The 133,754-nt window shown below is 41.3% G+C and overlaps 2 protein-coding genes across 2 annotated transcripts in view; both read left to right on the top strand.

Moving 5' to 3' along the window:
* plpp4 (phospholipid phosphatase 4) overlaps positions 1-27,353 on the top strand; it is a 51,840-nt gene extending 24,487 nt beyond the window's left edge. Inside the window, exons 2-7 of the mRNA XM_022743903.1 lie at positions 8,925-9,033; positions 12,496-12,586; positions 16,562-16,625; positions 16,814-16,938; positions 25,473-25,643; positions 27,145-27,353. Coding sequence (XP_022599624.1) covers positions 8,925-9,033; positions 12,496-12,586; positions 16,562-16,625; positions 16,814-16,938; positions 25,473-25,643; positions 27,145-27,353 — 769 coding nt within the window. The remainder of the gene's footprint in view (positions 1-8,924; positions 9,034-12,495; positions 12,587-16,561; positions 16,626-16,813; positions 16,939-25,472; positions 25,644-27,144) is intronic.
* A 32,943-nt stretch (positions 27,354-60,296) lies between these two features.
* wdr11 (WD repeat domain 11) lies at positions 60,297-111,691 on the top strand. The gene is made up of 29 exons (XM_022743861.1): positions 60,297-60,468; positions 61,546-61,657; positions 63,382-63,535; positions 63,788-63,961; positions 64,086-64,287; positions 69,173-69,338; positions 71,267-71,369; positions 72,115-72,313; positions 73,397-73,497; positions 76,285-76,461; positions 85,038-85,122; positions 88,732-88,838; positions 91,709-91,784; positions 93,531-93,639; positions 94,834-94,955; positions 95,305-95,452; positions 97,859-97,965; positions 98,230-98,344; positions 99,618-99,789; positions 99,959-100,067; positions 101,668-101,730; positions 102,094-102,159; positions 103,472-103,661; positions 105,679-105,774; positions 106,584-106,749; positions 106,996-107,093; positions 107,349-107,494; positions 108,022-108,101; positions 109,529-111,691. Exons 1-29 carry the CDS (start codon positions 60,383-60,385, stop codon positions 109,729-109,731), a joined length of 3,732 nt encoding a protein of 1,243 aa, XP_022599582.1. The 5' UTR covers positions 60,297-60,382; the 3' UTR covers positions 109,732-111,691.
* The last annotated feature ends 22,063 nt before the right edge of the window (positions 111,692-133,754 follow it).

Below are 133,754 nucleotides of genomic sequence, written 5' to 3'. Positions count from 1 at the left end.
CGGGCCGCCGGGCGGCTAGCTCTGCTTGCTGGGCGCAATGCCTGTGCCGGGGGGGGGGCGCCGGTGAACCCCAAAAAGGTGAACCCCAAAAATCTTCGGTGGTATGTCGCCATCTTGTTTTTTTGTCATCCACATTTAGGTGGATTTCAGATCTAGGGTGGAGGTCAGAACCCTGTAGGCAGAATTAACATCAACAATATTTTTATTTATATGGCAGATCGCCTTACAGTGTATGTAAATATAAATCGACACATTGAATATTACAATATTTGTGAATATCACAATATTTAAGAATATCACATTCAGAACAGTTTTCTGTGAGTGAAACTTTCAAAATACAAGTTCACATATTTTCTATAAGCTCTCATGTTCTCTTTTATCTTACTATGAGAAGTGGCATCTGGTGTGACCAAGCACGGAAGCTCCACTACCACCATATCTGTCGGGGTCAGACCTATGATCTGAGATGCATGATCCAGCTCATCCCCGTTGTAACCGCCTGGAGCCCCTGCAAGGCATTCTCGCTTTCTGAAGATCACTTGAGCTCTACAGCTGTCCTGATTCCACTTAACTATTCACAGACGCATTCGTCGAGTCTCTGAACTCTGAAGGCGGATATCTGTGGCTGAGATTGTAGAGTTATTAAAGCTGCTTTGCATCTTTTTGTCAAGAAAAGTTTGTTTTGTTCAGGTGGTGTTAATCATCACTGCTCACACAGTGGCAGGCTAACACGTCGTGGTGTTCCTGCGTGGGTGTGTAGCTAGCTATACTGTAGATACCATTTTTCTCTCTCAGGGGAACGCTGGTGGTGGGAAGGGATGTCGTGTCCAACCCTTGCCCAGCTGCCTGCAGGTCCACCATCTTGGGGAGGGACCCTCATTCCCTCTGCATCAGGTGTATGGGTGCAAAGCACGCCCAGGCGTCACTCGCAGACATCGGATCATGCAATTACCACCTGCCAACCAGCAAGCGCTGCCCGCGTGTGTCCGTGACCTCAAGGGACAAAGCCCAAGGATAAGCACGTGCTGGACGACACATGCAGATTCCCTCTCTCTATTGAATCAGCTCCTTGACCTGGGTAGAGGCGTGATGGTGGAGAGGAAGAGGATGAGGGTGTCCTGTTACACATCTGTTTGAACAGAACTAAGGGGTTTAGGAGCAGTAACCAGCTCTTTGTATCTTGGGCCCCTCCTCACAGACAGAAGGCTCTATTCTGCCAGTTTCTGTCACACTGGGTAGTGGAGGAAATCATTTTGGCAGAAAGTAGGGGGCTACAGCCCCCGCAGGGCCATTGGGCTAATTTCACTAGGGGAACGGCCACCCCGTGGGTCCTATTCAGGGACATTTCTGTGAGTGACGCCTGTGCAGCTGCTAGTTGGGGATCCCCACACACTTTTATTAGGGTTTTATCGCCTGGATGTGACTGCGCCCTCATTGGTGCACCATGTCCTTTAGTGTTGATTCATCTTAATTTGCGTGTTAACCCATGGGGAGGGCTTGCGGTGTTGACCTTCCTGGGTCGGGGTGTAGCCTAGTAGGCCATGTCTCCCGTAGTGAGATGCTGAGCGAGGTTTGAAAGAGAACGTTAGGTTACCAGGGTAACCTCGATTCTCTGAAGACTGAGTGAGGTATCGCACAGCACTTCCCTGCTTGCATGTGTTGGGCAAGTGCAGTGCCTTCATAGGAAAATCTCTGTCGCAAGGTATTTAAATGATTGGACTGTAATATCATTGTACTTATGACTTCTTCTTGAATCTGTCCTCTTCGTTGTCATTTCTATCAATACATATTTTTAGATATTACATATTGAGGCCCAAGCTCAACGTGGATTTGGTGGCTAGTAAGAGGAGGAATGGGAATTTACCAGCAGTAAATGAACCAGAAGATGCACTGAACAGAGAAGGACGGGAATTTCCCTCAGGGCTCAACACAACCTCTGATCTTAATAGCTTTTAAATCCTACAAGTCACTTTTCAATAGCTCCCTGCTTTATGATTAAATGATGTGAGCAATAAGTAGTGGTGTCATGTGGCTGGTATCAGACTGAGAGAAAGGCGACGATGATCGCCCACCTCTGATCTGGTGGGGAAAATCATTCCAAATTCTGTCCCAGATCTGGCAGATGGTCAGCTCCAGTTTTTGTCCTCTCAGTCCCTTCACTTCACACACACACACACACACACACACACACACACACACACACACACACACACACACACACACACAGCTCCTAGTGGCTCAGCTGATTGCCAAATGTGCACCTCCTGAGAGTGGAAATGCAATCAAATGTGAGTGGACACAATAACCTGCATCCTTTTGAATGTGTCCCTGGATTGCAGCAAGTACTGTAGCAGTTATACCGTCGAGGAGCCCTGGTGCAAAATGTGACAAAACAGCTTAACCCTTTCCACTCACAAAGGACAAGACTCACAAAGGCCCTGAACTAGCTGTAAGACATCCGAACACACAGCTTGCCCTGTGCTGTGCTTTGTGCCTCTGTGTTGAGGACATTTAAAACCTGTGTGATATTTTCCATTCCACTCGAGAGGTGAAGGTCTCATGCTCTTTCTGTTAAGTGGGCTATGCAGATTAAGCACTGCTCCCTGGCCTCCTGCACCTGTGGATAAATGCTGTAGTGTTAGTGTTTTTTTTTTCTATTGCTATATGCATTGATCAAAACTGAAGTCATCTGTGATTCTATTTTCATTGCCTTCACACACACATTCAATAACCACATTTTCCACATGTATGAACTCTATTCTCATCCATGCTCCACCACCTACAACAGTATTCAAATGCTAATGCACTATTTTTTTTAAAAACTGTTAAAAACACATTCAAAACAGAAACATATATATATATATAAACATATTTCAGCTGGAAGCCTACCCAGGTGTCCTGTTTTTAGTCACATTACCAGGCAGACAAAAGGAGATGGCATTGGAACGATTGTTTTTGGAAACATGGATCAAGGACGACAGGTTGTTGGGGAAAGGAAAGAGGGAGGGTGAGGAAGAATGCAGAGAGGACAAAGGAGAGGAAGACCGAGAGTGATGGTCTCTGATGAGATAAGAGCCACAATTATTGACCGTGTTGTAAACCATGCGAGAGAGGCCAGTTCATGTGATGCAACCAAATCTGCAACGTTCAACAGTGGCACACATAATTCAAATTTTCCAGGAAAAAAAAAAAAAAAAAAAGGAACAGGCAGGATGTGCATCCTTCAATGATAGTTGAACTGCATATGACAGTGCATTTGCTTTTTTACATGTACTGACATTTTGAAATATTGATTGTTTTGTGTTTGCTTCCCACGGGAGGGAGAGGCAGAGTATTGTTAGATGCGCAGGAAATTGAAAAGACTGTGGATTTACTGTATTTCAGAGAGTAATGGAGATGGAAGCCAGGAAATAACATTCATCTTTGTGGATAAAGCTGGATTTATGCCACAGGGGACGAAATGTGATTGGACAGAGAGCGACCATGGATGTCCCAGGCCAGAGACGAGCTATAACATCACAGTGTGTGCAGTGCTGTCCAGTGATGGTTTGTTGTTACACAAACCACTCACTGGCTCCCACAGTGCAGAGAGGCTCAGTTGTTTTTTATATGACCTGCAGGAGAGAAGTCGAGGGGCAGCAAACTCCCCTACCTGTTGGTGTGTTGGATAATGTGGTATTTCACCACTCTGCTGCAGTCACAGACTCATTTGCTGCACATCCCAGGATGTCAATATTATTCCTTTCTCCAGAGCTTTTTCTCTGCGTGGAGGTGGAAGGTTTATGACCTTCGGCACATGACCAGATGTCCTTACTGCATGCCATGAATGCGGGAGGTGGAAACACGTTCTGAACTGGCTTGCAGAGAAGCACGTGTGTGTGTTCACACCGGCTGCTGCGTTGCTGCTTCTCTCAGCTCTCTCTCTACATAGAGTTTACAGGCTACTCCAATGTTGGATTTTTTTTTCATTATTTATTTATTTTTAACAGAAAGCGTCACTAAATTGTAACTAAACTGTCTCCTCCTTTTTCATGTGTGTATCGTATCCAGATTCAGGCTAGACAGAGACAACTATAGTGGAACTTTTATGCAATATTGCTGGTATGATGTCAATAGGACATCAACAGGTTTTTTCTCTGTCTATTTTTGCTGGTGACATGTAAAAAAATTGGCGAGACAGTATATCTCTAGATCACGCAACGCAGCTGCAAGGCGTGAGACAAGCATTTCCACATAGGCGTTGTGTCCGCATCCACCACACACACCACGCATGTGATGTTAATGAAAATTTGTGGCCAAATGCAGGACGGAGGGAGCCCTGTAGTTTGGGTACTGTGTTTTTTCTTTTTTTTGTTTAAGCTTTTTATTAAGTAAATGAAAAATAAGTAAATAACTATGTGCAAAGGTAAAGATAAAAATAAAGGATGCTGAAGCCGATGGCTGCGTTTCTGATTCACTCTTTAATACAGTCAATAAAGATAGAGGTGTTATACTTTACTTTCTATAGTGAAAGACTGTAAAATCATTTGAACTTTAAAGATAAAATGTCATCATTTATGTAATGCTCCCTGTTGTTAGTGTTTTTTAGGTCAGTGTGTTATAAATTATGCTCTCTGAGTGAATATTGTTGCCAGTGTCGTGGTCTAACGAGCCTGCTTTGAGACATGTATGAAGTGTTTTGGTGGTTTGAGTGCGGTGTTGGTAATGCAGAAAGTATGAAGAGTTTTGGAAAAAAAATTGCGTCACTATTGACCGATCCTTGTTAGCAATTGAAAAAAAAAAAAAACTATAATGCTGTAGTTTAATAATGACTCTGGGCATTTGGCTCCTGCTTGGCCAACCCCTGCTAACAGATATAATGTGATCAATATTGATGAAAACACTGAGCTTCTGTTTGGATGTGTCTGTGATAGGCTGATGCATTAGTACACTGACAGACGCGCACACACACACACACACACACACACACACACACACACACACACAAACACATTCAGCCAAAAGATTACTTTCAGACTTAGTTTGGTGAAAATGGGAGCTTGCCTGAAGTTAATCCAACAAAGCAATTCCACTGTGCTGCCTAATTGCTTCGCAACATATTTAACTCATTTAGGAAGAATTTCTCAACTTCTTTTTTCTTTTTTTTTTACTTTATGTCACGGTGGCACAGCAGACGCTATGTATTCCCCAGGCCACAGCCACAGATTCTGCCCACGGTGCACTGTAAATCAAGAGCTTTCAAATTAGCTGTCCCATATTGTTCTTAATGCTGTTGTGTGCTAAATTACCAAAGTGTTTCAGAGGAGGGGGATATGAGGGTGGGGAGATCTTGAGAAATAGTTCAGTTTTATTTACTTGGCTGTGGCTGTACTAGTCAGATTATGTATCTAGTGGAGATGGATAGGAGTCGGTGGTGATAAACTGGCCCAGTTTTGGAGCTTTAATGAAGACAAAAAGCTAAAAAGTTCTTGAGTCAGAAAAGGTCAGATGTAAAGCTTTAAAGCCAAGAATATAAAGTAGTTCGAGTTTACTCTTTATGGAAATGAATGTGGTTATATGAGGCACACCCTGTGTCCGCTGAGCATAAATGACCTCTACAATTAGTCCAAGTAGTACAAGTACTTCCAGAAAAATGAAGCCCTCCTGCCACTATAAATCCCTTAAGCTTTTCAAAAGATGCCAACAGACCTGCTGGGTTGTTGGGTGATGTAAAATGGATTTGCCCTTATAGAAGCCTGTATGCCTTTGCACAATAATGTGTCTGACCCAAAGCAAACGGAAGCTGATAAAACAGAGTGAGGTGCTCTCCGGGCAGCCAGCAGGCGGTGCTGAGTTCAGCACCTTTTGTTTGCCTTGTGTTTACGGGCACGTAGAGAGCTCATCTGTTCCGTCCACAGATCTTGTCAGAGGGCCTTGGGTCTCATTGCAGCACTGATGACAGTCTGCCTTTGTAGAAAAACACATCTTTTCCTTCCTGTGTCCTAATCTTTGTGTCTTCTCATTGTCTCTACAGCTGCTGCTCTCATTCTCATTAACTGAGCAGTAGGGTTGAGATCTTCTGCTTGGAAATGAGCAGAGGAAAGAGAAGCGAATGTAACTTAAAGCCATAAGATAACACATGTATAAAAACTAACTCTATTAGCTGTGAACCAAACATTTTGTCTAAATGTGCCAATTCTTTGTTTTTTGGGTTTTTTTTTTTTTTCTTCTATGACGCAGCTTACCATCACACTCCACTCGCTTCATCTCTCTCTCTGAATCAATGTGATTACAATTATTTCCCAGCAGGATAAATTGGGGTACATGCTGTGTATGTCATTACCTCTCAAAGCTCTGACATTAGCTCTGCTAATGTGACTGTGATCCACATTGTCCTTCCTTCCTCACACAGACAGTGGCATGATGCACTTCCTACTGCTTTCATCTCAGCCTGTAAATTACAATAAAGCAAAATTAATTCCCTCAAAGGCCAGGCACTTCCATCCGTGGAATCAAGGATGAAGCCTTGATTAATTCCAACTGTGTGTGCGATGTTTGAAGCCTGGAGCTCTAAAAGCATGCCTAAACTATATTGGAGTCCTTCTTTTAATAAAGTTTATCGTTGGAGAGGAGAAGATGAGGTTAAAAAGAACTCAATCTGAATCTTGAGCCAAAGGAAGTCCTTTGAGGGCAGTATTGCTTTGATGGCAGAGATTTAATACAAATTCTCCAAAAGATGGAGGAATGTTATTACAAGTCCAAAAGGCATTTTAATTTTGAGCTTATGAAAGTTATAATCCACAGCAAACAATGGTGGAAATATCTGAAAACACAGCAGCACAGTGGAATTTCTGTAGCTGCATCACATTTTTCATGTCAGGCAAAAAATATGACCAGATATGAATTATTTCCTCACGTGGGTTGATGTTGAACATTAAAGTTGTGACTTACATATGTAAATACATAATGCAAAAGCACTGAATGACTGCAGAAAAAAAATGCGAAATACTATCAAAAATTAGGTTTTATGAAACTTTCAATGATTATAGCTTTAAAATCAGACAGAATTAGTAGAGTTTATTTCTCCACTGCAGCGAGTTTGTGTATGCTATGTGCATTCTAATGTGAACCCATGAAAGCAAATATTATGAAGATGAATTAGATCTGTGTAGTTACCTTGGGGGAGTGTGTGCCTCAAACTCATTAAGACGTTAGGGGTTGAATGCAAGATAAGCCTTGGAGAGTGACAGGTAGACCACTGCAGTATTTAATGGCCTGGGAGCTCTGTGTGTGTGTTCATAAGAGAGGAGGTGGGGGAAGTGTGTGAATGTGTGTGTGTGTGTGTGTGTGTTGAGGTGGGGGTCCGCCTTGACTGACTCTATTTGTCTATGCTCTGTCTCTCATCTTTTCCTCCCTGGGGGATGAAATAACATTCCCTGTCACTGACGTCTGACCATGAGAGCTGAAGAGAGGACAATCTGTGAAAATGGTATAATTCATGAAGCGTATTGTGCCATTAGCACAGTGTAATTTATTATGCACCACATAGTGTAAATGTATGCTCAGCAGGGTGTAAAATGAGTTAGTTGATTTAGGCTGCTCCTTTTCAAAAACATCATGAGACATAGTCAGCTGACCAACAAAAGAGACTCCACAGAGTGTAGCATGCTGCTAGGTCTTTCAGAGAGAATTAAAAACGTATAATTGATTTGCCTGTAGCTTGAAGTAGAGGGGAAAATTGTTGTACATGAATCCATTTTCATGTAGGAAAGGTTTGCAGAAGATTTGTGTGCCTTTTAGCCAGTGGCCTCCTTCACATTCTCCCAGTTAGATTCACACTGAGGAGCTGCACAGCGTCCAGGATATCCTCACACTTGTGCCGCTGGCCTGTGAGCAGCTCTGCTGGAGCACACACGTGATAAATGCCTTGCTGAAGGGCATGTAGTTCTTTGGTAGCGCTCTACTCAATCACTGTTTCCACCTAGATGGAAGCAGTTCATCTGGGGAATGAACTGCTGCACCCAAGAAACAAACTTGAGGCCACTGCCTCATCTGTCATCTATTTGGGTTCTTAGTTTTCTCTTTTATTTGATTCACCATTTATCAATCACTTTTAGGTAACTGCAGAATTACCCCCTAGGGTGCAAGTAGCCTTGGTTAGAAATCACTGATCTAGAAAGTTTTTAAAAGAAACTTGTTGAGTCTGTCTGTTCTCATAATGAATGTGCTGTTGGCAGGGGAGCTGCACGGAGGAGGTGAGATGGTAATTAAGGGGAACCAGAGCTAGACTCAGGCCCTGGAACACGCCAAGGATTTGAGATATTTTCTATTTTGGGGCTATATGTAATTGTTTTTCAGGGATCCCAGAATTTGAGCCCCTGAGCATGCAGTTGTACTTTTCATTTATTTTGAAACTTACATGGACCACTTCTTCAGTCAGTCACCGTGAGGCACAGAGTAAGATCAGAATTTCTGTTTATTATTTTTTGCATTTTGTTGCTAGAAGACAATGTCCCAGTAAAAAAAAAAAAAGGACGTTTAAAACAATCCACTGCTGTGAGTTCAGTGTTTTCAATATTTGGAGCTCTCTATGGCCCGAGGAGGTATCTCGTAGCATATTTTTGCAACAGAACAGGCGTTTGTATTGAACTGTTTTAAAGTGCAAAAAGACTTTGTTGAGAGAACAGAGAACAAGGCTGTATCAGACAGATCTCTTGGTGTCCAGGCGGGGCTGGAGGAAGCAGGAGCATGCTAAAATCCCATTCAGTAATTCTTCAGTGTGAAGTCGCCCCGTTCACGTGGCCTCACTTGTGTTTATCCTTATGGTAGAACCAACAGGTCCTCGAAATTTAAGCATAATCAGTTCGTGCACACTGAAAAGTCATATGACATTTGATAAGACTGCTGTTTGTAACTGATCAGTGTATTTTTTTTTTTTGCCACAGATTTACAGAGTTCCTGGAGCCCTTTGAGAGAGTGATTCAACCAGAGGAGCTTTGGCTCTACAAGAATCCTCTAGTTGAGTCAGACCACATTCCCAAGAGGGTCATGTTCGTAAGTACCTGCTGTAATTATGAATACCGCTTATTACAGACTTGATTTCTACTAAATATTTTGTCATAATTGCATTCTACATGAACCACATCCTCTGCTCAATTCCCACTAATCTGTGTGGTGCAGAAATCCTCCATTTGGGACAATCAATACTGTAAAGCCTCGTGTTTCTGCTGTTGAGGTGAGGCCTGAATCATGTTGATAGAGAGGGGCCTCACAGAACTGCGCTCATTAGTTCGTCAAATGTAAATATCATCTCCTTTTGGACAGAAGTGGGTGGTGCAGATGAATTTCTAAGATACAGCAGGGCCTGAAAATACTTTTCCTCTGGCTCATACTGTAAACATTGAGCAAATAACCTAAAAAAATCTCTTGTGAAAACACTTCTATCCGGCATATATCGGAGCATCTGTGCTGGTTTTGCTCTCAGTGCAGTTTCCAGCAAGTGACCGGGCTCAAAACACCTAAAATACAGCACGGGTCATTACAGAGCTCTTTGTTATGAGTCACATATTGTTTTCAGACTAGCTGGTCCTATTTTCAAAGAGTGATTATGGTAAAATATGACAACACCGAGGGTGACAAAATAGAAGCAGCTCCTGTAAAACCTGAAATACTTTATTCCAACTTTTTTCCATCTGCTACCAAAAGTCTACACTTTCTAATGACTTGAAATTTCTTGAGAAACAATTTAAGCAGCGTTTAAGAAAACCGTTCTAAAAACTGCACAGTAAATTCAAAATAGCTGGTCTGCATTCAGGCCCTAACCATGATTAATGAGATTTTAAAGGTGGTAGATTCAATAGATACTAAAACAGTTGAAGATTGTGGGAAATATCCTCATATCTGTGCAATAAATATGATGTTAGAGCCAGGAGATTATTTTAATTTTGCATAAAGAAAGGAAGCGGGGGGTGGGGGGGGGGGCTCATCTGGCTCTGTCCATAGTTCAAATATACACCTACCAGCACGTCTCAGCACCAGAAGAAGAAGAGTTACTTAAACAGAGTAATTTAAAACAGAAATTATGACCATATTAACCTGATAATCCAGGCACTCTCAGTAGACTGTGCTGCATGTGAAGCTACTGTAATATGTATATCTTCTAAATATGTTCTCAGTGCTGGTGCTCAAGGGCAGAAATTGAGCCCTGATGAGGATTGCATTATGTACCTTATATTGATATATCCTGATATGTAATTAAGTCTTTTTCCACCACATTAAACAGTGAGCGAATGATCTTCCACTGGTTTGATATGGAGTTGTTGTGAGGGGCGTGTAACTTCAATGTCCATGGATCTTTGCTGATGACAGGCCTCTAAATAACGAATGGGAGAGAAAGCCCCCCCCCCGACCCCTCACCCCCACCCCCACCCACATGCCTCTTAGGTAAGAGGCATGACACCCAGCAGTCAGGCTTCTTCAATGTCATTGCTCTGACAGTGGCCCTGGAGTTGAGCAGAATTTATCTGTTCATTAAAAATAGTCCATGGAGGGGATTTACATGAAGCCACATTATGACTCACTCTGACCTTCATTAAGATATATACTGTATCATCCTGCGTGCAGCCTTTAGAGTCACCCTCGGATTCTCTCATCATGGGAGTGGCAGGAATATTCTCGATGCTTGTTGTTTTATTGATGGGCCCGGTGATCTTTGAGTGCAACTCCTCTGGTGAATATAGCCAAAAGCTGTGCAATTGTGGAATGTGTAAACAGGATATTAGAATGCAGCCCTCAAATCTGTGCCTGAAAATCAGATATCATCTTCAAGGAAATCCTTTCCCTTCCCAAGTTCATGTTTAAATAGATAATAGTACAAATAGATATGTAACGCAAATAAGTATTACAAAAACTGAAAGTTGATTGAGAATTATTTGTACTTAACTATACATTATTGACAGTGATAGTATAGACCACCCTCTAAGCAGGCACTTGGTGAACGGTACAGATCAGTGAGATTCACACATATAAAGATGTCTGCTTAGATTTTCCACCCACGTTTTCTAATAGTAATTCACATACCAACTGACATATCAAAAGAGCCTCCGAGGACTATGTATGTAGCAGTATGTAGCCTTTAAATGTTGTGTTCACTGCACGCAGCATCTATAAATGTGATTTAAAGTCATGCTAAGATCATTATTAATTAAAAAAAAAAGATATGAGTGTCACACTGTGAAATATTATGAGACAAAACCCGTTACATTGTCAAAACTTTAAGATGTTTTCAAATACCTCAAAGTGCTTCCATGGCAACTCAAATCCTCTGCTTTCCTCATCTACATATCACCCTTCACATCTTTGACAACTGTATTATACCCTCAGGACTGCCACTGTATCATTTTAGTTTAAGAAGAGCAACTGTAAGTAAAACACTGTTAGAAGTTGCAAATGGAAATTTCCTCAACCACAGCTGCATAAAACAGAAGTCGGGCCACCCCTGGTGTAGGTGCCATTCACTTAGATTCAGAGAGCTGTTTCACTCTCCATAAATTCTGAGATGTTAAAGTCTGAACCTGACAGAGAAAGAGGTGTTTTTCTCACTGGCTTCCCTCACAACCTCAGTGATAAAGTGACGGAAAGTGTTGTGAATTAAAGGTCACTGATACACAGCGTGCATTTTTGGCAAAGGTGATTGATGCTAACAGCTGCTGAGTCTCAGCTTTGTTGCTTTAATCCGTTTTGTGAGGAAACATTTCAATGTTGATTGTTTTGCTGTTGTTTTTTTTTTGACGACCTGTGGTACAATGGCACAATTTACCCTGTGAGTGCGACCACACTGTGCCCCATGAACATTAAAAGCATATAATGTGATATTATTCATGATACAACATGTCTTACTACCCATGTCGGTGCCTGTGTCACAAGGACATTCTGGATTATTTCATTTCAAATTCAGGCAGGAAGTGTTAGTGCACTTATTGAGTGTGAATCCAAGTGTGATTACAAGTTTGAATCCAGCTACTTCAAAGGGGATCGTGAGGTGCAAAATTAGTTTATAATTGGCAGAGATACACAGATTTACAGGCGGCTGAGCTGATGAACAGCACTCAAGGCAAATTCAATATGTGTGTCATAAAAATGGAAGTGAAACCCAAGCTTTGTTGTTACTACCTCTGTTCCATAAGGAAAGAAAATATATCGAATTTGGCCAGAAAGTAATTAATATAATTTGGGGCATGAATAATTACCTAGGTGCTGAGGAGGCCCAGATCTCTTATCAAGTGCCGAGCAAAATTCGTCTTTGTGCAGACAGGAAACCCTCTGAACAATAAAGTAGCTTGTTTGGCCGCTCGGTTTGCCGTGTTAAAATTAACTCTGAATAAAGGATGGGTTCGTGTCATTACCTGAGGCGAAAGTCCTTTTTCGATTAACCTGCAAATCAGACCCTATGGAATGCAGTTCATCCCTCATGTCGCATCAATGACTGTACATTTCTTTGTCTTGATTTCCTCACAGGCAATTTCATTCCTCACCCCACTGGCAGTGATATTTGTGGTGAAGATAATTCAGAGGACGGACAAGACGGAAATCAAAGAGGCTTGTTTAGGTATGTGGAACCAATTACTCGTAAATGTCATGAATTTGTTGGCGTTAGTCACGGTCTTACATATGAGAGGACTTAAAATGGAGGCATAGTTGCTGCACATGCTGCATTCGATGGAATTTTTTAGTAGCTTTGATGAAGCCGCCTCTTTGTCTGATTTTCTTGCTCTTTACCATCTTTCACCTTTCCCAAGTTTTAAACCTGAAAGCACGGACTAACTGGTCACTTATAAGAACTTTATTGTGCTTAATGCTGAAAACCTTCTAACTGTGTGACATCTGTTTCAGTCAGCACGATACCACACCAAGTTCATCTTAATCACAGGAGCCATGAGTATTTACACCCATTTAAAATTTCATGCTATTTGGTTAGTTCTCAACCAGCATCTGGGCATTTCTCTCACGCTGATTTTCTTCCTGTTTGCCGTTTCCCCTGGGTCGAGGGGCCTGCGGGGGGGGTTTGGCACATCTGAGAGCATTAAGAAAGTTTAACACAAATCCAATTAAAGAGACACACAGAGATGAATCGGATGGAGAGAGAGGGTGGTTTAGTGTATCAGTGTAGAGATTACAGTGCTGTGTTGAACATAACAGGCCCATTGCTGCCTGCGGAGAAGCACTTCTACGAGGCTTTATGGCCGCATAGGAAAAAAACAAAAAATCACTCCGAAGAACAAAGAGTAAAAGGGAGCCTGTTATTCTAACAAGTTTCTACAGGATCATGGTTTTGAATGTCTTTGAACCAATGTGATCTCTAAACCTAATAAGAAGGAGAGATCATGAAAGCAGTTATTTGGCTGCGTGTGCAGTTATAACGTAGCTTATTTTTATCTACCTGCAGACCTATTTACTTTTCATACCAAACTAAAATCACAGAAAAGAAGCTGTCTCTATATTCCTGCTAATTTATTAAGTTCAAAGTTGTCCCTGAGGGTCCTCAAAATTTCAAACAGATATCACTGCGCAAATATAAATTAAGGCTTTCAGTTAGATTTTTACCTTGTAATTCCAGTGGGACTTATTTTACTACTACAATGCATTTATTGTTTGGTACAGCATTCTGCTTTCACACCGCCTTTGTTTTTCTTTGGAGTAAAATGAACACAGTGTTCCCTTTGTAGGATTGTCTAATAATGTCTAATAACCCTTTATCATCCCCAAACTCCTGCAGCTTAATTGCGTGATTATCTATCAGTCAGGCTATAATGACGCCATTTTGAAAGTTTGATTATATTTTCCGAAAGACTACCCTCCGAGAAAGACACAGAGATGATTCTGCAGTGATTGTTTTAAATTTTGGTTACAAAGCATGAATAATTTCATATTTCATTATTCATCATCTAACTGTGAGATCTCACCGCACAAGGCTTTATTGTTTGATGTTTGAGGGAGGGAGTAATCTTCCATTTAGTGAGAAAAGGAGAGAGTTTTCAATAATGGGAGTTTTTGTGGTCTCTGTATATTTGGTCTAATGTGTCAAAGCTTTAATCCTCCAGGAATGCACAGTGCTTCTCACCCGTTTTGTAAATGAATATAAAACATTAGATGATTTGGACAGAGGCAGTTTACTTGGGATGTCTCTGTTCATTCTTTTTCTTTGAGCGATTTTGTTAAATCAACCAGTCTGCAACAACTTGGCCAAAGCACTCAGAAGCTGAAGGAGAAAGGCTTTGGTACTGTAATGGCAGCAATCCTGTCTTTACTCAATAGGTCTCTAATTTCCTGAAGCGGTGCCTTAGTGCAATCACTGGTTCAAACTCTGGGGCGCAAGTGCATATGAATGTGATCAATTTGCTGACCAGTGGCACGGGGACAATCGTAGCACAGCACAGAGCAATTTGGCAAAGAGACAGATGCAGGTTGAATACACTATTAGGAAGTCGACTGCCATATCAGCAGGTGCACTTGTGGCGAGCAACAAGAATGGCCAATCACACGCACTCCTCTTGTACCCTTTAAAAGTAGCAGAAGTGATGTCCAGGCTCAACTGGAAGCACAGAGTCACGCAGCAGGAATATATAGAGTATGCCACATTACTGTACAGCATCTCAGATATGCTCTTAGAGCAGAGGATGTCTCCTTTATGAGTCTGGTCAGCTATGCTACTCAGTCTTACTGGACAGGAACTGGCTCATTTGGTGCCAGGAGTCTTACAAACAAGTGTAAGTGCAAACAAATAGGCTGCCAAAACGATGTTTGGCTTTGGGCCAGCACAAAATTAATTAATACTTTAATAACCATCAGTAAACTTCCCAAGTCTAGACTATGTGTGAGCGAATGCAGCTTCGGCACGTATTATACAATACATGCTCGGCCTCCTTTTTGAACTGGTCAAATGGAGCATGTATCATTTTGGGCTTTCATCTGATCTACACGGGGTTTGCCCAAATTAACAAGCTGTTAAATAACATTGACACTGCTCATCTCTCAGCAACTCAGGGAAGAAAATACATTTGAGTGCTGGCAACGTGGGGTGAATTCAATTGGCCTGCAGACTTCTGGGATTAACCTATGAGGGCAGGCGCCTTGGCTAATGATGAGCCCCAGTGGTTTGCTTCACAGCTAATTAAATGAGCGTACGGTTACAGTGCAATTCCTACCTGTCAACCAACTGTAGTTCTGTTTCCTATTAGCAAAGTTGAGCTGAAGTATTAATAGTAATTGCTTCACAGTTAGATAGGCTGTTGGTTCTTGACTTTTTCCTCCATATTGGATATCTGAACAATATTTGACAGCATTAAACTATATATGTGCACAGCTTTTCTTTCATATCGGTGACTGTTTTTAGTTTTTTTTTTTTTTTTTTTTTTTTTACCAGCATGGCTTTATGGATCCGTCTGTCACTTTGGTCCAGCATGAAATATCTCACGAACCATTGCATGAATTGCTATGAAACTTTGTCCAGACACCCACAGTGTGCAGAGCTGCCACTTCGAGGTTCGCATTTGTGGCTTGGAGAGAAATATCTCAACAGCTATTGCATTGATTGGCATGAAATTAGTTTGATACATACATGTGCATACCTCAGGATTTGTAATAGCATGTCATCTGACTTTTCCTCTAAGCTCTGCAGACTAAAATTTCAAATTAGTTCAGTACTTTGAGTTATGGTTTAATACCTGCAATACTCCATTCCCGTCCCCATGAGCCTCGGCTGTACTTCGTGCTTGGTGCTATTAAGCAAATGGTAGCATAGTAAGGCACAAAACTTAAGATGGTGAACGTGGCAAACATTAGACCTGCATTAATATATACGTTTGTCTGTTTTCATGCCTCTGTGCCAGTGACATTATGTTTACAGGTTGTCTGTCTGTCTCATTCTTGTGAACATGATATCTCAGTAACACTTTGATGGCATTACTTCAAATTTGGTACAAACATTCACCTGGATTCAGAGATGAACTGATTAGATTTTGGTGGTCAAAGGTCAAAGGTGACCGTGGCAATAACTACTATAAAATTCACCTGCAAATTAACCCTGGACAGGTCAGGGGAGACCTACATCGTGTGGCGGTATTTCTAGTTTTGCATGTGTGTCTTTGTGTGTGTGTGTGTGTGTGTGTGTGTGTGTGTGTGTGTCTGTCTGTCTGTGTGTGTGTGTGTGTGTGTGTATGTGTATGTGTGTTACTTGTGCCGTGTGAAAAACCTTCCTCCCACTGCATCTGCTTACAAATTATGAAAGTCTGTTTCACACATAAATCCTGACGACCATCTGTCCATCTGCAAGGGAAATTCCCATGAAACTAATTGGCTGTTTTATTTGTACAGTGTGTTAGGAAAGTGGCTAACCTGCTAGAACCTGTATTGCTCTGATAGTAAAATGAATTCTTTTAATACAGCATTACTGTTTTTTATGAATGTTAATTATATTGATAGTGCTGTGTCAACTTTTCATCTGCTTCAACAATAAACCTCTGTGTTGTAAGATGGTAATTTTGACTGTGTGTGTGTGTGTGTGTCAATCTTCCTTCACCTCCAGCTGTGTCCCTGGCTCTCGCTCTTAATGGAGTCTTCACAAACACCATCAAGTTGATTGTTGGCAGGTATGCTAAACAAACTGAAGCACTTCACAGGCTCTGACAGTGATGCTAAGTGTTAAGCTGTGGGCTCTGAAGATCACATTTCAGCTTTGACTTACTAGTTTTATGGCCAATGAATTGTTTGACAAGCAGAAGGAATTCTCTCTACCGACGACACATGAACCATCCCGTGGGTTGTTTTTGATTTCCAGACCCAGGCCCGATTATTTCCAGCGCTGTTTCCCAGATGGAAAACTGAATGCGAGGATGCTGTGCACCGGGGATCCAGATCTAGTCTCAGAGGGACGCAAGAGCTTCCCCAGCAGCCATTCCTCCTGTGAGTATCAAGCCATCAGTCCAAGCAGATCACCGCCAGCACCTGCAAACACAATGCCAGAGGATATCAGAACTCACACTCGGACTCACTGAAACTACACAGTACTGTACATCTTTACTCAGTTGATCTTTAATGGCCAGAACAACATTTCACAACAGTAGAAAATGCTGAGTGGGTGTGTACAAAAGTGTTTAATTCACATTTCAAAGCGACAATGAGTGATCATTCAATCTACACATCCCAAAGCAGCTTGTAAAGATGCTTATGGGTTCGGTCGATTGAGTCGAACACATTCAATCTCGTTGGTTGGGTGAATGAGTGTTTCGGCTTCCTCTGAGTTCCTGCTGTGTTCAGCTGTGCAGACCAATGTGGAGCATGGGACATCTTTTCGACCATATTGCTTTCCAAGCTGTTTTCACTTCAGCAGCGTGTTAAATAATTCACATGTTTTTCTGTTGTCCAGCAGATGAATGTTAAGCGGTATGCATGGAGAGTCTGCTGTGTTGAAACAAACCCGCAGCATTATATGCTGCATCAGGCATGTGAGAGAATACATCTTTTAAAAACATCACTTAGTGTCCTTGCTGCAATTGAACATAAAACATACTTAGGACTGTGTGGCTTCGAAGTGTCTTTTCTCTCTTGCTCGAGTGAATGCGTGCCTCAGAAAAGTCCAACAAGAACACCAGCAATAAAATGCTTACAGTGGAGTTACACCGTACCTCCCGCTATCTATTATGCAAAATGAAAATTATATCTTTATATCCTCCAGTGAGCTGTGCCCCAGTTGTGGAACACTTGATATTTATAATGTTTGCTTTTGTTCAAAATTCTTTTAACATTTCCTCTCTCGATGCACATTCACACTTAACAAGGTAATTATGTTGAAGTACAACAAGATTGTGTAAATAAGCATGTGGTTGCATCCAACTGAAGCATTAAACTGGCGCAGGTTGAAAGAAGTGAAAATCAGTGTCACTATGAACATCTTGAACTCATAGTTCATTTTCAACTTCCTTATTCTAATTAAACTGGAAATGTTTGATGTGAGTTTAGAAAGCAATGTTCTTGAGAGGTGGAGGGCGTGTGTGTAAGTGCAAGAAACACAGCGCTTGTTCAATGGTTTGTGAATGCGTTTAATTGCCATCCTGCTGTGAGTGTGACTGCCTTGAATAACTCTATAAAAAGGCTTCAAATCAAACATGGGATTAATTGGCCTTTGTGTGTTACAATAAAATGGCAAAACACCATAATGGATGAGATGGCACAGGCAGTCAAAATTTTCATTGATGTTAAAGTCGGCTGAAATTTCACAGTCCAGTTTGAGTTCAAGTTCTTGTCTTAGCGTAATATTAAAGTTGCACACTTACAGCTTCTCAGACACCTGCTTTAAGAGTGAAATGCTTTGAAGTGCTGGCTGAGTCCCATTAGAAACAGCAGAGAGGGACATTGCTCTGTAATTCACTGCAGCACTGTGTATGGATTACATTCATCTGCACGGCAGCTCTAATAGCCTTATGTTGTTGCGCTGCGAGTGAGAAAGTGATTGGAGCAACCGTGCAACGGGGACACAAGGAGCACCCATATGCCAGCGTGTCTAGAGAGATGGAGAAATCCAATTTCCTGTCTGTGTCCCTTTTCACCAGGACAACGCTTGTTGGACCACGCATAAGATACAGAGCTTTTAACCAGACGCATGTGGCAATTGACAGGGAATAGGGCCAGACGGATGACAAGCGTGAATGTAGCCTTATTCAAAGTGGCATCTGGACGTAATGAAAACATCACTTCTGGCTGGTGTAAGGCCCGGGAGACGGACTATAAGCAAAAGAAACACTTTTGCATGTACAGACTTGCCTCTCCCAAAGGATGCTCCATAATCTGCATGGTAAACAGATAACCCAAACTAATCCATCAACATCAGCCAGGACAAAAATATAAATACACACCCAACTACAGTGTTTGATGACGGCTATTTTTTAAAGCACACAAACTATTATTGCATTTCAAAGTTTTTAAGGCTGCTCGGGTTCTCTGTGATTAGATTTCTTTTCCTCACCTCATAGCAAAGTAACAGAGTAACAGAGATTGGAGGAGACAGTTCCCAGAAAGAGAAAAACAAACAGATAAATACAAACTCCCCTGAACCCTCTGCACCAATATTCACAGCGGTAAGGCAAGCAGGCCCTACGGCAGTAGCTGTAAATTGTCTCCCTCTTATTCTTATTCATTACACCCTCTCCCCCTGTGCATATTAAGCCATTAGATATGATCAATTAATGTGCACTTTTAAAAACCATCTGCCACCTCTATCGTATACATTCCCTCCCATGCCTAAATGAATCCTGTGAGACAGACCTAATCGCATCTGTGAATCTCCACATTGCGTCTTTCACTTAAACATAACTATCTGTATTAAATTACGCAGAGCTTGGAATGTCTGTCATATTAGTTCAGTATTTAGAGAGAGAGAATTGCGCTTGTGTAAAGTGTACTCTCATGTGTTTACTCACTCAGGTGCACTTCATCGTGACTGGAGTGTGCAGAGAGGTTGAGGAACAGCTGGTGTAGGAGTGCTGCAATTATGCAGTGCTAATAATGAGTTCCTGTTGGCTTTTGTATGTTAATGGGTGAACAGACTTTGTGCCCAAGTGGTTGGTTAATATGCATATGCATTACTTGTGGTCAGAGGGCTGTCCCATTGGTCCCTGCAGGGGTCAGAGGTCAGAGCAGGTGGGAGAGATAGCGGGGAAGTGAGTAGGAGATGGAAAACATAACTACTGCCAGTGATTGGTTGGACACTTTGTGTCTGTGTGTGGTCAGAGGTAGTTCAGTGACAGATGTTTCATCAGAAATAAAGGGGAGAAATGTAGTGACTAATATTACCAACATTACCGCACTTTGCAGAGGGTTTGACCAGGGCACAACTCCACTCTTTGAATCCACAGCCAAACCCTGTGGTTTGAAAGAATGAAAATGATCCTCCATGGGTCCACTTGTCAAAAACCACCCCAGCTCCTAATATACAGTGGTTTCACTTCTGGCTGGATCGTAACATCAGGGCCCACCCTGAGATCGTGAATGTCCACGCATGTAGCTTTCCTCACCAGTGCTCCTTTAAAAACATAACGATGAAGCAACCAAAGACTAGAATGTTGTTGTTTTTTTTTTCAAATTTTCAGAAAATCAAGACTAATAGCCCTGACCTTACACCCAGTCCAAAGCGGAGTTGAACCCAACCCAAGTGTCTTTGCTAGTTTCAGACTGACGCAGTTGTAATTTTCCCATCCAGCGCTGACGTTGTTTAAATAGCAAATACACTAGCACCCATTTGAGCACCCATGGATATGTTAGTCTTACAGCAAGGTGTGGTCAGGCGCATTGTTTTGCTATTCTGAGGCAGCAGAAAGTGATTGACCAACAAAAACCTGGTCTGAAGTCAATGATGCAGTATTTCACTTTTATTTTAAGGGTTCATTGTCAAGAGAGTAATATGTGCCTTCATAGGCGGGAACACACCATGCCTGTCACGCACAAGCAGAGTGAGCTGAAAATGCACTTCAGATGTTAGGGTAAGTCAAGTGGAACATTGGAAGGTTGGAGGATTCTTTGTGGCATATTGTGTGTTGCACAACTGCTACGTGCGTGTGCTGGGACTGGGCTCACTGGTCAGTTGCTATATTTAATCAACTCGCCACAAATGCCAAAGTGATATGAGCAAGGCTTAAACATACCTGCACCATGCGCTCCAGACCATGCGCTTTGGGTCGTTAAAATAGAGCCCTAAGAGTCAACAGCCGCAGCAGCAGTTCTGTGAGGCTGTACTTAGGCACTTGGCACTAGGCACTTAGGCAGTCCATGCTTTGAGCTAAATGCCTGCAAATAGCAGGCTAGGACACTCATTGTGACAATGCTAACGTGTTGTTGTTTAGCTGGCCCAGTGTTTTACTGTCTTCACTCGATTTACTTTTGTCTATTAACATTACGACTGAGGCTGATGGGAATGTCCTTAGTTTTAGAGGCTTTTTTCTTTTACATTAACTAAAGTATTGGACAGATTAAAATTTTGACCTATTGCTAGTAATGGTTGATAATTCAGAGGATCACCAAAGTGACTGTACTTCATCCTTGGGGAGACACAAATGTACTAAAAGTCATGGCAGTCCATCCAACTGTCCGTCCAATTGTTGAGAGATTTCATACCAAACCCGACCTGTGTAGGTGTGTTAGTTTTGTATAAGAATGAACTGTGCAAGTTATGCCCATTTCAATTCATCATGCTGTGCTGAACACTTCAGACACCGCATGCATCACCTGAAAGCCGGCAACCAATCATATGAAAATATTACGGACAATAAAAATAAAAAAATAAAAAACCAAACAAACATGAAATCTGATGAAAATTAAATATCAAAATGTACTCTGTATGCTCTGCAGGTTCCCAACAATCACTGTTTCCTCAAAATGCAAATAAAGAAGTAGCCTACTGTGTCTAGCTCCCTCAAAGCTAGTTATGCTGTGACATTTCCAATGCTCAGTATGACAGCCTATTTTAGATGGAGTTAATACAGTTACGTGCCTCCACTGTCAGACAGATGATATTTTTTCATAGCTACTCACCCAGTGAGAGATTTGATGAGCCCTCATAATGTACCTACAGGTACATTGAATTACTGTGTCATTAATCACATCTTGTTCTGAAAGGTTTTTTTTTTTTTTTTTTTTTTTTTTTTGCTGCTACCTTCCTGAATCTTTTTCTCAATTCAGTTTACAGAACCCCTCCCCCATTTTCTTCTGAAGAAAGTGCAACCAGACTCAGTTCTTCTTCACTTACAGCTTCTGAATAAACTTTGTGCTTGTTTTGAAGATGAAAAAAGCAATTGCACTGCACTCATCACTCTCATTAGGCATCTTTGTTTAGTCTAAGGGGAATTATTTTTCAAGGCTTTTAAAATGCATTAAGTGGATTCATTACCATGATGTTTTTCCCTTTGTCGGTCTCCCCTCTGTCCTCTGGCCTTACTGGGACTCCTTCTGCCTCTAGTGGAGCATCCTTCAGTGATTATTGAGTATACCTAATTTTCACTGTATAACCCCACCGCTGCAAATATGCTGGCTTAGTTAATTATGCTAATTTCACACGTAGAAATGTGCAATGTTTGTGCGTCTCTTTGGATCCGTGTGGGAAATACACACTGGCTGTCCCTGCTCATGTATTATTTATACCACCAAAGCATTTCTATTAGTGTAATCCTCAAGATGTTGTCTGCAAACATCTTGGTTGTGTGCTGTATGGAAGTAAAGCATACACGTTTACTGCTACAATGCACCATTTTCCTTATGATACCTTTAGTCATTCAAATGCAGTCCTGTCCAATCGCCTGATATCTGTGTTACAGTTCTGAAACAGGTCGACATACCAACAGAGAAGTTAATATTTACAGTTACATCATATTTTTCTGTCTTGATTACCGTCTACATTGGCGTAGAAGCCACACACTCAGAAACATTTGCACATATTAAATGGATCGTTAGCTTGATTTCAGAGTGTGAAACCAACCTGTCAAGTAACTAATAATGACCTAGTTTTATTTAATTGAAGCTGCAGTAAGTATTTGAAGTGACATTAAATCATAGTTTTGCTTTACAGTGTCTGCGGTTTCAGCCAGTCCAAAAAACACTTTAAATTGCCCACAATGTAACGGTCACTGGGTGAAGAAATGTGTTGTTCACCCTCTGAGGGTGTGTTGACCTGTCCTGAGTGTTCCATGAGATCTCTGAATGAATAATGACAGTGGGGAATAGTGGTAAACTGGGTCCCTGCTGGATCCTGAGAGTTTTTTTGTGTACTGTTTTCACATAGAAATAAAAGAGAAGAAACAGAGTAGACATAACACATTGAGCAATGTATATTATAGTCAAATAGTATGGATGAAATTTCACATCATGATTAATAAGTAAGTGTGTTTCTTTCAGTGTTACAAAATTGCAGTCAATGTATAAGTGATGAGGGATCAGCATCGCAGAGACTGCAAAAAGGTGTCTTGCAAATGTGTCATCTTCTCGTTTAAAACTGCTGCAAGTTTTCTAAGTTTAAATGTTCAGTCAGCATTCTGGGTCATGGATATCATGGATAATTTAGTCATGTCTTTCCAAATGAATAATGTAATCATCTTAGGCATGGTTAGAGCTGTAAAAATGAATGATGTGAGCTGCTGTTCCAATCACACGGAAATGAGGAGTTCGCACAGAAGTGAAATGAAATTGGCACTGAGGGACGCTGAGGCTGAGGATCTCAGATGGCTTCTTCATGACCTCCGAACAGGACTGGGCCAATGAACTGAGCTATAAAGTATGACCGTAATGTGTTGTTGTCTGTAAAACCCATGTGGTACACTTTGTGGGTGGTGAGAATGACCATATGCAGATTTTTATATACCACAGTGTTAATACATTTTTAACATTTAATATTTCCCCTGCTCTGTGTGCGTGTGTGTGTGTATGTGTGTGTGCGTGCGCGTGCCAGCTGGAGTGAGGAGAGAAACACAGTCAAGATTAAAAGTGTTGCTGCAGGCAAAGAAAACGAATCGGGTGCTATGATTGGTCAAACTCATGGACAGGCTAGATGCTCGCTGGCGTAGACTTGAGTATTGCACATTTGGTCAAACTCACAAGGCGGCACCAGCATTTTGCGTACTTTAGAGTGACAAATCATACCAGCGTAGAGAGTGCGTACCTGCCACACAAAAATGCGCACAGTTTGGCAGGTCTCTATCGGTCACCCCAAGCGATCTGCGCAGTAGGCAATACGAGCATTTGATTCACCTCATATAGAGCCTGTTCTAGGCCATGTTCAACAGAGTGACTAGTGTTCACTGTGTTCGGCAAAGCTAGTGACGTGGCTCTCACCACCTAATATGAAAAATATCTCACCAACTATTGGACGGATTGCCATGAAATTTTATACTGACATTCATGGTCACCAGAGTGCAAGCCCTACTGACCGTGGCAGTCCCGGACTTTTTCTCTATCGCGCCTCATCATCATCAGCTTAAGCTTAAACCTACAGCACTTAAAGGTTCTGCTGCTGTGCGAGATACCGCAGGACACCTTCGGAGGTTTTCGGTGTGTCTGTGCGCCTTGACTCAGGATTGTACACGGATATATTTGACTGGGTAGAAACAACAACAATACGTACAGTACACCACACATGCCTTTTCTGGAAACCAACCAAAATCCCACACTAGATTCAGTCCTGCTGAAGAGTTCAATGCATAGCTGAATTTTACAGTAAAAATGCAGTCAAGGGAAATACATTATTATCAATCATTTCAGAGGTATTTGACACTGGATGACCTAATATCAGCCTATCCCATACATCCAATTTATTGGTGTAAATTGCCTGATGGAAAATGCTGAGTTTTTGATGGAATCAACTCTTTCTCCCTGACAGCAGGACAAGCACTGAGACAGGTGGACTTTCTGCCTCTTCCTTCTCACCATCCTTCCTCTCTATCTACAGGCAACACACGTGTCCCCCCGTCCTTAGTATTCTTGGCCGGCTTTTGGGTTGAGTGACAAATGGGCAGCTGATGGGTGCTAATGTGTGCTGTTTGGCCCGCTGCGGCAGTAAACTAATGACCCCGACTCAGCACCACCTTTTATGGTTCCATCACACAACTTTTAATTCATACAATCAGACCACCGCTGTTTTCTCTTACACCGACCGCTATCAACTCAAACACAGACTTCCCTTCCGCACGGCATGGCCAGCAAGCTCGGCCACATTTCTTTCTCAGGCAGGTGTACGGTTTTCACCATGGCCTCAGGTTGTCGGGCCATCGGTGGGTCTGTGCAGAGGAGAGTTATTGGACCAACTGAATATTATGCATCAACTCTACACTAGTGTGGTAAACGTGGTATAATTTAGGACTGACATAGTCCCTTTCTTATCTTTGTTTGCACAAGAACCAGCAACTGAGAACCTCATTTTGTACCATGTATTGGCTCAGGGATATACACCGATGCCACATACACACTCCACTTTGGAGTATGTACATTGCATAAACAAGTCTCCTTCAGTGTGTGGGTTGTGCTTTGTAAGTGTGTAGATGTGGCTGTCTGTTTGCTTTCGCCTGCTCTCAGGCGCCTGTCACACGCAGTGAAATTAGTGTGGAGATATTTGCCTAACAGACTGAAGTTTCGTCCCTCAGTGAGCATACCTGCGAGTGGGTGGCAGTGGACAGGCTGCAAATCTCCCATCTGCCTTCATCATTGTGTACTTTCTGTCTGAAACGCTGAAATGCTGTCTTGTCTTATTTATTTTCCCCATCGCCTGTTGCAGACTTCCCCATCCTGCAGTGTGATTGAGTTTTACAAGACAGTCCCCCGAGACATGTGCGCAGCTCATGTCTTTGCTGATGAACAAGAGGATTCGTCAGGATGAGAGCTTATAATCCGAATGCTGAATATCATGTTCGGTCTTGACCCGCTTCTCTTCTTCCTCTCTGTCTGACCGCTTCTCTGCCTGCTAGTTGCATTCTCTGGTCTTGGCTTCACCTCCTTCTACCTGGCCGGGAAGCTGCAGTGTTTCACGGATCAGGGTCGAGGGCGTAGCTGGCGTCTCTGTGCCATGGTGCTGCCTCTCTACAGCGCTATGATGATTGCGCTGTCCCGGACCTGCGACTACAAACACCACTGGCAAGGTCTGCCTAACGGCTCAGACACAAGACACATTAATCAAAATGTGAAATAAATGCTGTGTATTCTCAATTTATATATTGTTAAATCTGCTCGTGTCAGCCTGAGAAGGATTGCTGTGCACAAATCTGTTTCAATCACACCTTGCTCAAGGCATTTTTATAAATATTATATATAGAATTTATAAAGCAAACTCTGGGTGATGCTTATTTCCAACAGCGTTACAAATTTTTATCTTAATCAGCATGACCTACAAACTGACAAAGGCTCTCAAAACATATGAATGTACAGTAAATCAGGACGAGCAGCATGCCTATTTTCCCATCAGATTGAAAATTGCATCTTATAAGACTGTTTTCTGTCACACACAGTATAATGACAGGTTTTCATTTCCTGAAAACTGCCTCAGATGACAGTGAGGGAGCATTTAATTCAGCAGCCTGAGAAGAAAATTATAATTACAAGCCTCAGTTTTTCATATCTTCTCTGAAAGAACTGGAGGGAGACTTGGATGGAAGAGAATACATATGTTGGAAGGGGTGTGGGAGACAGTACGTGGTAACGTGATGACAGCTCTGTCATATGGTGTTAATTAGTTTCAGAAAGCCATATGTTCCTGGTGAGCAGGGCAGCAAGGAAACAGACAACTCTTTTAACAACCAGGATTTATTTACATACAGTAGTTTCAGGTGAGCTGGACCACTTTGTGACTGCTCTTAGTATTCCTTAGCTCTACACACAATTTTTCTCCTCCTTCTCCCGAGTCTGCTGGGAGATCAGCAATAGTGCAGTCCATTAAACTTGAGGGGACCCAGTCTGCACCGAGTGTAAACACAAGCTGGGAGCCCCCATTAGCCTAGCTGCTGAGCCATTCTTGATTGATACCAAATTTCTCACCATCCCTCGGCACTTCGGAGGTGCGCTCTGTCCTCCTGAGAGAGAGGCTGGACTTCCGATCACTGTCTGAATGAGGCCACCAAAGTAAAACCACTTGACAGGAGTCGATGATGATGTTAAAGTATATTTCCTTTCACCCAGAATGAGAAAATAAAAGGGAAAGCTATGGAAAAAGATCATTTTTGATATTATGGAAGCTTCTCCTTCGGCTGTTCCAGCCACCAGCTGGCCATGTCATTTTGATCTATACCCAGCAATATAGGCTTAATATTCAGCATGGCAGTGTGATATTATATGATGTATTGCAGCTTAAAGGGGGAAAGGTATAATACGAAACTGTTCAGCGTAGATGACAAAGTGACAGAGACAGCATGCCCAAAGGCGGGTGCTCAGTAGAAGAGATTCATCACTTCGCCTTTCAGTTTACTTTCATCAACCTCCAAACTAACCAGGCATGATCAACGCTCACTGAAGCACTATAGCACATACAGTAATGCCTAATTAATTGTGTTCATTCTACGAGCGAGTGTTTTTTTCTCTGCCTCTACGTAGGCTAAAATTAAATATAGCTACATACCTTAAAATATATGTGTTTGTGTGACTTTGCAGACGCCTTTGTTGGAGGAGTGATCGGGTTGCTGTTTGCGTACATCTGCTACCGCCAGCACTACCCACCCTTCCTGCACATGGACTGCCACCTGCCTTACGCCAGTCTGGCTGCCGCCGCCCACGCACCCTCGCATCCCCAGGACGACCCGCAACCCACTGACAATGCCACCACCCTTCCCCTGGAGGGCTTGACTGAAGGGCCAGTATGACTAGTAGCCACCATCGAGACTCCCCCCAACACCCTCACCAAGCCACCGAGCCCGCCCCCCCGTTCCCAGTGACTGACTGGGGTCTCGTATACATTCCAATGGACAGAAATACACCTTCCCATCTCCATACTGTTACACCCAGTCTTGGTGACACCTACATTCTTTTTTGTTTCATTTTTTTTATATCTGGTTCTTGCTCAGCAGCTGTGAAAGTCTATATTTAGATGTGATGTATGAGAGGAACCTACATATATGGGACATCACCACTGAGAGGGAAGAGTGAAAAACATGTTGAAAACCTGAGGAAACAAGTCTCACTAATGGCTGTGAAGGAAGATGAAAATATTGCCAGTTTCTGCTGGTAGTTTTTGCTCAATAAGAGATGTGGCCGGCAGCTTGTTTTATGGTGGAGCATATTTAATGTTTGGCGGTTTAAGGACGAAGACAGGAAGTTAGTAGGACCTGAGAAATCCCATGAAATGTCACAGCAATCAATCCATGAAATCAATCAATCAATCCATGAAATCAATCATTAATTAATCATTAATATTGTATGTCAGATGTGACAGTCAGAAACAAACTTTGATAGAAACTAGTTCCAGAAATTCAGTGACATTCTGTGCATTTCAGTTGGAAATTCAGACGTACGCTGCATTTTCAGAGGGGCCCCAATGTGTTGGTTTAATACTAAAAGACATTTGGCACTACTCAAGAGTCATGCCCTTTCTGGTTTTAATACTTTTTGGTTGTCCATAGCAGCATAATGATAAATATTGCCCCAATACAAAAGAAAGGCACTGGTCCATGTCATGGGGGCAGTATACAGTGTTCCCCAACCCCTCTAAACTATGATAACTCCTCTACCTTCCTCCATTTTTCATTATTCCATTTCTCCCCACTCTCTTGGGCTTGTACAGTTTTTCAGTGCAATTCTAGATATCAACCCCCCATCCCCCACCCCCTCATTCTTTTTCCTCACTCTGTCACCGTCCAACTTTATTTCTCACAAGTGCTGCATCTAACACATGTTCCCAGGGGTTGCACGGGGACATGAACCCAAATTGTAGCTCAATGAGTGCAATCAATAACGAGCAGGTGGGAATGGCGTGGTGGAAGTGTGCCTAGACAGGCACAAAACTCCAATCTGATCCTGCATTAATCCTCATTAAGGGAGGTCAGCCACCACTGCTTATCAGGACATTAGGACTATATGAGGGGCCCCATGGACTGCCCAAGCATTGCAAATGGCTTTCAGGCCACTGCAGCCTGACAAATAGACAATCTAGCATTCAGCAGATGACAGGCCTGAATCCGGGACAACGATTTTGATGTATTATTCATCCATTAAAGCTCTGTTATTTATTAATATTTCCAGCCTTAATTTAGGGACACTGCGTTGAAACGAAGCAGACACCAAAGATTTGTAGCTTTTTTCTGCTTGGGTTGTATGCACTCTGTTATGCTTTATTAACAGCGATGACACATAGCCAGATTACTGGTTCCCTGTCATCAACAAAGCAATTTGTAGCCTCTTACAAGTTATGTTGGAAATGATGGATAATTGTGTTGCCTTGGTTACCATGTCTTTTTTTTTTTTTTTGCCATTGCTGTGACATTAATGGGAAGGTGCAATCTCAGCTTACCTCTAACCCAATCACACTACATAGGAAGGGAATGATTATATATTTGCACTCACGAGTGAGAAAGGAAAAACATGAGATAGCCCATCGGAATAGCATTATATGAAGTGAGCACCAAGCCAAATGTAGAAGGCTATTTTGTAATTTTATTATCTTGACAGGATGTAAGTCTGGTGTTTTTACATTTGTCTGTCTTCACTGTCAAAAGACCACATGTTTTTTGTAAAAAGCTTAATTCTGGGCACAATTTGGCTCATGGCACATGAAAAGATGACGAAAGGTTTTCTGCGTTCAAAATTTGTTTAAAAGTCATTTATTCAATTTCACTAATGTCTATCGCTAATGCAACCCATTGGCAGCTTTTTAAAACTGTGTGTGTGCGTGCAGGTTTTGAAAAGGCCTATCCCACAACAATGCAATACAAAATCAAACTTTACAAAGACCGAAGGTTTCACGAGAGGGGGGAGGTGCTCGACTCTGCACATCAGACTCTGTGACGGGACTTGAAGAGACTCTGAGAGTTGACTGGAGGGAAACTTGTAACCTGCTTGCTGGTTCTACAGAGTCTTTCAGCAGGGGTCTGGAGATCTGTGAGTGTGAGACTTTGACATGTTGAGGCAGATTTGGTGATGAAATGATTGCGACACAGATGCATTATGTTCTATAGACCTGCATTCGCCTGACTTGGCATCCTGATGTTTGTACCTTGTCATTTAGTTTTCTCCTATTAGATGGTGCAGTATATATTGGAAAAAATGTTGTTCAGAAAATCATGTCTGTAAAAGTATTTTTGCTTTTTAAAGATTTATTTTTTCCCAGAATCCTTCAAATCATTCCATGATTTGTTTTAATTTGGTGCTATAGATACTTTTGTAGAAGTAGGCGTCACTTTTTTCAGACAGTGGATGTGTCATTTTGAAATAAAAGTTCAATTTTCTACAGAGAAAAAAAGTTATATTACATATTTCCATTTTTTCAAATCAGATGCTCAAGGGCAACCAGTGCTTGTGATTTTTCTTCAATCATTTCACCTTCCCAAGGACTGAAGGGATAAAAGTAACTAAAAAAATATCAAAGAATAATGAAATTATTATCAACTATAATGAATAGATGTCTGAAGAAAAAAAAAGAGTGTAAGACTTAAGAATCTTTGTTCATGGCATGCCAGTTCCATTTGTGAGAAAAGACTGTTTTCTATGAATAAGCATGTCTGGCCTTGAGAACTCTTTGAGCTGTGTTTCGCTGTTTATATACTTTATGTACGATAAAGGACTGCAGCTGTGTGAAATTTGTCCGTGAAGAAAAACAAAGGAGCCTAATGTATCTTGTCAAAGTGTGATCGTTGGAGCCTGCGTCTGTTGTTGTGACAGGAACTCTGAACCGTTGTATGTGGAATGAACATATCATTGGAAACAAATCAAATGTTTAGATAAAAAAAAAAAAAAAAAAAAAATCCACCTTGTAATCAGATCATTGGTGTTACCACATTATTCATTATTATATGCAAATCAGCAGTCTTTCACCATGCAGCAGCAGACATTTGAATGAGCTACTGTATATCCCAAGTTTGGTTCAGTGAATTAATGCTTCAACAGTCCTACTGTCAGACTGCAACGTGCTACTGAGGCAGCTGAGGGAGTGTGTGTGAATGTAACTCTGTTCTAAGTGTGCTTTTCTGCATCGGTTGTGTTGCACTCTTGTTTAGGGAATTTCCAATAAACGTATGTATACTTAAGACTGCCTGTTGCTTTTCATGTCAGTAGGATTTAATCAGGATGTTGGCAGGGGCGTCTCCTGAGAGCTGAGGATAGTTTCTTCTCAAAATTATTTTCTACACTATAATACACTTATAACTAAATAACCAAAATTATATTAATATTAATATTCTGCATCATTACTGCTTTTATTTTTTAATGTTTTTGGAACATTCTCAAAACTTGTATTTCATATTCTTAGTGGTGGGGCTTTAATTTAAGAAGTATAAAAGAGGCATAAAGTAGGAAAGCTTTTGTGCTGGTGAGATGTTTTGTGATGTTCTCGTTAAGCTAGCATGTTTCAAAGACATGCTTATATTTACATGTAAACTAGAGGTTGAGAAAGTTTTGAAAGTCTTGAAAGTAAGTAGGATTCACATAAAGATGGTTAACATGACACGTAAAAAACTAGTAACATTAAGAGAGGGCTGAAGTCCTGATGTCAGCCTCTGTTCCATTAACCTCTGTAATTCAGTGCAAACTCTCATTCAGCATTTCTTTCATCTGTCTCTCTGTTGGCAGGATCAAGAAATAACTCAAAATTTAAAGCAATGAAAGCCAATATTTGAATATTTGGGTATTACAGCAAGTTGGAAAAGTGCTCAGGCATGAAAAAGATTAGTAGTTTGTATAATGTAATTCAAGATTTCTGCTCTGTCTCTTTGTCACTGATATAAAGACTGCAATCAGGATTTGATTTTAAATTGCCAGTTGACAAAATAGTTTTTGCCGCTGAATTTTTATGGATAAATAACTGCAAGAGAATACACACCACTGTCGCAATGCCTTACTCTCAAAATTGCAAATAATTTGCACCAGTTCAAATTCAATAGTGGCTATTTTGAAGAGCTCAGAACTGAATCCCTGAATGTTTTCATCCAGGCTTTTAGCCCTTCTGACCTTGTTACTCATGAAAATGATTCCTTCTGAATAACAAGACAAAGACACTATAGATCAATAAAGCTTTTGCACTCAGACATCATGCCCTCCTCAGTGCACTGATAAGCTGTTGTGATTATGTGTGATATGTAGCTATGTGCGATTTTTCAAAGCATATTAAAGTGTGATGGCATTTCTAAAGAGAACAAGGCCTCAAGGTATGCGAAGGTAAAAGGAAAAAGGAAAAAAAAAAAAAAACTTGGTTGATTGAAAACCTTTGAGTGACGTATGAGGTCTGGTAACAACCCATCCAATCAGAGCCAGGAGTGCTGCAGCAGCCATCTGTGTAACAAGCAGGGAAAAAGTTGCCCTGCATATAGAGAGCCTTGTACAGCCTGAAGGAGCCTGAGAGTGTGTGGCTCCAGACATCTGATCCATTAGCTTACAGAGCTTGTTGTGAGTCTTTTCTTAAATTAATGTTTGTCAGTTGTCCCAACATCTTCCTGCACCTGGCAAAATATCACATTATTTGGAGTTGACAGTGAATTGTTAAAATGACATAATATTTCCTTAGCGTTTGTACTCCTTCTAGGTACAACTGACATTGTAGTTTCATCATCGAGCACACACACAACATTAAACACCCACACAACAGCAATTATACACTCATTGTTGCTCCTCAGAAACTCTCACTTTGAAACCATGTGCTGCGAGATCATGTGTGCTACTGGGGGTAAATTATACACAAAATACAGTTGTTGTTTAGTTTTGCAGAAAACTAACATCTGATACAACAGACCCGCTTGTCAGTCACACATTTTTGCCTTTGAGATAGAAGCGATAGTTTCCTTTCAGTATGTGGATGATTAGAGTGTTCAGTCAAAGGCAAGTGTGTCATCCCCTCAACACATCCGTATTGTTTTCCTTCCGAGGCTGACTCCCCACCTCTGGATGAGCAGTGCAATTATGGCAGTCAAATCAACCTGGATCTAATGCATCAACAGTCAGCTGGCATCTAATATCACTTAACATTGCAATACCCTTCAAGACGCTGCGCATAACACTCCATCACGCTCACTGCTTTCAATTTTCATTATTTCAACTGGAGATTTCATGAACCTGTGGTCACATTAGTTGGCATCATGAGGAAACAGGGATAGTTAACATGGTTAGGCCTTTTACATTTGGTAGATGCTGACAAGATGCTGAACAATTAGTGGATCAGAACAGTTTTCCCTCTTATGGGGAGATTTTATCAGATTGTTTCAGAAACACATGAAACCTGTTTGGATCACTCTTTTGATGTAAGGCTGTATTTTTCGATATGGCAGGATATGCTGATGAGGATAGGATAGGTGGATTTAAATTAAAAAATATTAATTTCATTTCTTTCTTTTTTTTGTTTGTTGACAGAACAAATAGGTCCACAGAATAGTTAATATAAAAACACACTTAATATTGGGACTGGAACAAACTGATCCCCTGATCCTCCAGACATGCTTGAAGATGTATGGTCTTGTAAAGAAGATATATAAAAAATACTCTACTTTGAATAGTAATTTGTGTGTCTGATAAGATTCTTTTCATAAAAACGTTCAGTTGGTTAGAAATTCTTCAAATGATTGAACCTATGCCCCCTATTGAGGAGATTCAAAGGACCTATTTGTAAGTTTTGCTTTTGCTACATAGCCAACATTAGTATTAGTAGTAACAGCTGTTTACTCACCAGTCTAGAAAAAACTTTTCAAATTCAGCAGCTGTCTCCAGCGGCAACGCCAGTGTTAACTTTTTCTCATGTCTTTTCTTCTACTGAAGTTGGCATGCTAATGAGCCAGCCAAGGCCCGTCTCGTTACTTTCCGATAGCGACTCACTGTAGCTTTCAATCTCGACAAAGCGCTGCTCAGGGGGCGTATTATAACCTCTTGTCTTGTACACACAATGATGGCCGAAGGTCTTGCCAACTTACAATCACCACCACCCACTCCCAGGAAGAACCCACGTTGGGGCAGCAGAGAGAGAGCTTACAAATAGCCCCTCTAAGAACCTATGAATATACAATCAGTTTTCATTTCAAAAGTTCAACTGGATACAAGATGTCTCCTACAGCACTGAAAATCCATTCTTAGGCTTTAAGTTACCACATCACACTTGCGTAAGTTGCTGTTGGACCAGTATTGGCTTCCAAACTAGTCGTGATGTCTCAAATCATACACACACGTACTCGCTCTCTCTCTTAAACTCAGGCTGTAGGTGAGCAGAGAGACACTTTCCACTTTCAGCAGAATAATTTGAAAACAGACTAACAGCGTCAAACTCTGAACATACATCATTCTGTATAGTGAAGCTCAAACATCCAGGAGAAGTAACAGTGACAAAAACACATTTTTGGGTGGAAGGGAACAAACAGTCAGGCTGGGTGAAGCTTTGAAAATTTGGTCACCAATCTGTGCATATAAATAAATAAATATTTTATAGGCAAACATAGACTTATTAGAATTTATGCAAACAAATTTTGTCAACAGATGTTTTAATCCATCTTGAGGGCTTACAGAGCTGAAGGGGTGCTGAGATAGTCACTGATGTGAGAAACATTGAATCCAACATTTCCCAATACAACTCTGTAGCATCTTTTGTCAGTAGTAAGTAAAAGAGGGAGTGATTTTGGACTCGGCATCAGACTTCCTCAGGCTGAGTAATGCTCCTCATGATGAGTTAACTGATCTTGATGTGTAAACTTAATGGAGTGCCCCTTTATGTTTTGGATAAAATCTTTTGGTTTTGCTTTCACAAGAGGAGCTCTCACTAGCAAGTAGAGAAAAGCTTGTTTGTCCTCTTTGTGTCTATATGTATTTATTTGCAAATCATTTGGCTGTAGTTAGACTGAGTGAGGGATTTTTATTTTGTTAGTTTTTTGTTTTTTTCTCCAAAGTTCCCTCTGCTGCAGTAAGAGATAATGTAGCCATGGCAAGGAATTGTGTCATTACAACATAAGCTTTAAATAATTCATATTTTATTCTCTCCAGCTGGTGTCATTTTCTTTCCTCCGTATTCTTTTTTCATTTATTTTATTTTTTTTGACAAAATGCGACATTTCTGAATAATGTATGGCTCTGGACTATGTGAAGCAAGTGGCAAATAAGGGAGTCATCAGATTTTCTCATAATTAATGGATCAGCCAAGGAATGTGAGACTTAACTTTTAGACGTATCATCTGTGGAGTTGGAGCTGATACTGGAAAAATATTTCCGCTTCGCTCCCCAGATGTCAAAAGTCATAACTGTAATAAAAAAGTCTTTTTAAGGGGACAAGTCGTTCACATATTTAGATTATTCAAGACGCATTCTCGACTTTCTAAATTGTTGCTTTTGGGCAAGACGTGGTTTTATGCTTTCTGTGAAGACCTGTCACCCTGTGATAAAAAAATAAAAAATCACATCGGGATCTTCAGTTATGCCATATGTGCTGACTTCTATTCGGAGGCTTTGTAATGGCCTGCAGGTTGATTTGAACTGGCAGCATTAAAAATCCATTATGCACTGTACTGGCATTATCTGGGTTGTACAGTTTCCTCCTGTATAGTATTTATTTTGTTATAAAAACTATATATATATATATATATATATATATATATGTAAGGTAGCATGCACAGTTACTCTCCAACTCAACATGACTCCCAGCCGAAGTGGAAACTGACATTCATAATAGATCAATAGCAATGAGCAGACAGCTGTAGATGTACCTTTCATGCTCCTGTAAATTCCTCGGGGTACTGTGCTATATCGCAGAACTCAGTGATTTCTGTCATGTCTGCCTCATTAATACACAAACCACAATTCTGTCAAAGTGCCACTTTCAGTATAAACCCTCAAGGAATTGTTGGTAAAGTGAGTGGCAGTCCTCCTCTCCCGCTTCCTAAATGCTGAGTACTGATTACATTCTGGTTTGGCCCACTCACAGGAAGAAATTGATCCATATCATTCAGAGACATGGCTTAGTCAAAAGTTAGCAAAGGACAAACACAGTCGAATGGAAGAACGAAAGCTTTTTCACAAGGGAACGCTGTCAAATAATTATGAGAAGGAGTTTGAGAAACTTTGTGAACTACTCTTTTCTGGTGCTCAACTTTATCCAATACTGAAGAGGAGCGTTCTCATCTGCTGCATATCAAAAGATTCTTTAACATCTGCTGTATGCTTCGGTTTATGTCATCTGAGAAATATCCATTCACATCTTGTAAATGTCAGTCAAGATCAGTTTTTACACAGGTCAAATATATTGTTCTTTTATTTCACTGTGAAGGCTAGAAAGTTAGTTGACTGCTTATACACTCAAAACCAAAAGGCAAAAAAACAAAACAAAAAACAGAAAAAACTTTTTGCTAAATGCAAAAAGACACAAAATGTACTGAATAAAAGCTCATATAACTCCTACTCAAAATTGCGTCTCTGCTTTCCCTCTTTGAGCCAAATCAATGAAAAGAAACTTTTATTCTATGATTCTGTTACTTTTATTACTTTGACATAGCCTCCGTATCCTTGTCTTTTACTCACACTGTATTCTGTTGTTGAGTTCACTCCCACACATTTTCTTCATGTATGTTAATGTGAAAACATCATAAAACCTTTCCTGTAAAATGAATATCTACATTATGAGGGCTGTGTTATGTTTTCCTTAGACTGTAATACACGTCGGTTTACTAACGTTTTTTTTTTGTTGCCTGTTAAGGTTAAATGTTCGAAAATCCCAATGTGGACACGACGCCTGAAGGTCAGAAGTTTCAATCTGCTCTTGCGGTTTTGTTCGAAGCTGGTATTCCCTGTTGAATCAGCAGGCTGAGGCTCGCTCTGAAGGACCTTGTTACATCCTCATCTTTGCTGTTGCTGTTTCATGGGCGTTATTGATGGCTGAGGTGTGAGCAGAGTTAAGTGACACACTGAGAGAACAAACCCAGTCTGCACGGTCAGCACAGCTGAACTTTCATGCTTGGCACGTCTGACCTTTCACAAAACTTCCCAAAGTGTTAAAGTTACAATTTTCCAACAAGCTTTAACAAGGTTTCACAAACTTGCTATTTAAGGCTTTTTCGTCAGAATGCCTTCAAGTGGTTGGCTGGTAATGTATAATAAAAAAGATAGCTCATCTAAACTTAAGAAAGAAATGAAATCAATGTCTGTAATGACTGTGCATGAACCAGTGGCGTCAGCACCATGGACAGCGTTCTCTCCCACAACTGGGGCCTCTGGGAAACGTCCCAGAGGAGAGCTAAAGGATTACCAAAAATTATCTCCTCTGCACCAGGTCCAGCAGCCACAGGTGAGCTGCATTATGCTAACACTACTGACCTAGTTGTGAGCACTTTCAAGAAGAAGAGAACCAGGAGAGTGTGTGAGCCTGCTGGCACCTGCTGGGATTGTGAACAGAAAGCTCTGCTGTAGCTGATAGAGCTGCCTCCTCACATGTGCATTTCAAATATAAAGTGGTTCTTAGAGATGCAGGTAGAAAGATGGAGATTATTATTGACTTTGTTTTCATGTAGTCCATCAAAATGAAACATGCTGCACAGCGCTTAGGTATATCTACAGTACTTTGCCTTATTCATTTTTAGGTATCTTGGATAAGGATAAGCTGGAGCTTAAACAAAGAATAGGGCACGACAGAAGCACTATCATTAAAAGCTAATGGAAATAGTCTTTTCCTTTAGATATATAGAAAATGTTGAGATATCTTTATTAAACAAAGAGAGAGGTTTGCCACAAAAGAGTGAAGCATTTTGGATTTCAGATATTCAACCCTCGTGGACAATTTAACACAGAGAGGGTTAAACTAGATTAAAGCCATTTTATGTTAAATTCAATGGGATTTAAAGAACGGACATGAGTTTACTGTCTTTTGGAAAACAGAGTGAATACACAATTGGACATTTAATCAGTTTACCCATTGATTATAATGTATCTTTTATTTGTGGAACTTAAGTTTTCCTTGTAAAAACCCATTATTCTATCAATGTTATTAAGAGTCAATACATGTATGCTGACTGATAAATCACATGTCAAATGGATCGACTATGCTGTATACAGTTTAAAGAAACTGAATGCAATGTTGTATTGAGAAAAAGGTGTGTTTTTTATTGTGATGGACAAAACCTTCAGACGTCACCAGGCAATATTGGGTCAAGGTGTCTTTTTCTGCCTTAATACAATTGAAAATGTGGTAATGTTTTTGTGATTTTTGCCAAATCGATTCTCTTGCCCACGAGATTGTCAAAGCTCAAACAGCATGTTTTGGTTGTTCTTCTCTCTTTGTTTTTTCTTTTTTTTTTCTTAAGCGGCTCATTTAGCCAAAACTGATGGATTTATTTTCAGAGCTGCATTTTGAAATGACACACCTGCCAATGCGATACCAACTCAGCTGACAGCACAAAATTGTAAATTATGATTCTGGGGAGAGAAAATGATAGCATGTAATTTATATTGGCAGTTGACACATGAATGGCACCCTTACACCCAGTGTATTTTTATTTATTTATTTATTTGAGACAGAGATATAGACACCAGGTAACTTATTTTCAAAGCAGATGTGAGATGACTCATTTTTATGGATGTGATGTCTCCCAGATCAATTTCTTTACATCTGTCTTGAGGTTAAAAGTTTAATTGACACCACTGAAATATTAATTTATCGGTTATCTGCAGACCTGTGAGATGAAGGTGCCGCAAGGAAGAGGAAGGGTTTATCTCAGCTCTGCCCCACCCCCATCTAAACGCCATGACTGATGAGAATTGGCAGGACTCCTTTTTCTGATGACACTGTTTATAGAGTGTGTGTTTGTGTGTGTGTGTGTGTGTGTGTGTGTGTGTGTGTGTGTGTGTGTGTGTGTGTGCGTGCGTGCGTGTGTGCGTGTGTGCGTGTGTGTGTGTCTGCACATGCTTGTGGTTCCATGCAAATATCAAACTCTACAGTAGGTTCTTACAATGGTGTGGTGTGGCAGGTCTTTTGAAAATCTCCAACAACAAGCTTGTAGGCTTGTGCGTACAGTCCACATGTGTGTTTGTACATCTGTGTGCGTCAGAGAATAAAAAGAGCTGAAGTGTGCAGGAGAAAAGCCCCGTGTGGAATAGATAAATATTTCATGATAACCAAGTGCTATGGACCCACGTGAAGCAGGATGTTAGAGCTGGCTGCTAATACTGAAGAGGAATACAAACCCATACAGCCACCCCAATCCAAAACACCTATAGCGACTCTGGAGATATTGTATTTAAAATTAAAATTCAAGTCCTCATAGTAGATAGCAGAATAGGTTGTCAGATTTCTCTCTTTTACATTTAATACAGCAGCTGGGACAACATCTGCAGTCATCCATATTTGCTACAGGCCCTGTGGAGAAATTGGAAAAAAAATTACGAGTCCAATATCAGCTCAAAAATTGCATTTTTCCATGTGATGTTTATTTAATGTTGTAAAGTTTTTGTGCTGATTTGGGTTGACGTCAAACTTGGGAAACTCGGCTGTTAGCGTGTCACCTCCTGAGGAATCCCTCTGCTTGCCTGGTATTTACCTATTGTCACACATCAACTTATATATTCATGGACCATTTACAACCCATCTGAGGTTTTCAAATATTAATCTATAGCCATCACAGTGCGAAGTAAAAATTACAGATCTCTTAGAACTTACAGGTGAAAAACTGTGTGGCAAAAGCCCTGAAATTCAATCTGTTCCAGCTGACTGACTCGAGGAACATGAGAAACCACAGGATTACCTGTCAACCTATTTACAGACACACTGACTCTGGGGATACAGTGTGCACATCTCTCTGCATGCTCAGACATATGCATATTTTTGGGTGAGTGAACACTCATGCATGTCTCTCTGTCTCTCCTTCCGTCCAGCTGCCTGTCTGCCAGACAGCAGGAGAAAATAAACCAGAAAATGAAGCTGTAAAGAATAACGAGTTTGTCACAGTTAGCACCAGCTGCCTCTTAAAACAGAGAGAAACAATAATTCAACAGGTACAAAGGCTCATCGCTGGTGACAAACCTGCATGTCTGGTCAAATTTCTGCTTCAAAACATCCTCCCTTTTTGTTTTCCCCTGTCACTGAGCCTTTTACCAATTACCTGTGCAGATCTTTCCCTGCATCATAACCTTAATCATAGCTTATGTGATAGATGCTGTCACCACCTACTGTTTGTAACTGCACAACGTAATGACAAGGTGCCGGATTTACACTGAAAGTTTACCTGAAAACTAACAGTCATGTATCAAGCAGTGGCCTAGAGTTTAGCGAAGTGGGCTTTATACCGAAAGGTCGCCAGCTCAATTCCCTGGACCAGCAGGAAAGAAAGTGGACAGGGGGAGTGACTGAACAGCGCTAACTCTGCCTCAACATCTATGGCATTATTGCTTCCAAGCTGCTGCAGTTGTAGCTGGTATGTGTGTGTCTGTGTGTGTGTGTTCTTTCACTGCTCATGGATGGGCTCAATGCAGAGGTCAACCCCCTGTGTGTGTAAATATACTTGGCTAATAAAGGATTCTTCTTCTTCTTCTTCTTCTTCTTTGGAATTTTAGAATGCACAGGGAACCTTACAATGATAAAACTAACTATGTGTCCCCCCCTGCCTCCAGACTTTTTGCTAAGCTAAGCTAACCATCTCCTGGCTGTAGCTTTAAATTTACCAAACAGACCTGAGTGTGGTAACAATCTTCTCAAGATACTCTCAGATAGAGAGCTCAAAATTGTATTTCCCAAAATGTCTATCACATATTCCTTTTAATTACTTACAGTTTTGATGGCTCAAATATGTGCAGTGAAAGGCAGCGTGGCATACTCTTGAGGTTGTGCTAAAAGAAATGCTGCAGCTACCCGTAAATCAGCCACATGTGGCTTGAGTATATGTGGTGATATATGATGGTGAATAGGTGAAATAACCTCCATGTCAGACTTCATCAGTGCGCTCATAATGAGTTTGAGATGACATGTTATTTTCACCAAGACTTTGGGCCTGTGGAAAGGCTTTGAAATCTTTTCAGGTCACTGCGTACAATAAGTCATGCACTGGTTCAAACCACACCGCTTTAGATAGATAAAAATGTCTGTGTCTAAAGCTTCTTGCGGCCAGTGAGGCAACAGAAATAAATATATCTTCACCTGAAGAATTGATTTGTGCAAGCTCGAGCCAAGGCGTCCTATCACATCCTCGAAAATTGCAATGATGGCTGCAACTTCTTACAACGAAGTCACTCAGATTTATGCTAACGAAGACACATGGATCTCATTGAGCGCTGTTGCGTTCTCAAGTGACTGTCACCATTTCTTCCACGTGGATGAGAGGCTGCCAGAGAATGCAGTCTTGAATTCAGTCAATCTAAGAAACAGTCGAGTTAAGAGGTTAAAATAACAGCTTGATGGAGAATCTACTGCTTATTTAATGGAACTCACTCACGATGCAGCATGACTACAAAGAGCCTAAGATTATTGTATTTTTATAAACTTACTATAAAGCCACATCTTGCCTGAGGCACAAAAATTGTCTCCAAAATATGTTTCCCTGAAAGAAAAGTGCCTCGTTTCAGCCCTCTATACTCCTCAAGGCGCTTTCTCTCTCCCAGGGTTAAGGTGTCAGACCTATACATTTTATAAAGAATTTCAGTGATGAATTATAGATAAATTGTTTTTGTGTTTTTAGATGCCGTTTCGGGAAGTGTGTGCTTTTCAAAAACAAAGCAGTGAAAGAGGAGAGCAAAGATGGCACCCAAGAAATGTATTTTAAGATCAACAAAGACAGCTACACATCGGTTCTAAACAGAGATGTGTTGAGCAACGGGAATCGGGAGACGGGATAAATATTTAAACTGTCTCCCTTCTTTCTTTATTTATTCATTTTATGTTTAATTGGCTTTCAGTCCCTTTGCTTGGTTCCAGTTGATCAATCACAGTTTTCCTCTGAAGAGCTTGTGATGGAAAGTTTGTCAAAGAGTTTACAGTATTTTCTTCCACTAAGGAGGCCACGGGACGGTTTATGTATCAGTAGAATACTTTCAGAAAAAGTTCAAAGAAAATATTGTAGGTCTCAGTTTGTAATTGTCTCCATTAGATGGGTGTTTTTCTGTAGGAAAACTTAGGCATTTGCTCAAAATCTTTTACAGAAAGGATTTTTCAAGATTGGCTCTGTCTAATTTGTATGTTTCTTGCATCGTGAGATAAAGTAAATGTTTATGGACCAGCCGCAGTATGAGCAGGTGATCTCACCTCAAAAAAAAAGATAACCGCATCACCTCTACATTATTCAGGTGGTAGAAATGCATCAGGTTTGTTTGTGTCGGGCCTTTTTTCACTCACAAACGATATTCATGAAATCTCTAATTGCCTCGGTTAGTTAATTTTATGCACACTCACAGATACTCACACACACGGAGGCGTGCAAGCAGTCGGCCGGCCCTCTGAAGTGGAGATGATGTGTGAATCTGGGGCATGCAGTGACTGATGTTCAGCGCTGATGGGCATTGGCAGTGCCACTCTGCCAAACCCATGAGGCGCTGGCTGAGGAGAGGGGCTGCAGCTGGCCGGGATAAGATTCACCATCAGGAACGACAGCAACCTGGCTTCAGTGGGACTGGGAACACATGGGCCATTCAGGGACACTTTGAGGATGCTGATGCTGCTGTTGTCTCCTACTGAAAGATGATGGTATCACTACTTTCCTGGGAATTGGGGAAGGAAGACTGTACGTTCAGTATAGAACAATATAAAATAAGATGCAACTTTTGAAACATCATAAAGACTGTTGCGCGACTATAGGAGTAATTCACACCAGATTTATCCCTCCCCTCTGTCTGAGCGAAGATCTGGTCCGCACCAAATGGTCAGAAAAGATTATCTGTTTCTAGCAGGTTTACAGATTCAAATGTTACCAGCCCAGCGCATTTGCAGACAGAACTGAGCCAATCTGATAGTGTCTGATATTGATTCAACATCTAAGAACAACTCGTGTGGTGTGTTGGGGATCACGGATTTATGCCAAGAATGGAAAAAGGCCAGGGAGAGATGAGTTCATAGTACGGTGAATGTGACTATTTGTCTCAGTGTTTATGTTGGATTTCAGACATGTTGTACTGTGCAAAGGATTAGAGAATGTGAATGTATAAGAACCCAGCAGGATTTTCCTATTATGAAATACAATGGCACTTTATGATGCCTACTCCAACAGATGTTCTGTATGTCTGAAAGACAATTTTGTGAACAGTTGTTGTGTGTGAAGCTGTTCTTTTTCAAAGGCATTTAAAATGTTGAATGTCCCGCCATCTGTCCCAGCATTCGGGACATTTAGGATGAGTACTGTTGCCCTATTTCCCCAACTCATGGTTTTTGCTGGACTCCCTCCGTTTTAGCAAAATGGAGGCCAGCACAATTGAATTAATCTGTTGTTAATCTGTGTCCTCTTCTCTCTCCTGTTGTCTTGTTTGTAGGTGTTGCTACCTACAAAAATATTTGTAGAACTGATGCCCTTCAACACCCGCATCTGGGTGGTAATAGGTCGAGGCTCTGTGATGATGTAAGTCCCCTACGGAGGTGATACTCTATGTATGAAATGATGTTAATCAGTGACGTAATCTCTTTACCTGCGTATAATCTTGGATCACAATGGCAACAATCATACAGCACTAACCAAGAGGTTAAAAAAAAGAAAGCCTGTGACCTCTGTGTACATTTGGATGATGGAAACTTGGCACACAAAGTAAATGTGTCTCCTAATTCATCACCTATATTGAAAGTGCCACTAAGTGATGGACTGCGCTTGTATCGAACAGTATGAAACTATGAAACTGTGTGAGAGTGACATTGCTAGAGTAGAGCAGACAGACTGTTTTCACTATATTTTCCTGGAAAGGTTAGAGACTTAGAAAATAATTTTTTTTCCATCTAGTGGACTGACTTGACCCTCTCTATGTCCCCGGGCGGATGAAGACATATTGCATATTACAAAGTTAGAGTACTTCAACTGCTACAATACAGGTCAAAAATTTAAAAAAAAATCTTAGTGAGCTACGCTCCCTACGCAGTGAGGTTAATTGGCATGAAATCTGGTGCTCATAACAAGCTGTATTTTGCCTCAGAGAGCAGCGATGAAGACGAGACTGGATCTGATTTGTTTTTAAAATTCTAATGAAGAGTTTTTCCAGCTTTGTCAGTTTTGCATACAAATGCACAACTCATAGGAAATACGAAATTGTTATTGTTACTGATTAATTGAGCATTAATTGTGGGGGATGGCATGTCCACTTGTTGCTTTCGTTACCACTGTATATCGGTGGTAATTAGATGCAGTTCCACTCCACAAGACTCCCTGTTGTTGCCGTGCCACAATGGGATTCCTTACAATAGTGTTCGGGGAAAAGACCATTTCCACTGCGCTTAACCTTTAAGACTGTTACAGAGGATGAGAGTATGAGACATCAAACCTGCTCTGAATAAAACTCTCTTAATTTGCCTGCCTCAGTCCATTTCCTAATGGAGAAGGCTTTGTTAGCTGTAGCAGCCGGCTTAGCAAAAGGAAGGATGCTCACAGGAAGAGATAGGTTTGTTTATCCAGTCATTTTCATTTAGGCCTGCATGCCTCTCATCCATCTGAGGGGCTTTGTGAGGAGTAAGTGAAAGATGATGCCTTCAGGCTGGTCGATGGGCAGCTGGCTGCTGAGCGCACCTATGTTCATTACCATATAATACAGAAGACATATTGGCTCCACGCTCGGGCCCAGGGTTTTTACAGCTTATGAGGCTTCATTAACTATGCATGAATCATAACAGTGATTTACAGATGATTTCCTGTTTATGAATCTTTAATGCATCTTACTGTGTCATCTGGCATGTGATACACATCAACACAAAAACATGTCGCTTTTTTCAGCACCTGGTACCCTCACTGTCTTCACTGTAACATCTCACATAAATTGTTGTGTCCTTAAAAGTGCCAGTATAAAAATGCACTATAACATTCGTCAGTGTAAGGCTTGCCTTGAGTTGTTTGAAATCATGTATGATTACTACATCTGCATTTATTTTGAAATTAAAGCAGCCACTAAAGCGGCTCCAACACCCCAGTGTCATCAACACTAATTGAAGCCAATTACATTACAGGCTGTATGGGCACATGCACATAAACACATCTACGATGCATCCAAGCGCCAGTAAACAGGGTTTTCTATGACAAACACGGCTAATACAGTCTTACAACAATCAAGATGCAGCTGCAAAGACATTGTAACGGGCATTAACATGCAGCGCAACATCAGCAAACCATGAAAAGAATGAATCTATCCAATAAAAGCACTTTTAGGGAGTGTTATACTGATGCTTGTTTTTCAAATACACCTTCATGACACGCTTAAAAAATGTCAAGGTGAATAAAACAGAGTTAGGAAATTTGTAAAACTTAACTTTCCACGCTGCAATTTTAAGTCCCTGATCTAGATGCCAGTGCAGAAGCTGTCCAGGTTCACAGCTAAACTCAGCACAGCAATATTTCTTGTGGGTTCACACTCATCAGTGTGTATTGCTAATCCTCTTTTTCCACTGCCAGTCGGATTACCTGGCTGCTGATATGTTGAATAAACCTCTGTGTGTTTTCCCTCTCCTTCTCGCCTCACGCTCTCTCATCTTGTGAGTGTGTCCAGGCAGAAGATGCAGTCACTAATCATTTAGTTGCAGCTGGTAGCGCAGCAAAATCGCACCATATCCAGGGATTCCATCTTATACCCGCCATGAATATTATCTGAAGACATTCACAGACATGTTGTGCTCCTTCCCTTGTCTGCAGCAGAAGCTTTGTTTGTTTGACTATTGAATGAACTATTCCTGCAAAAACTGATAATGCATAACAATTGAACACATTTAGCAGGGTTGGATAATTTCCTATATCATACAGTGTTGTGCTTTGTTTGCTCTTTAAATTAAGCAGGCATGCATAATTTGAAATAGGATATATATGGTGACTGGATGACACCGGTCTCAGTGTGTTAGTATACTTTGGCATTCTGGCAAGGACATAGCACTTCATCAGTAGCCTCAGTCAGTCACCCTGGGGTGTGCTTCTCCCTGCCTTCCTCTCAGTTTTTGCACTTCTGTCTTACACACACACACACACACACACAAAATGCCCGTGCGTCCACTCACACACACGGGCAAAAACATGTTGGATGGGCTCTTTCGTCTCCCTCAACATCTACTATCAGAAGCTGAAAATGCAGATATTTGGCATTCAACCCAGCGCGTGCAACAAAATTTTTTTTACTGCTAATTTTCTCTGTTCTGCTCTAGTTGGTGGAACGGCTAAATTGCTGCTCATTAGAAGAGATGCAGCCACACGGTGTCCCAGGTCCATCCTGTTCCCCTATGTATGGAAAACAACTCCACTATTAAGAGGAAAAGCACTGAGAGTGGGCCATTAGTGTGTGTGCAGTGGAGACACATAAAGAGCCAAATAGCTCCACACATTCTGTCAGAGAGAGACTGAGAGTTTCAGGGTTACATTATTCTCTCTGTTATCTGGACAATGAAAGCAGCATTTGTTTTCTAGTGAAGGACGCCAGCTGTTTTGCTAACACAACATTCTGGCATTGGCATGGGTACTCAAAAATAAGAACTTCAACATCCATGAGTAATGACAGAAAAATGTGACTTTGTTTTTAGCAAAGTCAACAAGAAATGTTATTAAATTTGAGGCACTTCTCCCATTGGATGCTTGAGGCGGCGTGTTTTTCATTATTACACTGAAATATCCGACGACTGTAAATTAGTGGTATAGGCACAGATGACAAAAGAAGAGTTTTAGTCCGACACTGGCTATTAAATAACATTAAGAGTCTACAGCCACGATACTGTGAGGCTGTGCTTTGAGGTAAGATCTACCGTCAGCGTGCTAACATGCTCACAACAGTAACTTGTCAAGCAGGCTCAATTTAAATCTGCAGGGTTGTGAGATGATTTAATGGGAAAGGAAAAAAGAAAGAAACAAAGTTCTGATACACAAATCTGTTTTCAGCTTCTTGACTTTTTCTCTAAAATCTTCGATTTTTGGTGAGATATTGGATCATTTGAACGTTTACTGAGATGAAAAAGTGAGAAGCTTAGGGGGGAAAATCACTTTTTGAGGGAGCTGTTATCAACTCATAGATGTCTGAAATCACCCTGACCACACACTGCTTTTTGTAAAACACCAGAAGCCAAAAACGACAGGTTGAAGCTTTTACAATGTGTTGTATTTTAAAAACTTGTTATATTAATGAATTCTTCATCTTAAAAATAACTAAATCTGTGAAATTGACAAAGTACAATATTTCCCCCTGGGATGTAGTGGAGTGGAAGTATAAAGAAGCATAAAACAGTAAAGTACAATACTTGAGTAAATGTACTTAATTACCAAAGTAGTGGGCCGACCGACTGACAGACTGACAATGCCATCCCTATAGAGCCATGCTGCTAGGATAGCTAAAGATACAAATTTTGTTTGTTTTTTTACCACATAATCAGTTAATAATGTGTAGGTTTTTCTTTTTTTAACCAGCTACAGTTATGGGAGATCCGTGTGTCTGCCACTGCGCAGCTAAAAGGTCAGCCCTGCTTCTCCTATAGATGCCAGTTAAACATCTGACTCAGCTGTGGAACCACGGTGCCGTGAAACGTTCCTCCTGCTGCAACCTGGTTCTTAATAAGTTCCTAAGTTCACTTTAATAAGCAGTCTCCCTAGATGAAAAACAAACACATACTTGCTGACGTGTACGGCGCAGGCAGCACAGGGGAAAAGTGTTTTCTTCAGCTTAAAAGGTTATCCTGAGCCCTGGTGAGCATGCACATTTAAACAGCACCGCTTCATGTTTGTCTGTCTAAATGTTGAATTTATTCATCTCGCCGTGACAGCTATTTAAAATTGCAAACTTCCTTGAATGATGGCGGTTGTGCAAGAAATTATTTATATGAAAATGCCATTTGCCATATTCTAGGGCACTGAAATGTTACTAGCAGCAGCACAGCACTCTGAAAAGTAAGGCTTGTTTGTGTTAATTTCTACCGACAGTTTCAGCCCACTCCGTCTCTTCTCATCTTTCCTACATCACCTGTATAAAAAGTAGAAATTCAGTATGTAAGGAACAAACAATCTGATCAAATCCACAATTAACTGTTGTTATAAGTTCTGATTTATTGGAAATTTACAACTTTTTGGTTTGAAGGACTCATTGCTTATTCCCGTAATATTTTCTCCATGGTTGACCCTCTGACAGACCAGACACTGGTGACCTCTTGAGGTGCACACATGACCAAATTTGAATGTGTTTCAGCACCAATTTACTGTAAACTGTACAGAGAACACCAACAGCTATGGCAGCTGAATTTTGCCATGTTTTATTTAACACTCTCCTGAAAAGAAACGACCTTGAAACAAAAGCGCTTTAGTTGAGGTAAGAGAGGGAAGAGAGAGTGAAAGCTCGGAAAAGGAGGACTCAGCAGAATATTGCCTCTTTTTGAACATGTTCAAGCTGAAGGAACTCAAACTGTAATCCTTTGTTGTTCGATGGCCTTCTGTAGGGCAGAAAATGTGGGTTAAATTCATAGTTCATTCCTTTTCTTGAAGATTGTTGGTTTTGGCCAGAAGGTGACTTATTTCAAATTTTGTTTCGACCTCTTTCATGCAAGAGTTTTGGCATTTTCCAGGGTTTAATATATAAATCTGAGGCTATTGAGCTGTTTTGACAAAGATTTATAAAATATTGTACTATCCATAGATTTATTGCACTTGGACAATTTTCCCTTAAAACCTCATCAACTAAACAATGAAAGGCAGCTTACAATAAATACATACCCCACATTTATAGGTCTGCATTAATTTCCTCGTTTTTTTTATCTCCCACCTGATTGCAAAGTCATCAAGCCCTCTGAGTCTGACAGCTGATGAATGGCTGCTGGGCACAAATAGTTTCCTGAATGACTGTAATTGACATAAGCTGTAATCAAACTGCAAAGAAAAATAAATCCGTCGTGCAGAGGATAAAAGACAATCTCATGTCTTTCACACTTGGTGAAAACTCAGCTTCGTTAAATACAAGTAGAAGAGGTGGAGCGCAGCGCTCAGTGTTTTGGGACATAACTCTCAAACTTTGCACGAGCGAGGAGCTGTGTCATTTATTTGATATTAGTATTTGACACAGTGCTGAGGTTTGAAGTTTGAGGCTGAAGTTTAAACCAAGATCTTCTGCACTACAAAGCCCGTCTCCTCAATGCTCCCTGTCTGTGTGGGTCATGTCTCGGTCCTGTGCCTGTGCCTGTGTCTGTCGGTATGTGATTAAACTTTGACTTTGTCTTTTCCACTCTGTTGCACTTTATCTCACTAACCTCGTCTCTCCTGCCACCCTGGTGTCCCCCCCCCGCCCACGCCTTCTCGTCACTGCCTCAGGATCACTGCAGTGGAACTGGCTCTCATCTCAGCAGTGAGGATGATTGATTACTAACCCAGTCTTTTCTACTGCTTTTTAAAGGCTAGCATTGGTCAGAGCAGGTCGCCAGAGCCAAAAACAAGGGCGTGACAGACTTTGATTTCATCTTAGCGATATAAAAATCTTCTAATCTTGGTCGTTACTTGATCTAGTTTCAGCCCTTGGCTCCCTAAGAGTTGAATGACCTTCCCGCTAGAGGAAGATCAAAGTCACTGCTCACCCTCCTTAACAGGCAGTTAAGTCATCTTTTAGTCATGACTGCATCACACTGTCTTACGCCGCTGAAATTTCACCTCTGTACCGACTCTTATGACTCTTTAAAAAAGACTCCCTCTCTAATCAAGTATCGTTTCTTTTCAGAGTGTTTCTGCCATTGCGACGGTTCACGCTGTCGACACATTTCCATGCAGATCTCCTTACTGATATCACGATAGTAGAAAAAACAAGAACAGCAAACCAGATGACTGATAACAGAGCAGCATCAGAGGAAGATGACAGATGGTGTAAGATGAACGACTTCAGTAAAACACGTCCTTGAAGCTTCTGTGCGAGACTGAAAGAAACATGATGTCACTGAAAATGAAAATGTTTGTGTTGAATGTTTGCGGGATGGATCCTTTTTTGACTGTGTGAGTAAGGGAAATGGCAGATTAGAATATAGAGTTTGATGACTGAATTATTGGTATAACTATGGAGGATCAAGGCACTATGGTGTAATACAATGTCAGGCAGAGGCACGAGGTCTTAATCTTGGAAGCTCTATTGTAAAGCTTTATCATTGGTTCCGTGATTTACGTGACAGTAAAATGTTTTCCATCCAAAAACTTATTGCCCACGGCAGCTGCAGTGTGATTAAAGATGCAATAAAATGTCCGATGAGACCGTTGTTTGTTTTCTGGTTTCAGGTCAGCATTGTTGATTCATATTGTAACCATGATGATGAATGAATCCTAACCTTAATGAAGTGTTTTTCCAACCCAAACCAACCAAACCATTCACATAATAAAAGAGACTTATTTTTCTTTAGCAATCTGTAACTGTTTTAGCGGGAAAAGACAAACGATCCTGCTGTTAAGGACGTCATATTCAGAAAAAGCTTCTGTGTATTGTTCAAAGCGCTGACAAGGGCAATCACAGAAATAAATGTAATTTTAATTCTACAGGTTAGCCAAAAAAAAAAAAAGTATCCAACACAAGATTTTAATTGCTTTGCAGTCATACTTACTTTTTTTCAGATGAATGTTTAGACAAAGATAGTAATGCAGAGGTTTAATGTTAACAGCGTTTTGAGTCAGAGAGACAAATCAATGTGTCATCAGCATGCAGAGTTTGCCGTACCGCTGGAGAACAAAAAGCTTGTCTGTTCAGGCATCAAATGTACAATAGTGCAATAAAAGTCAAGAATATTTCAGCACATCTTCCATTTTCTATCTGTCCATCTGTCTGACTGTAATACATCGGTCAGCCCTACAGCTGTTCTCCTCTGGTAGTGACCTGGCCTCAGCTCTGACAGGGGAGAGCGCAAGACAGAGGTGGCATGAACAGCCTGAAGTGAAGACTTACTCCTACTTTATAGACTGTAAACAAACTAACTCGCATACTGTTTTCTTTCTTTGTTCATCTTCTGCCTCAAATATATTTGTGTCTTCTCACTCACTCACTCACTCACTGGCAGAGACGCTTGCAGTGGTCAATTAATATTGAGCTGTCACGCGTCCCTGCTTTTGGAACTGGGTTAATTAGCACATAACTTGTCCCTGGTCCAAGATGGAGTGCCTCTAATTCAAAGCCATACATGCACCACTGAACACATGAGTGCATATTATGTGTGTAGTCTTCCCGTGCGTGGACACAGATATACACACAATTAAGAGGTGTATATGGGTAAGATTAGTTGTAATTCTTTATGGTCTATAGGCTGGGTGAATTTACACTGGAAGGAGAAGAGAATGGAGTGAAGAGATTTTAGCAGTGTCTTTTGGCGCAGCTAAGTCATGGTAATGAATGTCTGAGCTTAATGTGGATTTCTGCTGTTTTATTCTCCTTAGCAGGCATCAACCTTGAAGCTTCTTCCTTTCTCTGTCTGCTTCTCCTTGACTCCCTTCCCTCTCACTTTCACTCAATCCTTTATATTCAGTCTCAATTCAGTTTTGCATCAAATCAATATCCTTGATTATTCTTTATTGTTACTAAATCTCTTTATTTCTGTGTCTCTCCTTCCCTTCTCTTTGTCTTTCTGGCCATGATTTAAGTGTATCCCTGGCAACAACCTGTCTTTATTGTTGATATTACCAACAGCTGTTCGGTTGCCAGGGAAGAACTTATCCACATTCTCTCAGGTGTATGAGAGAAATTAACTCTAAAACTTGACACCTTATACTGAATTCAGACCACAGAGCCAAATCACATTATATATATAAGCAAGTATATCCATCAAGAACATGCCAAAGTCTATAAATGAATGCATCACAGCTGTAATCTCCACTTTGAAAAAAAATCAAGCATGCAAAGTATGGACCACAGAAAAATATGCTTGAGATAAATAAAATAAATAAATAAAAAATAATTAATTTGCACACCTATGAGATATCTACAGCTTATCAAGTTGTAGGAGATTTTTAACCTTCATCATCAAGTGAAGCTGTTGAAATACTTTCAGAGCTGCCTTTGTGGCCTTTATAGCATCCCCACGTTCCTCTTCCTCGGTGTAACTAATAGGCTGTGAAGGCTCGTCTGCCCTGCTTGTTGAATATACTCTTACTGTTTTACTGAGACGTCACACACACAAGGTTTAATTCATTTTGTTTATAAGCCTCTTGAGAGAGGCTCGTTTTCTTTAACAGCATTTCGTGTCTGACCGTCCGTCACCTTGTCATTTATTAGACGTTAATAAACATCAAGAGGGAGGCCACGACAAGAACGGTTAAGTTATGCCGACAGTCACATCAGCATATGTGGTTTGTGTTGATGAGGCTTTAAGTGTGGCCAAGAGACCAGAAGCACCACTTATGGTTCTCACGGGGTCAGGTTTATGTGACATTGTGCTACCAGTACATTAAATATTCTTCCCACAGTGCCTAGAAAATTAAGCTGACAAATATTGATTTAAAGTGCAATACATAGTCATTATTTGTCTGTTTTTCTTGGCACCATGGTCAATTTATGTGAATTCATTTTCATCAATCTCAGTGCTGTCTTTGCTGAGTGCTTAGTGGTTTATTGACTCATCCCTTCTGATGTTTAAATGGTCTGAGTCTGTAGATAATATGGTTCGGAGAAGGCTTAATGACCAGTATTATGCTTAGTTTAACTAAGCTCCTTCCCACTCATATCTCCACTATTACGAAAGAGAACAGCTGTGCATACAGAAAAACTTGAAGGCTTCGCAGATATCTATTACAGATAATCTGCGGGCTTATTCACAAACACACACAGGGATGTAGATACAGACGGGTGAAAATTTAAAGGATGAAATACCTGTAGTGGGCCTCACCACTGGCCATAAGAATGGCTTTACAGTGATGCACATGGAAGAAAGTCTACAAGTCTCTGGGGGGATGAACACCAGTCTTACAGAAGAGATTCCCTCATTGGCTGTTCTGTTTGACATATTGGCCCAATTTTGTTGATCCAGGTTTTAACTTTAATTTTTTTTATCTTTTTGGATAGACACACCCAAATGTTGATAAAACAATCACATCTCAAGGTCCATTTAGTATCTGGACTTTTCAAACTTATTATTTGTCTGCACAGTTGTCATGGAAATGCTCTTTTTTTTTTCTCCACACTTCACAGACTTCTCCATGTTCACTTAAAAGTAAAAAAAAAAGTCCTTGAAGTGCTTAGACAAAACTTCTGGGCCGACTCCATTTTGCTGAAGAAGATCATGTGACATTATATAAATGCTTAGGATGATTTGTTTTCTCTCGATTTTTTTTTTTTATTGTCAAGAATTAACTTTACAACTCAATATTCAAATGTGTATTCCAAACATATTAACACAGTAATGTTAAAACCATTTGCATCATCCTACAAAAGTGTTCTCATTTTCACCTCCTACTTTGCACACAGATGTAGCTCAGACTTTGTTACTGCTCTGCAAAGATATTGTACCAATAAATGGTCTTCACTTGTGCTCAGTTGATGAACATGACCTTCCTGTATGGTCATTTGCAGCCATTTGTGAAAAATATCTGTGGATGCACAATACAAGGGCAGAGTACTCTCTTTTTTCATGAACCCATGATTGTCAACAATGAAGCTCATTATATGTGTATACCGTCAGCCAAAGCCATGCTGGAGCCTGTTTCTCTGAAGCGAAGGAGAAACGGATGTTGAATTATATGGTAATTCCCTGAGGTTACAAGTTCCTTCCCCTTCTATAGGCACAAGGTCATATAACCTTTATGTCATGATTTCATTTATGTCCTTCATGTCACTCCTGATTCTACTGTATTTATGATAAATAAAATTTGCCTATTATATATCATTTTCCAAGTGTGAAGAAATTATGCAGCCTGAGCATAAAATGACTCATTTTGCTGTTACAAGCCAGCAATTTAGAATCAATTTCATACCAGCAGAAGTAATAGAAACAGTGCTGGCAGTTACGCAGATGACAATGCCTTTACTATACGACTCATTCATTCTGTCATTAATATTCATATGGCAGATGTTCAATTGCCTGGATGATAGAAGTAAATCAAGGATATCTTGTGGGGATCTCTCTTCTCAAAGTGTGACATCATAACTCACTCTGACATCCGGCACTGTAACCATCAAGCGAGACAGTTTAAAATATGGAAGAGTGCTGTTAACACATTCTGGAGGCGTGATTCAAAGGGCTGGTCCATTCATGTAGATCTGACATGCTTCATGAGCAACAGAAGGTCTAATCCAGTGATGGGAACCTTTGTAAGAAAAACATTTTGGCTTTGTTCAGCCAGCTAAATTTTTTCAAGTGAACCAAGACATGACAATGCATTAACTTGAACCTCCCATATGAACTGCAATGGTTTTCGAAATCAATGAGAATTTTATGGCCATGTTGCCTCTGTTTCATCTGTGCTCGCAGAGGGTATTCTGCTGATGTGAAGATCAAGAGGATGGCATGCAGGCGGGATGGAAGAAATGAAAGCGCACAGGCTCTGGAGGGGTGGGGGGGTGGGGGTGGGGGGCTGCAGCGTGTCAATTAATTGCCTGTTTTGTGGGAAACATAAGATCACACAGGACAGGACTTGATTGTGTGGTGTGTGTGGGTTACAAGTTTGGAGGACAGATGATAATAATAAGAGGAGCCCCGCAAACACACCTCTTGGATTTTCTGGCTGTTACAGTAGATCAGCTGTAGTTGTATGATTCTTTTGAAGTGTTTCAGCTCATTATAATTTTGCTCTTTTTTTTCTACAAGCGCAAAATAAACACATGCAATAATTATATTACTGCAATTACCAGGCAACAAATGTGTACCTGTGCAGCAGTGAAAGAAAATATAACTCCAAAATTATGACAGCAATGTTTGATTTTATCTATTGATGAACCTGCCGGCTGGGGCCTTTCTGTGTGGAGTCTGCATGTTCTCCTCGGGCCCGTGTGGGTTTCCTCCGGGTGCTCCGGCTTCCTCCCATTAAGGTTAATCGACAATACTGAACTGTTCCTTGTTTGTCTCTATGTGTTTGGGCTGGCGACCTGTCCAGGGTGCGCCATGCCCTCGGCCAATGTCAGCTGGGATTGGCTCCAGCCCCTCTGCGACCCTAAAAAGGACAAGCGGTATGGCGATTGAATGAATCTGATGGATCTTGAAATGGTCACAAACAGCCACAGATGACATTTCTTAAAGTGTAGCTAAGTGTTTTTTGCAACGCAGAAAGGGAGAATGATGGGTAATTGTGCTCAAAAGTGCTCAAACGTATTGTAGCAGTAGCAAAATTGCTGAACATACACACATGCTGCCATGATGTGTGTGATGTACTGCTGTTTGTGATTTTGTATAATATGTATTCTGTTTTGTTCGTCCACTCAGTGCTGTTTCATCACTGTATGTATATTCTGACCTTGGTCTTAGCCGCCTCAAGCTGTTGGTCATTCCTGGCCGAGTATGCCTGCAGCAGTAAAACACCTGAGTGTATTGAATTGTTGCCTGGTATGCTTTGTTAATTGTGAATGAACATTACAAAAGCAACCTTTAAAGACATAGGCCTTATATTTCTTTACCAGAAATAAAAGCATTAATCCCTAATACTGGTAATCTGTAGTTTTTATAATCCTCTTGAGCAAATGTAGGTGCTATCATTTCCTGTAAAGCGCATCATAGAGCCACGAGGTGAGAGTCAGCAGAGCTTGTGTGAATAAATATACCATACCCACCGTGCATCAATAAAACATTTCAGCATGCTCATAAATACATCTAAAATAAGAGTGGATATTGAGCCTGGAAGTGGGAATCATGGGGATATTTCACACGGCTGACAACCAGCAGTTAAGCGCACTCAGAGCACTCAGGCTCTAATTGGGTTTTTACGTGACCCAAAGTGTGATTATCCCTGCTCTCCCTTTTCATTACAGAACCTTCATTACACTTTGCCACCCACACCCCTTGGCCAGAACAGCCACAGAAACCTAATGGCTGTAAGAAGGAAAACAAGGGAGAGAAATGACGGACTGTTTTACCACCTTTCACCTGCCAAACGATGCCTGTCCAGATATTTTTCTCAGGAGTTGGTAGAGACCAAACCACAGCTAAAAAAAATATGAATATATAATATAATACGACTACTGAACATTTGTGTGGCCAGAAAAGACACCCAAATAACCAACAACTTGTTGTTTAACTCTTGGGTTTTCAGATTAAACAAGATAAATGTTGTTAATAAGTGAGATTTAGAGGTGTAGGTATAGGTGCATATTGATCTTCTCATCTTACTCATGGCAGGAAAGCGAACAAGTGTATTTCCTAAAATGTTGAAACGTTCCTTGAACCGAATAACCCAAACGATACTCTTTCACCAACTCTAACCAAGTTGTTTTTATACCTAAACCTGACGAAAACTTAACGATAACGAGTAGAAGGCAACTATTATTTTTGCAATTGTGAATTGTAACAGTTTTGGAAGACATAATAAGAAAAGACCAGAAAACACTTCCTCAGGAGAGCAATTACAAATGATGTATTTTGTCATTTATTTTGCTTGTTAGGCCAGAAACACGATTCTGATGGGACGCTCCTGTCATTGTGTCTGAATATATTGGTCTTAACAACTTGATAATGGTATAACAATTACAGTGTGTGTTTTTGTGGGTTTGTTTTGCAGTCTTTCTACTCCATACAGGTAAAAAAATAAGCAAAAGTAGCATCAGTTTTAATGTAAAGTGAATGTATGTTCAGTATTTTGATATCAAGTCGTGATAAACGGCACATCAGCACTGTGAGTTAAACGACTATATACAAATGGAAATCAGGTGCAGAGTCTGAATGGGGTAATGAAAGTTAAAACACGACTGCAATCCTGTATCTATAGTGAACAAGCGGCAAGCGGTTGCACTGACGACAGCAGGTGGATGTGCCTCAAGAAATGTCCCAATAACACAGCTGTCATCTGTAAGGCTCTATAGAAGATAGTAGTTTGACAGTAGATATTGTGGAAAGACATGGGCTGACTCTTCACCCTGGACAGAACCAAATGAGGGTTGTCAAGGTTACTTTGTACATGTTTTCAGACCATTAGCTGACCAGGACAACCCAGACATATTCCTGACGAGACACTTTGACATTTTAGAAATATGCTTGGTAACGGTCTCATGCATTCAGATGAGAAGATCATTGATTGTTCATTTCTGTGAATCCACTTGCTGCTGTTCATTCTCAGTCCCTCAGTTCCTTTTTAAGCCACATTCATGTAACATCAAGTAGGGAAAACTAACTTAAATGCGAAATGAGATAGGTTTCCTCCTGTAGTTTCCAAACAACGTCACAACATCCTCCAGCCTAATTGTAATGAGATATCTCATCATACAAACACGTTTGTGAGGATATATAGATATATAATTATTGCAGACCTGGTTTCTTTAGGAACACTGCTGAGCTGATGATATAGAATTATTTAACTATTTCTCACCTGTTCCTGAGGTGCACACTTTTAAATTTCAGTCAGACATATAGCTGGTCTCCGTATCAAGATTTTCAAGGTTGTGGATATCATTTTGACAGGTTATGAGTGAAATATATTGTCAATTGTCATGATATTTTCGGAGCAAATTCAGCTGCGGCATACTGATATAATATATATTTATTTATTTATTTATTTATATATATATAGACTCCTCACAAACTTGTATATTCTATGTATACAGCTGATTCCTATCATCATCAAAGTAGATTTTCCCATTTTACCATACTACCTCTAACTGAGTCAAAATGCAAATCATGGCCACAGTAGCGTATGGGATGAAAGCCTCTCTCATGAACTGTGAAGAAAAGATGAACTGCTTCTCCAGGTCACTGCAGAAAGAGACTTTTAAATGACACACTGTATCACTTAAATTGTGGTAACACATTCAGTATGCTGCAGCTGAATTTCCTCTGAAAATATCACGACAATTGACAATATATTTCGCTCATAACCTGTCAAAATGATATCCACAACCTTGAAAATCTTGATACGGAGAGCAGCTTTATGTCTGACTGTAATTTAAAAGTGTGCACCTCAGGAACGGGTGAGTAATAGTTAAATGATTCTATATCATCAGCTCAGCAGTGTTCCTAAAGAAGGCAGGTCTGCAATAATTATGATGAATGTGATGGATTCTAAATGTGTACATTGAGCGTGCAGTAAACCGTGAGCTCTAGATGATTTTGACAGGCAGTCAAACATCGAGGATGTAAAACGAAATGCAATCTTGAGTCAACCGATTGACAATTAACATGCAAATCAGAAAAGAGAGGAAAAGGAGCTGCATGGGTTTGTTAACAGAAATCCAATAACCATGCAACAAAGAGAGCTGTGAAACATGTCCATTTGGTCTGCCTGTCACAAAGGAAAAATAAGATTGGAATTTTGTTTCCCTCTACCTCGATCTGTTTATTAGACTTAATTCATACAATATGAAAAATAATTTTGAAAGGTTAGATACATGTTGGAATTATAATTTAAATGTATTGTTGTGATACACTGAAAATGCGCAGGGCAAATGTTTTATGACAACTCCCTGTTGAAAATAGCCTAACATAACAATGTGGTTCTCTTATTTTAAGAAAAACATCTTTAACAATGCTGCATTTGCAACCAATGAACCTTGAGTGAGGATACTCTATACATTTTCTGATTATGAAAATATTTTACTATATTTTGTGTCCATGTCTCTACTACAGTGTCTCTACAAATGACAGAAATGTGCCTCATTGTTAGTACTGTGGAAACCTGTCTTGTTCAATAGGCCTTTGTCAAAGATATATATATCTATAGTTTTCTTGAGAATCAGATAGGGTCATCTACCAGTTGATGGAAAATCTTTCTTGAGGTCACTAAATGACAGAAAAACTTCTGTCCTTTTCCCACTTTGTTTAACTTTTTCTGCAACTTCATTTCTTCATTTCATCTTGTTAGAGAATCTCTAACTTGAACGCTAACCTCTGATCAAATGTGAAGGTCTATTGTTATTTAAGAACAAAAAGCTCAAGTCAAGTGTTTTTTTGAGACCCATTTTTTCTTGTGAAATTGAAGTCACTCCTATTCTCGACCTGATGATGTTATGTTTAGGAAAAAAAAAAGAAGAATATAGCTCCACAGAGACAGTATGGATATATGTGTTACAGGCTTTATAGATAGTTAAAGAAGTTAATTGTGGTTGTCCCTGATCAGAGGATCCAGAGTTGGGGCAGCAGAACATGTCAGAGACTACAGATATTATGTGTATGTGTCAAAGTTGTTAATACACTGAGAGCAGACTGTGTTGGTTGTCAGTCAAACCTGTGAGTTTGAGGTTTATCCGCCATATAAGACTCATGCAGGACACAGTTCTTTCCCTGGAGTAATGGCTGTGTGTTCCGCACGATCAACCAGTGCGCCAGCTTGTGCAGGGACTGCAGGGAGGAAAGTGCTGCCAAATAAAAAGCAGAAAGATTTTGAGAGTCTGAACTGCCAACGGATATATGAAGTAGTTTATATTTAAGTTGCACAGCTGTGGTGGCCAAAAGCCATCCACAGCACTCCCTTGTGTGATGTTTCAAAGCCTGTCAGATGAGAAAATGACAACACCATATTCCTGTGGGACACTGTTCCTTGCAGCACACCCACTCTGAGCTGCATGGGGTCTCACAAGAAACTCAGATTCTTTGGCATCCCAGGGTACATAAGATCATCAATATCTCAAGGCAATCACACAGGGAAATTAGGATGAAAACTAAGCTGCTGGGACAAGTGTTTATCACTCGATATTATTGAAGATTTAATATGATCTTATACTATTTTGTATAACAGAAATGGCTAATAGAAAAAAAGAGAGTAAAAAAGAGAGAGTCTCTAATAATATTTTGTATTTGATTGGTGACATTCGGTTAAAACTGAAATACAACTTCTGAGTTGACACCCCAGTTGAAATATCACTGCCAGCTTGTCAACATGTTTATAATTGCAATTTTTTTTTAGCTCATTAATAAAATTTTGTGGGTCAGTAAAATAACTAGGGCTCTAAAATTATAAGACAAAAACTGATGTATTTCAACTCTTACAGACTCTTCACTCTCTTATTTTGTGCATCTCCTATGTAATTGGAAACATTTTTTATTGCACTTTAGGCATTTTATATCAAATAGACAAGCAATACAAAATATTCTAATATAATTTAATGTTTCACTTTTATACTTCTTTAAAATGTTATAGTTCTATATGATGTAAAATAAATAGTGAATTAATTGTTTAGTATATTTTGTGATTTTCTATAGTGCAGTGTCAAATTCACATCTACTTAGCTGGAAAAAAAAATCATTTATTTTGATTCAGAGGTCCATTTGTAGTCGTAAATGTTTTTGCTCGTCTTGTCAGTAAAAATATTCGACATTTTAAGAGAACTTATTCATTAAAAAAAATTGCATCGAGAAATGTGAAGCCTTGGAACCTTGTTACGCTTTTTTTGTTCCCGCACGGCGCTCCGTTTAGAAACACCGTTTCACTTCCTGTCAGAATTCACAACAGAGCCGAACCAGAGAAGCTAATTCATTTTAGCAGCTTTTGGCGAACAAATGTTTATGTAGCGTAAATACTAACGACCAAAAATGATTCCTTACACCGTCAACATCAAACTCGCAGCTCGGACGTTGACTGGCACTCTCAATTTGCAGAATAAAACCGCGGTAGATTGGTGAGTTCAGACCCTTTGCCGCTAGCATAATATTGTAGCCTGGTTGTAGCTCGTTAAGCCAGTCAGATGTGCGACTGACAGATGATGTGTACGAACTGCTAATTACATTGTATGCGTTTCATTACACTGTTTCCTTTCGTTGCTGCTTAGAAAGATGCCAGTGTTAATTGATGTCAGTAATGTAGATTTTCTCTCATCAAAACAAGAGAAACATGCAGGGTATCTTGTGTCATGTGATGTGATGTGATGTGACATTTTGCTGGGCCTGATGAAAATTCTAAGCCTTATCTTCCAACTGTAATCTGACGGAGACTGTGACTGAACTCGCTTAAAACTACCAGAAGTATTATTGTTTTAGACAAAGGTTGCATAACCACAGTTTTATTCCACACATGAAGCGGAATGAGTCATAGCTTAAACATTGCAATATTCACAGCTGAGACCTCTCACTCTCCATTAACCAAATTTGACAATAAAAAAAAGTGTGAATGATGAGGTATGAGGAATATAATGTGGGTAATACGGTGTAGTCATCACCCGCAGCTACTCTTAATTTCTTTATTATTCCCCTATTGTGGTTTACAGTCACACACTTGTTGGATTAGCAGTTGTATCAGTTTGTTGCACCAGGACTCATTAATTGAAAGTCCCTGTGTACAAAAATAAGCTTAAGCTAATAGTGGAGTTTCAGAATTTGATTTGAGTTGATATTTTTGTGGAATCAGGATGCGGTCCATCCACATTTGAATGCAGACGTTGCATGCACACTGAAAGATGAAGATTAACATAGACATGAAGTGGAGAGCAGGAAACTGTAATTCAGACACAGCTTCTAAATAATACTATACTCAAAGGAGAGGGTGTACAAATTAGTGTCAGGCCAAATGAGCACATCAATTGATGTTGTCTTATGTGGTGTTGCACATGATTTGGCTCGATATCCCACTCACAAACCATCTCTTTTATTCTGCAGTGGAAAGTACTTTCAGCTACCTCCTGCTAGCCTAATCATTCAGTTTTTTTTTTATCAGTAAAAGTCCTCTTCCTCTTCTTCCCTATGACTCTCGTACACTGTAGGGGTTGGCAGGGGCTGATAGCTCAGGGATGTCACTCCAGTATTCTCATCATTGATCCAAAGACAGCCCAGACCATCCAGGTTCTGGAAAGGCACAAAGCCAACGTTGTCAAGGTGAGTTTCCTAACTTAACTTTTTTCCATCTGTGTGATTGTTTAGCTTTATAGTGGGCTCCAAGTAACAATTATTTTCATTGTCGATCACTCAGTTGGTTATTTTCTCAATTAAGTTATAAATTGTTTAGTCTGTAAAATGTCAAAAAATTGAAAACTACCCATTCCAATTTTCCAGAGCCCAAAGTGACATGTAACCTTCAAAAGCCCAAAGTAATTTCACTGACTATCAAAGAAACATTGAAATAAAAGCAGAAGATAATATTAATAAAATTCATTTACTTTCAATTCACTAATCAACTAATTGTCTAATAGTTGTAGCTCTGCTCCATTGGCTGCAAAATATGATTTGAAAACTGTCAGTAATGTAAGTGGTTGGAGAAAAAAAACAATCTAAAAACACCACAGAAAAAGAACTGAAAACTTAGTGTAGAATATTGTAGTGTAGTGGTGTGTAGTGGAGGTAAAAAAAAAGAAATATGTGACAGGTTGACCTGATTAATGTGAAAAGAATACTTTGGGTGAAGAAAGTCTGTTTTCGGACGGTGTTTATTGAATATTTGAGCAAAAACTGGTTTGTAAGCTTAAGCTTTAAATATCTTTATTGCTCTTATGCCCTTTGTCCTTAACATTAATGTCAGTTTCTTGATAATTTTAGGCTTTCCCGGTGTAATACAAACACACAGCTGTTCATGGAATAATTCTTTATAACCCAGTATTAATGTCAGCATTGTTTGACGTTGAACTAAGTTGTTTTTGTCCCTCTGTCTAGTCGACAAATTCAGCTCTGCTTCACTCTCTGAGCCCACACCAGCAACACTGATAAAGGTTGCTTCTAAAGTGACAGAGAGTCCCATTGTTTGTGTGTATGGGTACATATGCTTGTGTGTTTCGTAGAAGGGTAAATAATGGGCAATAAATTCTACAGTGATTATCAGTGCCTGGGCTCAATCCGACGCTCTCATTCCTCACTCCAAAGCACACTTTAATCTTGTAAAGCACTGCAGCCACAGCAGCGGGCTATTCCTCACCACCCAGGCTGACACTGGAAAGCTTGCTGGGAAAAAAGTAGTAGCCCCAGTAAAGGGCAAGGCTGTTCAGGAACAAATATATAGACATAATCAATTATTTAAACATCAGCTTGTTCATACATACAGTTATTTGTCTTTTTTAGTATAGAGCTTGCACTGGCTTCATATCAATGTTGTGTGTTTCCTATAGGGTCTGCAACTGATTTCTCCCGTTTTCTGTATCTTTCTCCCCTAAGCCCAGATTTCCATGGACTGTAGTTATTAGTTAGAATGTGTAAAAGCACAAATACAGGAAAAAAAAAATCCGGGTTAGAATAAGTCTACAGTAAACAAGAAGATTGTGGCATCTGTTGTTTAATTACTGAAATTTATCATCTTCTGTTTGAGAAATATGCTGCTACTGTCAGCTTCTGTTGTTTACTTTGTTTAGTGAAGTCAAGTCAATGTTATTTGTGTGGTGCTTTTCATACACAGCAGCAGTTGAAGGTGCTTAACATTAGCATAAAAACAACTTCATAAAATTGTTTTAACACAAAGTTTAAAGAAAAATAAGGAAATACAACAATGAACACCAGATCAGCACACACACATGCAACATTAAAACTAAAAAAAGGGGCATAATGTGGACATTGACACTGTGGAAATGTTTCCGCAGCCTGTACCAGATGCTTAGCATTTGTTGTGTGTTTGTTAGGTGAAATGGTCCAGAGAAAACTACTACCACAACTTGAGCTCACCATACTGTCTGCGTCTGGCCTCGGGAGATGCCTCAGGGAAGATAATAGTGTGGGATGTAGTCAGTGGCACTGCTCATTGTGAGATCCAGGAGCACTCCAAACCAATTCAAGGTAAGGGATCTACCACAAACCCCCATTGTGCAGGCTTGAATCGATTTTTTTCTCCCTCAGCTCGCTACAGAAATAGAAAATTACTCTGCCAGAGCTGCCAAGGAGAAACTTTGAGCTGTTGCTCTGTTGTTGGCTATTTGTTTTCATTAAGATGCTCTTACCGTCACTCTGTCTTTCCTCCTGTCACACACCACATCCCCATCCTCTTCATTCCCACATTCTCCTCTCGGTCTTCCTCTCTTGCCCTGTCAGACTTGGAATGGTTGTGGAATCAGGATGCGTCTCGTGATTTGCTGTTAGCCGTCCACCCTCCCAACTACATTGTCCTGTGGAATGGAGACACAGGCACCAAGCTGTGGAAGAAGAGCTACGCTGAGAACATCCTCTCCTTTTCTTTTGACCCCTTTGACCCGTCCAATATGGCACGTAAGTGAACAATATACTGTCTAAAGGAAAAGGATTTTTTAAATTGCTAATAGAATACTGACAATCTGTCCAGCTGTGGTCTTAATAAGCGCCTTTATAATGTTTCCCTGCTCTCCCTCGGCAGTGCTGACCAGCGAAGGAATAGTCTTTATCACAGACTTTTCCCACTCCAAACCGCCAGGCAGCGCTGGCAAAAAGGTCTACATTGCCAGCCCACATGCAAGCCCGGCCCACACCAAACCTGCTCCCGCTGCTGCCCCGGCCCCGACCGGAGCCAAGAAAGCCCTCAACAAGGTCAAAGTGCTCATCACCAATGAAAAACCCACGTAAGTGCCACTAAATTACACTGAACTTCCATAACTGTATTTCAGAATACAGGGGAAAACTCAAACATTCTTTACACATACATATCATGCTGATGGTCTAAAAAGTTGTATGGCTTTAATTTCCAAGCATGTTATTAATGAATCAAATGCATTAATTTCTTAAAACATGACTCTAGGTGGCCAGCAATTCATTGGGGGTGGGCCACCTGTGCAATTTCCTACTCATTTTGAACATTTTTTTTAATATGTCTTTGATCATATCAGTTTTAGAAATCTCACACAGCCTGATCAGCATTTTAAGTGAGGTTCATTTGCAACCTCACTCCGGCAACTGGGATTGAAGGGCATTGCTCAGGGTCATCTCAATGGAATTTTATTGAAACTGAGTTCAAAGCGACAATTTTATCAGACTGTTTTTTTATGCTCGGGGCATCTTTAGCTACAAAGTTTGTATATGTGCCCTTGACCTGTGGTGAATCTGTTCCTGTCAGCATGCATTAATTATGTTATGTCCTTTGCTGTTGCACAACATATTCAGGCACTGAATATGTCTTGTGTTATTAATCAGAGTTTCCATCCATTAGATATGAGTGTAAAATACAAAATAAAAGATGTGGTCTTGAGAGCACATTAACATAACAACATGCCATTTTTTGAATGAAATCAACTTGTGCTGCTCTCCCCCTTTTGTTGGCTGGACAGTGGGGGCAGTCCTATAATCGCAAGTGTCTTTGAGTGAGTGAGTGAGTGACTGACTGACGGCCTGAATGATAGAGTTGAGTGATCATAATTCTACCATTGCTCAGCCGAATGTCACATAACTGAAAAAATTTCCCATTTAGCCCAAAATCAGCTGATACTCCTTATGTATGGTGCCTGTAAAAATTTGGTTGCTTGAGCCAGTTGAAGGTGCAGTACACATGCATCTGAGGGCTCATGATAAGGGGGGGGTACCGCCTCTGCCTCATTTTGAGCCAGAACAAAACTCTGAACATGTAAAAGAAAAACAGCTTTGTTGGGAAATCGGCTGTATTAAAGAACTGTGTATGTGAGCACAGAGAGGAGGTGAGAAGCAAACAGATAAAGATCTGAAACTACGCCCTCACTGACCACATGTGGTCTACTCATATACTAGGTTTTGACCTAGTCTTGTTCAGCAAGTGAACTGACCTGTTGAAAGTGAATTGTGACAGCTTTCCTGTTTGGGAGAAATGACATGACACATGTGGTAAAACTATATACTTTATAATACCTGAGAGATTTTCCAGAAACTATGTTTCTGCAATAGGATGAAATAAGAGGCTTTGCTATGTGAGATTATAATTGAGTTTGGACCTGGTTTTCATTCTGTGATTGTTTGTTTGTTCAACTCAGTGAAGAGTTTGGTGTGCGACTGAGTGAGAGATAGAGTTGAGTGAATGCTGAAGTTACACAATTGGAAGTTACTGTCTTGGTGGTGATCTGTGGTTTTAGAGGGATTTATAACACTAGGTGAAACACTATGTTTCATTGAACAGAAACCCTTTATTTTTTAACAGGGCTTTTATTGCTTTGCTGATGTGCTGCAGTAATCATGTTGTCTCTCGTTTCCGTTTGCTGCCGTATCTGATTTTTTGATCAGCCCACCGATGTGGCGGACCATCGAGATTTCTCATGGTGCGCTCGATGACCAGCCTGACTATGGAACAGTCTATAATGCAACCAACAATTAAAATCAGAAATGGACATCCATACATGGTGTCTAGTCTCGTTTCCATCAAGATTTGAAACAGATCGAATGCCCTAAGTTCTAATATAGACTTTATAGGAGTTAAAACTGTCGTCAGTTACAGTTAAACCTGGTGATAAATGAAAGCAAGTGTAAGGAAATGAAGCGCCTAGATTTCTCCGAGGAACTGGGAAGATTTATCGCCTGGAAGATTTACTACATTATTTTGTCATATTGAAACACAGACAAAGTAGTGGCTAACCTCATTTTTGTAACATTCAGTGACAAACTTGTAAAACTGTTTAAGGCATTACTTTACAAAAAGTTGCAATGGAACCAAAGCCTTTTTTGATGTGCTGGCAGCTTCCTGCCTGAGCGGTTGTGACTGTCAAACAGGCTTATTTATAGCAGCAGCACCCCGGCCTCTCTGTCCACCCACCCAGTCAGCTCTAATAACAAACAGTCCATTAATCTTGCTTGTCTTTATTTTCTCTCGCCTCTCTTGTCTTGTCTTGTCCATTTCGGTCTTTTTGTTTACTGTTGGTATGTGACACTTTCTTCCCCCCACTTTTCATGCGTTGGTTATTCCTCTCACTGAAAATGCTGTATTCTTTCAGTCTGCCTTTGTCTGTGTGTCAAGCTATGGTGTTTATCATGTTCAGTGCGTTACAGTATCTCTCCTCTGTACCTCCGTTTGATAGATGGGGGATTTAAACAAGACTCTGGTCTCCCAGACTGTTATCAGAAACTCCCTCAATACAGAACTATATCATGCACATTAGTGTCTCATCAGGCAGCCATTAATGTGGTTGTTAGCCAGCACAAATTTGGTGCCTTTGTCAAAGTGACAGAAATTGGTTTCACACTCACACGCCAGCATGCCTGTTCACACACACACACACACACACACACACACACACACACACACACACACACACACACACACACACACATGGACAAACTAAATGTATTTTTTTTAAATATTTACAAATTTATAATCACTAAAAAACTAGCAATCCCTAAGATCTCAGACACCTGTGGTTACCGTGGTAACGACACTACAGGAATTCTGGGGGCAGAAATAACAAAGAGCATCAACAAAAGAGCAACTGGTGAATCTGCAACCAAACAAACTCACTGTCACTGTCTTAATAATCGGTAACCAGGATGTGACTGCTTCACAATAAAAGCCAGCCTGTTTTTTTGTCATTAAAAGCGGTAACCAAAACGGATTTTAATGTTGTTTTTTAAAGCCAGGAAGGGCAACCTAAAAACATTAAATAAAATTCAAAGACATGAAAGAGCAAATCCTAAAATGTACCAACCTATTTCATAAAACTCAAGAAAGATCAGCTATCTAAATTTCAAGAACCTACTGACCTGACTGACCCGCTGAGGTGGGCAAGGTTTACGAAGGTTTATATTGTAAAAACATTTTTATCTATTTTCCACAGGATGATTTATGAGAGTTTCAAGTTTAGTTTCATCTTGTTTCTTTTTTGGTCCCCACTGTTGTGAGATATGTCCAGCTGCTGCTGGTCTTCCTTTATCCAGGACTTGCGGGGCTCACTTATAAAATGTAATTATGCACACATTTGGTGCCCATGTGCATTTGAGCCAAAGTCATGATTTATTCACCACTGCCTGCCAGTATCAAGTGGGTTTATTCTGTATTGTCTAAACTTCAGAAGCTCAAGCTGAAGTACTTACATAATGTATAAAAATTGTATTTGGTTTTAATGACATTTGGGTTATTTAAGTTTGTTTAACATGATTAAACAATAGAAGCTGGAGGTGTCTTTGAGGTAGCCTCCTCCAAACACACCTTGCGTGACTCACTGTGTGTGTGTGTGTGTGTGTGTGTGTGTGCGCACATGTATGCATGTAGCGATACATTACTATGTATGATCCACTGACTGCTGTAGCCTTCATCCCTTATTCTCAGCAAAGAGAGAGAGAGAGATGTGAGAAGTGTGTGATGTTTTGGAAATTGGACAGCTGAATATTTTGGGAGGGTTTGGGGTTATAGGATATGTCTTTTTTTCAGTTTTTTCCTCTTTCTCTGTGAAGATCTGTTGCTTTCTTTTTTGCATCTAAGACACAGAAGTCTTTCACTGTTTCTTTCTGATGTTTTGCCTTTGGTGGCTCAGTCATTTCAGCCTCTATCTCTGCCTCGCCTGGCTTCAGTGAGCCAGTAACTGTCTGATTTAGCTCAGCAACTCCTAAAGGTTCCTCTGTTGAGTCCATTTTATCTATTATACTTTCCCCTAGATGATAATGATCGGCATTGTGTTATAAAGTTTGTCTCTCCTTTATTTGATCTCACCGTGACCTAGAGGAATGAAGCTGTAGGAATGAGTTATAGTTATGGACCCACTCATAGATTCTGAGAAAATCATCCCTTTGTTCTCTCTGACTGAACTACAAAGTGTTAGTGACTGCTTTGTTGTCATACAGAGAGATTGAACTGGATTGCTGCTGTGGATGATAGTGTTTGTAATTAACACACATGAAAGAAGTTACAGCAAACGGACTAAGTTTATATTTTACATTTTTAGGACTCTCAAAGTAAAGGAATGGATTTTTTTCTACTGCCAATACCTGCTTAATTCATCAGCCTCCCATCGTCAGACCAAATTCACTTTTAAGTTCTCCCTCATTTGCCTGAGACTCTCAGAGACAACAACAGTAATAACTAATTCACTCAGCCTTCGCTATGGGAGGACATGAATAAAGATCAAGTTGAACTATGAAATGAGACAGTTTTTATTAAGCTTGTTTTAAGATTTTCTAATCCATCTTCACATTGGTCTGCATATCATTTGAATATTTCATATCCATGTGTTGTATTTTTGACACCGTGCCTGCAGGCAATACATCCTGTTATCTACATCTTCATTTCTAGTAGTTACAGTGCATTACATGCAAAACCAAGACAATAGCCAAATGTACGAAATGCTGTATCCTTGGATATTTTGGTGGAGTTGCAGGCATGATTATCTCTGAAATTCGAGTTAACTTATCAAAAGATGAATTCATTTCTTAAAGGCCTTTGGCTTACCATTTCCAAGGATGTACCAAATTTTGTCAGTTAAAAAATGATCTTGACACCGAAATTGATTTCCTTTTCTTACTTTGTGTACATTCCTGTCTTTACTCTCCTATGTGGATCTGTAGTGCAGAGGCGGTGACTTTGAACGACTGTCTGCAGCTGTCCTACCTGCCATCCAAGAGGAACCACATGCTGCTACTTTATCCCAGAGAGATCCTTATCCTGGACCTGGAGCTCAGCCAGACGGTTGGTGTGGTGGCCATTGAGCGCTCTGGGGTGCCCTTCACTCAGGTGAGGCACTGTGCACATGATCAGCAAATTCTGTGTGGTAAGGGTCTCTGTAAAACTTGACAGAATTAGAGTTTGTGGAAATGGAAAATGTAAAAAAGAGCAACGCAGTTTTGAATTTGAACTACTGAAGGTGAGAAGTCTCTCAGCTCTACACCCTTTTTCTGATGGTTAAGAATGTGATGCAGAGAGACATTTCTGCTTTACATTTGGAAGTTACATTCAAAGACAACTTCCAAAATGTTCGCGCTGCATCTTTGTTGGTCAAGGTGAGATAAATGAAAAGATGACTGTGCTGTCTCACTCTAACATACTTCTTACATCACCATGTTTCCTTCCCCTCAAATGAGCCCTGTGCACAGTTTCTATTTTTATTGCATTACTAGAAGCGCTTTACCAAATTCTGTCTTTTTTTTATGGATGATTCTTCCGGGAAGCCAATTCCCCCTGCCGTGAATGATAAAGTTCTCCACTTTTCTTCCTCCCTCTCCGTGTTCACCTCATCAAGGTCTGGTGACAGCACAGCAAGGCCATGCAGTCCTTAGCTACAGCAAAAAAAAATCCCACCAGCCTACATACTGTCTGACTTTCTTTCTGTAGTCACATTCAGCAGCACTAGTGACCTTTAGGTGCCAATTCCCATCTTTTGGAGTCTGGATTTCTAATTGGAAATTGATGAATGCTGTGGAGGTATTAGGTAGAGGATTTGTCACGGCTCCAGAGCCAATATTGGAGCAGAAACTGTTAATGTCACTCTGTTCACTCTGCCTTCACCCCTAACACTCCGTGTCTGTCTGTGAAGGACTGTCGTGGTGGCTTGTCATTACGCTGAGTAGATCTCATGGTTTCCACTACGGTTGTTGCACTCTATATGAGCCATAATATTCCCTTTTAAATGTATAGCCTTGAAGTTCATGCCTATATGCGCATGCAGGGGCCAGTTTGCTATTCCTTATTTTATCAACGTGGTCAATTGACATTTTTGGTGCGTAAGGAATTACGTTATGTTCTATATTCTATTATACTTCCATAAATCTTACTTTCTTTGGCTTGTCAGTGTTCTTTTTTGAACAAATGCATCCACGGTTAAATAGTACAAAGGTAAAACGAGCCTTTGTAGTGAAGGAGTAAGTCCTGAAGTCAGAGAGCAGGAGTAAAGGGGGATTACTCAGCCGCCCAGGGTCTGTCCGGCCAACGCCTCCCTTCTCTAAGTGTTATAAAGTGCTTGTCATGCAGCCAATTTGCATGACTGATGACACAGCTTCAACAAATATTCAGCCTGGAATGTAGAAGGTCCAATAGCCAAGGAAAGGCCACGAAATATAGGCACATGAACATCTATACTACACACTGTCAGATTTGGCACATACACAGTGTACACAGAGCTGGTACACATATAGTAGCTGCACATCTAATGCAATCTGATACAAAATCTATCACTAAAGTTGAAATGCTCAACTTCAATGAGGTGTTGATGCATCTCAATGGCCGCCTGAAAAGGCTGCAAATTGTCGTGATGTTGATTTGTATTGCACTATATGGGAAAGTGTTTGTAATATTTTGTGCAACTTCACTTGTATAAATGGAGTTAGAGCATTTAAAATATAAGTTAAATTAAAATGTTAGGGGTCAAACATCTATGTGAGACATGGCCTTGTGGCAACATAGTGACCAAGACAAAAATGACTAAAAGTGATCAATGATGAATGCTTGATCATTATTAAAATTTACTGATCAGCTTAAAGTCTGTCGCTAGTTGCTGTAGTTACTTTTTAAATGACAAAAGTCCTCATCTTTTCAGGCTGACAGAGGGGCTCGATTTAGCTTTGCTTTTGTTTACATTTGTGTTTGTAGTAAATCAAAAAAAATGACACATACAGACTTCTCATTCTGTGATCATTCACTGCTTCTCTTTCTCTCCCTGTGTTTAGGTTATTCCCTGTGCTCAGCGGGACGCCCTCTACTGTCTCCATGAGAACGGGTGCATCACCCTTCGAGTGTGTCGCTCTACTACCACTCCAGAGGAGGCAGCAGGTATGAAATGTCTTCGCATAGATGCGCACTTATACATACAGCACATGCCGGTTGCACTGCACTCACTCACAAACCACTGTCGCTCCTGTGCTGTCACAGTGTCGTCGTCTATTCAGCCAAACTGCACTGCAGTCTGAGTCTGTCTCTATGCTCCAGTGGGCATTTAGCCTCTTACTGTCTCATTTATCTTTGGCTTAATGTTATAGGCCGATGGGAGTCCATTGTCTCGCTGTATCTCTCCCTTCCTCTCTTACTCTTCTTGCAATCTCTTCCACTGTCTACTCATCTGTCTTTTTTCCTGCCATGTCCTTTGTGAGTCTCTCATGCAGTCATTTATTCTCTCATTTCCTTTTCTTCTTGTCTTATCTTCTTTAAATCCTTTCTTGTACCTCGCGACGCTCCTCCTCTAACCTCCTCAGAAATTGTTTTCTCTGGTCTCTCACTTGCATTTTCTCTCAATTGCACCATTATCTACCTCCCTGCCTCTTTCTTTCTCCATTCCCTTTACTGTTAAAATTTACTCAGTGTCTTCTTCCAAATTTTCACTTTTTTTTCCTTCTTTTTTTTTCAATGCACCTCAATTCATGTCTTCACCAATTTGCTCTGATTCCATCTGATTAGTTTTTATCTCCCACCATTCTTGTTTTCCACTCTCCCTTACTGTCACACTTTCTTTCCTTACCTTTCGACCACTTTAATCTCCTTTGTGTCTCTCTGTTTCTTTCTCCATCCCTCTCTCCCTCAGATCCAGAACAGAGTGTCCAGGAGCTCGTCTACGACCTCCGCTCTCAGTGTGATGCCATCCGAGTTACCAAGACAGTTCGCCCATATCGCATGGTTATCTGCCCTGTCAACGAAAACAATGCTGGGCTGATGGTCAGTGACGGCAGAGTCATGCTGTGGGAGCTCAAAGCCCACACTGGCAAGGCTGCCTGTAATCCTAGGTACACACACACACACACACACACACATATGCAAATCATTCTGTCAAGCTATATTACAGTTTTTGCGGGTGGTGGCTGAAATGGCAAGAAGGAAAGTTTGACTACTTTGTAAGGTGACTGAAACTGACTTTAAACTACATAATCCTCTGACCTAAATTTAGTCTTCTTAGTGACTGGCGTATGTAGGGGTGCAGAGAGTTTAGCTCACGTTGATGAGCCCTGCTTGCCTTTGATGGAACACTCCCTTGCTGCTGTCGAGGAGACAGTTTTGTATCTCCCTCTTAAGTTACCTTCCTGTGTGAGGCTGAGAGAGGTTTGTCTGCCTGTGAGCAAACCAGTTTAATTTGGGAAAACAACAGAAATCTACAGCAGTGAATTAAGGAGCGTTGACATATTCTTCTTTTTGCCTCTCTATGATGAAGTGTCTTATTATAGTTTTGTTTGAGTTTTATTTTCTTGAAGTTTCAGACAGGTGGGTTTTCTATTTCCGGACTGTTCAGATGATGGCAGTTGTCTTTCACACTAAATTACATTGATATTCTGATGCTTGCTTGTAATTGCTCAGATATTCTGGTACACAGTGTTCCTATTTCAAAGCCAGAACAAATCCTAAAAACATGCCTTGGCCCAGGTTTGATATATTGACATAAATTATAATTCCCTCTGTGACATGGTGTTTGTCACGGTGTGCTGAGCATCTACAGATAAATTAAGTTATTGAGGGTGAGGCATGTCACTGTGCTGTATCTGTTCAATCTTAGATGAAGCGGCCAGTGTATCAAACTCCATCAGCAGTCATGAAAATTATTTTTCTAGGAATCATCTCTTTTTTTTTTTCTTTTTTTTTTTAAGTCAGCAGCATCTAATCAATAGAAGGAATCAGTACACATGTCATCCTCTGCGAAAGCTGCTGTGTCCCTCTGGGTCAGTAATTTATTAAAAAGCGGATCACATCCATCATTCGCACAAGCAATATTCATTTATCACTCCCCATTCACTTGCTTTCAATAATGGATGTGCGCCTTGCTTTCATGTGGAAAAAAATGTATTCAATTAATATTCTCTCTCCCCACTCTCTGTCAGTTCGGGGTTGTCGCCACTCTACTCCCCTGTGTCATTTTGTGGAGCTCCACTGGGTCCAAACCAGAAAAGGATTCAGGATCTCTCTCTCAACAGCATGATCGGTATGACCGTCCACATCACTGTCAACCCCATCTACAATGCCACAGAGAATGTCACGTACATCACTTCTTATTGCAGCAAAAGCGTACTCCCTCTCCATAGAAGAATGACTTTCATTTTTGAGAGAAAATGTGAAAACTCAAGAATGAAGGAAACATGGTTGTATTTGTGTGAATGTTTGTGTGCATCAGGCCTTCTTATATCTTTTATTGTACCTCTGTGAGTTGTGTGAGGCTCGGGGCTCTCCTTCACTTTCTGCTTTAATGTGTGACTGCTGGTTTCTCCTCTGCGCACGACACAGGCCAGTGTTATTTCCCAAGCTGAATGGCTCTGCACAAAGAGTCCCATGGGTTCTTGGCCATTCCTGTCTTTCACTTTTATCTCTTTACCATCTCATCCTTTTGCTTATGATATACTTCTATTTCACTCTCTCCCAAGTATTCTCCCCTCACCCTGTCTCTCTTCTCACTGTTTATTTAGAAAAGAGCTGCCGATCAAAAGATGAATGTTGGTATAAAATTGTAATGAGATGCAGGACTCTCTTTTTTCCTTTTTTTTTTTTTTTTGGTTTTTGTTTTTTCTTGTGTTTGCCACTTGTATTCAGTGAAAGTCAAACTGCCAGTGCCAGGAAGGCCTTGGGGAGGTGGAGCACTAGTAGTTATGTTGGCATAAGAGGGATTTTGCTGTCTTTCTCCACACACGCGCACACACACACACACACACACACACACACACACACACACACACACACACTGGACCCAGCTACTGTCTGTCGCAATAGCTCTGTCTGACAGTTGCTGACTAAAGCACTTGAGGGAATGTAACTGGTCTGCAGGATGCTACAATTCTGTGAAAAACCAGCTTGTTGTTAAGATCTGATGCTGATTGGCCAACATAAGAAAGGCATCAGTGTGATCATTGCTATAGGCGAGAACTGTGACCTAAAAAGCTATATTTGCTTTCATTTCATATTTTCATTTGCTGCACATGGTAATATATTCTATCAATGGTTTGTTTTTATTGACTCGTTGGCTTGTTGGGAATTCTGTCCCCGTCTCATTTAATTATATCTCCAAGCTGTAATGACGCACATTTAGATAGACATAAAATTTCCAATGTAAAGAAGGCTATTATGTTGCATGGAATATAAACAAAATGGATTTTTCAGCCGGTGCCAATTATAACGTCAAGGTTGTTGCACACTCAGAGGGTGTCACAAAGCCCTGCAGCAAATATACAAATGTAGATGATTGCCCATTTAGAGCATATAAAGTGTAGTCATTAACAGTCTGATTGTGAAGGGTACTGCCATCAACATCCAAGCCTCAGTCAAAATATGTGTTCAGGTATTTCAAAATATTAAAGGACCTGAGGCTTATGTTTATGTGAAAAACGCTGTTAAGTGTGACCGCCTGATATTAGAAATTTGATGAAATCAGCAAAGTAGATTTAACTGGATGAGGCCTATAGATATTCCTGTGTAAAACATGGGTCTGTGGCGTAGTTGTCTCAACTCACCACCACATCTTTGAGATCATTAAAGCTGGCCAACTTGATAACTGAGGCCACAGCTTAATGAAACAAACAGTACTGGTTCTTTTTTGCTGGCTCCAGCTGCAGTCACATTGCGTGAGCTTTTCGGCGTAGATCGTCAAGTTGAAGGTTTTATACGTTAGAGTGCTAATGAGCTCTGTTGCAAATATGTATCCAGAATTCAAAAGAGAAAGAGGGAAAGAGAGATAACCACACACTCTCCTCCGTGCTAAAAAAAGATTAGGTTTATTCCAACATGTTTCAGCTTATGCCTTTGTCAGGGTACAAATGACACTGTGCCGCAGCACTTGATGTAGGATGAGTCACACCTGCACGGAATTAGGACACCATGTCTGTCTCATGTATATGCAGCCTCATCTGGAGTTGTAGCAGGAGCTACTTTGTGATGCTGTTCAATAGTTCATGATGTTAATGTCAGTTCTTCAGCTGCAGGTGGTAGTTTGTTTGTGTCTTAATTTTTGTTTCTGGGGTTTGTGTTTAGTTTTGTCTGATGTCTTTGTTCAGTGCAACACATAGTGCTCCGTGTATGCCTGTTGTTTTCTTGTGCTCCATTTAAATAGTGTAACCTGCATTATATATAAAACACATTTTTGCAAACAAGTGAACTATGAATTGGCATGAACAAATAAACTGCAGAAAGCGATTTTAATGAAGTATTGTTACGGATGGTTACGTCAGAGTAGCTGTCTGAATCCTCTCCAGGCTGAAACTACTCTCTCCACAGATTTCATGCAAAATACTGTAGAATATTGTAGAAAAAGTTCTAGGGAATCATTAAAATGGAGTTGTGACACAGACAGCCTTTTCTTAATATTGCCAGACATATCATCTAAACTGGATCAGCTTGACTAATTTTAATGTGAGCTTAAATATTCAATTGGACACAGTTATATCAACACACACGATATTAAAGGACTTGGATCAGGGGCCAAAACCTAATCAGACACGCCAGCTTAGAGATCCAATCACATAAACTGTGATGTAAGTTGTAATATTGATTTATTGAAGATTGTATGCGCTGGGTTAAGATGCAGTAAAAAGCAGCCCTCACTCTTTTTCTGCAAGTTACAACAAAGGGAAAGGGAAATCCGTCCTGTTCTTCTACCAATCTCACAGATGCTATATTCACTGTTGTTTGACATTTTTAATTGTTCCATCAATGGAGTTGCAGCTGAAAGGTAGTGTTTTTGATATCGCCCACCTTAAACCTGTCCATGCTGTGGTTTCATCTCCAGGCCAGACCTTGATAGCTGGTGAGGCTCCTCCTCCATCATCCAACCAGCAAGAGGTCCAGTTGAAGTTCCTGCTGACTGGCCTTCTGTCTGGTCTACCGCTGCCACCATTTGCCATTCGCATGTGCCCGCCACTTACCACCAAAAACATCAACCACTACCAACCCCTGCTGGCTGTAGGTAGGTAATAAGAGCTGTGAAAGCTGTGATCTGTACCACGAGAACGTACTGGGTAGTATTCTGAAATATATTCCACTGTACAGAGCTCATAATGTGTCAGCATTGTTATCATACATCAGCACTTCTCAAAGTCCAGCACAAGGTATGCTTTTAAGTGTAGTTTCTGTGTTTTCCAAAAATCTGACAGTAATGTTTGCACTTGTATTCAGTATGTTGTTTTGTTTCATCATGACTGGTTGCTGTTTCAGATAATAACCAGTTGCATCAGTGCTGGCCCTCAAAGACAAAACCAATGATGGATGAACTGTTTTTGTGTTTTTGCTTTTCTCTGTCACAGTCATGTCAACAAATAGTTTTACTGAACATAAGTAAATGCTTCATAAATACTGTTTGGTGCTGATTTAGATTATAGATTTGTCTGCAGGTCCAGACAATTACAACTGACATTTGATCCGGCCCCGGTTGATATGATGAGGTGAGGTTTTAGTTGGGTCTCAGCCCACTGAGGGGTGAAAAAGCTCTCTTTGCCCAACTGGTAGTCAGCCAGTAGGCACTAAGATGATGCTAATATTAACATGACAGCACACTATTGTGGAATCCTTCAACATTACCATGCTTATGGTAATCACGTTAATCTTTAGTTAATTGGAATAATGCATTTATTCACTCAGCTGAATAAAGTGACCAATTCCCATAATAACAGATTTTTTTATTAGTTTATTGCTCAGAGCGCAGTTTTGTGAAACTGTCAGGTGTCTAATATCAGATATTTGGGGCATGGAATGCTTTGTGATTTTACAAGGGTTATTTTACAAAGCTTTTGGAATTGGAACCTTTTGAATTGAAATTGGCCCTGGTTACCATGGAAACCATCAGTGCATCTGTCAAACCTTTCTGCCTCTGACCTACATGAAGGCAGCCTTGAACCTGCAAAAATTGGTACTTCAATCACACGTAAACGGTAGGAAGAAAACAAGCTTTCTTCAGCTGTTTTATTTGGAGTTGATGGTCTTTGTTTAAAGAAGTGCATTGTCAATAAAACTTAAATCACACAAAGGGGGTCCTACCATTTGAGGGTTCATCAGTGTATCCACACTGGAGAAAAAGCCTTACGTCTGTGACCAGTGTTGCAAGAGTTTCACTCAGTCACTCTGTATGAGGATTCATTGGTGTATCCACAATTTAGAAACATGCGTGTAGCAACAGAGTTTAGAACAAATTTCTGAACTGTATGAAACAAGTAGCTGTTAAGAAATAACATGGTTTTTAAAAGTTGTCATAAACTGTCTTATGCTTACTCAGGCACACACACACACACACACACACACACACACACACACACACACACACACACACACACACACACACACACACACACACACAAACTCTTTAAAAAGCAAGGCCATGGACATTGCATGAAGTCAACTTCTGCAGACAGCTCGGAGAATACAACCATTGCTCACAATGAGCAGCAGTTCCTTGGACAGAAACGCCTTGTTGATGAGAGAGGTTAGAGAAGAATGGCAAGACTGGTTGGTGCTGACAGAAAGGCTACAGTAACATATTCCGTAAGATAACAACTCTTTACAACTGTGGTGAGCAGAGAAGCATCTCAGAATGAATAACACATTTAAAACTGGAAAAATGTAGCCTGGTCTGATGAATCTGGATTTCGGCTAAGCCACACAGATGGTGGGGTTTTCGAATATGGCCTCAACAGCATGACTCCGTGGATCCAAACTGCCTTGTGTCAATAGTCTAGGCTGCTGGTGGCGGTGTAATTGGTAGGGGAATGTTTTCTTGCCACACTTTGCCCCTTAATACCAATCAATCAATTTTTGATTGCCACAGCCTATCTGAGTATTGCTGCTGACCATGTGGACTCCTTTATGGCCACAATTTACCGTATCCATATGGGTTCTTCCAGCATGATAATGCACCATGTAACAGAGCAAAAGTCGTCTCAAACTGGTTTCATGAAAATTACATTTAGTTCAGTGAACTTCAGTGGCCTCCCCAGCACCAGATCTGAATCCAATAGAACACCTTTGGGATGTGGTAGAATCGGGGATTGGCAGCATGAATGTGCAGCTGACAAATCTGCAGAAATGATGGGATACAATCATGTCAGCATGGACCAGAATCTCAAAGGATTGTTTCCAACAAAGTGAGGTCCTACCCAGTAATAAGACACTAATCTCACATTGCATGCATGAAATATTTACCTGTGTTTAGTAGAATGTTTTCCAAGACTGTGACAGTCAAAGCATTAACTTTGTCAATGTCAAAGTATCATAGCAGCAGTGAAACAGTGATTGGAATAGATAGATTTCTGATTTGGCAAATGTAACCTCTTAATTGGAAAAACAAAAACAAATCTTAACTCATGTACTAGGAGAGTCCTCTACTTTTAACTGCATGATCTCCACATCACACCTAGTGTAATATTCTACCTGAAAGGACACAAGTCCAGCCTGGACCTTTCACCTTAGTTTTCACAGACAAAAATCAATGTTGTGTTCCGGAGCAGCAAGGCTTATTTCTCTGTCACTGTTTACATGAACCCCATCTTACCAACGCTTTCCAGAGGTCTTGCCTTGGTCCTTTCATTTCCCTTCTAAAAGGACTAGTGAACTTGAGTTTAGGCTCCTTTATACTACACCTCTGTAACTTGAATGGTCAAGGAATTCAAATTCTTTACCCTTAGTAATGAAGTGAAAGTCCTCTCTTCAAACTTTTACTTAAATAAGAAGTGCTGTTAGCAAAACAAAGTACTCATGCAGAGTACCCTCCTTTTTAAAGTGTTAGATATTACAATGTAGTGGAGTCAAAAGAATAATATTTCCCTCTGAATTAAATGTACTCAGGGGTTGTCATTCATCATGCCATCATCTGTAACTACGACAGATTTGGACATTGAGAAGAAAAAGCTTGTCTGGTCTGATTTATGAATTGTTGCAGCCGAGTGATGAGAGCGCAAAACACCCCAGCGAGTGCCGAGTGCTTTGGAGGGCAAAGGGCTGAATGATTATGCAGCTGCAGCTACACAATTTAATCGCTTGCACGTCCAGGTCCTTTGTCAATGTGTGTCTGTGGTTTGTGTTTGAAAAATAAGACTTATTAAACACTGGAAATGAATAGCAGAGCAAGACCTCAAACGTCAGTTCATCACAAAACAGGAAATTAACAGCTACTGATATGAAGGCAAACACTGAGTCAAGCAGGGCTTTACCTCAGAAAAGCAGCACAATTATCAGATATAGTCATTATTATGCTCTGCCTAAGGGGCTTGTCAGAGTAAAAGAATCTATTCACAACCTCCAGGCCAGCGATTCCCAGTGTTACTCAAAGTAGATGTCAATTTAAATTTGACTTTAAATGTTGACTTTTATTATGCTCTTTGCCATCCAATTAGTGATAACTATGCAAGTTGGCATTACAAAGTGTTCTAAAACTTACTGATACTTTTGTTGAACCCCCTTGACATATTTCAAATTCTCATCTTTGAGTTTATGAAATGCTAACTGTAGGGTTATACAAATCATTGCTGTGAATTTGACTTTTTGAGGCCAAAAGTGAGAGAGTAGCAGTCCATCAAATCTGACTGTGCGGTCTCAGCAAATGATGCAAAAGGGATAGACTGAAATATCAAATAGCCTCTGCTATTACTCCCCCAAGACAGCTGCGAGGCAAGAGAGAGAGAGAGAGAGGCAGTGAAAGTTTGGATTTATTTGTTTTATATCAGCATAGCAATGTTGTTCAGACGCTGTTCCCTTATCTTCCCCCACAGTAATGATGCATAAAATTATGCAAGCTTCAATTTGAATGGAAAATTAAGAGCAGAATCGCGTATGTAATGTGCCTCTGTTTTTGTCTGTCTTTCCGTCTGTTGCTTTATGTGTGCATGTGTTTGTATGCGTGTATGTCTATGTGTGCGCACACGTACTTGCCGGTGCACCAAATTCCATTTAAGCATCTAAGGTCCAGGCATACAGCTGTCCTCTCCCCAACACAGCAAACCTTCACTTTAGTTGTCAAGCTGATAAATAGGCTGCGCTCAGTCCCCTGTCATAGCCCATATAAATTAATCATACCTTTAGAGATACATTGCCTCCCTTAGAGCTACAGACAAGCAGATAAATAATAACGCCTTCAACGTACACATTTAGAACCATTTTCACTGGGAGTCTTCATCTCTGATATGTGCATCAAGTCCAGTGTGGTGGAACACATACATCTCTTAAATTTGCTGCACGTTAATAACTGCAATAGTTCTAAAGGGCCTTAAGAGATGACCACTGCTCTTCTCCACCTGTTATTTACAGGTTTGTCTCAAATGTGTTATGTCAAAAATAAAAGGGCATCTCTACCTAAAAAAAAATAAAAAAACAGCCACTATACTCTCAAAAGCAGCCATTTCAAAAACCCTTTTCAGTCAGGGATGTGGCATTGTGTTTCCGAATCTGTGTGTGAGTTTGGAGTGGGTGCAGTAGGAGCACATCATGTCGCAGATGGTGTGGGGTTGACTTGGCACAGCTGTTCCCAGTGGCCTTCTGAATCTAAAACTGGAACAGGGCGATTGAGTTTTCTTTGCACATCATTTGTCAAGTCCCCATAGTCATCTTGCAGAGTCAAGTAGTTAAACAGTCTCTAGCTACATTATTGAAATGTGCCTTTTATTCCACTCCCTGTGAGTTGGCCTGTGAATCGTAAGTTTGGGGGACTGAATAACTACAGTGGAGATTTAGATGGAGATTGCAATCTCTGCTGAAAAGTGAAGGGTATGTCCAGGCAATTCAAAAGCTGAAGTATATTTAATTAAAACGGTACCTTGAGGCTATTATTTATACAAACACAGTTAAGAATATGCTATCATAAAAAGGTAGGAGTTATAATCACATTAGAAATTGCCGTATTTGGAGTCTTGGTACTTCGCCTCACTCTCATGCTTTAGAAACTGAATACATTCCTGGGTTACAATTGCAATTGTCACCTCCTCAGTAATGATGCTTAGGTTGGTGCTGTGACAGGTGTTCTGGCAGGCGTTGGCATCTGTCACCTTTCCTGTTTACCAAGACCCAGAGAATACACCTAATCAGTAAATCCAGAGTGATCCATGGATGAGTCCATGACAGTTACAACTCAGTCTCTGTCTTGGCCTCTGTTTAAGTCTACATGAGGTTTCTATCTAATGTGCAGCTGAGTTAGAATGGAGACTCGTTGACTCCTGGTGATGCAACACCAGTCAGGCACAGCCAAGGGAAACCAAGTTTTTACACCTTCCACTATGTGAAAATAAAGAAAGAGATGAGCTCTCTGCTGATGCTGTGAAAGTACTCGGGGTTGAAATTGCCATCCACAGCCTCATTACAGTTAGACAGGAGGCAGAAATTCCCATGTCGGTTTTCTCAATTTTTGTCTTCCATTTTTCGCTACTGTCAGTCTTTCTTGCTCTTTACCTCCGACAAGGAGGTTACAGAAGCTGTTTAGCCAACCTAGCTACCCGGAAGCACCATTGTCAGGTCTCCTATCTAAAAAGCTGTAATCTTTTGGACTTGACAGCTCCATTACTGATAGGTACAAGACCCAGAGCCTTTTGCTTTTCAGGGACATGTACTCAAACACTGACACACCAACATCCATTCTTAATCATCTGATGGCGGCATGCCTAATTTAGTTATTCATTCTTTGCCCAACAGCAATTCTTTTCTGCATTGTTTGGATCTGCAAAATGAAACAGCATTAAGAGTAGAATTGCAAAATATGGGAACTGATTTAAAGGCCACTACTGAAGCATGCACCTCAAAAAGCAAAACAATTATAAGATGGACTGCTTCTCGTTCTCAGATCCAGTGGTCTGTCAACGGGAATATCAATTACATTTGCAGCCAACAAAAGAATCTATTCAAAGCCTCCAGTCTAGGGTACACATTATCTTCTGCCAACTCACACTTACATGTGGAGTTGGGTTCAACTAAGGATTGTCCAGCTCTGTCATCACCTGAGCCTGGTGTTGAAACCTATTAGTTGTTAGGTTAGTATCAAATTGAATTTTAATCCAACAAATGGTGCAAAATAAAGATTCCTATCATGTGGAGAAGAATTTTATGCTACTCTAAAGGGATTCATTAAGTGAGTCATTCAATTGGGGAAATGAGATGGGATCTGCATGTTACAGAAACAAGCAAATAATTATGTAATCTGTTGTAGAATTGTATGTGCTTTATTATTATTAAACAATTACTACAGATGTACAAACCCATAGTTCCTCGCCAGGTGTGCAGCACCTGTTGCGCGTTGTCAAATTTTGCGAAATGATTGAGAAAACCAAATCATTTCCTCAGTGTATTATGAAGAAGCAGAGATGAACCATAACTATATATATAGATTAGCCATGATTCAGTTTCAAACATATTTGCTGAAGTGTGTTGCTGGCATTGGCCTAAATTAAAGGATTAGTACTTGCAAAGAGTTAGATGACACTGACATGTCTGTACAGTAAATATGAAGCCAGCAGCTGGTTAGCTTAGCTTAGCATAAAAAACAGCAGGAAACAGCTAGCTTGGCTCGGTCCAAAGGTAATAAAATTTGCCTTCCAGCACCTTTTTGGCTCACTAATATTTTTTTTTGCACTGGAGCAGTGGCTTACTTCAGTTTAGCTGTTACAGTGAATTTGCCAGACAACCAGCAGAAACTTCACTGTGCCGGGTCATGAAAGAGTCCACAACCCCTTGTAAAAAGACAACTTGATGTTTTTACACTTACATTTTTTATATTTCGGCAGATTTGGCTATTTTTGGAGAGAGCCGCACTAACCCTAACCCCAGTTTGAGGGGAATCAGTCTTCATCTTCAATCTTCTTCAAACCTTTGGCAAGTAAGAGTAAGAAAGAAGAGTTGCAGAACCTCATTTGTTATCAAAAATGTTTGGGTAACTCAAAATGGAAAAAGTGCCTCAAGCCTAGATGAATGAGCATCAAAGTGACCGAGCACTGTTTGGAACAACTGAACAACTGTCAAATACTGAGGAGCATCACTATGGCTACTTACGCCATAAATGGCATCTTTTTGATTGGTGTGTCTGCTGATGGGCAATAGATTCTTACATTCTACAGTGTTGTGGGTAAAGAGTCAGTTTTCTATTCTCTGTCATATTTCAAATATCTGTCCCAGAATCACAATGAAACCTCTCTCACCCTCACCTCAACTTAAAGGCCATGTAAATGGACATTATCTTCTTGATAATCTTCACAGCAAACGTTGAGAGGCAACTCTCCAAAAACCACTTTCTGTTTGCCCAACTTCTTGCTGAAACCTCCTACAGTCCCACACTGCACGCCATCTATCAGCTATACAGGGAGCAGAAGGGGAGGACACACACACAGACACACAGATGCCCATGTGGCACTGCCTATCACCACCTCCAGATGTTGTGTCAGCATGTGGTCGTCATGCTGTGGCCCAGTGCAGACTGAGCAGTCCTTTGCAGAGGGACTGGGCACATCAGCCCAGTTCCATCACGCTCATGATAATTATAGAATTGGAAGGGCTTCTGCACCTGCCTGTGTTCATCGCAGAAATAAAAAGAAATCCCCTAAACCTTGTTAAACACTTTCCAAACATCATGGAAATGGACTTTTGATTTGCTTTCACATCTGCTGCAGAGTTTTTTTCACCTCACTCCTGAGTAATTATTTTCAATTGCTGTCTTTCAGCTTCGTTGCTTAGGTTGTAACCTCAACTGTTTTTTGCTTTTTACAGCTGCTTGTTTTTCCCATTAATAAAATATGGAATTCTATAAAACCATAAAAAACACTGATATCATCATTAAAGGAAAGTTTCCACAGAGTAAATATGATGTCAGTGTAGATTAGGACTTTTATTGCATATTCTTTGAAAATGGGCTCTTAAAATCTCAAGAAGAGGAGCTAAAATGTCACATGTTCAAATCTCCACAAGATGCTAAATCATTCCACATTTCATATGAATTTGTTTTGACTGAATCTGAACCAGGCAATTACTAAAAAAAACAAAAAAAAAAAACAACAAAACATAAACTTTCCCTCCAAATGCTAAACAAGTTATAAATTGAGTTTGTTAATTTTAAGTTTTCTAGTTGGAAACTTTCCCCAGATAAGTACACATCAATTATAGCCTTGAAGTAGATTTTGGTTTGATTTTCTCTGTTACAGTATGAACAAATGTGGAGAAAAAAAAAACCATCACTTTGTCAAACATCCTCTGTGTTTCTGATCAGAGTATCAAATGTCACCTGCAGTATTTAATCGGGTAGAGTTTGGGGAGGGATAGAGCTGTTGTGCTATTTTGCCAGCAGCAGATGAAACGGTGCAATGTTCCCAGGCTGTGAGCTTGGTGACAGGGTTTGATGTGCTGCCTCTATCCACACCTACTGCGGTGACAGGGAACACACAGGGTTGTCACACTGACACGCCATCTCTCTGATCCTGCTGCGGGCTAGACGCTGCTAAGATCAGTATCTGTATGACTTGTGACCTCTGTCTGTGTCAGTCTGCATCATATTCCTCATCCTCTACTGTCTCTCTCTCTTCTTCCCAGGCACCAGTAATGGGTCGGTACTGGTCTACAACTTGACCAGTGGTCTTCTCCACAAAGAACTCAGTGTCCACTCCTGTGAAGTCAGGTAAGATTTTTATGCCTCCGCACCGGCGATAGCCATGGCCAGAGGCATTATTGGTTTGGCTTGTCTGCCTGTCCATCCATCCGTCTGTCTGTCTGTCCGTCCCATTCTTCTGAACACGACAGAAACGCCTTGTGGGAATTTCTTCAAATTGGGTAGAAAAGTTCACTTGGACGCAAGGATAAACTGATTAGAATTTGGTGGTCAAACATCGAAAGTCAAGGTCACCGTAACCTCACAAAACATGTTTTTGGCTGTACAGTTGTGTCTGTGTAGTTAAATGTGTTTAATGCACCAGTGAAGTGGTGGTGTTAAGGTGAAATATCTGTAAAATGACATTTTAGAAGAATCCCAGTGGCAAGTCCGTCAGCTTGAGGCGGCTTGATTTTCTCTTGATTGGTTTTAGGCTCATTAGAGTTTGTGAAGGCAATCAGCGATTACATAATTAGAGTGCCATGTCAGCTCTTGTGTGTTTAAAAGAAATAATTCCCTAGCTTGCTTTATAGACCTTTTATCTGGATGTCTTCTCAAGGGGCTTCAGCTAAGTGTCTTACTCTTGACTCAAGTAATAATACAAGAGTAAAATGAGAAACATCCAAACAGATATGGTGATAGTGGTCAAATATATAGTGTGCACGATCTAGATTTAGAACGGCAAGGTAGTACTAGTATTGCTTTTATATGCAAATTAAATCCTGAAGGCCACAAATAAAAATGCTTCATGTTGCTCAGTGGTGGTCTGTGATGTATAGTTGTGACAATAACAGAAAACTCCTGGCACCATATGCTATGTGATCAGGCCAGAGCCTATTTAACTACACAGTTTCGAGGAGCTGACGAAAATACTGCAGAGCTGCCTTGGTACGTTTATCCCGACAAGTGACTGAATGTTGAGTTTGTTTCCTGAAGTGTGGGTGAATGCAGAGGAGGCGTAGATGCACTTGAAAAAAGGGACCAGCTTTGGGTACCGTACAAATCAATTCATCACAACAACCCAATAAAGGGTATTATAAGACCTACATTTTACTCTGTATATATGTATGTGTTTGGGGATGGAGAGAAGAAAACGGTGTGTTAGATCAGTGATGCCCAATTTTACTTATCTAGCCGAAGCTGCTGATGTAACACTGTTGTATTTGCCCAGTTAACAGTAACACACATACAGTACTATCACTGCCAATTCACAGTTTATTTGGAAGAAATCACCTGTTACTGATCTCCACAAATGAACAATAACAGAACTTCTTGATCTTGTTTACCAAGCCCAGTTTATAGCGTATCCAGCTTTCTCAGTATACATTTTGACTTGTCAAATGCAGGTGTTACTAATAACATTACTGTCAGGCTCTGGTATTGTGCAATGAAGCTCACTGGAAAACCTAAGCAGAACACAGCCATCATTAACGTTATTAGTTACACCCGCGTTTTCCCTGGTATGACAAGTCATAATGTCTGCTGGGGGGAAGGTCTATTGATTTCTCAGTGAAAAGCATGCTGCATATAAATATCATCCTCCATTCTCACTTGAAATAAATTACTTTTTTTTTCTTTTTTTTTTTGTATGGTGGAAATCAAGCCAAATATTCAGGCTTCTCCTGTAATGTTGCTTTTACCTCTGAACACTAGACTATTGCATCAAGTCTAAGGAGCTAATTAATGAACCTCTCAATCGTACATCAAATGGGCCATTCAGGGAAGAGCAGTGTTCTATATTGGGAAGCTTCCTCCCCCTGTGACCAAGCATTTGAACCAGGAAAATGAAAACTAAAAACAAGAGTAGCGGATCAATATTGAACAGTTCAGTAGCAAGACCACCAACACAGTTAAAAGCTAGTTAGTTATGAAATCATCATCATGTGCTCGATACCCAGTGTAGTGCATCATGAATACCTCAATGCCATGACCTTCTGAATAAACACCCAACGCTCATTTGGCTATAAATTTTTAAGTATTTGTTTCTCTTGCTTGCTTTAATGTTAGTTGGAAACAGCAATTGTGACTGTGAGAAGAATATCCTTCTTCTCCAGGATGATAAAAGGAGGTGTTACCACAGGGATAACAGTGCATTGTCTGTAGTGTCCTATATCAATATGTGCGCTCAGAAAAAGTAAAAAAAAAAAAAAAAAAAAAAAAAGCTGCCAGTTTTTTTAATTGGGTTTTTGTCTTATTAAAAACCCAATGAAATCCAATTAATTTGTTTTCTGAACTTTGCGATCACATATCGACTTGCATATTTATTAAAAAATGCCATTCAGTATTTCAGCATATTTAGAAGCTTGCTTGGTTTACAAAATGAATATCAAGAAAGTGGTTGTGTTCTAATTAGGACAAAACGGTTCCACTTAAATGATAAATTGAAAATTACAGTGATGCGCAGTGACTTAAATCTATCTTTGTTTCAGTGCAGTTTTTTTGTGCATGAGAACCTCTCTGTCTTGCTGTGCTGCTGCTCAGTGTACTGGTTAATTACAGTGCGTGAGCAGGGCCACACTGACACGGAATAAAATCAGAACGCCGCACCGCCTTCTGAGCGACCCACAATGCAACAGCCAGACATCATCAGGCTGCGCTTCATTAGTTAGTATTCTCTAATGAGCAGCAAAACTATTTCACCAGGATTATTTAAGCACGAGATTAAATCAATTAATGTTGTTAAGAGAATGATTGGGAGCAAACACCATTCGTTCAAACAGGATTTCATTAATGAGAGACGTTGGTATGCACAAATGCAAAACTTCAACAAACTTTAATGAGCTATGCATCACAAGCATATGTTATTTGAAATTTCTGGAGCTACCTCTGCCTATGCTTGTGTGTGTATGTGTGAATAGGCAATGGATTTCTCTGTCTGGTGTGTGGTGTCTCTGTGGATTTGCTCTACAGTCATGACACACAACAGCTGTCTCCTCATCTGCTTGACATCTCTCACTCAATACTATTGTACCTTGTGTTCACACAGGGCATATATATTTATAACGCATGCAAGCTCTTGCAGGCTGCTTAGTTGTTTGGTGTTGGACACTGCTTTGGTGTATTAAACACAAAAAGAACAAACAATTTTAAAATAAATGAACTACACAGCCATACATGAAAACACTAAACCATATCTAAGTAGTAGCCATCAGATCATGGCTTTCACCCCCATTAGATTCTCTGTCTCCCTGTGCAGACACATGTAGAGCACTGCCCTTATTTCCAGTGTAATGACGTACAACATTAAGCTGTGTGTTGCGTGTGGTGGGAAGAGCAGAAGTGCTTATGGAAATGAGCCTGACAGCCCTTGCCCGAGCACAGCCATGCCAATGGAGGCCTGGCTACTTAGCATCTCATTTACATTTAGTGGGGAAATGAACTAATTAATCATGTGGCTATTTACCATCTCATTAAAGTGGAGTTTGTGCTCCCTGAGCTGTGCACACCTCTAAAAAATACTCATATCTCACATTTGCTGGCTTGATTTGCTATGCATCTTTTTACACTTTCCTAAAGGAGAAGTTTTAGGTGTACCCTTTACCTTGCTAGGATGTAGTGGAAGAATATTTCACACCTACACTGCAAATATCAGTAATATTATTCATTTAACTACAACCCGTGTCTTTGCTTATTCCACAGGGGTATTGAATGGGTGAGTCTGACCAGTTTCCTGTCTTTTGCCACTTCCGCCCCCAACAACATGGGCCTGGTGCGAAATGAACTGCAGCATGTCGACCTGCCTACTGGTGAGAGGCTTAGACACACACAGACACACACATATCATCACCTGTACCTGAGGTTACCCACTAGTACTTTGTTCTTGATTTTTATATTTTGCTCAGGGTTCCTGCAGCCGAAAACAACAAAGAAAATAGACACTTCAGTCTCTCTCTGACTTTCTCTTGTTATCTGTCTTTTTGTGTCTATGTGGTTCTTTAAGAGATTTTTCTTGCTCTCCCCCAGGGGACACTTGCACACTCCTCCAAATTAAGGTCCAAACTAAACAGTGTTAGGGTACCACCAAGGGATGTCTAGCTCTGAAAATGAGATCCTATCATGAGTTCCTGCAGAGCGACTTACACCTTGCCTGAGTCCATTGATGGGTCTATAGAATTACTGCGCCAGCAGTGTAGCGTTGCTATCTCCTCCAGGGGTTGGAAATGTACTGCGCTACATTTCTTCTGCCAAAGAGAGAGAGAGCACAGTTGAAAAGTGAAGTAACTTGATTGGGATCAGGAAGAGATGGTTAAAGGTTTCAGTGGAAGGAAACAACCTTTTTAGTTTATGTAAATGAGAATTAATAGATTTGCCATTTTGGAGACAAGTAATTGATGAGCACTTGTATCTTTTTCACACAGCTTTTGAGTTTTGTCTTGTGTAGCCAATTCCTAAATTTTAATCTTAATGTGTTTTGCTTTCAAAATTTCCATTTGGTCAGTGAAAATGTGGTCACTATAATTATTCAGTAACAGAGCTTTTATTCCCAAGTCAGGACAATGGTGAGGGTAAGTCATTTCTTTAATGACTGTCTTGGAAGCACCAGAGTCATCAAAGTTAACAGTCTGCTGCAATAGCTTTGGTTACAGGCCCACACACTTTCCAACACACTTTTACTTTATAGTTTTTTTTCTTACTAGTTCAAATGAGTTCAAGTGACTGAGATCCTCTGAGCGGTCCTTGACAGCAAATGTAGCTGCTGATTGAGCAGATAGACTGTCATGGCTCACATCTCTGATGCATGCACATGTCTGTGTGCAGTTTGGGTTACAACATTTTGGGAAATGTGCTCTTTTTTTGCTGTCTTACCAAGAGTTAGATGAAAAGATCAATATTAATCTAATCTGTGTGTTCACTGCAGAGATGCAGTACGTCTGGGATGAGTTTAGCCTAGCGTAGCACCAAGATGACCAGGGAAACGGCTCCATCAAAACTGACAAAAAAAAAGGCCTTTCAACAACTCCCAAGATGTCTTATTTAGTAGTTACAACTTTTACTACATGAATAAATGAAACATCGTGATTTAAGAAGCCTGCAATGCTGAAGCTTTTTACGGAGGCAATCGGTCGATATAGTTTTCATCATACTTATTTGAGTTACCGATTAGGTCTTACAGTATCTTATATTTCTTTGAATGTTTTAATGTTAGATGTTTAAATGACAAATAATACAATCCAATATTACAATTATATTACACCTTGACATTCTGGACCCAATTCAGTAAGACTGCAGGCAGATTTGCCCTGTTTTGTTTGTGTTACTTGAGGTTATGCTCCTTTGTTTTATTTATTCAGGGAAAGTAAGCATATTTTTGCATAAACAAGTCCTCAAATAGAACACCACCAAAGTTCTGCACTAAAAGATAGCTCTAAGACTAATCCACTAAGGCAGACACCTTATGCCCCTTACAGCTGGAGCATTTTCTGATAACATTTGAGAATCTAGGATGCAAAATCATCTTCCTCGCTTGCCTTACTCAGTTGTGGTGATGCCTGGTTTCTGTAGCAGTAATAGCAGCTATTCTTAATGGCCATATTCTTTATCTATTAAAGCATCTTTTTGTGCGCTGCAATAACTGGGATGAGTGAGTATCGAGACATGGTAGTAAACTCAGTTTGCATAACCTCACATAGAATATAAATATGTATTATGTGCACGGATGATAATTTCTCATTATTTATACATACATAATTATAAGTGGTGACATCAACCCTCTGAGGTATCTTTTCAATAATCCACAGTAAGTGTAGAGCATGAAGTTCTGACATCGCCATGTTAATGAGAAAGCAAACACTCTTCCTTCCACACAACACAGTTCAAGAAATGTTGACCCCTTTGTGTATTTACTGCTGTATTTGCTGCACCATGAACTGTATTCAAGACCCTGAGATGTGTGTGTGTTTGTGTGTGTTTTTATGAATGCACATTTGACACATGATTAGAGCCTGTATGCTGATGATCTGAAGAGTTAGATAACATAATTGGCACTTTGTAATCAGGGCACACAACCCCTCCCACTGTGAATGACAGTGGAAACACAGAAAAGAAAGTTGAAATGGAGAAAAGGGCTGTATTAGCTTCTAGTGAGGTCTCCAAAGTTTTCCCCACACCATATGCTTTTCTATTTTATGCCCCACCGGTACACACCGGCTGCCACCTCAAAAAAAACTGTTGGAGGTCACCTCACCTCACCTCACACCCCACTTCCCCTAAAACACCACAGGCTGCTCTGTTGTTTGTTCGTTTAGACAGGCCACCTTCGTAAGTGTCCTCCGCAAAATTAGATCAGCACTTCCCTGGGCAAACATGATGCAATACACCTGAAGGGTATTCTTGTTTTGTTTAAACGGGCACCTTGACGCTCTGCATAATGTCGACTTTGGTGGATGGAAAGTTGCGAATGAAAAGCAGGGATCAGAGCAGGTGGTGAGATTAAGATGTCGGCAGTTTGCTGTGGTGAAAAAGATGAAATCAGGATGCCCCGGAACTAAAGTGAAATGAGATGAATCAGTCTTTTCACAAGTAGAAGGAAAGATGCCATCTTCTGCCTTCTATCATCACCCCCCCCACCCTCACTCACTCTCTCTCTCTCTCTGTCTGTGTCTGTTGTGTTTTCCAGGCAGATGCTTTGCATTCAGAGGCGAGCGCGGAAACGATGAGCCACCCATTGAGATGATTAAAGTATCCCACCTCAAGTGAGTTGCCTGCTCTCCCCACTACCAACAAAACCAAATACCAACAGCCTCACGCTATCTCTAATGCTTTTAACTGAGACACACACACTTTTCCACCAACTGTACATTTACATATGAAATATGCACCCATCCAGAACGTCTCACCTTACCTGCCTGGGGCCATCTCACCTTTGTCTCTTATCTCCATCCATCTCTGAACATTTAAAACAATGTTTTTTAAGGTTGGAGAGCTCTTGCTTTTTTCTGAAAGAATTCTACACCCAGACTGGAATTCTAATGGAACTCTGCTAAAGAAAAACCACAGAGCCACCATTAATTGGGTTGCTTATTTATTACTGTCCCCAAAAACCTTCACATATTCAGACTGTGCGGTGTGTCGGATCATTACTTTTCTATCCAAGCGTTTGTCATTGCTGCACCCTTTAATGGGGCTGTGATATTTAGAAAAAATTAAAGACCATGCATTTACAGTCGTCGCACATTTTTTGTGAAATGAAACTACACACAAAGTTATCAGATAACAGCTGTCTTTGTATACTCAGTCACTCTTGATTTACTTGACAGTAAATTCTGCTTTCTTTTCAAGGGCACTACATTTTGACAATGCCAAGCCACCCTGGAGAATCGTAGCCTTGTGTATACATCAAGAATATGATTAGGTGAATAGTGTATTATGCTGGACAGTGACCTCTGATTCTTCTGCCTACATTACGTGACATTTGGCATTTGCATTTCTGCTCTACTGCATAGCAGTAAGTAGTATAGCAGAAAGTGCTCCCTCCTCCAGAGTGAAACGAGTAGGCTGCTCTGGAGGCAATGAATATAAGAGTCAGTACACAAGTCATGGCCTCGAAAATATTATATAATATGATGTCACACACAAGCTGCTTCAGAATTGCAGATAAATGATGCAGTGCTTAGTTAAGTAGTCTTGTTAAGTAAAACAGTAAGATGTAAGATGTGAAATGCTGAAATGCTACACAATACATACCTCATCACAATGTAAAAGGAGGTGAAAAATAAAAATTACTGGACAGTGCATAATCTATTTTTTTTATCTATATTGTCTTTTTTATTTCAGCCAGGCGGTTTCCACAGATCACAATCTGATAATAACAAAGGCCTGGGGGCTGTAGTCGAAGGGAGCGAGAGGATAACATGCTTTTATACACTGAATCTCATCGAGGAGCTGCCCAGTGCTGCAGTATTTTCGCACTGTTAAACACTGTCGTTCCTCACAACAGCATTTGCTCTTGAGCGATTGTATAGTAGCTTTTTTAAGAAGGGGAGCCTGTATCTCGGCCAGATTTTTTACGACATCTTTTTTTAACGTCACGTCATAAGTCTGAATATATGATTAAATGTACAAGAAAATGCCTGTTCATGCTGTTTTTTTTATTTCTCAGTGTAAACAGAGAAGTACTACAAAATGGACGAGATAGGGACGGTTGCAAAAACTCATCCTTGTTGCATTTAGGTTCTTGTGGGAAGTTAAAATCGTTCGTCAGTCTAAAATCTTATTGTACTACATAAACACAAAACACCTGACACATGAGCAGATGAACATGAATTCATTCTGTCACTGTTGGTGCTGGTAATCTGACACATTGCTGACTAGGTGCCAGACTCAGCATCCAATGTTTAGACACCCAAGCCACATAGCAACCATGAGAAAATCTTAAAGTCGGGTAGTGGGCAGTTTATATTTTGAGACTGAATGTGTGTGTTTGTGATGTCCATCCCCAGACAGTATCTGGTGGTGGTGTTCAGAGACAAACCCCTGGAGCTATGGGACATCAGGACGGGGACACTTCTCCGAGAGATGGCTAAGAACTTCCCCGTCGTTACGGCACTGGTACTGATAAATCTACATACTAATAAAAACCTTGTCCTTTACCAAGGCTCAATTCTGAGGTGCTGTACAGCGCAGAAATTGAGAAATGGCATTTTCCAGTAGGTACTTAGGGGAGCTCATGTAAATTCACAGCTGCATATTTGAACATCTCCAGTTTACATATTTACTTCAACAAAACACAATGTCAGTGTTGTTGACTCTTCCCTTTGGTAATAGTCTCTTATACTTTTTCACCCCTTCCCCTTTTGTGTTTGTGTGGACCATTTGAAGGATTAGTCTGCAAAATTTCCCCAAGCTCAGCAAAGAACAGTGGCTTCATTAGGCTGGAGAAATGCTCATAAAAAGAGAGTTATGCTGTGCAAACTTTACAGTGGGGCTGTAAAATCCTCCACAGTGCAAATAAAAGTGCCAGTAACCTTAATAATACATGCCGGCCTCCCCCAGCCCCATATTGCTGTCTCATTTCCATATTGATTACCACCTCGAGTTAACCAGATTGCAGCCACTGTGCTCCAGCAGTTAGACAGCCAGGCTTGGGAGAAGAGCTCTCCTGTGTGCCTTAGTTTCATTATGGAAGCATCTACTGTCCATGCAAATCTCTTACTTTTTCTCTTGTCTCTGTCTTGGCACAATATACTGGTATTGACGATAACCTTGATATTTAAAAGATGAAGTATTGATACTGTGTTAGTAATACGCATATGATAATATCAGGATGGCAGGTTTTGTGGATTTTTTGTTTATCAGTTCATCTGGTTATTGTTCTTTTTGTAGGCTTTTGTAGAGTTATGTTTAAAGACTCTCACACCACCTCCCTATACTTGTATTTCAGACTAGTTCATTTGCCAAAATGAGACAAATCACACAATAAACAATGTTAAATATGAATTTGACAGATACCATTATTACGATCATAGTTATTTTTGAATTTTTTGTAGCTATCGCGATAATATCATCATCATGAATTCTTTTGGTCATGATAGTTGTGTAGTGAAAATCTGATATTGTAACAGCCCTAGCTGTGATTGCTGTAACTGCAACCTTGTGTGTGTGTGTGTGTGTGTGTGTGTGTGTGTGTGTGTGTGTGTGTGTTTGTGTTTGTGTTTGTGTTTGTGTTTGTGTTTGTGTTTGTGTGCGTGTGCGTGTTTGTGTGTGCGTGTTTGTGTGTGTGTGTGCGTGTGTGTGTGAGAACAGGAGTGGTCCCCTTCCCACAACCTGAAGAGTCTAAAGAAGAAGCAAATGGCAGCGAGGGAGGCCATGGCTCGGCAGACGGTGTCAGACGCCGAGCAGAGCAGTGTTGAGTCGTCCGTCATCAGGTCAGCATCATAAAGCTTAAGAATTTTGTTTATTGTTTTGTTCTTTGGCCTTTTGCCACAATAGAAAAACACTAAGAAATAGTGTGACATATTTCTCAGACTGACATTCATGAGTAAAATCCTTTAACATCAGACTGAAATTATGTGATTTTTTTTTGGTCATACATTTGAAGTAAACAACTTTCCCTGGTTGGGAATCACTGGCCTAAATGGGAGTGGCAGTGCCACTGTCTGCAGCAGAAGAGCAAGATCTCCAGCTGAAATATTTCAGACTGGAATGTGGTCAAAAAAACGGACATGCTGCACTTATCTGAGGGAATTGTCTGTTTTTGTGATTTCTCCACAACAGTCTCCTGCAGGATGCAGAGAGCAAGTCAGAGACCAGCCAGGCCATATCAGCCAGGGAGCATTTTGTATTCACTGACACAGATGGGCAGGTCTACCACATCACCGTGGAGGGCAACACAGTCAAAGATGGTGCACGAATTCCCCCTGATGTGAGTCCAGAGACTATGTGTCTTTCTTATGTCTCTTTTTACTTCATGTTCTCCTGAACTACCTCAAGGTCATCCACACTGATCCTTGCACAAGCCTATTCCTACCTGCTTCATATCCCTCTGTCTCCGTTCAGTGTAATTTGTGGTTAATCCTTTCTGTACACAAGATCTAAATCTGTCTGTTTACTTTCTGCGGACACCAGTTAGTATGTCTGCTGTCACTATTTTTACCTCATATTTTCTCCTTTCTCTATAAATGTATGTATCAGTCTGTTATCTGTCAGTATTGTAACTTACACTGCCTTTTATACTATATTTCATCTTCACACACCACATCCATCACTTTTTGTCCTATTTTTTTCCTCTTTTTTCTGTCGTCTTTTGTTCTGTTTTTGTTCTTGCGTCTCTCCAGCTTTGTCTCTCTAATGTTTAAAGGTTAAATCTTTTTTTTGTTTGTTTTTTTGCAACATGTACTATTTTTTTTTCACTTTCAAAGAGAATGACAAAAAGTGTTTCACATCAGTCACTTCGCTTTTTTTTTCTGTGATCAAACATCTGCATTGTGTCTTCATTTTTCTTCATTTTGGAGCTCAAAAGAAACACTGGTGTCTGGCTAGTAACCAGCATCTGCACAATTTCCTCCTCTCTTTAGTAAAATCCATTACTCCCCCTCTATATCCTGTGTCCTTCAGGTTTTTGTGGGGCTTGTGTGGGAGATGATATAGGTGTTGGCAAAAAGTAGCCAACTTAATGTGCCACACTCCGTAATAAACTACAGGGAATCAAGGTGAAGGTTTTTCAGCTAAAATCCCACAGTTTTGTTTTTTTGCCAGATACATTTTTGCTTTAAGAGAACAAACAGCCAACTGAAGGTGTGTGATTTTGAGTTTTTCATCAGTGTGTCATCAGTTTGTCCCAGATAGTGTTTTGCTCATGTTTTCTGTACTTGTTCAGAGCGTGACTCAGGCTCAGGGAAAGAGAAACTGTTATTGTACTTACCTTTAAAGCATCTTATGGTAACCTAGCCATTTATTTGCTTTGACAACCAGGCTGGTAAATAGATGCGAGCTATTACTGAGGACAGGTTTTCTTTTTCCCTAGATGACTGCAAGATGCAGTGGTAATATCATAACATTTCATTATTTTACAAGTCAATGCGTCACCACTAACAAAGAACCATTTGTTTGCTAATTAAAGAAATTTGTTTCGTTGACCACACATCGATTTTCCCCAGAGTAACATAAAATGAAGGCTATTGTTCGGTGAGACTATTGGAAGATTTTAGCTTCAGGAACATTTGCTGACTCATTATCTCGTCATGCCTTGTAATTGTGTCGAGATTAGTCATGCGATCAACCTTCTGTTGTTTGTTGTTGATCGCCTACATCTTCTGTCAATAAAAACAGCAGAACATCATACCTTATAACAACCATTTATCTTATGGTATTTTTTATTGGAGGTGGGCAAAAACATCTTGCTCCATGCAGTATTTTTAAAATAATGCCACTGTAGAGTATCAATTTTTCAAGTCCATTTCCAAGCAGTGGCAGCCTGTGTTTTCCTCTCTCACTACCTGCATGTATTTGCACCACACAGACAGACACGGGAGGTTTACCTGGGGATTTTAAAGCCTTATCTTTGTGACGGCTGCAGATTCATTGCTCAAAGATTTGCATACCCCAAAGGTTTTACAATCCTTTCAGGATGATAGAGGATCTTCATATCTCTGTCAGGAAACTGACGCAAACTCTCCTAAAAAGTTTTGTCCTATCATCTGCTGTGCACACACTGAAGGTGAGCTGACACCTAATGACTTCACATCAGCACTCTGTCTTGTGGCGCAGCCTTACAGAAACTCTGATGTCATGCTTGTTTACCACTCGGCTGCCACATATATTTTAATTTATTTTCCTGTTTTCATTCACACTCAAACATTAAATGCTAGGGTGTATGATGTTTTATAGTAGAGAGATAAGTGCTTTTTTATGCTGTTGGGAGTACCCACATGTTGGCTGCATTAAAGACGTGGCTTATGACCATCATCACATAATTTTTCTTGATTCTTCTATTCTCTAATTATCATATTATATGGAGGATGATCATGGACTTCATATGACTTTTTAAGAGTCGCACATTATCTTAGTACTTCAAGATGGCTCGTCAACACTAATTTTAAGTAAAGTTTTGTGTCTGAAAATAATTGAAAATAATCAGATAAATGAAACAGGCGAGATGCTTAAAGTGAAGACACGCTCTAAAAACTTTTAAATGAATGTGTAGGTCCATATCAGTCGCAGTTTTCAGATACTTGACTCGATTAGGGATCTTTTATCAAGGGACAAATCTTCCGTCTTTGTCCTCAAACAACTTCTCTCAGAAAGTATCTTTCCTCTTCCTGTGTTGCAGGGCAGTATGGGCAGTATCGCCTGCATTGCCTGGAAAGGTGACACCCTGGTGCTCGGAGATGTGGACGGCAATCTCAACTTCTGGGACCTTAAAGCACGTTTGTCCAGGTGACAACTAAACGCTAAGATTTTATGCAATTTATGATGGATTACTGTATAATTAACCTTACCAGAATATCAATGGGTTGATTATCAATCTGTGCTTATTGTCCATTTTTAATCTCAAATCAACCTTAAAAAAAAAATATATATACATTGGATAATAAATAAAGCTGATGTATTTGTTATAAAATATGTGTGCAGTATTGTAAGTTATGTCATTTTTAAGAAATGGATTTATTCCAAAATGACCAGTGCTGTTGATGTTTTCAGGGGAATACCGACACATCGTGGCTGGGTGAAGAAAATTCGCTTCGCTCCGGGGAAGGGCAACCAAAAGCTGCTGGTCATGTACACGGATGGAGCAGAGGTCTGGGACACCAAAGAGGTGAGGCTCTCTCACACTAGCTCTTTTCCGGTTGTCGGTGACATTTTTCAGCAGCTTATACATTGATTGTTTTGGTGTAACACTTTCTAAATTCCCAGCATACACCTCACCACACCACACTGCAGAACTCCAGTAAAAGGAAAGAAGCTGCAGCGGTCTGCAGCTTCATAGTAGTGGTTTACAGCTTTACAGATTTACTGCGGCAGAATTAATGTGCTTCCAAAGGACTGTAATCACTGAAGCACTGCAATATTGTGGTGGGTATATTTTACTACTGTCCTCTCAAACTAATGCTGTACTAATAGTATTAATTGTCCTGTTGCTGTTAAAGAACCATTATGTTGTGCTATGTAAGTACACATACACAAGTCTTAAAAGCTTTCTGCTGACATTTATAAACTAAATCATAGCAGGATGGATGATCCTGATTTCTGTAAGCGGTGTGCATCCTCGCTCCCTCTTTAACTTTGTTTACCAAAGTCATCCAGAAAGTCCTCTCTCTGCACAGTCTTAATTACACCTCATCTAACAGTCCTTCTGGCTAGTTTGCACTCCAGTTCATCATTTCATCTAATGTCATAGACTGGAGTTTTTTTTTTTATTTGTTATATCTATCCACTCCACAATATTCGTTAGCTTACCCAGCAGCAGTGAGTGTTAAAAATTGAAAAGCAGATGAATGTGGACGCAGAAAGATGCTCTGGTGTAATAAGCAGCGTGAGGTGGAAGTCACGGTGGAGGGAGACGGTCCCAGTGGAGCACTATTGTCTGGATGGAGGGGTGTTCTTTCTTGAGGGGAGCCGAGATAAGACACAGTTTTCGGTCCCCAGTCATAAAAGCCCGACAACAGATGGATCAAGATGCAGAGCGAAACGAGCAGCAGCTATTGAGCGGGAGAGAGAGGGAGGAGAGGAAGTGCGGGAGAGATTTCTGAAAAGCTTCAGCGCTCTGCTGACAGCTGGGTTGCACTGACTACCATACAGCCACATAAAAAGCCAGATAGAGAGAGGTTTTGGAGAACACCTTGTGACCAGGTCAACCGAGTCTTCCATTCTGTGTCCTGCTATACTCAATGTAAATTAGTTTACAGTAGCACGCCACTGTTTTTAATCCAACAGGTTTTTTTTTTTTTAATCCAGCAATTGTCCCATATTGTGTTTTTCTCTCTTTGAATTTTGCTGAATAATGACTCATTTGTTATCATCTCTTTAGACTCTTTGCAGATTGTAGGTGACAGTTTCAGTTGAACTACCTTGGATCTTCTCTCTCTCAGGTCCAAATGGTCAGCAGCATGCGGATCGGTCGCAACGTGAACTACCGCATCCTAGACATTGACTGGTGCACATCAGACAAGGTCGTTCTGGCCTCCGACGATGGTTGTATCCGAGTGCTGGAGATGGCCATGAAGTCCGCCAGCTACCGTATGGATGAACAGGACCTGACTGGTGAGCTGGAATGGATGGAGGAAAATTGTAAAATGAAAGGACTTGGAGAGGTTTTAGGAGAGAGAAATGGGGGCTAGATCAAGTGGTTTCCTAATGCAGAAGAAATAATCGGCTTTTTTTTTTTAAATTACATAATGATACATGATGTAATATTCCTTTTTATCCACAGATCCAGTGTGGTGTCCTTACCTGCTGGTCCCCCGAGCTGCTCTCACCCTCAAGGCATTCCTTTTACTGCAGCCCTGGTCAGGAACCTTCACCATGGACGTCACTCAAGTGTAAGTCTCAGCTCTGAGTAAGCTGCTCTCCACTCTAATATCATCCTATTTATGATTTCATGAGTAGGGCTACCAACCATATTTACATTTACTCCACATTTACATATTCACTCTTATGGCCAGTCTTGAGTTTCAGCCTCACCATAGGTTGCATTTGGACTGTGGGAAGAACCCAGAAGCATCTGGGAGAAACCCAAACACAAAAAACATGCAACTCCACACTAAAGGAAATAGTCAGTAATTAAAATTGTGACCTTGTTGAAAATTATTATTACTTAGCTTTCATTTTTCTTGCCCTGTATACACAAAAAAGTTTGTAAGCATTTTTAAAAGGAAACGTCATGGTGTTACTAGACTTTTCGGTGCTGGAGATGCTCTGTGCGAGTTTGCATGATCAGTATATCCTGACCAATGCATTTTTAAATGAGCTGTTCTGGTGATGTAGAGCTTGAGCCAATTCCAATCCTTTGTTTATTGTAACTCATGTCAGTTCGCTATACCAGCAGGAAAATAAAACCCGAACCCTGGCCCCTATCCCTAAAGCTAGACCAAGTAAGCAGAGCAACACATTGGTATTTTCAATTATTGATACCCACACAGCGCGCATCGGTGAGTGAGCAGAGCTGCTTTAGGTTAAACTGCATTTGAACTTGTTTACTGTGCATAGTTCAGCCTGAGGGTGAAGGCAGGCTGTCAATCTCCTGTTTAACTTCCCTTCAACAACAGTTACAGACTGACTCACTACATACAGTATGTCATACAAAACTCAATAAATCATTGTTTTTAGCAAAATTAATATCTTACATATCTAAAAATGTTTGGCTTCATTCATTTCAATGTAGACCTGTTTTCAGACTGATTGTGCATTTGTATTAAAACATATTAGTCTGGTAAAAACATGATAGTGTCATCCCTATTTACTACAGTTTCACTTTGGATTTGAGGCTGATTTTTAGTTCATTTTTTAGTTAAAAACTAGAATTAATTGTGAGCAGCAATGGTCTAAAGGTCTTTGCGGTTAGTAATATATGAAATGGAAGCTTATTCATCAGATTTACAAGACTGAATCATTCTCAATAATCATGATCCTTGAGATATTGAATGAATTTCCAATCATCAAGGTATAAGACTTGCCTTGATGTAATCTCTTATACCATAACATATGGCAACCATCCAAGCATTCAAGTTTTATACCCACCTTATAACCACCTTTGTAAACAAGTCAACCTGGGAGCCAATAGACGCCATCCTGAGAGAGGGAGAGTATTCCTTTTGTTTTCAGACAGCTACATCTGTATTTAACTATAGCTTAATGCAAGTATGGCCCATTTAACTGAGCTCTCAGTGTTGCACTGCTTTCTTTTATTAACCACACACAGCTGCCTTATCGTAAGTCAGGCAGCTATATTAGCAGCTTTCGCAGGGTGCTACCTGACCTCGGCATAAATGTTTGAATAGAGTTATCTATTACTGCCTGACACCATAAATCGACTTCTCTTAACAAACAGGTTCTCAGCTTCACATTTAATATCAGGTCAGGTTTTTATTTTAGGAAGACATGTGAGGAGCCATTTGACTTTGTTTGATCCCTCTGTTTCAGAGACTACACTGAGAAAGACGAGATAAAAGGCCTAATCCAGGAGCAGCTCAACTCTCTGTCTAAGTGAGTTATTACACTGTTGATTTGTCTTGGAAAAGCAATTACACTCTGTAGCTCAAACTAGAGTATTTAATATTGTCATTACGTGAATGCCAACGATCAGATATTGGTGTATGTATATATATGTACAGTATGTGTGTTTGCCATCATCTTTTTACCTTGTATCAGTTTTTGTTTATGCACTTTTGGCTTGCAGTCGCAGTCCCAGGGTCCTTTGTGTTTAGACAGCAGACCCAAAGAGCATGTAGTCCATGGGCTGACAGATAAGAGGAATCTCCTGTAACAGCCACCCTTTGCCTGCTGTGTTTGAGAAGTGTAATTGGCTCTCACCGTGTTCTGATTGTCAGTCTCTGATTGGCTCCCCAGTGATATGAAGAGTGTGCTGCAGGACCCGGAGTTCAGTCTGCTGCAGCGATGCCTCCTGGTCTCACGGTGAGCTACAACTCGGCATGGAGTTACCACTGTTGGCTGTCTGCACACACTATACTGTGTTCATGGTGGTTGACGGGTACCACAACACCACTGTTTCCGTTAATATTCAGGCAGTGCATCTATGTCAAAGACTTGAAGACTTGACATGGAAGTGATGGTTACTGAGTTTGAACAAAAGTAGAGTTTCTGTAACAAACAATCTTTTATCCTAGAAGCAGAATGACACTCACTCGGGACATAAACACCTTTCATTGGTGCATGCACTCTCTCTATCATCACAGGGTAATACACTATACACCAATGTAACAGTAAGCTCTGAAGCCTTAACAGAAGACGTGTTAAACTTGTCTTTGACTCAGTATGTTTGCTTCTGATAACGTCTGTTTGTCGGAACATACAGTAAGTCTAGGCAATATGGTGGCTCTATTTGTTACAATGATCTAAAGCCGAACTGGGTTTGTAGTCAAGCTGGTTGTTGCTCAGTGATTGATCTGGATATAATTCAGCCGAGCAAGACATAATTAGAAGGTGTGGGAGTGATTTCTCTAAAGAAATATGCTTAATTGTATACTTTCATAACATCGTTTAGGTTTTCACAGCAGACATTTGTGGAATATCAATAAAGAAATACAACATTTTAATCTAATTCAGAATACTTAATGTAATTGGGGAAAATGAGCATAATGATTCGAGATTATGAGCCAAATGTGCTGTTGAGCAATTTAGTTTTAAGACTGTCAAGATATCTGCCATTAAACAGGACGTGTTTTTGCTGGAACTGTACAGCCGTGATTCTTTATCTCTTAAAAAGCATGACATGAGAGCTTGTGTCAGCAACTCAGCAATCTCATCTCTGCCCCAGTTCTCATTTCCCTCAAGCATCTGACAAATCTAGAGCAGCCAGTCTGCATCCTTTTATCAAAGCCATGATGTACCTGGACCCTTCTTGGTACTCGCGACTGGTGCTTTGCTCACAGAGAGCTCATGCTCATGTCTCTGTATCCCGCCGTCCCAAGTTACTATTGTTAAGGTGGCAATGTAGCCTAGCAACAGCCGTGTGTCTGTGCAGATATGTTAAAAGAAGGCTGAGAGAGTTAAACCACAGAGGAAAAAGCAGGAGGATGTGGAGACAGGGTGGAGGGCTGAAAGAGCGAGGTGTGGACTGAAGATGCAGGAACAGCAGTCATTAGTGAGCACGCTACCTGTAAAACTGATTGGCATGTTGATTCTGACTGCACAATTAGACTAACTACTCCAGAGAGAACATTATCTACTCCGAGCCCAGCTGATGTCTTGTTGTGGTAAACTGCAGGCTGTTCGGGGATGAGTCAGATCTTCACTTCTGGACAGTGGCGTCCCACTACCTCCAGTCATTTGCCCAGGCTCGTCAGCTAAGTGTGTCCACTGCAGAGGGGCAGGCTCAAAGTGAAGGAACCCAGACATCCCCTCACAACCACCTGGACATCTGCCACGACGTCTTGTGTGAAAGCTCTTACTTCCAGGTCAGTAGAACAAGAGAAGAGGAGAAAGCGTTTGCCTGATTTGTTCCATTTCCTCTCTTTGGTAATCAGAGACAATAGAGGCAAACACTGATTGAAACAGTCAACAATATTAAAAAAAAAATAAAAAATCCCTCAAGAGTCATCCAGAGACACTCAGCACCCTCAAGTCAGACCACGCACATACAAACACCACCAGCCTGTCCCTTGTCATCCACAGTGGCAACAACATGAACCCAGTGACACCATATATTCCACTATTAATAACATTGTATCTCCTCTGTTGTCTCACTAAGCCCCCTTCTTTAAAGGAAGCAACTTGCACTTTTAAGCCTTTGAGGTCAAACCCATCTTACGCTTCATCCCTCACTACATTTAATTCCCCCAACATTTCCCTACAATGATTTTGGCCCACACCGGGATACGCTCAATTAAATAAAAAATCCCCCTCTTGTTTATGCCATGTCATTGCTCGGATCAGTGCGTCTTGCTGATGAACCAGCACCCAAGGACCTTGTAAACGATACCCCGAAACCTCTTTTTGTTTTTTGTTTTTCAAGTTTACTTATCGACCTCTTTTGCTCTGAAGAGTGTTAGAAAAGTTTCTTCAGAAGATCCCCATTGATTGGTACTTCTCTGCTCTGTCTGCCCTCATCACTGTGATGGTCGACATCGCTGAACAAAGACATCGCTGAACAAAGACATCCACCTTAATGTTGCCATGGTGAATGCAAGGGTTTTTTTGTTAAAAGACTTTTTTTTGTTTAGTATTTGTGATGCACAGTGTTTTTGTGACCAGGCTGCAGAAAATATTTCTGTGGAATTTGCTTTAGAGGAATAGTTTGTAAAAAAAAAAAATGTTCTATAGTAATTAAAAAGTTGGCCCACTGTGCAAGTGAAGACAAGCATTCACTGGTTTTTGGTAGATCTGGGTTTTTTCAATAAACCCAAGAGAGCAAAGGAGAGAACATGTACCTTTTTTGATGAAACATGATTACCCAGTTAACGAGAAATGTCAAGTAGCTTTTAGCTAGCATCAAGGTTTGATAAATCCAAATTTAAAGTAATTTCACTTATTAGAGGCTCAGTAGAATATACTCAAATAGGCTCATCATTTTTTTTTTTTTTATGGATTATGCACTTTTCTTTTTTTGTGGAAGTTTTTTCTCCCTGTTAATGAGGGGCCATGCAGTGATCACAAAGTTAGGACTTTCAAAGAGTTAGCCAGACAGTCTGCTGCTGCATTTGTCTCCTGTTGTCATAAAACAGCTTCAGTGGCAGCAACCTGACTGTAATTACTAATATCCAAGACTCCAATACAGAGCACACAGCTCTGAAGTTACTAAACTAATTTGGTATCTCCGCAAGGATTTATGCCCACAGCTCTTACACACAGAAGAATTCATCACCATAAAAAATCCAAAAAAGTAAAGCGTCTGTGGTAGATATAGATACACAAGCGTTCACACACACAGACACACATGCAGCGTAATTCATTTTCAACTATGTTGTTATTTCTTCTATTATTGTATCATTTTCCTCCTCTTCTAAAACTGATGGGCTCTCATACTTTCAAGTATCTATTGCTGTTGTTATGTGTCATGCTTAGTATTTTCTCACTGAAAAAAGCCTGATCTCCCATCAGGGACTCTGTAGTGAAATAATGGGAAAAAGCCACCAATAATGAGAGTCAGTATGGGAGGCTCTGGCACCAGAAAGGCTGTGAAAACCCCTGAATATTTTAAAGACTATAATTATACTCTTCATCTCTGGACTCTGTATTTCTATAATATGTCCTCTATCCTTTTTTTTTTTTTTTTTTGCTCATTATTAGTCAATTCGTGCCCTTAGTGTATAATGTATGTGTACTAACTCATTCCATTGCTGTCTCTCTCCCACACACACACACACACACACACACACACACACACATACACATACACACACACAAAATGCATCTTTTCAAGCTGTATGAAAAAAGAGTAAGCTAACTTGTGGCTCCACCTTTACTGCTCAACAGAAGTTCCAGTTGGATCGAGTTCACCTGCAGGAGGTGAAGCGCTCCAGTTATGAACACACAAAGAAATGTGCCGACCAGCTCCTCTTGCTGGGTCAGGTAAGTACTACACTACCCATACTGCCCACACAATTGCGTGTGTAAGGCTGCTATAGATAAATGTTGCAATGCAACAATGACGTTACAGAAGAATGTCCTGTTCAGATGTTCTCAAATGAGTTAGGAATTCATCACACGTCTTTTATGGCTGACCTCACAGTGGTTGGCATACAGTTATATGACCTTACATATAAATACATATCCATATACACACATATATTAATAGACACATAGTTTTTGTTTTTAGCTGCAACATCCTTTTGATAGTTTTTGCATTCTTTCTCCATCTTTCTTACTTTCAGGCTTTCAAACTATATACTACCTTTCTCTCTCTGACATACACATGTATTAACACCTTCACACACCTTGGCCGTGCATATAAACATATCGTCATTATTGTAAATAGGTCATAGCAGTACTCTGGAGCCTAGTGAAACAAGATGGATGGTAAGTGCTGTCTCTGTCGTCCCTTGCGTCTCAGCCTGTGGGGGCCGGATTCACCTCTCTCCCCCTTCAATGTCACAACTCTCCCTCTAATCACAGGCTGCAATCAGTGTGTTGTGTTGCTGTGTGTTGGAGTTGCAATCTTTCAGTAGGCAGACAGGCAGAGGCCAGCCTGTGCTGACCCCAAAGTGAGCTTGAGCCTTTATCTTCACCAGATGAAAAGAAGGAAAATCAACACAATTTCTCCATGCATTTCTGTCCTGTTCAGCTCACTGCATGGTTACCTGACTGAGCTGCAAATGCCTTGTTTCTCTTTGCTACCTCAGTCATGACATTGTCATCTCTTTGTTGTTGTCATCTCTCAGACGGACAGGGCAGTGCAGTTACTACTGGAGACGAGCGCAGACAACACAAGCTACTACTGTGATTCACTCAAGGCCTGCCTAGTGACCACCATCACCTCCTCAGGCCCCTCACAGTCCACCATCAAACTAGTGGCCACCAACATGATCGCTAATGGCAAGCTAGCAGGTAGTGTTCTGATAGTAACCTTCTCCACTCTTATTTTAATGAGTACAAGTAGCAATAGGCCTTTAACTCTTTCAATATGATGTGTTTTATCTTAGGTTGCAGCAGTTTTTCATCCAAAGAAAAAAAAAAAAAAAACATGTCTCTCCAACCTATAGTAGTATAACAATATTGGTGTCTGAGCAGAGATAGCCACCACAAGCCATCATTTCTCCATGTTACAAACTCTCCTGTTTTGCTGTTTGTCAGAGGGAGTGCAGCTGCTGTGCTTGATTGACAAGGCGGCCGACGCTTGCCGCTACTTGCAGACCTATGGGGAGTGGAACCGAGCCGCCTGGCTGGCTAAGGTAACTCAGCGTGACGGTTTCCATCAACAGCAAAAATCAGATACTGTGTAATGTTTGGATAGTTTGTGGGTGTGTGGGCATGGGAGTGAAAAGGTTGTACATGCAGCATATGTGTATGATTGAGTTTTTATATTTCCAATATTTAATTGTAAGAAGATTTACAAAATGTAATTGCATAGATGAATTACATTTAGTAAGAAGCACCTTTTAAAGCAGCTGGAGTTTGAGTGCCTTGCATGTTGTGTGTGTTTCCAGGTGCGTCTGAACCCAGCAGAGAGCTCAGATGTGCTGAAGCGATGGGCAGAACATCTGTGCTCCCCACAGGTCAACCAGAAGTCTAAAGCCATCCTGGTGCTGCTTTCCCTTGGCTGCTTTTATAAAGTGGGAGAGATGCTCCACAGGTAAGAACAAGCCCGTTGTACATGTTTAGATGTGCGATAGTTTGGCATTATCTATGACTGCGTTCTTGAAAATGAGAAACTCAAACGCTGTAGTTTACTGTATTAATTCCATTCATAGAAACACCTGCATATAAAAATCCAGTCTTCTTTGACTTTCCTCTTCCTTTGCTCTTTCTTTTCATCCTCAATCGTAAACACTTGAGTCTTTTCAGTTAGTTCCTCTTCTTTTCTTCGTGAGTGCATTTTAAGGACGCTTCACAGTGGATGGCATAGTCTGACTCCGTATCTTTTACAACGGAATCAATCCGTTGGTCTACCTGTCCTCCTTGACAGCTCGTGTTCCGAGTTTCTTCCAACAGCAAAAAACCTCTCAGAGAATTAGAGACGCATCAGGATGACAGAGTTGATGAATGCTTTAGAATCACAGACAAATCACAGACAGACCAGGAATGATGCTGGTTTCTGACAATATCCCTCACAACCTCTTCCTGCCTCTCCTCTCTTCCTCTCGTCCGTCGCCTGGACAGTATGAGGCACTTTGATCGCGCCGCCCTGTTTATTGAAGCCTGTCTGAAGTATGGTGTGATGGAGGCCAATGACTCTTCCAATATCCTTTTTTGAAAACCCATTTCTAAAGTCAGAGGGCAATTTATGACCAGAGTTAGCTCCGCAGCTAACTCCATCTATCTCTGCTACAGACGTGCACCCAATAGCACAGAGCTTTTGTCACAATGAAGCTCAATTTAGATGCTCCACTGAGTACATCAAGCTACATTTCATGTTCCCATCAGCCAATACCACACCCCTGTCACAGAGCTCCGTTATACCACAGACTCATAAGAGAACTTTTACAACCTAAACATATTGACTTACACCTGACCACTGATACAAAGCTAATATGAAACCAGCATGTTTGGTCTTAGTTGTAAATGTCTTTACAACTTTATACTTAAAGGAAACAACTTGGTCTCACACTGTTACTGTGACATAATGGAGATCATCTTGTTGACTCATCAACAGAGGGAGAAATTAACTTTATGGTCCTCTACTTACTGTAGCTATGGAATAAATCAGTTCTACCAGCCAGTCACATTAATGCAGTGCATAATAGAAGTGGAAAACACAAGAAGACATTAGGAAAAAAAAAAACTTTAAAAAATAATTCAAAATGGGTGTCCTCTAAAGCAATATTTCATCTAGAAATTATTTGTAAATCATTGTGCGTATAATTAATTGAAGACATCCCTTTGGCTTGTTCATTGGTCAGAACTGGCTTGTAGCCACTAAGTGATTTCTGATTTATGGAGACCAAAACAGAGCAGACTAAGCATGCACAAGAGCAGCTTCCCTCGTAGCAGAGGATTTGTTTGTGATGTTATATATCAAGCAGTGTCTCGGTAAAAATGCCTGTTTTTCAGACTTAATAACTGCTTTTGTTGTTTTTTTGTCGAACATGTACTTTTTTAGAAATACAAATGGGTGAGACGTTCACGGAAAAACCAACATAAAGAGCTTTATTTTTCTGAAACAAGCCCAAGCACAAATGCAAGCATGTGTGACCATCTAATCTTTGCAAATTTGTTGACTATGAGCAGTAGTACAAACATGGCACAGTGTGGAGCACTGGAACACATGGTAAATACACTTCACACAATACAGAGAAGTGTTTCTTTTATTTTGTCTTCTGTCACTGATTGAGATGTCCTAAATTTTATAAATGTCTGAGTGACCACTAAAATAATCTTGCATTTGCATTATAAGGTAATCTGAGATCTGGTGACTGCAGACATCACCACATATAATTCATATAATTCTTTACACACTAGACTTTTCAGTCTCCCTTTGCGCCCTTTATGGAAACATTTCTGATTATTATGTGTCTCGCAGGTTTGTTGCCTGTTTTACAGTTTTCACTGCACTCACAGCTCAAGAATGTGAACTGAAACGACAGAATGTTTTTGTCTGATAGCAGCTTTCATTGGCTTAATTATATCCCATGAAATGTGTTAAGTTCTCCTTGACCTGCATTTGCACATAAACTTATCGAGGCTGCGTTTTTGGACTATGCACGGCTGCTGCGCTCACTGGGCCTGCGGGAGGGTGCTGCTCTGTGGGCATCACGGGCCGGCAGCGCTGGGGAGCAGCTGATGGAGGAGCTGTTCCAGGGAGAGGGAGGTGTGCCAGAAGCCATTTTTGGCGAAGAGGAAGTCGAGCTGGGCCAGGAGAGCACCGAGTGACCTCAAAGACGGAGGGGAGGGGTTTGAAAGAGAACGGATGGCATACCCTCTGATGCAAATCAAGGGTCGGCCATTCAATCTAACTCCAGTAACTTAACATTTGTGAATTAACTTTGTGTCAGCATCCAGGGGAATCATGATCATTATCTCCGCATCGGGAGAAGGAGGTATGAGGAGTTTCCTCCATGTGAAGTTGTTAGTCAGTCAGTCACTAACGTTTGCCTGTGTCTGTGACTATACCGAGTTTCTTAATGTTTGGTATGACCAGTGTGTGTTTGTGTGCATATGTGTATGTATGCATGTAACAGCCCCAAAAGAAACACACTTGTTTCCTCCTTCCCTCAACAAGTGAGGTAATACACATCGTTGTTATTCACCTTGATATCAGTGTGTGACTTTGTTGGTTAATGAATTTAACTCATTTGATTTTTTAATGGTTGCTTGTTAAACTTTATTTTGTGTGCCTGTTTTAATAATTCCAAAGTACTGTTGTAGCTCTACAGGTTTAATTTGCCTTTTTGCTGCTCAGATGAAATGTGGCAGATTTACCTTGTCCTGAAATAATACATTCATTATTTCATTTTGAAAATGCACTGCCATTATAATGGGCCCCATACCTACTTTTCCATGACTGAATTCCAAAATTAGTTTTGTGTATTTTTGATTTTACCAAAAACACTGTATAATTTGAATGAGACATAATTTGCTCTAAACAGACACATAGCACACTGGATGCTTTGTCCACAGCAGGTGGTGCTGTATAAGTGCTGTCCAAGCATCTGCGGATGTAACTCTGGCACAGCAGTAAAATTAGTTAGCCAGGCCACCCTCCACTTATTATACTTTTATCAGTATATTATCTCCCTGTGTTGAGAGGGGAGAAGAATCTAACTGCTGCCACCTCAGTGATACCATTTAATTAGCTTGTGTAGACTTCAGTTAAATAGATGCTGGTTGTTCATTAATCCATTCCATTAATCCAAACGGAGTTTTTAATTTTCTACTTTTATGAAGACTTGGGAGGATACTTTGCTCTCTGTGTGCTTTGATGTTTGTATAATGAGGTTGTTCTCTGGTGTGTGTATTACAAGAAGAGCTGTCAAAATGTGTTGTAACTCATTTAAATCAGACCTCTGATGGATCATTTACACACAAACAATACTATGTGCTGCTCCTACTGTTCATTACAATCAAAAAACCTTACACCCTTTAGGAAGTGATTTAGACTTGCTCACATGACTCCTCTGCTCTGCTTTTGCCTCATTTAAACATAGTAAATATCTACTGATCAACAAAATCATCCATATGACAATGCAAGGACTTTAGTGATTGTGTGTTTAATTGCTTTGTAACATGTTTAGTTGTCCTGAAATGAGACAGTAACTCAATCCACGGGACCTTTTCAGTGTGTTATTGTGTTTCATAAACACGTCAGTGCCGTTTCTCTTTGTGTTAAGGTTAACCCCAGGCAGTGTCTCTATGGCAACCCAGGCCTATTTTTGGGGACTACATGTTGTATCTTTAGATCCATTTCACATAGCCCCACTAACATACTGTAGTATCACATAGAGAGCCAGCATAGAGTCATACAACCCAGCAGATAATCAGCTGTAGTTTACCTGGTGCTGTGTATCTTCTTCTAATCATGTGATGCAGTATCGTGGAGGACACATGTACTGTGCTGCCTGTACTTTATGATTAGGCACTGGTTTGATTAACACTCGCTGCTTTTCTTTGTACTTAGATGAAATTTACAAAACTATGCTGCTCAAAGGTCAGGCATGTAGACGAGAGAGAAGACATGCCCGGAGAAGTGTGTTTTGTAAGAAGACAACAAATTGTGACGGTGTCAAAGCTTAACCTTTTTTCATTGTTCTCTGTTCATTGTTTACACCGTTATCCTTATGCTTTAAGCTATATAAATATCACAAGAGAAGAAAAGATATATGTATATATGGATGGCAATAAAATCAATATTATTAACTTGATGTTTTAAGTTTGTTGTTTGATGTCTAAAGATGTTGCCACAAGAGGGCGCTCTTAGCCCTCAATGGCAAGGAAATTGGCTGTGGCTCTTTGCTGTTTAATGGCAGTCATTTGATAAGAAAAGACCTGTTCCATCAAGTGTTCTTTGCAATTATCCTCTTTTAATTTCAGCGCAGGTAGATTGAATTTGAATGTACATTCATTTATCAAACTGTCTTAAAAGTAAATTAGTTCTTGCATGAGCTGCTTCCGCAATTAATTACTTCTTTTCTGCTCAGAAGGAGGGCCAACAGCTGGCTTCAGCTCGCTGCCCAGCTCTAACCGTTTTCACCCTTTTCTTCGCCTCAGATTTATTCATTGACGTGTATTCTGTTTCTTCTCTCTCTCCTCCAAAAAAGCAGAGCATAGAGAGAAGAAAAACAGTCTGAAACACAAATAACTTGATTGTGTTCCTTTAATGGCTTAATGAATAACCGCCGGAGAGCCGATCCAGCCGTTGCAGCCAGGTCATCAGTATGCAGGGCCTCACTACAAGATTTCTATTCTGTCCTAACTGCTTATGCAGGCTACCACCCAGATAGCCAAATGGCTCTGATAGCAACTCCCATCCAGACGTCCTCACTTGTCACTTCCCTTTTCCACCTTATATGTCCTTTATCCCTCCTTTTTCTATCCGTCCTTGCTTTTCTTCTACTTAAAGAAAACAGGCAGACTCCATGTGCCAACTCATGTTCTTGCTGCACCACAACCTTCACTAATTTCCTGGAAGTCTTGTTTCCATCTGCTGCTTGGATTTCTCCTCTCAGTAGCTGATCTTCCTGAAATAAGACTCAAAGCTGTGTCAGAAACACAAGATTAAGTGTGTTTGGATCCAGGGCAGTGAGGAGCACTTAATGTTCGTCTAACAGATGGAAATCACTGGCCTTCACTGCTTCACGCTACATACGGCGAGAATTAACAGCCGGCTCCAAATTAATCGTATTCGGTCATTTCCGTTGCGCTTTCTCGATCAAGTGTGTAAGTAGCCATCGAACCAGGCCTCTGTGTGCAGCAAGCAGAGGCACAGCCACCACTGCACAGTCTGTGTGGTGTAGACAGTGAGGTACAGCAGGTCATTCAGTTCCCATGAGCATGTTCTCTGGTGCTGCTGACAGATAGCTTTATCCAGGAAGGGCAGGTCCAAGCCTGTTCGCACAACTTACTGCAAACCCACTGTCTCTTCCTCTGTGTCTGTGTGAGATGTTTTCCAGTTTGTTTTTCCGCTCCTCACTGAGGGTTACAGCTCAATTTCTCCCTCATTCTCTCTATAATTATCCTACCTTCCATTGTTTTCTCAACACCCTCCCAAGACATTTTCGAGGATTCTTCAGGCAGCTTACACCTCAGGTGGTGGAATTATTTTGGGCTGAGTGGCTGCTGCATTCATGAGGATAACTATTTGTCGAGGTATGCTGATTGCTGGGAGACTCTTGTCCTTTGGATATGTGTTGAAAATAATAACCGTAAAAATACAGTGCAGCAGTATTAAATTTGCATGCTTTTCTTTGTGTTGACATGCACCCTCATGTTTGTCATCCTTAAAGCCGAGCCTATCTTCTCCACATCTCTGTAGTCTCGGCTCACTTTTCTCACCTCTCTCCGCACTATTATCTACAGTTTCTTCCTGCCTGTCCGCTCCACAGTGGACCTGATGTGCACGTGTTCGTAGGTCATATCCATCTCTTTCTCTCTCACACAATCACTGTCACCCCTACATCACCTCGCCCACATGTGGGGGGTGTCGCCTGACGTGGAAGGAACCCACAGGCCTGATCATCATCTCATCATCTGAGATCCCACTGACCCACTACCCCCCCCCCCCCCACCCACCCCACCGTCACCGGCCCCCGAAGTTTGCAGACTGCGATTGGCTGCCGAGCAGTTCCGGGGGCCCCTCGCTGGGGGCTCCAGGTGATGTTTATGTTGAAGGTATTCAAGCCCCTATCTTTATCTGCTTCCATTTAGATGAATGTCTCTGTGTTCAGCAGACCATGGCCCCACCTCACCACAACACCACACTTCACCCATTTAAGAAAGACATGAGCGAGAGAGAGAGAGTAAAGCGGGGACGAGGGGCTAGCCGGGGGCAGCATAGGGGAACAACAGGATCTCTGGAACATTACCACGCGATGACAAACTCTTATCGAGTCCCGGTAATGAGTTGAGGACAGGATAATCTTTTAAAAAGCTCCCCACTATCTCTAAAACAGCTCTTTTGTGGCTTTCATGCATGCATGGTGCAGGTTAGGGCTGTTACTTACAAAAGCAAAGAGGAATCAATGACTTGCATTGTGTCAGGAGCATGGAGCCGTATCTGTCATTTACTGCAGTGGCGTCTGCAGCTCCTGCACAGGTACTTACACGATTCTGCACTACTAATCCCCAGAGAGTGATCAGGGTTGTATGTATGAGAAAGAGACAAATGTTTCACAAACAAGGTTCCGACTCGCACAGACACAGTTGGGGCACCGAGGGGAAATTTCCAAACTGGGAGTAGGAGGTTTATCTGATGATATTAATGCTGTGTATAATAGGAAATCCTCACTGCTATGTCAACAAGCCAGAAAGACATGGTTGAAAGATCTCTTCCCCAACTGTTGTTGACAAAGCGTAAACCACATCCAGAGCCTAGAGTGAGTGAGTGTGTGTGTGTGTGTGTGTGTGTGTTTTTATGTGTAGACAAAAAATAGACACAGCAGAGAGATCCCATTAAGGGAAGTGAAGTGAATTAATAGCAACCAAACAAGAAGGTGGCAAGAGATTAAGAAAAAAGAGGCCCAGTGAACAAATATCTAATGAAACATTAGACATATTAGGGAGGAGAAAAAGTTAAGCTTAGGCCTATTATATGCAGACACAAGAGGACCCAAGGGGGGGACATGAAATCCAAGCTGTGGCTCTCGCTGTTGCCAGAATGTGTGTTTTTTTGTGTTTCAATGAGTGGTCATGAGGTAACAGAGATGCCACAGATGCCCCTGCTACAGTGAGGCCCTCCCCAGGCTAATTGCCACTGTCCTTTGGGAGATTAGGGCAAGGGAAGGCAGGGATGATTATGAAGGAAATGGCCTCTTATAGGCTGCTGTACGCTCGGGCGGGTCGGGCCCAGGGCTGCAGAGACCACCGTATTCCCTTTCATCGGCGGGTAGTGGGAGCCAGGAGAGGATGTAAAGCATACCTGTGCTGCAGCTGACCCATTTCCTGTATTGGTGGTTGTGTACATGTGCATGTATGTGTGTTTATCTGAAGCTGTACATGTGTGCCTGTGTATCCATGAATATGTGCTCAGTGCATGAATGTACAGAGTGATCTCAGTTTAACAGCCCCGGCCTCTTTCCTGTGAGTGCAGAGAGACTATCCTGCTGCGTTTGGGTCTCTCACAGAGCTGCGTGTTTTCGTTTCTAGTCAAGCGGAGTATGCGTGTTTCCTCTTTGTGTAGTCCGACCGGACACACTGGGCCTGTGTGTGAGAGAGCGGGGCTGTGGGGGGACACTGGAGGCTAAGGAGCGGTGGGCTGTTTTGCTGCGGCCCGTGCAGGCCTACACTCCTGGGGATAAGCACGTGCTACGCTGCCAAGAGAGAACCAGGTCCAGACTCTCAGTCTTTCTCCAGTGGTTTTAAAGGGAAAACATCCGCTGCACTGTTAAGTTGAGATGGCAATTTATCACAGAATAGTCACATCTACAGTACAAAGCCATAAGCTGCGTTTTATGGCCGCGATTTCTGACTGCATTCAGTTGAGACTGTGTCCCTCTTGTATTCTATGAATTGTAACCATGCCTTGAGTTTATAGTGAGCTGCATTCAGAGTAAAAGAACGGCAAAAGGATTTTTAAGTGTCTGATATCCCGCAGTGCAACATACCGTGGAAATGTAGGGTTGTTTACTGCTGCTGGGAGTAAAAAAAAATATGGACAGAGGTGTCACAGTTTCAGTGACAGCTCAAGACACAAAGAAAGAAAGAAGTAAATCCTTAGAAAATCACATTGTTTTTTTTAACATTATCAGATTTGAACTTGGCAGTGCATTATTTTAAAGTTGTAGTTTGATTCATGTTTGTCAGTGCATAACTTAGGTCTCTCCACATACAGTAGTGTACTCATATGTTTACAATGATTCCACTGGGGGGCGGCAGAGGTCTGAGAAATGTGTCAAGTTTGTTGTGGCGAGGATTCCTCCTGCAACTCTTACTGTAGAAGTTTCCCCCGATCAGTATCCAGATGTACTGCACATGGATTAGAAATGAGAATACTTAGTCTTGTAGATACAACTAATTAAGATGACATAATATATGATAATCTATTTAATGATCCGGTTCACACTGTTTCCCACATACCTTGCAGCATCATCCTTACCAGTAAAAATGCTGTCTGCGTTTCAGTAAACTCATTAAATCAGTCAGTCAAATCATCTCAACATCAGATTTTATTTTCCCAGGACACTAACTAGGCCACAGAATCTTTGTCTGAATCCCATTCAAAAGAGTCACATTCCACTGTGTCTGCTGCGTGTTTCTCGTTAGCTGAGGTGTGTGTTAGTGGGTCATGAAGTGTGAGAGAGCCAGCCAGAAGTTGCAGGCCCATTTCATAACAGCTCACTGTGTTCGTGCATGACGGCGCCATGTTCCCACTATCACCGAGACGATCTGACACCGGCGCTGCTGCATGTTGCCTAATCTGGGAATCAGCGTAGCAGCTATTCCTTATAGCCACCGCTCACGCAGCTGTGCATGTGTGTGCAGGGAAACCTCCTCTCAGGTGTGCCTAGGTAACACTTGTGGAAAAGTATTTGAAGGTCACCGCTCACTGGCACTCCTGCTGGATCTCTTAAAGGACTTTGAGTGATATGTGACGCAACACCGCTGGGAGAAATGCTGGCACACTGGAAATGTGTTACATCAGACAACGCATAAGTACACTAGACAGGGAGAAGAGAGGGAGAGGGAGGATTGAAAGGTTAAAGTGATGAGGAGACAGAAGAGGGGAGAAAAGCAGGATGACAGAAGAAGTGGAAGGCAGGGTGGATGAGGGAGGGGCGGGGTGCTGACAGTGTTTTGTTGGAGTTATGTAGATGTAATCCCTTCTGATGGGCAGGTCAAGCTGCCTGCTGAAACACTGAGGCACCGGCCAGCGCATGTGCAAGGAGCATGCTGTGTGTGTTTGTGCAGGTCTGTGTGCATGTGTGTCAGTTGAGCTCCTTGTTGCGATCTGGCAAGGCTCATGAAAGGGGGAACAAAGGGTAGATTTTCTTTTTCTTTAAGCAACGAGGGCCGGCCCGCGGAGGAAAGAGAGATGGATCTTCTCCAAATGCCACCGTGGGTGCACTAATGCCTGCTTTGTTCGCCACGGTAATTCTATTATGGTAATGGAGGATGAATCCCAGCTTTCTTCCCCTTCTTGCTCCATCCCAGTTCCAAGCCTCCTGTCCCCACACCCCCCGCCAGAGAGCTTCCGGCACAAGAACAAAACAGTTAACTGGCCCCGAGAGGCCCCTGAAAGATTAGATGCAAAGTCCTACTGTTGCATAGATGTACTGAGTTGTGAAATAGCTCATTTTTCTTTGTCACTGATATTTATCTGTGCCCAAAGCAGTTTTCAGTTTTTCATGACAGTTTTGTGAGTTTCTATTCTTCACATTTATCAATTGGTCATTAACTTCAAATCAACTGCAGATGAGATAATGATACAATGATGATGTTCTGTCTTAGGAAGGTAAACAATAAGGGGAAAACAGCATGAGGGAGCTGCAAAGATTTGGAAATCATCCATGACACTTTTTTAGTATTGTGCCATTCTGTGGGACTTGATCTGCCATGCACAGTGCCATGCAGGGAGGAGGGTGCGGGTGGCTGTCAGGCTGGACCCTTAGGACTCGGTACATATCCAGTAATGTTCTCCCCACTGGGATTGGCCTCCCTCTCCTTTGGGCAACACTCCATCGCTTTACCCAGCGGCCCCCAGAGCCCCTAATCCCTCCAGCCTGGGAACAACTCCAACTTACAGTCCCTTAAAATGTCTTGGTTTGTGCGCTATTAGATGCTATGAATTACACTTCGGGACGTATGGAAGGAAAACATGGCAACTGGCAAACATGGCAGTGATAAATCTGAAATAATGAAACAGGGCTCTAAGTGGAACCAGGAGGGCTTTGTTGACCCAAAATCAGCGTAACATGATAGGCCTGCAGAGCTGCTGGAGGCCGGACTGCTAGTAAAGCCCAGCTGGACCTATGGGTACCTAACCTCAGCTACAATGTGGAGCTCATTGGAGCCCTGGGAGATCTGCGGCAGGTCACATTCCTGGCCCATAGAGTGACCTTGGGAGAGATGGAGCTAGGACTGCGTGTTAGACAAGGTGTTACTGAAAGTGAGGTTCTTGTTGTTTGTCCTGCAAGCCGTGCTATCTCTTTATTTTTACTCCTCAGACTTTCATGAAGAATTATGATCCTATCAAGCGTGTAAGTGATGGCAAGGAGAGGTATAGCCAACTAATGACAGGCTGTTTAGCTTTGAACTCTGATAAGTTATTGCTCCAGACAGGAGGAATAAATTACTTAACTAAGACAAATGTCCTGCTGCCGCCATGCTCAGAATCCTCATTCTCCTCTCTGCCCCTTCATTAATATACAGCAAAACAAGACATAGAAGCCTTTTTTTTCCCTCATGTGTACAGATAACTCAGGACTTTCCTGCTGTAATTCCCTGTGTGTATCACGGCTTTGAGTGTACTCTGAGTATATGAGGAGCCTCACTACTGTGCAGCCATAAAGGGCAGCCTGTGCACATGAGCGATGGAGCCCTGCGCCCAGACTGAGGTGTAGTTGCTTTTTCACTCTGAAAGCGATATAAATTCCCAGCCAGTAATATAACATGTTTGGGTTGTGTGTGTGTGTGTGTGTTTGTGTGTTTATATACGTGTGTGTGTGTGTGTGTGTGTGTGTGTGTGTGTGTGTGTGTGTGTGTGTGTGTGTGTGTGAGGAGGAAAGAGGGCATGTGCATAGTGTGTGTCAGAGAGAAAGGGTAGAGCAGGGCAGAGAATGAATAGCTCTGTCACAGAGAGGCCAGCTAATAAAGTAGGTAGTTGAGGGAGGGGGTAAAAAGAATGCATCTCGTCTTTCGCTCCTTCACCGTCGGTTGTCATCGAGGGTGAATTAGTTTTATGCCGAGGCGAATGCAACCAATAAAGCTCCGTCCACTGGTCAGGTCCTTTACACCATGACCCCCCCTGCCTGCCGGTGGAAATTGCATTGGCCATGGTTTAGGAGACGCATGCAGCTCAAGTTTCAACACTTTTGAAGTTTTCATCGTCAATAAATTGCTAGATCAAGCAGATTAGTTAAGTGTATTTTGGCTTCTTTTCACAGCTGGGCGACCTTTGTGTGTGTGTGTGTGTGTGTGTGTGTGTGTGTGTGTGTGTGTGTGTGTGTGTGTGTGTGTGTGTGGTGGTTGTTCTTGGACTCCAATTTTGCTTTTACAGCTCTGACCCTTATGTGTTGACAAAAAAAAAAGCTAATTAAAGTTTTGAAATACTGAAACATTTTTATCTTCATCTTTTTCTCCACAAAAAAAATGTATTGTGTCAATTGAATATTTCACTTTTTCTCTCTTTCTTCAGCATTCCCCAACTTACTATTTGTCTTCTTTTATGCTTCAGGGAGATTGTTGCATCAGAATCTGTGTGAAAAAATATTTTATCTTGAAATGCAATAATCCCAACATTTGTCACAGCAGGTCTGAGAGATGTAACTGTCATCAGATGGATGAGTGTGCTTGAGTGTGCTTTAAATCTACCGTTAAAGTCTACTAATACCATGCTGAATAAGCACAATACATCACTATAAAAGAGCCTGTTGCATGGTATTCATTTTACTGATATCAGTGTTCAATCCTGTGTCAGTCCAACACTTTGACAACTATTCACGGAGAAACAGCCCGTTCTCCATCAGGCTAACAGCTTCGCTTTATTCAAACCAGGGCAACAGCTCGGTCCCTCGGGCCCCACTTTTTTCCCAGGACTTTTTGCTGGAGGAGGGGAAGAAAAGGGAGGTGTTTGGGCTGATAACCCCTCTCCATCACCCTGTCAGTGGGAAAAGAGCAGTTCTGTAGCAGGGCCTCTGGATAGAGCCGCAGCCTGGTGGAGTGGTCACCCCCAGCTAGGAGTTGGAGGAGGAGGAGGAGGGAGATGGAGAGCAAGGGCGGCAAAACGAGGGGAACGGGCAGCAGGAGGCGGGGTGCTGTGGGGGTGCTGGGGTTGATAAAGAGTCAGAGTAAATGATGGAGGTCTAGCGGAGAGGTGGAGTTATCTGTTTGGTCATATGTTTGACAGACTTTTCTTTCTCTCACAATCACTCACCCTGTCATGTGATATCAGTCCTGCCGTGGCGCCAGCTTGTTATCGGGCCCACGGAGGCCAATAGGTTTGTACACATCTGAGTTATCATAAATGTGCATTACTACATACCTACTGTATGACTGCACTGAGCTCCGCAGATAAGGTTGGACTTTATGCTGACGTCTATTTAATGTATTTGATCAGCTTCTCACCCACCACTGACAGATATGGCATACAGTGCAAACACAGGGATGGATGTTTGCACGTATGAAGGAATGTGGGTCATTTAGTTATAGATACACACATACAGCTCTGCAAGTATATGGGGGGGAGGGGTGCTAACAGGGAAAGGGCAGACTCCTGCTGAGACCGCCGCTGCACAAATAAACATCAGTCCAGATCCATAGACATAGGGAGAGACACCATCTGTCACTACGCACATCAACCCCATAAGAGGAGGAGGAGGTAGAGAGGAAGGCAAAGGAGGAAGGATGGAGGGAAGTGTGAGCCTTAATGGAACCCAGGCAGTCACATGATAGATAACAAATTTCACAACGGGGAATAAGGGAATACCATAATGCGAAGCAGCCATGAGGGGGGCCGATGTGTGGCGTGCAGCTGCACTGACCACTACAGCCCCAGCATTACACCCACAGCCACTGCGGCATGCTCTGACTCTGCAGCTGCAAAACTGAGAATTATGGGACAAAGTGTTGCAGGCCTTTACTATTTAACTTGGCATGTTGAAGCACGGTATGCCCTGCAGCATCAGCGCTACCTGGCAATTAATTCTACTGTATGTTTCTGGTAGCTACTTGCTTAAAGCCATAGTTACGCAGTGTATTGGTAAAATATTTATAGCAACCCCAAAGCCAGATAAAAGTGGTGCATGGTTTACTGCCGCATTCTGTTCTCAGCACAATTCATGCTGGGACAGGTGAGACCTGCTATCATGGTGCAACATAATTGTGGGAATGTTGGGTTTACATAAGGGATTGAGCAAGGCTTCTGAACAGGGGAAGCGCATGTTGAAGTGGGCTGTTGTGATTTCACACTTTGCTTCTCAATGCCAATAAAATCACTTCTCACAGATGTCTTTCTGGTTTGTTCTTAAGCCTTTACTGGATAAGAAAAAGGACCCAAAAAAACCCCATAAACTGATATAAATATATAATCTTTTTATATGTTTTTTTGTGCTTACCACAGATGTTGCAGTGTGCAAGGTTTCTTCTAAATGCACACAGAATATTAATTCCTGAGAAACATTTCAAAACTGCAATGTTCTCGAAGCAACTGGAGGTCTGCAGCATTTTGTGGAAAAATAAGGCTTTGGAAAAAAGAAAAAAAAAAAAACACATCCTCCCCAACCTGGAAACCAGCTTTCAGAAATGCATGTCTAACCTTTTTCCATGTAAATTCTGACAAATGAACAGAGACGTGAGGGTTTAAAGAGTCTTAGGATCTATACACTACGCAGCTGGTTGGGCTAGTTTGCAGATGTAGCATGCAGGCTGCACTCCTTGGCCTCCTCTTCGTGTGCATGTGGTGCACGCCTGAAATGTCACAAGAGGAGTGGGGATGGATTAAGTTCCTTTTCAAATTAAACAAGTCATCCTTTTCCACTTCTCAATCAATGCGTACATCTCCTTGCGAATGTACCGGCTATTAATCAAAGCTAACGTAAACACGTTGGGATAGGGGAACTCTAATGGTGTCTGTGGCTGTTGGCAACGAGTTCTGAGAGTCATAAACAAAAGATGAGAGGAGGGACCGGACAAACATGGCAACCCCAGGCATGGCCACTTCTTCAGGGCACAGACCAACCAACATCTCCTATACGGACTCTGCTCTTTACTGCTGTCTAATGCTTCATGCCATTTGAAATCCCTATTGTGTCAAGGCAGCGCTGACATACAAAGATTGATGTGTTTTTACACTCATATATCCCCCCCCCCCCCCCCCAACCTCCCTTGAAAACGTTTTGTTAGAGGTAAATTAGTCAGCATGTGTGTTTTTGAAACCCACACCAGTGAGAAAAGACTGAATGATGTGTTCCAAGGATTGGATAAATATTTAATATTCCAAAGCCAGGCCACACCAAAAGCATGGTGAGAGATCACAATGAAACAGAAAACGCACGCAAAGTCTAAATAAAGAAAAAAATATATAAATTCATTTTATTATGGTCATGATTTTTTTTTTTTTTCCCCAATTTGTTTCTTTTGTCTGGATTCGTCAGTTGTCAGCTTCAAAGCCTTGGCATCCCAGCCAACCACTTGGAGAACAAAAGAGTCTCTGCATGTTGTCATTTTGGAGCTGAGTTTGCTGCCCAGCTCTCGTGTTTGTGCAGATATTATTTTATGTGAATGCCTGCTCTGTGTATATTTTCTCTCTGGGTTCGAACTTCGCCGTTCTCTGTCTCTGGATGTTGAGCCTCTCTCCAGCTCTCTGCTTCTGTTTGCTTTCTCCTGGCTCGCTTCATTTCCTCGCGTCATGGGCCAGTGATGCTCCTACATGGGACACGCACCCACCTTTCCTCTTTTTAACTCCACTTTTGATTCTGAAGAGTGTGTTTGTTATCATTAACTAACCTTCCAAACAGGAGGACGCGATCGTCTCTATAAAAAAAAAACCTGTGTGTAATCACCGTGTGGGGCGAGATAGAGGCCTGTGTGGAACTTTTTACAATCAGTCATTAAGCTGCATTTCATACCTTGTTATTCTAAATTGTTGGTTCGGTGTGAACAGATGTAACATTACAAAGGTACGGTATCAAAATTTTAATACCTCACCCGTGAACGCCCCTCCACCACCACCACCTATATTGTTTCCAAATGTTTGTGTGCAAGTGTGTGTTGCCAAACGTGTGCATCTATAGTATGTGCGTGTTCGTATGTGGAAGGTCTTGACTTCTTTGTTCATGTCCGTGTATCTGCTGCGGTCTGTCTGTCATAGCTTGAAAATCGGGGGGTCAGCACATGCTTTTAATCAGTGCAATCTCCAGCTTTGCCAGACGACTGTACTGTTCCCCCTCCTCTCTCTTTCTCTCTCAGTCCTTCCCTCCCCTGCTCCGCATTTAAAAAACATTTTCTCTCACTGCTGCAGGGGACATGGCTCAATGGCTCCACGCTGTGGTAGAGATGTAGCTCACACGAGCCGAAGGGCTTACTCTGTCTTCATAAGGCCTGCTGGAATGTAAGGAAGCACATTTACTCAAGTATCTATGGAGTTTTAGGCAGAACACTTTTACTGTTCTTCACTATTTCCATTTCATACTTTTTACATCCACTCCACTACGGTCCAGATAGAAATATTGTAACTCTACAACATGCTGTTTGACAGGTTTAGTTACTAGCTACTTTTTCAGATGAATGCAGCAACAGCAGTGTAACAGAACTGTTCAACATTAAACCGGTGGTTCCCAACCGTTTTGGTTTGTAACCCTTTACAAAAAAGGCAGAGTCCGTCACATGTCAGACGTCTGTGAGTTGTTAGCAGTTCCACCAAAGAGTGATTCCCCCCTCTAAACTTCTCAGATGGTTTCATTTAAATAATTGTTTGACTCTGAAAGAGGCAAAACTTTCCAATATTTCACACAAAAAAAGAGAAAAATAGAGAATATTCCAAAAAACGTTTTTTTTTTTTTTCTTTCTTTTTTTCCTACTGAAATAATCATCTCATGACCTCTCAGATTTATCTAGTGACCTCCAGGTTTTGGAGTAAACTTCACTTAAAGTACATAAAGTAATTAAAACTACATCCACCCTGACCTGCTACAGCAGTAAAATGCAATAGTTTAATAAATAATAATGCATTTGCTATGCTTTATCTCCTCTTTCTTTCTGTCTGTCCTATAAGTAAACTAAAGTTGGATTACTCCAATGAGTTAAAAATGTTTTCAAGTTAAAGTTTTTCATCTTGAAAAAAGTGCAAAGAGTGCAAGTGAACAGTTTGAGCCGCTACAGTTGGGACCGTACAGAAAATCATCTTCCAAAGTGTGTGAAACTTGTAAAATATGTCCTGATATTTCTGTAGTCACTTTACATTTCCCTGATGCCTCTCTCTTTCTTTAATTCCCCGCCACTTTCAGCCTGTCTCGCCTCCTCATCCTCTTTCTCACTGTCTGTAGCTGTGTCTCTCAGGTGAGAATAAGTGACAGTTGGAGTGACAGGCTCATTAGGGCTTCATTACATGGCTGCTTGGACAGGAGGAGGAGAGAGGCCCAGCAGATGAGCAATAAAGCAGGACAGGCTGGCTGGGCGACCCCAGCAGGCTTAGGTCTTCTCCATGCAGATTCACTGAAGGACCCCGGGGGGGGGTGTGTGTGGGGGGGGTGTGGGGTGTGAAAGCACACCTGGGCCAGGTGAGGTTTGCCATGAAGAAGGCCACTGGGTGAACGTTTACCGAGAAAGCTGGGCTGGATTCTTCACATTCAGCCCAGGAGCGAACCCTGAGGCACCGCTTCATACACACTGCACACACAATACGCCGACATGCACATGCATATATCTACACGTACACGCACACTCTGTCTGCCAGGGGTATTACAGCAAGTTTAGACTTTTCAACAGGTCTACTCAACAAGAAGAAAATAGAGCAAACAGTGAAATGGCTTTTCCAAGCTTGAATAATGAGCAAGACACAAGTCATGACATGAGCTCTTCACATTAGATGTGTCAGGCTGCGCCTCCTTGAATTGTACCACACCTCTGAATCCTGTCAGTCGTCAAGACTTGAAAAGCCACAGCCGAGTATTCTGCAGTAGGATTTAGTAGTTCAGCGCCTCACAGCAACAAATGTCAGTCAGAGGTTTGTTTTCTTGGGGAGCAACTGAGAAACGAATCTTGAGCTGAGGTGATTAAGGCATTCAGGAACCATTAAGTAGTTAAATTAAGTGGTTTAATGGAAACCAGGTTTTTTTTTTTTTTTTTTTTTTGAATGATTGGAGGGTAGGATCAGGTAACAGCTCTAAGTCGACTAAAGACCTCAGTTAAATAATGTTTACACATAGTTCATAATATTTTAAGTATTAGATTTGTGGAATGAAATTCAACAATGTAATTAAAATAGAGTTATGTAGGCTACTTGAAGCAACAATTAAAATATTTTCCACTGCTCTCATGTTTGGGGTACAAATGCAGTTTAAAGGTCTGTAACAAGATGAAGCAGACTGAGGAACAATAACCTCGTCCTGTTCTATGGTGCTGCTGTCCACTGCATTATTATCTCTTCAAGCATCGTAAATGCTTTAGCCACAATGAAAAATATTGATAGTGATGGTGTTTTGTGTCCAAATCCAGGGAACTTTTCGCAAGAAGGTTTCAGCACCTGTCCCGAGCTCCTTGCGCTTCCTTAATGGTGATAAATGAGCCAAGTTGAGTCTGTTGGGGTCTTATTGAAACAGGCTGCACCCAGAACTCTGTGCCAGTGAAATATATCTTAATGAAGGAAATGTGGCTTCAGTGGGACTTACAGCTGCCACAAGTATGCAAGAGTGCGCTGTTAAATGTAGTGCGAGTGAGTGGAGGAGTTCGGAATGGGAGAGGCTAGCATTACATTAAATTTGTGTTCATGTTAAATAACAAGTGTGTCTATGTATGAATCTTGACTGTGGTATTCCTCTGCGCTATTTACTTTCCTAAATAGGTTCAGGACAAAGCCATTGTGTCACATTAAGCTCAGAAGAATGTAAAAAATATATAAATATGACATCCAAACTATGAACGCAAGTATCATATTCTGGAGTGTGATCAGTGACAGCATGTTGAACACCGGAATTAGCTGATCTTAAAATACTAAGATTTTATATTGACAAAGTCCATCAGATGTATATCATCAAGAGTTATATTATAAAAATGATTCATTAATCAGGCCGACTACATACTGTGACCTTCTATGACACTGGTGTAACTAACATAACTAACTAACATAACGACCTGTACAGTGTGTTAATAAAAGCATGTTTATTTTATGCAGGCTCTAATATTGCACACACATCTGCTTTTAGAAACAGGCCCGACACTAACACTAGCTGACTCCAATAAAACAACAACAACAAAACACAGAAGATGAGGACTTTGGAATACATTGTAATTATGTTAGCAACATAATGAATTTTAATTCATGAAAGTAGTGTTTAGTTATTGTTGAAGCTGTTTCAGAAGAAAGACTGGACAATGGTGCTCCATCTGTTCCATCTGAAAACAGATGAAATAACTGCAGCATTTGTCACAAGTTTATTTTTTCTTGTTTAGAAATAATGGGTTTCATGCTCATGGTTTAAACCTCACATAGACAGAATAGGCTATATAGTGTCTGCTAAATTAATTTGACTTTGTATAAGTCTCCTATGTTGTACCCCATGACTTAGGCTGGTGTCGCTCATTTTGAACTTAACATAGAGAAATCCCATAAAAAGTGAATGTGAGTTTTGTTTTTTGGATTTGTATCTAAACAAGATGACTGGAAGATTAAGTGTGATTTTGGCTCACATTGCAGGCCTAAAATCAGAGAGAAAACATGAGCATACACACAGTCTAAACCTCTACTTACAATCTCATCCCTTTTTTTCTCTCTCACCATCGCTTCTCATTTCATTTTCCCAGTGACTACAATAACCACCCTTATCCCCCTTCCTTTTGCTGTGGCAGTTTCCCATCCCCATGCTCAGATGTGACCTTTCACCCCCTGGCGGCATATTGACTCTCGATGGCAGACATGCTGGTGTCTAATGCTCACCGCTCCACATCTCGTTTAAGTCGCAGTCATTTCCGAGAGCCACTGTGGTTGAGAGACGAGAGGAGCTGCATGGAGATGGAGGATGGATGCGAGCATTGTCTTGGCCAAATATAAACTGTTATTGACTTCACTTTTTCCCCATCCTTCCTCTGCTCAGGAGACTTGCGGACGCCTCATCTCTTCCTGCTCTCTTCTCCTGCTCATTACTCTCCTGTTCTTTATTTTTCTCTTTGCATGGACTGGCTTTGTTCAGTCTGTGCACTGCCAGATGTGGAGAGGGAAAAGGAAGAAGAAAGAAGGACTGGCATTTAACAGCTCAAATACACCAGTTGTTTTTTTTTTTATTATATTTTTCATAATGTTTTTCATGATGTTTTCTGTATAAGTTTAGAAAGTGGTTGGTTCATAAGTTTGTCACAGTGGCCGCTCATTTATTGACACAATATTCTTTCTTTGAACAGCCATGTCACTACTCCCCACAACTGCATACACAGAAGAGAGTAAATTAAAGACAGACAGGCAAATCAAGCTGACATTCAAAACCCATGGCAGTCGCATCACTGGATATCATAGCTGTATTTGGTGAAATGATAATTATGATAATTGTTCAGTGAACTGTAGCAGTGTGGAGTTGTAATAGTTGCTCTCCCCACAACAGGAACTACTGGGATGTGTGCACAGGCTTGCCAAAACCACAGAGCTTACACAGCCCTGAGGATGACAAGACATGGAGGACGAAGGGAAGGGGTGAATGAAACAATGAATGAGGCACACTATAGGGTCCCATAAAGACTTTCATATGTACCGTGCCCTGCATGTTTGATTTTCAGTGACTGCGGCGTGGCTTGGCTCCCTCTCAAGGCAATCCAAGAATAATTTCCATGAGAAGAGAAATAGATCTATGACTCTACAGATCATAGCACGCTTTTAGTCATATGTATCTCATTGATTCAGACTTTTCTTCTCTGTCATTCAAGTGTTTCAGTGATAGGTTCAGTATCATAGTTGTAACTGACCTATATACAACCTTGTCAATCAAAACGTTTTGAAATATCAAAATATCATAAAATAGGCAAAGGATGTTCATAGGTAAAATGAGAAATGTTTGGGACTTTATTTTTTCCTCTTTAAAAAAATAGATTCACTTGGAAACAGTGGCTCTAACTTGGCATCTGTAGCAGCCAAAATACTGTACATTTGTTGGTCCTGCCAAAACACTCATGTTGTTTGGCAGTTTTCCTCTAAGATAATGTTTGATTCCTCATAGTGATAAAAGCTTTTTTTCCCCATGTGGTGAGTTGATGTTTGCCACCATGACAATAACAGAGTATCATACAGTGACCCAACAAAGTCATATATCTCTGTATTTAGTAACCTGTTAATTTGCCACACTCTCACCTCCTGATGGGACTTTTAATTAGTGCTTTATTACAAGTGGTTAAGACTAGTTAAACAAATCTAGACAGTGTTAGCATCCAGAGTTACATTGTTTCCAATAAAATCAAATCGCTTTCATCATTAATTACCAGTCACTTTATCACTCTCCCTATATTGTCTAATTTAGGATATTTACAGTGAAGTTACAATGAAACTTAAAGTAATAGTTGCGAATGATGCTTGTGTTCTTTCTTTCCAAAAGTTAGATAAGAACATCAACATTTTTCCTGTGCACTAGCAAAACTTATAAATAGCCCCTTTAAAGACTGGAAGCAGCGAGCCTGACTCTCTCCAGATCTGAATAATGTGACTACTGACCTCTGCATCTCGCTGTGTTGTATAGTTTTTGTTTAATACAAACACAGAAAAGAAATATAAGAATGGCAGTTGGTGTTTTGGAGAAGCTATGTGCTGAAACTTGACAAACAACTATTGATCCATCCACCCAGGACGTCTGCGCAAATGAAACTTAGAACATGGCCAGGCTAGTTGTTTCCCCCTGCTCCCTCACTTTACGCCTCCTGGAGTGTACATTAGAAAGAATCTCACTGCAGGAAAAGCACATGAGGGCTGGTGCATGTTGAAAATGATATGGCGCAAATGCTCTGAAAACACCCAGCATCAGGCAGGATTTCTGTCCGTTGAACTGAGATTGTCGTTCTGCTGTGCACGTTCTCATACACATACATGCACTTTGCACGCACACTCATCACCAGTGAGTTAGAGAGAGTTCTGCCTCTTTTTCTCTCTAACTCCCCTCTTCATATCCAGTGTCCTCTCTGAATCTGGCTAGCGTCTTGTTTTTCCAGAGCTCTCCGTTAGCACTCTGAGCTGTCAAGGAATGATGCTGCACAGCTCTGCCAGGCAGAGGTGAGGCGCAGGGTGACAAATCAAGAAATGAGATGAATCTTCTTCCTCTTCATCAACACCTCTGTGATACATGCGGGGCTACACTGTGCGTTGTTCTCCCTCCGTTGTTGTATTCTTTGGCTGACGTCTTATTGCCACGTTATCTTGGCTGTCCTGCATTTTATACATTTTTCATCATCTCATTTCTTTTCTTTTCTCTAGTGTCTGTTTGACACGCAGCACATAGAATTTACAAGTAAATAGTTTGGTTTAACCAGCTGGTGTGTTGGATGTGTCAGCAGAGTGCAGCGAATGTCAAAGTTTACACAAAGATATTTGACAAAATATAATCATTAACCTGATTCCGCGAACCAGGCCCGCTTGGCTATTTTCAGATACTGGTCTGATTCACACTTTCTCACCTACACACACACACATACACACAAAGTGAGCAGGCATGATGCTGGCGTCACACACCGGCACAGTCTCAGCTCTCAAGCACGAAGAGATAGATTCTAGTTTCTTCGTCTAATTTGGGATTTTCAGATGCGGACAGTATGCGCATGTTGCCAGGTTTGTGTCAAGATTTCCAGTGCTCCAGTGGTGTTAATGGCTGAGCTGTGAATTGTCACTATGGCAATGGTCAAACGTGGCCAGTCTGGTGACGTGCACTGCTGAGTCTTTCCAAGGGAAATAGCAAGTGTGTGTGCGTGTATTGTGAGGTGTGTTCAAAGTCCTCTCTCCCTTCCTTTCTCTCTGGTTCCTGAGAAGTGGGCAGCGGTGTGAACGGAGGGTCAATGCCAGACTCTGCTTTCTTCATCCACACTGGAGGGCTCGTAGACTCCAACACCCTGCCTTCTCTCAGTGTCACTGGCACAACCTCATTTAGCAGGACTGATCCTCACCAGGGCAATGGGAGAGCTTGATTTAATAATTGTGTGACTGGTGCTGTGTGGGCAGAACACAGATTTCCCAGGCAGTATAATGCTGTCGAGACAGGGTGGCCTGCTGGACGAATTTGTGACTGAAAGGTTGCAAGTTCAGTCCAAACAAGAGCCAGAATCCCCTTTTTGCTGCTGAGCCTGAGAGTTAACTGAAACCAGCCATCCATGAAAAAGTGCAAACCACTCAGTAGGAACTTTATTTTTGTGAAAACAGTTTTACTTAATTGCTGTGACAAGGTTTGCACTGTCACATCAGCCACCGCTCCACCTTCATTTTCATTCCTACAAACACATCCATATGTGGGAATTGACGTCCCGTGATGTTTGCTTAAATCTTAATTCCCTCGGTGCCCCGGCTGGCTCGGCCCGGTCCAGGAACTGCAGCAGCCGTGCAGCGGGGCCACGCTGCTGGAGGGCAGGAACTCACTGAACAGGAGGGAGAGCTCCGAATTGGCCTGAATGGCTGCAATCAGAGCCAATAAGAGATAAGCGCTGGATTGCTCTCCAGATCGGCAGCGATAGCATTGTGCTGTTTGACCGGGCTACTATTGCGCTGTTGACCAAACAGAGAACAGGTGTGCAAGCTCTCTCATGCTCAGGTGGCCTTCCCAGCAACCCCCCCGAGCAAGCTCTGCTATGGCGGGCCTCACACACCCTGAGCAAACACATTGAACGCTTGGATTGCTCTGCACTATATGCTTTTATACTTTGAGGAAAAAAATCCATCTCTTTGTGACAGGCTTGTTCCCGTGTTATATCTACAGTATGGAGGAATGTATTCATAAATGTTGGAACAAAGGCTCTCTTAACCTGCTTCCTTCACGCCTAATCAAGCTGTATTGACTTTAGTGATAGGAGGCTGGTTAGACGGATGTTGGCGGGTTGAACCGAGTGCAGTGCAATTTACTGCTTCATTTTTTATGGATCACAAAGTGGCAGCTAGGGAATAGTAATTTGTCTCTCCTGTGACTGCTCTGAATACTAATTACAAATCTCATCTACCTATACAGCTTCTAAAGCAAGTATTTCTATTTCACAAACAATATATACTGTAAAGCAGGGGTCCCCAAACTACGGCCCGCGGGCCACATCCGGCCCGCTAAAGCAATTGGAGTGGCCCACTTAACGATCCCAGACAATCCCTCTAAACATCAACCAATTTTTATTAAATTGCATTTTCCTATCATAACATCATAACATATCCGTACTTAAAGGTTGGCATTCTAATTAAAATTGACCATAGTTATGAGCTATTTATAGTTAATAGTGGCTCATCTTCACCTCCTCACACAATGGTATATTCTGACGTGACTTTGATCGTGACCGAGCCAGCGTCAAGCTGCAAAGTTCTGAGGTGGGAATCTGTCATGAAGGTGGTTGTGTCCTGCATAAACTTCATCAGAGCAAACGGACTTAAACACAGGCAGTTCCAAGCCTTTCTCTCCGAGCTAGAATCAGCCCACGGAGACGTGCTTTACCACACTGAAGTCCGCTGGTTAAGCCGGGGCAGAGTTTTCAAGCGTTTTTACGACCTGCTACCCGAAATTAATGCCTTTCTCCTGACAAAGGGAAAAACTGTCCCAGAGCTGATCGACACAGAATGGAAATGGGACCTCGCCTTTATTAACAGATGTGTCAGAAATTTTAAACAGCCTCAACTTGCAGCTCCAAGGCAAGGGAAAACTAATCTGACATGTATTCCCACATCAAAGTATTTGAGCTTAAACTAGCGCTGCTTATTGGACAGCTTGCTTGCTGGGCGCAATGCCTGTGCCGGGGGGGGGGGGGGGGGCGGCCGCCAGGCCACCGGCGGCTTAGCTCTGCTTGCTGGGCGCAATGCCTGTGTTGGGGGGGTGGGGGGGCGCGCCGGGCCGCCATGGGTCATCTCTCATATGCTGAGGCGCCACACCATTAAGAACTAGTGTGAATGTCACAACGGAAAAGTTTGCCCAAAGTCCACAAGTTTGGTGTCTACGGACTCGGCTCGTCACGCTGAGTAACATATGTCAGCCCCAGCCTTCTGAGTCGCTCCCTTCCGAAGGGCCGCCATGGGCGGTCTCTCATATGCTGCCGGGGGACATGGTTAATTCTGTGTTTAATAATTTCCAAAAAATTTCTTCGAAAGTCCACAAATTTGGTGTCTACAGACTCGGCTCGTCACGCTGAGTATCATATGTCAGCCCCAGGCTTCTAAGTCGCTCCCTTCGGAAGGGATGCCTCGTTAAACGTCTCCGAGGCCCGCTTGCTGCGACGAAAAATTTTGTCAAAAGTCCACAAAATTGGGTGTCTACGGACTCGGCTCGTCACGCTGAGTAACATATGTCAGCCCCAGCCTTCTGAGTCGCTCCCTTCCGAAGGGCCGCCATGGCCGGTCTCTCATATGCTGCCGGGGGACACGGTTAAATTCTGTGTTTTTAATAATTTCCAAAAAATTTTCTTGAAAGTCCACAAATTGGGTGTCTACGGACTCGGCTCGTCACGCTGAGTAACATATGTCAGCCCCAGGCTTCTAAGTCGCTCCCTTCGGAAGGGATGCCTCGTTAAACGTCTCCGAGCCCGCTTGCTGCGAAAAAAATTTTGTAAAAAAGTCCACAAATTGGGTGTCTACGGACTCGGCTCGTCACGCTGAGTAACATATGTCAGCCCAGCCTTCTGAGTCGCTCCCTTCCGAAGGGCCGCGGGTCATCTCTCATATGCTGAGGTGCCACACCAATTAAGACTAGTGTGAATGTCACAACGGAAAAGTTTGTCCAAAGTCCACAAGTTTGGTGTCTACGGACTCGGCTCGTCACGCTGAGTAACATATGTCAGCCCAGCCTTCTGAGTCGCTCCCTTCCGAAGGGCCGCCATGGCGGCGGTCTTCATATGCTGGCGGGGGACACGGTTAATTCTGTGTTTTAATAATTTCCAAAAAATTTTCTTGAAAGTCCACAAATTTGGTGTCTATGGACTCGGCTCGTCACGCTGAGTAACATATGTCAGCCCCAGGCTTCTAAGTCGCTCCCTTCGGAAGGGATGCCTTGTTAAACGTCTCCGAGGCCTGCTTTGCTGCGACAAAAAATTTTGTCAAAAGTCCATAAATTGGGTGTCTACGGACTCGGCTCGTCACGCTGAGTAACATATGGGGAGGGGGGCACCGGCGGGGCCGCGGGTGGCTAGCTCCTGCTTGCTGGGCGCAATGCCTGTGCCTGGGGGGGGGGGCCGCCGGCGGCCGCCGGGCGGCTAGCTCTGCTTGCTGGGCGCAATGCCTGTGCCGGGGGGGGGGGGGCGCCGCGGGCCTGCGGGCCGGCGGCGGCTAGCTCTGCTTGCTGGCGCAATGCCTGTGCCGGGGGGGGGGGGGCGCCGGGGGCCGCCGGGCGGCTAGCTCTGCTTGCTGGGTGCAATCGCTGTGCCGGGGGGGGGGAGGCGCCGCCAGGCCACGGGCGGCTAGCTCTGCTTGCTGGGCGCAATGCCTGTGTTGGGGGGGTGGGGGGGGCGCCGCCGGGCCGCCATGGGTCATCTCTCATATGCTGAGGCGCCACACCATTAAGACTAGTGTGAATGTCACAACGGAAAAGTTTGTCAAAGTCCACAAGTTTGGTTGTCTACGGACTCGGCTCGTCACGCTGAGTAACATATGTCAGCCCCAGCCTTCTGAGTCGCTCCTTCCGAAGGGCCGCCATGGGGGTCTCTCATATGCTGCGCGGGGACATGGTTAAATTCTG

The sequence above is a fragment of the Seriola dumerili genome, unplaced genomic scaffold, assembly GCF_002260705.1.
Source record: "Seriola dumerili isolate Sdu_G_001 unplaced genomic scaffold, Sdu_1.0 BDQW01000073.1, whole genome shotgun sequence".
NCBI lineage: Eukaryota > Metazoa > Chordata > Actinopteri > Carangiformes > Carangidae > Seriola > Seriola dumerili.
This window is presented reverse-complemented; position numbering and strand designations above follow the sequence as displayed.

Bases quoted from the DNA above. Each gene is read 5' to 3' on its own strand.
- wdr11 (XM_022743861.1), top strand. From the start codon at position 60,383: ATGATTCCTTACACCGTCAACATCAAACTCGCAGCTCGGACGTTGACT. The intron at 61,658-63,381 runs GTGAGTTTCCTA...TGTGTTTGTTAG, and splicing joins ACAAAGCCAACGTTGTCAAG to GTGAAATGGTCCAGAGAAAA. The intron at 91,785-93,530 runs GTGAGTTGCCTG...GTCCATCCCCAG, and splicing joins ATTAAAGTATCCCACCTCAA to ACAGTATCTGGTGGTGGTGT.